Here is a 114,622-nt window from a genome sequence, read left to right on the forward strand (position 1 = left end):
GAGGTGGTTATGCCATATGAGCTGGTGCCTTTGGAAAGCCAGGAACTGTGAAATGTTAACGGGGGGATGGGCACCTGTGAACCGCCAGGAGACAGGATCATAGAGGAGGCTGAGGCTGAGGCTGAGGTGGAGCCTGATCCGCACTCCTCCCCACAGACTCGCCAGCAGCCCTGGGCTTGAGTGCAGGATGCGGCACTGGAAGTAGAGCAGAAGAGCTGGCAGACTGAAGACACATTTCTAGGGGAGAGAGCAGGGATGGACGCTAGGAGCCCAGACCCCTCCAGCCCCAGGAGGGCACCCAATTTGCCAGGCAATTCACAATGGCGGTGCCAGCCGCCCCCATCAGCAGCATCATAGGCTGCATGGGAGCCGCGAGAGGTAGACATTGAGCAGAAGCGACACTGAGCTGACACAGGTGCCTGCTGTGTATACACACGTCTGGGCCCTGGGGCAGCCTGGCTGAAATTGCTGGGACCGGCCTCAGTGGCAGCCCATGGGGGCTCAGCAGCCATCTGGGCAGCCCCACACAGCAGGTGTGGGCCTGGGCCAGGGAGTCGGGGTTTTCCAGGATGCAGGAAACCAGTGCCCAGGCCAAGGTTCAGCAGCAGGAGGGCCTGAGCAGGCTTTAGGGGCCCCAGAAGGGCCAAGTCCTGCCAACCTCAGGGGACTACCCAGGAGGAGGTTATGGGCACAAACTGAGCAGCAGGGGACAGGGAAGAGAATACAACAGTTGGAGCCAAATTTCCAGGAACCCCTAGAACCCTGGAATCTCAGCTCTATGCCTCCAGGAGCCAAAAAAGATAGAAGGGTCCTGGCAGAGCTGGGGTTATGGGGAGCCAGATCACTAACCTTTTGGCAGGAGATGGAGGTGGGTTGTCCCTGGGACACCTGGTTTGAGCATCAGTGCAAGGCAAACCAGCTGCGCCTCTCTGTGGAGTAGGGGTCCCTTCCAGCCCACCCAGAGAGGCTCCTTTAAGAGTCCCTCCTTTCCAGCCCACCCAGACGCCCTCTCGCAGGCTGTGTGAAAGGTATGGGTCACAGGACACGCAGAGGGACCTAGGCCTGAAAAGCCTCAATGGGCCAAACTGCAGGACATCTTGCGAGTCAAAGACTCACACCAATCTCAGCTAGGGGGACTTCTCCAATAACAGAAGGAAGACGGGGCCCAGAGAGGGCAAGCAACCAGCTCAGGGGCTCACAGCAGCCCAGCTGAGCCAGAGCCCAAGGCTGCAGCCTCCAAGGAGGGCATGAGGCAGGGCTCCGGGAAGAGGAACCCCTGGCCTCCAGGGCCACAGGGAAATGGTGAGGACACTGAGGACAAGGGGGGGTTGGGGACAATGGACAGCTGCAGACAGACCGTCAGCACCAGACCCCACCCCCCGAGGGCTGTGGACAGAGACGGGGATGTGCTCTCACTCCCAGAAAGTGGCCATCTTGCTGTAAGAGCGCCAACCCCAAAATGGTGATCCAGGACCACAGGGAGGGCGGGCACAAATGCCACTCACGCCTCCACAAGACAGTCGAGAGGCTGTGCCTGCCAGCGGCGTTTGGTCCCGAGGCTGGGGCTGCCCCCTTGAGGGCCTGCCTAGCTCGCTGTGAAGCCTGGGGACGCAGGAGGGTGGTCGAGTTTGCCCAAACGCTCCAGCTCCGGGCAAGCCTGCCCCCAGCATGACACAAACATGAACCCTGACTTGGGCTTGCAGTCGCAGGCACGTGGGAGGCTGGGAGGCAGCAGCGGCTGCACCGAGAACCCCCGGATCTCACCTTGTGGCAGCTCTGGAGCCCCCCCGGGGTCAGGCAGGATCCCTCCCCGCTCTGGTCGGACACTGCTGGACAGACACGGGAGGGAAAAAGCAGGAAAACGCCTGTGTCGGGGAGAGGGCAGCCCCCTCCCGTCCCTGCAGGCAGCCTGATTGGGCCCCCCACCCCTGCTCTGAGCACAGCCCACCCCTCAGGGCACCGACTCGAACTTGGGGGGCCCACGTGCCCAGCTGAGCGCGGGCAGCGGCCGCTCGTGGTCCTTGTCGGACTCGGGCTGGCTCTGGGCCCGCTCGGCTTGGGGTTGACGGCGGGCGGGTCGGGCTGCTGCACCGACATGGTTCTGCGCAGGTGGTTGCGCTTCCGCAGGAACTCGGCTGTGCGTGCAGCCCGAAGCTGCCCTTGCGCAGGATCATGCGCGAGTTGTTCTTCTTTGGGCGTGAGCGGTGGCTGGCCTCCAGCGCGGCCAGGTGTGCAGCGTAGCCCTCGCTCAGGAACTGCGGAGGCAGGGCAGGGCAGGGGAAGAGGGGAGGGGAGGGGGAAGAGAGAACGGGAGGGGGAAGAGGGGAGGGGAGGCGGAAGAGGGAAGGGGAGGGGAAGAGGGGAAGGGGGAAGGGGGAAGGGGGAAGAGGGGAAGGGAAAGGAGGGGAAAGGGGAGGAGAGGGGGAAGAGGGGAGGGGGAGGGGAGGGGGAAGAGGGGAGGGGGGGAAGAGGGGAAGGGGGAAGAGGGAGGGGAGGGAAAGAGGGGAGGGGAGGGGAGGTGAGAGGAGGGAAGGAGAAGGAGGGGAGGCAGAAGAAGGGAGGGGGAAGAAGGGAGGGGAGGGGAGGGGACAGGCGTCAGGTGGAGGGGACCCCGATGCTGATCCTGTCCCCATCATTTCCCAGGAACATTCTATGGAGACACCTCCAGCTTCTCTGAGGAAGCCCAGGGAAGCCGGGAGCTCTTTAGTGTTCCAGAGTCCCCATCCCGCTTTGAACAACCATGCATCTCTACCTGTACCCGTGGGTCACACCAGAGTTCTCTGGATTTTCATTCCTATTTTATTTTAATTAATTAATTAGTTTATTTATTTGAGACAGGGTCTTACTGTGTCGCCCAGGCTGGAGTTGCAGTAGCCCAGTCTCAGCTCACTGCAGTCTCAACCTCGCCAGCTCAAGCAATCCTCCAGCCTCAGCCTCCCAAGTGACTGGGACCACGGGTACATGCCACCACACCCAGCTCATTTTTTAAATTTTTTGTAGAAACAGCATCTTGCCATGTTGCCAGGGCTGGCCTTGAACCCTGGGCTCAAGCAATCCTGCGTATCAAAGCACCGGGATTACAGGCATGAGCCAGGGCACTTGGCCTATGGGTTCTTGAGGGTGGGGAAGCACCCATCCTTGTCACTTGGCTCACTAGAATTCTGCAAAGTCCCTCCCATCATGCCACCTGCCTCTCCATGCCTCTTGTCACTTTTCTGAGCCCCGCGGCTGCCCTCCTTGCCGGTCCTTTCGGCTGTGCCCAGAACCTTGCTACTCGATATGTGGTCCATGGACTCTGGCAGCATCACCACCACCTGGCCCCTTGTTAGGCAGAGCCTTGGGCCCTCCCCCCACCCCAGGCCTATGGAATCAGAATATGCATGGCAACAAGATCTCCAGGTGATGCCTGGGCACTTTAGAGTTTGAGAAGCGGGTCCTGAGTTCCCAACTTGGAAACGCCACCATCTCCGGACCCTCTACCCGGGGGTCACTCTTAGGCACTGCGTACTTGACATGCCCCAGAGGGAGGTCACCTCCTTCCCTTCCGCCTGCTGTGCGATTCCAGTAGTGGCACCTCCTACGTGGTCACCCAAGCCACAAACCAAGGCACTGTCCTCTGCCTTCCCTTTCTCTCATCCTGCACATCCATCTGGGCATTACCAAACCCAATCCATCTCCTACCAAAAAATGCCTCTCAGACCCTCCACTTTCTCTTCAGTTCCCTCTCGGCTTTTCTTTCCTTCCTCTGAACCACCTTCCACCGACAGCCTGAGGGAGCTTCCTGAATCACACACCTGCTCATCCACTCTCGCAGAGTCCCCACACAGGCCATCGTGGCTGCACTGACCGTTCCAGCCCCCTCTCTCCCCTCCCAGCGCATGTCCCACGCAGCCAAGCTGAGTCACTGGCAGTCCCAGAATATACATGTTCTTTGTCACCTCCTGACCTTGGCTTTTGCTGCTGCCTCTGCCACAAATGCTCTTCTCAGTCTCAGGCCCTTCCTGGACCATTCCTTCAAATTCCAGAAACCCAACCTTGCCCTGGAGTCTGGGTCCCTCTCCAGGGCCCCGCAATTCCCTGAGCCCCCCATCATACATCATGGCACTTGCTACACTCTACTGTCACCAACTGCACGTGTGCCATCTCCCCACTACACTGAAGTTCATTGCATCCGACTCCACTTGGGATTCTCTCCCCGCACCCAACACAGGCCCTGGCCCGAGGCAGGCACCCCGAAGTGTTTGCTGAATAAATGAATGAGCCAATGGGGGAATGAAGAAATAAATGAATGAAGTGCCCACTCCCTCCATCCCTTTCCCTGACCTCCCTCACAACTCCCCGCCTCCGGCCCCGCCTCCACCCACCTGGCACTGGGTTTGGTACTTCTTGGTGGACCTGCCCACGATGAAGATCTGGGAGGCGGGCAGGCCCAGCACGTTGTAGACAGAGATGTCCTTTGTGGAGCCGTAGGCCGCACTGATTTTGATGAAGCACTGAAACACAGGGCAGGCACGGAGGGAGAGTGAGGCCAGCCTACCTCCTGGAAAGCCTTCCCAGGCCAACCCCAGGGAGCCCCCGCTTGGGGACCCTCTATGGGCAGTCTGGTAGACTCCAAGCCATGGCCACCCTGTGTCAGGAATGAACCCCCAGAGTGGCTGCCCCTCCCTGCACCCCAGGCCCATCCCAGGACTCTGCCCGGTAAACAGTCGTGACCACACCATTTACCGGTCCCGCCTGTAGCAGTACGCTCAGGTTAAGTAATGATGAAGCCAAAAGTTCCTTTGTGGATAAGGAAATTGAGTTCCAGGTTTCTGGCTCACAGGGCCAAGACTGGAGGCCAGTTCTGCCTGGCTTCTGATCCTGTATCATCCACACCGCTCCACGCTGCAGCTCGCCGTGCGCCCACTGCCTCCCGCTGGCTGGTGTAATGACTGTCCCACCCCCCGCCCCCCAGAATCCCCAATTCAATTCAGAGAACTGCACAAGGTCTGCCTTGCTCCAGGGCACTTCCAGACCATCACCGTTCCCTCCTCTCCCTGGGATACACCGGATCAAACTGCCTCCTCCTGTGAGGTGCTGGCCACCCAGCTGCCTCCTGTCCCTGTCATCTTCTTTTTCTCCCACTCACGCTCCTCTGAAGCCACTGGAGACTTTGGTCCTGGGTCACAGCTTTCCTTCCTCCCAATCCCCACCATCGCTGGAATGAGCCACAGTCAGAGTGACGTGAGGGATCTACCACCTCCCACCCCGCCTCGCAGCTTTGCACCTTCTTTCACGTCAGTGGCCGTCGCTTCCGGAACCGAACTCAGAACCTGCCCCTCTAACTGTGAACTTCCACAAGTCCGCTGCGCCCAGGGTTTCTGCCCCCTCCCTGCCACGTCTCCGCCAGCCGCCACCTGGCTGCTCTCAGCCTCACCGACACTTGTGCTTTCTGCACCAGCCCTGCTGCCTCACCCCTTCCTCATCCTGCCTGAGTGACCCGCAGCATCCCTGTGTCCTCTGCCTCCACCCCAGATTTTCTCACCTCTTCATCCTCCTCCCACACCCGCCCAGCCCCAAATCTCAGCCCTGGAAATTTTCCACTATCCACCTTGTGTATTTGTATACGCTGCTCACTGAGAGCTGCTAAAGAAACACAGAGCCACACAGCTCTCACCCTCCATCTTCTTCCTGTCCTTCCCTGAGCCCTACTCCGTCCTGCAGGTGGCTGCCTTCGATGCTGGACCAAGGAGAGGGCTTCCTCAGCCCGCTGCCCCTCCCCTCAGTGGTTGGTGTATTCCCAGCTGACTCAGAGGGTGGAGCAGTGCCTCTTCGTCTGGCCCTTCCACCTTCTCATTCACCTGAGATCACTCCTATAACTGGGATCCTCTAGCTCTGGGGACCCTGCCTGGCTGCCTCATGACCCTCCCAGCTGACACCCACCTTCTCTGCTCCTCTCCCTACTACTTTTGCCCCCTTATCCTTCCGAATTGTCTTTTCCTCACAAGGTCATCTGGTGGCCAACCTTTGTCTAGTGGACAGTTCTCAGCATCCCACACCCTTGGCAAGAGGGGCACTAGCTCCTTGAACCCCTCTCCTACCGATAACTGTAGCCTCTGTCTCCTGGCCCTCCTCCCCCTCACTCTCCTCCTGGTTCCTCAGCTGCTCCTTGTGCTGCTCTCAGGGGCCCAGCACAGCCTCTTCTCACGCCTCGCCTCCCTTCTCGTGGCTCCGCTGATCCGTCCTGTGCGTCTGCTTCCCAGTCTCCACCTGCAGCCCAGACCTACCCTAAGCCATATCAGGTCCCATGGCCGTATCAGCCTTGACATGTCCACAGCTGAGCTCATCTCCCTCCAGCCTGGTCCTCCTCTCGTGTCCCCTCTCATTCACTCACTCATTCATTGATTAATTCTACCAACATTTATTGAGTCCCTACCACGCAGCATCCTCACCCCCAATCCAGAAGCTATATTGGTGAGCAGAATAGATAGGCTCTGCCTCCATGGAGACCTTGGTCAGGTGTGTAGCACCTGGATCCCTCCTGGTCACCCAGCACGGGCATCTTAGGACTCCTCGCTCTCTGCATCCAGCCATCCCTGAGTCCTGACTATTCCACCTCCTAATCCTGTCCATGCTTTTCTCTCCATCCCGTGCTCATCATCGCCTGGATTATGGTCTTCCTGTGTTTTGCTTGGGCAACAGCCCCCTAACTGGCCTCCCTGCCTCTGGTTTCTCCTGCCAGTCTGTTCTCCACACAGCCACCAATGGGATCTTTGTACACGCCAAGTTAGACAGGACCACTTCCCTGCTTTAAACTGTTCCGTGGCTCTCCATGACCCTCAGCAGAGAATTTGTGATCTTGGCCTGGTTTCCAACGTTTTCAAGATCTGCCAAGTTTGGGCCCCTGATGACCTCTGAGGGCTCAGCTCCCACTTGCCCTGGGTCTAACCCTGCCTGCACTTACCCCAAGCCTGGATGCCCGCAGCTCTGAGAACGTCCCAAGCTCTCTCCTGCCTCCATGCCTTTGCACATGCCATTTCGCTGTCTACCTGACAAACTCATGCTTCAAGACTCAGCTCAAAAGTTACCACCCTCCTAGCAGCCTTCCCTGCCCTCCCTGGACAAACTGAAGTCCTTTCTCCTCTGTTTGCTAAAAGGGCCTTTTTCAACCGCACACCAGTAGTTATCAATTGACATGTCCTTCCTCCTCTAGATCAGGGATTTGCAGACTTTTTGTTTGAAAGACCAGATAGTAACGATCTCAGGCTTCGCACTGTGTCACCACTACTCAATTCTGCTGTTGTACTGCAAAAGCAGTCATAGACAATACGTACACAGATGAGCTTGGCTGTGTTCCAATCAAACGTTTTTTATTTAGAGACATTGAAATTCATGTAATTTTCATGTCATGAAATATCATTCCTTTGATTATTCTCTCCATCCATTTGAAAGTATAAAAACCATCCTTAGCTGACCAGTCACAACAAAACAGGCTGTGGGCTGGATTTGGTCATTATATATCAACGCCTGCTTTGCTCTAGGTCAGGGATTCTTGATTTATTTTTCTGTGCATCAGAATCCCCTGGAGGGCTTGTGAAAAGGTTCCTGAGCCCCTCCCCAGAGTTTCTGATTGAGTAGGTCTAAGAGGGTAGGGGGCGAGGCGGGGCAGAGAATTTGCACTTCTCCTGAGTTCCCTGGTGCTGCTAGTGGGAACCACAGCTTTGGTCACGGAAAGCACATCTGGGTCACAGAAAGCACATCCGGGTCATGGAAAGCATATCTGGGTCACGGAAAGCACATCCTCTGCCCCCCTGGTTCTGTTTGTCTCTGTGCAGCCCCAACAAGCACAGAGTAAGGAACACAATCGCCATTTAAATGTCTACTGGATGAATGGCCAGATGTAGAGACAAGAGTCAGGAGATCAGATCTAGGGCAAGTTGCTGCAGCCTCACCTTTCTCCTCTGTCAATGACGAGACTAATAACCTACCTCACAGGGCTGCTAGAGGACCCACCAGATCCACGGGAATGGGATTTGTAGACTGCACATCATGAGGCCCCACCCCAGGGGAGGGAGGCAGGGATGGGGCCTCATCCATCCCCGGTGAAGAGTGGTGAAGAGGAGGGTTGGCCTCTCAAGTTGTGGAGGCCCCGCCCCTGCCCCGAGCTGGCCACTCACCTCCTGCATGAGGTTGCGCAGGAAGATGGCCTTCTGCCGCAGTGGGTCGTGCACCAGCCCGTCCGAGAAGAAGATCATGCCCTGTGGGAAGTTGTGCTGGGACAGCCACGACACCACCCGCTGCTTCTGCATGTCCGGCCGCCCCGTGATGTAAAGGATCATGTAGCCCAGGTCCTGCCAGTGCCTGGCGAGACGGCATTAGAAGGGTCCAGCCCTGCCCAGTGCAGGCCACCCGATGCCCAGAAGCCTGCCCTGACCATAGCTGCCCTCCTGAGACGTCAGAGGGACGAATCTGAGGCATGCTAGGGAGAACAAGGGGGATCCCGAATCCCCTCTCCCGGTTGAGCCCTGGACATCTCCCCGGATGGCCTCCAGGTGCTGCAGGCCCACATCCAAACTCATCTCCTCACCCCTGACCCCTCTGCTCACAGCCGCTTCAGAGCCAGAGACAGGCGCCTTTCATTCCCCCCTGTTCCCTGTGCCTCCCTCCCTCCTCCTCCAGGAAGAAAGCCTTTCCGTTTCACCAGGCCAGACTCTTTACACCCCCATCCCCCAGCCCTCTCACTTAAGCCCTGCTTCTCATCCTTAGCCTGGGCCCCATCTCTCTCCTGGGCCATTACAAAAGCCTCCTGGTCGGCCTCTTTCCCTGCACCCCCGCTCCTACCCATATCTAACCTGAGCCCTGTAACCCTGGGCAGATTACTCAACCCTGCCCAACCTCCCAGGGTTTCAGTTGCCCCCTCTGTAAAACGGGCATAATAATATGAACTACCCCATAAGCTTGTCCTAAAGATGAAAGGAATTAATCCCAAACATGCGTAGCAAGGTGGTGTGCTTGGTGTGGCTGGCTTTATTATTATCCTCCACAGTGTTTCCATGGTGATTTCTGTACATCACAAATCTAACCCCAGCACTCCTTTGCCGAACAGATCTCCAGCTCCCCAGCACCCTGAGGTAGAGCCTCAAGGCCTCTCTCTGCCTCTGTGGCCATGCCCCTGCTCTGCCCTTGCATATGGGATCCCCCCGCCCACCCAGAGCTGCTTTGCGGCCGCCGGACAAGCCCTGGGCTTTTCTGCTACATAGCTCTCCCCTAGACAGCCCTTATGGCTCCATCTCCTGATATTCACATCTTCCATCTTTCAAGACCCCCCTTCCTCCAGGAAGCCTTCCCTGCTTCCCAGGCAGAATCAGCGTCTTTCCTCTGTGCTCTCACAGCACTGTGAGATAACTCTCTTGGCTGACTTCACGCAGAATCCTGGCTGCAAGATGTCAGATAAGCCCAGACCTGGTTGGGCACCTATATGGCACCTGCCACCAGAACAGGCTAACAGAGATGGGGAGTTCTAAACCTGGGTGATGGTCTGAGGGATCTGGGGATGCTTTACGCTAATGCAGGAGTACAGGGGTCACCTCAGGGATTCTGGTTAGTTCTGACGTGGGGCCCAGTGATATGTTTACGAAAAGGGGAGTTCCTGACGACTGTCGAGGTTTGGTCAGCACCATGTGGCCCCTGGAGCCCGTGGAAGGCAGTGGGAGGACCATGGACCCCCAGAGAGGAAGGACCACAGCCTCCCCTTTCCTGCAGTGGGAGGGGGACCGTGATGCTGGAGGGATTTGTTGTAAGGGCAACAAACGACCTAGCCCTACAAGGGGAAGGTTGGCCCCCTGAAACGGGCTTGAGTCTGACTAGGCCTGTTCCTACGGAGCTGCTGGGCATCTTGAGGGCAGCAGTCTCCCGGGAGCCCAGGAGCCAGGCCCATCTTCTCTCCCCAAAGCCATCACTGTTACTGGGGTGAGGCAGGGCAGTCTCCAGCCCCCAAGAACTTCCAGTGCCTGGCATCTGTCCTACTCTTGAGGTTCTGATCACTTGGAGTCCTGGGTTACACTTTCTCATGCCTGTGACTTATTTTCCCCACCAGACTCTGAGTTTCCTCCAACTTAAGAGCTCACTCTGCATCAGTGCCCAGCACACAGACTGGCCACAGTGGGCCTCAGAAAGGGATATGGATGCGTGCATGAGTGGAGGGAGGGAGGCAGGGAGAGAAGGAAGGAGGGAGACAGAGAGGGAGGGAGGGAAGAAGGAAAAAAGGAAGGAATTGGGAGGGGGAAGAAGGAAGTGAGGGAGGGAGAGAGGAAGAAACAGACAAGCTGAGGTCTAGAAAGCAGGAGAAATTTTCGCAAGGACACTCAATAAATTACTATTGGAGGTAAAGCCAGGGCTTCCCAGCTCCCAGCCCCAGAGACCAGTAGAATTCCTGGAGCAAATCAGAAAAACAACATATTTCCCCAGGGCTGCTGGCTCCTGCCCCCTAGGGAGACATATCCCTCATGGAAGGTGGCACTCACCGGACAACGTCCACTGCACCCGGCCGGACCTTGGGGTCGCTTCCCATGATAGACACGCTGGCCGCAAAGGACCCATCAATGCTGAACACGACGCACTCCATGCCCCGGGGCAACACCGTGAGGTAGCTCATGGCACAGGTCTGGTCGCCCCTGAAAGAAGCCTGCCTATGGTCAGCCGTGAGGTCAGGGTCAGACGTTAGCCGGAAGCCAGAGGTCAGCCTGTAGCTGCAGTCAGAGCTCAGTCTGGGTCAAGGTCAGAGAGCACCTGGGTGGCATCTCCTGATGCCACAGCTGGTGACCTCTCCCATCCACTTCTGTCCACGCAGACAGAGATGGGGGCCCAAAAAGAACCCCAAGGGGCCGGGCGCGGTGGCTCACGCCGGTAATCCCAGCACTTTGGGAGGCCGAGTCGGGCGGATCACAAGGTCAGGAGATCGAGACTACGGTGAAACCCCGTCTCTACTAAAAATACAAAAAATTAGCCGGGCGCGGTGGCCGGCGCTTGTAGTCCCAGCTACTCAGGAGGCTGAGGCAGGAGAATGCGGGAACCCGGGAGGCGGAGCTTGCAGTGAGCTGAGATCGTGCCACTGCACTCCAGCCCGGGTGACAGAGCTAGACTCCGTCTCAAAAAAAAAAAGAACCCCAAGGACCCTAAATTCTAGACAGGCCTGGCTGGAAGGGCCATGGAAATGAGAGAAACCCCCCTGAGAATGGCCCCTGGGTCTTACCTGACGACCATCTTCACAGGATAGACGCCGACCCCCAGGCGCCGGGGCCGTGGCACGTTGTATGTGATTCGACCGCTACTGTTGGTGATCTCTGTGTCCAGGTGTACCCAGCGGCCTGAGGACGGCTCTGCCATTACCAGGATGTCCACCTGTGGCAGTGAAGGGGGTCAGGGGATTCCCTGAAGGCTGAGGGGCTACAGGCTTGGCAGAGGGGCTGGGCAGGGGAAATCTGGGCTGAGGTCCCTGCCTGACATTCCCTGGCTCCTGCCACCCTGGCTCCTCATTCATCCTTGGATACTCTGAGCCCATCCTTTCCTCCTTGCTCGCCCTTCCCGGCCCGCCCAAGCAGGTGAGTGACTCCTGGCCCTGTGCTTCCACCCCAGGTAGCTCGGCCCTCCTGATACCCTCACCCCACATGCCATGTGGCTCCACGAGGCACCTGGTGCAGGTGGACTGGCTGAGGAGGGGAGGCCCAGCCCTGGGTACCTTCTCTCCAGTCAGAGCCACCATGTCGAGAGGACCGTACATGAACCGCCCCACCAGGACCTGGGGGCCATCTTCAGCAGCAATCACATCGTTGGCCCGGTGATTAGCCGTGACATTCTGGAAGGACAGAAAGAAGCTGGCTCAGTCCTTGCAAGGGAGGCTCAACCTTGCTTTATCATTGCAGTGTGCCTCAGACTGGCTGCAGGCATATCAGCCTGCTGAATCATGTCTCCCTACTAACTTCTGCTAGAGTTTCAGAGATGTGTTCCCAGGGAACGTGGGAGAAAAACAGACCGTGAGTCCCCCAAACGCTGTCTGACATGAGTCCTCCAAAGGCGCCCAGGGCTTCCTGCCATTGTACGTTCTCTGCTTTTGATTTTTTGTTTGTTTGTTTTGTTTTGTTTTGTGTGTTTTGTGTTTTTGAGATGGAGTTTTGCTCTTGTTGCCCAGGCTGGAGTGCCATGGCGCGATCTCGGCTCACCGCAACCTCCGCCTCCCGGATTCAAGCAATTCTCCTGCCTCAGCCTCCCGAGTAGCTGAGATTACAGGCGTGTGCCTCCACGCCTGACTAATTTCATATTTTTAATAGAGACAGGGTTTCTCCATGTTGATCAGGCTGGTCTCGAACTCCTGACCTCAGGTGATCTGCCTGCCTCAGCCTCCCACAGTGCTGAGACTATAGGTGTGAGCCACAGCGCCCGGCCTGTTCTCTGCTTTTGACTCTGCTTGGCCCTGAGGGGACAACTGGCCTCACAGCCTGTCCTTCTCTTCTAGATCCCTGAGCTGGAAACTGCCTTTCTTTGGTTCTTTCTTCTACATCACGGCGCACATCCAACGGATATTTACTATCTGTCTTTTTTTTTTTTCTTTTTTAAGATAAATTTTCAAATGCACAAGCGTAGAGAGAGAGAAAAGAGTGTAACAAAGCCTCGTATTCCCGGCACCTGCTCCACCACTTAGCAATGAACTCATGGCCATCCTGGTTTCATTCTTCCCTTGCCCAATTCCCCAGCCTTGGCCCCAGCCTCGCCGGGATTATCCTGGAGCAATCCTGGATGCTACATCATTTTATCTGTGACTGTCTCAACCTCCCTAATCTTCTTCACTTCTGGTTTCAGTTCATTCTGCAGCCTGTGTTGGCCCCGACCAGCCCCCACTCCCAGCCTGGCCTCCAAGACCCTAGTCTCTCAATCTAGTGACCATTCCTTTACTGTGTTGGCCACATTGTCGTCTCTCCCACAACGACATCGCCTGGATGCTGCTAACAGCTTCCTAATGGAGCTCCTTACTCAAAGGCAGTCCCTGCAACAGATCCTCTGTCTTTATAAAGCACAGATCCATTAACACCCTCCCAGGCTCCCCAGTGCCCTCTGGTTAGAGTCCAGATCCTGAGCTTAGCTTTCCAAGCCTTGCCTGAATGACCTCTTCAGTCTGTCTCCTGCTGCTCCCCATCCACACCTTCTGGTCCTTTCTGCCAGGCTCTGCAGCAGCCTCCAGACCTTTGCTCACACCGCCGCCCTGCCCCCCACACTGGCTCTAGGTGCCATCCCTGGCCCTCTTCCCCCACATTCCAGCCCATTCGCTATGACAAGACTCAGCATCATCATCGCCAAGAAACACTCCTCGGACTCCTCAAAGACATGTTCTCAACCTCCTTTCGATTCCCACGCATTTTAATTCAATCCAACAAATATCTGCAGACACCTCATCTGCACGGGGTCCCTGAGATAAACTGGAGACACTCAGCCAGGTAGGGGACGCAGGCCCCCTTACAGGTGCACTGTCAGGGGAGAGGGAGCAGCTGGTTCATGAATATAAGCACCTGAAAAGATCCAGCATCACTAGTCATTAGGGAAATGCAATCAAAACCACAATGAAATACCCCGTCACACCCACCAGAATGACTAGAATCAAACAGGCAGATAATAACAGGGGTTGCTGAAGATGCAGAGAAATCAGAATCCTCATATATTGCCAGTGGGAATGTGAAATAGTACAGTGACTGTGGAAAACAGTCTGGCAGTTCCCTATACGATTAAACATAGTTACCATTTGATCCAGAAATTGCACTTCTAGGCATATACGCGAGAGAAATGAAAACATAGGAGAAATGAAAGACACAAAAACTTATACACGGACGTTCCTAGCAGCATTATTCATAGCAGCCAAAAGGTGAAAACACCAGCGTGGCCAACATGGCGAAACCCCATCTATACTAAAAATACAAAACATAACAAATAAAAATTAGCCGGACATGGTGGTGAACACCTGTAATCCCAGCTACTCAGGAGGCTGAGGCAGAAGAATCACTTGAACCCGGGAGGGGAGGTTACAGTAAGTTGAGATTGCACCATTGCACTCCAGCCTGGGCAACAGAGCAAGACTCCGTCTCAAAAAAAAAAAACAAAAACAAAAGCAAACAAACAAACAAACAAAAAACAAACAGGTGAAAACAACCCAAATGTCCATCAGGCAGTGAATGGATAAGCAAAACACAGCATCTCCATACAACGGGATATTATTCAGCCTCAGAAAGGAATTTCTGACACAGCGACCGCGCGGATGAACCTCGAAGACAGTGTGCTACGTGAAACAGTCAGACACAAATGGTCACATATTACATCATTTCATTGAAATGAAATGTCCAGAATAGGCAAATCTGCAGGCACAGAAAGTCAGTTACTGAGTGCCTGGGGCAAGTGAGGGAGTGTCAGCTAAAGGGTACAGAGCTTCTTTTTGGAGGTTATGAAAAAGCTCTAAAACTGACCATGGTAATTGTTGCACACATCTGTGACTATACTAAAATCCACTGAATTGTAGTATCTAAATGGGTAAATTATAGGATATGTGGATTTTATCTCAATAAATATGTTTACCGAAAAAGAGTTGGTTCATGAAGGATTGATCTCTTTCTACCTTTTAGGACTGTTCTTGGGGTCCATGTCTGGCCTTTTCGCCAGACTGGAGGTACCTACCATAGCAATGGTTGTGTCTGTACAACTCTATGCTCCACTCTCTACCAGAATGACTGAGACAGAGTAGGCGCTGATGATCGTTTGCTGAGTGAATAAACGTATATACCTCAAACTCCTATTCATCCTTCAATACCCCACAGAGGAGCCTCTTCAGAGAATCCCTGAATGATTTGCCCTGACAATCCTTCTTTCCATAATTGTCTTAATCTGTGCCTTCCTCTATCAAATATCACACCAGGCCATACTCAATGGTAACTGAGACTGAGATCCAGGACTCTTTCTGATTCAAGTCCACATCTACTGTAGCCTGGCATATAGCAATTGCCCCATAACTGGTATCTCCTCACCAACCCTAGTATCTTGGACCCCTGCCCTCAGGGCTCCTGTGGAACCAGGCCTTGGGGAAGCAACTCACGCCCCTTGCAGCTGCAGCGCCTGGGCCTCATCTGAGTGTGAGCCCTGGCCTGTCTGGGTGCTGAGCTCCCAAGCCGAAGTGCTTACCTGCCATGCGGACGCCCCAACCCCCAGGCCAGCCCCACCTCCCAGAGGACGCAGTCCCAGCCGCATGCGAACTGAGCACGCACGCACCCTCAGCTTGACCTGAGTCCGCTTACGAAGCCACTTCTCCCGAGGGTTGGCGGGGCTCAGCGCTGCGGGGTCCAGGCGGGCGCTCTCCTTGATGTTCACGCTCTCGTAGCGCATCACCTGGCCAAGAGCCGAGCAAGGCCCCGGTCAGGTCTTCTGGCTCCTCTGCTTCCCTCCCAGGGTGTCAGCGCCCACCACCTTGTGGCCAGCTGAGCCCTGCCCCTGCCACCCCCCAACCTCACAGCCTGGAACCATCAGGAGGCTGCAGACCCCAGCACCTGTGTCCCTGCATTCGTGTCCTGACAGCTGGGGCCAGAGCAGTCTCCCAGTTGGCTCTCTTCCTGAGAGAAATCTCTGCCCCCCTGTGCCCAAACCTGGCAGCCACCTCTATCTGTCCCCACTCTCTGCCCTCCCTCTGTTATAACAGGTGGCCCTTCCTTAAGGCCGGCTTGAGTCCTGATCCCAGCCCCTCCTCCCTTCTTGAGGACATTGCTCCAGCCATGCTCCCCTGTCAATCCCGCAGCGCTGATTAGACTCCCTCTGCTAGATCACTCTCCTTAGCATTCAAATACGCACAATATTGCCCATCTTAAAAAAATGCTCTCTTGGACTCCTCATGCCTCTCCAGTGACCGCCACATCCCTGCTGTCCTTCACAGCAGCACTCACAGAGGACTTAGCCCATACACTGTCAGCTCCTTCCTCACCTGATCCCTCCTCCACCCACTCCAGTCAGGCTTCTTCTCAATCATTATACGGAAGCCATTCTTGCCAAGGTCCCAGTGACTCCCACCCCACCTATCTCCGGGGTCCTCTCCCTGCACTCTCTGGGTGCTCCAACCTCACGGATGTCCTCTTCTCTCCTTCAGTGGCTTCTCCTCCTCTTCCCGGGGGAGCTCCAGGACTCATCTCTGAACTGCCCTCTCTGTAGGAGCTCCCTTGGTCTGGCACCCATCACCAGTTTTAAATGCCATCCAAGCTCTGATGACACCCACATTTTTCTCTGGAATCCTGATGTCTTCTCTAAGTTCCAGACTCCTCTACTCCCTTCCATCCCAGCACCTCAGAGGCATCTCACACTTCACATATGCAGACCAGTGGTGGATGTGCCACGTGGGGGCACAGGTTTGCGCTGGAGCACCCTGGCCTGGGTGCCACCGGCGGGGGACCCACTTCCAGCCTAGCACACTCTCTCCCACCCCCAAGAACCTACAAACAAAACTCACTTTCCTCCGCCCCCTGCCCAGCCCTGCTCTTCCCAAAGTACAGGAAATGGCACCACCTTAGTCATTCAAGTGAGAAACAGGACGTTCTGGGTCCCCTCTTTCTCCTACAATGCGGTCATCTGCAAGTGCTCGCACCGTAACGCAAATCTTGCCATTCTGTGGAAATCTTGCCTTCACTCCCTGTCCTAGTCCAAGCCTCCTGTCTAAGCTGGACCCCCGCACTGGCCTCACAACAGGCCTCATGGTTCCTCTCCTGCCCTGAAAACAGCAACCTCAGCCTCAGGGTTTCCTTCAAAAAACACAAGCCTGTTGCTACTTTTCCCTTGCTCACAGCCCTGTAACGGCTTCCCATTGAACTCAATATAAAACCATACCCCCAACCTTGGCCATCGCAGCTGTTCATGAACGTCATGACCCCTACCAGCTCCCCAGACTCCCTCCCGACCAGGCTGTCCTCTGGGCACCGGCCTTTCTGCTATACCTTCTGTTCTGCAGATGAGACCACTGAGACCCAGTGGGGAGTGGGAACTGACTACTCCAGTCTCCAAGTTGAAACACTGGGACATTCTCCTATGTAGTTTATATTTAATTTTCGAGAATGTACCATACCATCAGTCACCCAGGAGCCAATGTCTTTATGAAGCCCATTCTCTGGTCATGTCACTCCCCACTCACGTAGGTGCTCCAATGCCTTCCCCATGCTCTTAGGATCAAGGCCAAAAGCTGAACAGGGTCTGCAGGAATAGCTTCCTCTCCAGCTGGAGAAGGGCGGTACCCCCTCGCGGTGGCTGTGGGCAGGCCCACGACTGCGCAGTGGTACCTGTCTCAGGATGAAGGCCACCACGTCCGTGGACTCCCAGTAGCTGGCGTGGAAGAGGTGGGGCAGGGCCACGGTGGGGAAGGCCGTGAGGACATCAGGGCAGTACAGGGCGTAGTCGATCCTCTTGCTTCCCCACCACTTGGCTGTGACTGTGGGTCGGAGAGGAAGGTGAGGGTGTGTGGCCAGCCCAGGGCCTCCCTCGAGGGGCAGTGGGGTCTCCCATTGCCCAGACCAGTGGTGGATGTGTCGCGTGGGGCACAGGTTTGGGCTGGCGCACCCTGGCCTGAAGGAGGCCTGGGGAATGCGCTGCTCTTCCTCTTTCCTTCTCAAAACCCACCCGCCCTCCGCTAAGATGTACCCACCAAGCCTGTGCCCAGGAAGGAGGGCCAGACCCACAGAGACGTCCACAGTCTCACCCAGGGCTGCCGCTCAGTGGCAGTTGCCAGTGGGCTCTGCCTGAAGTCGGGGTGGAGACTATGTCTGGAGGTTCAGGACTTCCTTAATGGTCAGAGGTCAGAGCCCTGCCCAGGTTCAGAGGTCAGGGCTCTGTTTGAGGTCAAAGCTCAGACCCCGTCAGGAATCAGGGGTCACTGCTCTCTTCAAGGTCAGAGCTCTGATTTGAGGCAGGGTCAGCGTTCAGGGCTCTGTCCAGGGTCAGAGGTCAAGGTTCCTCCAAGGTCAGAGCTCAGTCTGGGGCCAGAGTGAGGATGTGGACCGATGCTGGATCTCCACCAGCAGACGCCCGGCTCTCTAAAGGCAGAAGCAGCCCCCAGGACTTCCTTCACCCTCTCCCCACCCAAGGACCTGCCCTCAGCAGCTCTAGCAGTGACCCAGCAACCACCTAGAGGAAGGTTCCCCTCCCCCGAGTCCAGGCAGGGCCCCAAAAGGACCTCACTCACTGCGGGAGGCCCCCATGGGTGCCATGCTGTCCGAGGACTCCGAGCTTTCGCTGTGGGAACTTCCCTCGCTCATCCTCCGTCCTGGGCGCCGGAACCTCAAGGCCTGGCGGGGCGAGGCAGGGGCATCCGGAAGTGGCGGGCTGTCCCGGGAGCCGCCCTCCAGGAAGAGGGGGCTGTGCGTGTGTAGGGCATCAGCTGGAGGGGGAGTTTCAAGGTCAGGCTGAGTCACGTGTCTCCAGCAGAGCTGCCCACTCAGTGCCAGCCCCGTGCTAGGTGGGAGGCTGGGCAGTTGGAAGAGCCAGCCCTGGCCCTGCTCACTTGCCAGCCCAGCAGGCACCTGCCCTTCTCACTGTGCCCACCCCACCAGCCCCCTGAGCCTGAAGGGACCCCGTTGCCACAGCACATCGCCGCATTTACCTCCCTGCAGCTGTGAGTTACGCAGAGTCCCAGCCATCACCTCTGCCCCCAATAAAGCTGCAGAGGGAGCGTCTGGGACATTGCCCCAAAAGCACCAGCTGAGGTCCCAGAAGTGACTCACAGCCATGTCCTCTCTTACCCAACTCCTCCCCTGCGCCACAACGGATGGAGGCTGCCTCTGGAAGGGAATGGGGACTCCTGCCGGAGAGCTAGGATAGCCTCAGGGGAGGGAGGGGAGTCCCCTGACCAAAGAGGGACCCGTGGGGGAGGGGGTTTCCAGCCTAGCCGACCTAGTGAAGCTCCAGGAAGGCAGGGATTTGGAAACAAAGGCTCCATTGAATTAGGGGTGAGGAAGGCATGGTTTTTAATCCTGAATCAGCCCCAAGCACAGCTCCCCCATCCCTGACATAAACCTCTGAGCAGGCTTAGGCTAAACGTCCTCAAGTAGGGCGTGGAGCCAAGGCTCTGATTTCTAAGCTGCTGACTGTCCATTACAGGCCTCCCATCGATGACACGCTCGATCCATGCCCGGGTCACCCCACTTGACCCTGGAGGCCACTGGCTCTTCGCCAAACCACCTGCCCTCACTCCTTCTGTTCTCCCCACCTAGAAGATCTCAGTCCTCATCCTCTAGCTCTTCCCCACCTGTCCAAATGCACCTCCCCTGTCTGGACCCTAATCAAAGGCCACCTCTTCCATCAAGCCCACCAGGATGGCACACTTTCTGCCCTACCCCTCCAGAGTCCAGGCTGGGCACTCACAAATAGCTTGGAGCACGGATCCCTGGACCTGCCATCAGGTCTGAAAGCTCAAGTGTTACACCAGCCCTGGCCACAGGAGTGCATCCGGGAGCCTGTTGGGGGACAGAGCCTGGGTCTCTGAGCCCCAATATGCCTCAGATGGAGCAGGTGCTTAGCACAGGTGGGCGACTCTGAAGACAGGGGAGTCAGCTAACCTTCTGTTCTCACAGCCCCTGCTCAGGTGAGCTCGCTGAGAGCTTGGAGGGGCTGAAGGGGCTGGGGCCCCACCTCCAGCTCAGCACACTCTCTCCCACCCCCAAGAACCTACCAAGGAGGAGGGACTGCCCATCGCCCAGTGGGAACCTCTGGTAGCGAGGCACGCTGACAGGCGGCACCAGGTGGAACTTAGGCTCCAGCAGTGGCTCAAGCCGTGAGGCAGAGGGGTCTGCGCAATGGAAGAAGCTGTAGACCTGGCTGCAGGCAGGACGCACCTGGAAGCCTGGGGTGAGTGGGAAGACAGAAGGAAGCCCCTTTCTAATACCTGCTCCCTGGGCCCTAGGAGGCTCCCTGGAGTGTAGCCTGGAGTAGCCTACTCCCCTCTCAAGAGCCTCCCCGGGCTCCCTGCTCCCCACGGGAACAAAGCCGTTACGTTCAGTTTGTCTCCCCACCCAGGAGTGCAGTGATAGGCACTCAGCACTGCAGCCGTGGTGCACAGCTGCCCTTCCTCAATCAGGCTTGCAGCTTTCCTTTCTCTGTGCCTTTGCTCAAACCATCCCTTCTCCTTGCGGGCCTTCCCTCCACCATTTCCATGGGGCAACTCCTTTAGATTCTTCCGGTTTTCACTCAGTTACCACCTGACCTAGGAAGCCAACCCAGGTTCCTTCAGGAAGGTCAGCTGCCCCTTCCGCAGGCCTCACAGCTGTAAACACTCCATTCCCAGGCCTGCTGCTGCGGAGTTCCAGGTTTGCCAGAGTTGGTGGAACACGTCTCTCGCTGACCAGCAGGTGTCTCCACTGAGGCCTCCACCTCATCGGCGGGCCTCCCTGTCCTTCTAGAACAGGGACTGGACCCTTTAGCATCCCGGAAGCCCTAGGGTTCACTAGTGACATTGAGGGCAACCATGGAGTTCTGCCTCCGCGCCTCCATTTCTACCAGAACCCTTCCCACTTTATCTGTTCCATATCGTAGTTCAGCAGTAAACTCTGGCCAAAAGCATGGATCTGTGGATACCCAAGGTGCCCTGCAGCCTCAGACGGTCTGTGCTTCAGTCCTTAAGAGTCACGGCTACCCTCCCCACCCCCATGCCCGCTGGTGCCAATCACCTGGTGTGTACATTTTTAGAGGAGCAGGAAAAGGCATTCAAGGTTGCAGGTATTAGCTTAGCCGGGCGCGGTGGCTCACGCCTGTAATCCCAGCAATTTGGGAGGCCGAGGCGGGCGGATCTCTTGAGTTCAGGAGTTCGAGACCAGCCTGGCCAACATGGTGAAACTCCATCTCTACCAAAAATACAAAAATTAGCCAGGCGTCATGGTGGGCGCCTGTAATCCCAGCTACTAAGGAGGCTGAGGCAGGAAAATTGCTTTAACCCAGGAGGCAGAGGTTGCAGTGAGCTGAGATCGCGCCACTGCACTCCAGCCTGGGCGATAGAGTGAGACTCCGTCTCAAAAAAAAAAAAAAAAAAAAAAAAGGTTGCAGGTATTGTGTAGAGCAAAGGCACTTGCGGTGGTCCTGGGGCTATGCGGGGGTGGGTGGTGAGACCAACCTGGCAGTCGTGTCTGTCTCAGTACAGGAGAAGGAGAGGGTGGGAGGCAAGAGGGTGAATATTCTGTCTTCTCTTCCCCATAGGGTATGACCACCGGACAATGGGGCCACAAAGAGCCAGGGGCACTTGATATGGAGAGTGAAATCCATCTGAAGCTGCCTCACCTTCGTCCTGTGGTCCTGTGGCGGGAGGGAAGCGGCTCCTCTCTCCCTCCACCCTCTCTCCTCTCTTTCTACCTATCCCAACTCTGTGACCCTCCTGTCCCCATCCCCGACTCCACTCCCCTCATTCCGAGGCCCTGACACGGTGGCCCTAGTGACACACGGGCCCCTCAGGCCCCCGCCCACACCATCCCTACCGTCCAGCCCAGGCAGCACCGTCCTCCGCATGGCCAGGACCAGGCCCAGTGGCGAGCCAAAGAGGAAGAAGTCGGACACATCGAAGTCAAAGCGGCCCAGGCTGACCTCGGGGAGCTGTGGCCCTGCTGCCGCCGGGGTCTCAGACTCATCCTTTAGCACGCTGGAGTGGATGCTGTGGAGGGAGGAGGATGCAGGGCAGGGCAGGTCAGGGAAGGACCGAGAATGCGGGAGTGTTCACTCAGCAGCACAGCCTGAATTCTGAGCACAGAGTGCCCAACCCTCCATCTCTGGGACGGGGCTGAGAGTCCACCTACTGCACACCACCTACAGTCAGCACTGGCCACCAAGGCCTGGCTGATATTTGACTAGAAAAGGAATCAACAAACTTTTTCTGCAAAGGGCCAGAGTCAGTATTTCAGACTTCGTGAACTGTGTGGTCTCCATTGCATCTAGTTAACTCTGCCGTTGCAGCACGAACGCGCCCATGGACAGTGATTAAATATGCATGGCTTGGATCCAATAAAATGTTACTTACAGAAACAGGATGAGCACCTGGGGCGCCCGAGCATCCTACACACCGGCAGGCCTGCCTCATCACGCTGGCTTTGTGATGGCCACGCTGAGGATTCCTGCACTGTGTATCAGACAAGCCCAGCCTGCCCAGCACCCAGCTGGCTAACGTCAGTTCTGTTCTGCTGGCATCAGGGCTTTCATCCTAACTCCCGTTCCAGGCAACCCGCAGACACAGATGCAAACAGCTTGGTCTCCCCACCCCCAGCCCCAGCCCACAGATGAAGTAGAGCTTAAGGAGAAAAATGTGAGACACACAGAATTCCAACCATTTCCAACCCAGGTGCCCACTGCCGCGGGAAGAATCCGAGTTACGTTCAGCCACAGACCCAGAGTAGGGCGCTGAGAATCAGAAGGAAACCTGGGCACCTTCCTTACCTTCCAGCCAGCATTAGCTACAGCTTGAAGTGAATCGATTAACTGAATGCAAAGCAACTAAACTACTTGAGTTAGAGGAGAACAAACTTTAGAAAGAGCCATTGAAATCGTGGGGACAAGGGCCCTACCCTTGGGAGTGAGCGAGTCGGCAAAGTTGAATCCTCAGTCCCCACACTCCCTCCTGCCTCTCGCAGTGTGAGCATCTCACAGTGAGACGATGACTCTGATGTTTAACAATACATATTTCATGTACAGCGTGGTCCCTAAACACACGCCAACTACTTAATTGCCAGAGAAACCACCATCTGTCCCTGCACCAGAGGGGAAAGCTGGCTGTGTCAGACCAGCTCCTGGAAGCCTCCAACTTCTCGTCACTCTCCCAATTTGGGGCTCTCCTAAAGGATTTTTCAAGGATGAACCAGGAATGTTGAGATTTTTTTTCACCTTGCAAGTCTCACTAGAAGGTAGCTGCTTTTCTGAAGGATCATCTGTCAGCAAGGCTTTAAACATTCAGAGATTTCAATGGGCAGAGCCTTTGACCTAGTAACTCTTCCTCCAGGAGTCCATCCAAATATAATCACCCTAATATACACGCTAATGTTTATGCACAAAAATGTTCACTGTGGGGCTATTTATACTGCTAAGGAATTGGAAATAGCCAAAATGCCTAATTATAGGGATTAAGTAAACTGATCTCCATTCACTCGATATTATATTGCCATTAAGAATATTTATCAAGTATTTTTAATTATATCAGGAAAAGATCACAATGTAAAGGGTTTTTTGTTTTTTTTTTTTTAAGTAAAACGATCTTAAAAGCACGTAGAAGGAAATAGTCTCAATGTTAACAGTGAGACGATTGGCTTCCTCTGGGTGGTGAGATGATATATTTTCCAAGTGTTGTAATGACCTCAAGGTACCACTTGGGTAAGGAGGAAGGAGAAAGAAAGGAAGAAGAGCGCCGAGGCGCAAAGGAAAAAGAAAGAGGCTTTCCTTCCAATTGGGGTCCAAGTTCAATTAATTTGTAAGCTGAATTAATGTGCAGATAATGTGTTTAGCCCATCATGTCTCTTCTAGAAAGGTAAAGGGTAGGCAGTTCTGTAGAGGAAACTGCCTGGCCCACAAACAAAAGTGTGTTGGATTAGAAAGCACTGAACGTGGGATAGGGAGACCAGAATGACGATCCCAGCTCTTCCCTTACTGGCCGCGTGACCCCTACTTGGCCCTCTCTTTCCCTGTGAGAAATAACAACGCACACCTAGGGTGACTCACAAAAAATAGTCACAGCCGTTATTCCACCAGGTTCTTAAAACCATGCAGTGAAGCAGGCTGGGCAGCATTTATCTTTTTGCAGAAGAAAAGCCGAGGCTCAGAAAAAAACGACTGTTCCCAGTCTCTCTGCAAGTCCGAGCAAGGCAGGGACAGGGACCAGGTTCCAGAGTCTCAGTACAGGGCTGATGGCAAGTAGCCTCGGTCCCTCAGTGCAGGGCCGACGACGAGTGGCCTCGGTCCCTCAGTGCAGGGCAGATGGCCAGTGGCCTCGGTCCCTCAGTGCAGGGCCGACGGCGAGTGGCCTTGGTCCCTCAGTGCAGGGCGGATGGCCAGTGGCCTCGGTCCCTCAGTGCAGGGCGGATGGCCAGTGGCCTCGGTCCCAGCATTTCAATGCTTATCTATGGGCCCCCACGGAAGGGCCTGGGACATATGACTGGTCCCAGCCCTCCCAGTTGACTCTGAGCCAAGGTCTTCTTGCTTCTTGGTGCTTTGACAGAATGCAAGCAGGGGACAGGGAGGGGCTACCTTGAGAGGAAGGCATGATGCTGGGTGATGGCCTGGCAGTCATAGGTGGAGGAGTCGCTCTGTTTCCGTGGCAACGGCCTCTTGGGCTCCTCATCCTCCAACCCACTGGAGATGTCAATGTTGCTTTTGCTGAGACGCTTGCTGCTGGCCAGGCTGCAATCTTCCTCCACCGCAACTGGGGTGTCCTTTGGGACCGAACAGGGGACAGGAGAAAAAAGGACTGTTGTCACGGGAGACTCTGGGGCCCTGTCTCCTCCCCTCAAGCACAAACCAACCCCTTCATCCTAAGATGTGAGGTGCTACCCTTCTTCCAAAAGACACAGGAAGCCACGTCATAATCATGGTAGGATTTTAGGCATAGGCTCTCTCCCGCATCCACAGGATTGACATTCCTGCTGGGACGCTGGACGGCTGTCGAAGGAGCCAAATCCAGCTCTCCGGGCTTCAGTTTCCACACCTGTCATAATAATCCTCTGCTACTCTTATGGGATTAGGAATACACTTCTTCTTTTTCTTTTTTTTTTTTTCTTTTTTGAAACAGTCTCCCTCTGTCACCCAGGCTGGAGTACAGTGGTACGATCTTGGCTCACTGCAAACTCCGCCTCCTGGGTTTAAGTGATTCTCGTGCCTCAGCCTCCCGAGTAGCTGGGATTACAGGCGCGCACCACCATGCCCGGCTAATTTTTGTATTTAGTAGAGACGGGATTTCACCATGTTGGCCAGGCTAGTCTCAAACTCCTGACCTCAAGTGATCTGCCCAACTCGGCCTCCCAAAGTGCTGGGATTACAGGCATGAGCCACTGCGCCCAGCCGGATTATGATACACTTCTTTGTAACCTGGATGTCATGATGCCAACGTGAAGAACCAGCACTGTCTCCCTGAGGGGCGGGCCCTACCTCTGTGGGCACAGCCCTCCCGCAGTCTTGCCCCCCAGCCGTACCTGGGTGCTGCTGATGCTCCCCTTCCGGCTGCTGCTGGCAGGGCTGTCCCCTGAGGGCCCTGCACTGTAGCAGATGGCATCGAAGGCCAGGAGGCCCCCTACACAGTCCCCGATGAGACATACCTAGAAGAGATGCAGCTGGGACTGCAGGCCTGCCCATTGCTGACCCCTCACCCCACACCCGGCCAGAGCAGTGCTGCCTCCTCACAGGAGAATGAGAACTCGTTCTTGGGAGGCATTGAGAGAGTCCAATTGGGAAACAGTGTGCAAACTGGGGGATCAGGGTTGACGTCGGCCCAGGTCAGCCCAAGGACGGGGAGAAGGCTATTCTCAGGGGTCAGACTTGGGCTGGAGAGCAGCATGGGCTCAGAATCAGAACTCAGACTGTTGGCCTCCGTTTTTCCATCTGTAAAATGAGGGCAAACTCAGAGATCTCAAAAGCCGACTTTGAGCTCAGAGGCTGATTCGAGAACAGCCTGGCCTTGTTCTTTTCAGTAGATTCCAGCCTCTCTCCCAGGCAGGGGCCGGAACGGGGCAGGGGAGAGGAGGGGAGGGCGGGCTGTCCTACCTGCCCACTGAAGCCGATCCCATCGGAGGACTTCAGGAACTCTCTGTAGACCTGGTTGGCTCGCTCGATGACGGTGGCGACAGCGTCCTGGTACTGCGGGGAGGAGATGGCCAACAGGGGAAGGGCGGCCAGAGGGACGTGGTCCTGGCTGCTGCTGAGGCAGCCCTCATCGTGGCTGTAGGGGTTCAGGCTGCAGACAGGGGGCCCAAGGTGAGCCCAGCCAGGATCGGGCAGGTTGGCAGGTTTGGGGCTGAGAATCAGGCAGAAGAGAGCGCATACTGGCCCGGAATTGGGCTCCCGGGACCCTTCAGGAAGACCCAGGCGGGAGCCTGGTGACACAGAACACAGGCAGTGTGGGGAGGAGAGGGGAAGAGGATTGAAGCCTACACTGACTACCTGTGTGTCCTTCCTGTGTTGGCCATGGGTGTGGGTCCTGGGGTCCCTGTGACTGTGGTCTCTATTGCCCTCTTCTGCATGGCCCCAAAGGATACCCCAATCATAGAGGAAGAAGTCAGCTGAGGAGTCAGCTAGTGTGGAACATATCATCATGGCAGACTTCCTGGAGGAGGTGGGGCTTGAACTAGGCCTCACGGAAGGCTTTGAAGAAGCTGGGAAAGGAGGAGACAGGGCATGCCAGGCTTGGGGTTCACATGTTGGCCACAGCTTGGAGCTGGGCACACGGCTACAGACATGATGTGTTCACTGTGTCACTGGGAGAAGATCAGAGCTTTCATTAGCTTTGCAGAAAGTTCTGTGACCCCAGAGGGGGCTGAGAGCCTGCCCAACAGTGTCCAGTCAGCAGATTGTCCAGACTTTGCATTGGTGCCCTCAACTCCCTACCTTCCCACTAGGAAATGCCTCCCTCTCTGGGCAGCTCAGACTCACTTGAGACCAGTGCCTCCGAGTCACCTGCCCCTGCCTCTGCCCCAACCTCTGCTTCTGTTCCCTGGGGCTTCCGACCCAGGTGCATTGTCGGACCTGGCTGGTTAGGAAGGACCATAGCGGGAGGCTGGGAACTCTCCACCCCTGTCCAGAGCCTGCCCTTCCCCCTTAGCCCAAGCTCAGGCTGATGGAGCCCAATGCAGATCCCACTGGCACTCGACAGAATCTGGGGCAGGTGACAGGGCTCGAGCACTCTCAGCAGGTGGCAGAGTCCTCGTGGTGTACAAGGTTGGCCCTGTCAGCCATTCCTCATCTCCAAAGAACACAAATTAGAGGAAACAGGCCTCGATTGCAGCGGAGAGATTTTAATTAGCTGAGAAAGAGCTCCCTCCCAGCCGTGATTACGGGGTGATGAATGGCCCTGGCAAGGAGCTGCCTGGGGGAGAACTAAGCTCCCTCCTGCCGGCCCATGAATGGCTGGGCCATCCGTCTTCCTGGAGATAGAGGTGACCCAGCTCTGGAGGTCAGATGTCCTGGGGACAGGTAGAGGGGTTCCTGAGATGGATGATGAACTTGCACAGTGAAGTCCTGGACTGGCAGAGTGACAAGGGAACATGCTATGCCACCAGCTAGGCAGTGAGCAGGTGTCAGAGATGCAGATTCCGGGGCACCTCCCTCCTGAATCAGCCACCGCCCGGGGGAGGCCTGGACATCTCGCAGTTTAACAAGAATCACACCAGGGATTTGGGCAATTAGCCAGGTTGCGGAATTACGGACCTAATCTCCTTCCTTCCTTCCAACTCTGATGGAGATCTGCCCGCAATTCCTGGTGGTGTCCAAGGAATGCAGATAAATCAGAGTCTCTGACTTTCCCCCTATCCAGAGGGGGAAAAGGAAGGCCCAGGGAAGGGAAGGGGCTTGCCCATGCTCTCTCCCAACCAGCTGGAAGCTCCAGGGCAGGGGACTCTGGCCCTCCCCGCACGGAGCCCTCCTCAGAGCCACATCTGACTGAGAACAGTGGCTCCCATTCTCCTGGGGAATTGGGGGTGCGGTGTGCCCCACACACTTGGCACCCTGCTAGGGGCCTCTTCCCACCTTCCCCAGCTCCGGAGCCCCAGGGTATGAGGGCCCTGCCTGAGGGCTGGGCTCTGCAGCGGCCCCAAGTCTCTGGCAGGGTCCTGTGAGGGGGAGAGGCAGAATGGAGGTGCAGAGGCCTCCCTCCTGCCCCCGACTGAAAGTTCCCAGCTGCCAGCCCCAGCGATCTGCCAAATACCTACAGGATTTGGGCCCTGCAGGCATTTGGGTCATTTTTTACACATATGACTGCTGAGAATCTAGGTATCCACTCGGCCCCAGGCACTTACTTTTAGCTAGTTCAACAGGACAGGTAGGCGGGGAGCACTACAGTCCTCAGGGCCTAGAGCAGCGGGTGGAGCTCCCAGAGGCCCCACACCCTGGAGGTCCCCTCAGTTTGTCCCCCACAGGTACCAGAGCCCACAGTGGGCAAGGATATGCCAGCGTCAGCAGTGAGCAAGCTACCCGGCGCTCAGCCAGCCCTTCTGTGCACACATCCTTCCCTCCTTTCTCCCCACCAGCTGGGTTCCCTACTGCGAGCTGGAAGTCTCCCTCCCCAGCCCACTCTCCACCTGCAGAGAGAGCCCCTCTTCCAGCCAGGAGGAAGATGATGTGAGTGACAGCTAGCATCCCCGAGGCTGGCATCCCCATGGTTAGCATCTCCGAGGCTGGCATCCGCATGGCTAGTATCCCTGAGGCTAGCATCGCATCTCCAAGGCTGGCATCCCCATGGCTAGATCCCCACAGCTAGTATCTCCAAGGCTGGCATCCCCATCGCTGGATCTCTAAGGCTGGCATCCCTATGGCTAGTATCCCCAAGCTTGGCATCCCCATAGCTAGTATCCCCGAGGCTAGTATCCCTATGGCTAGATCCCCACAGCTGGCATCACCAAGGCTGGCATCCCCAAGGTTAGCATCCCCAAGGCTGGCATCCCCAAGGTTAGCATCCCCAAGGCTGGCATCCCCATAGCTAGTATCCCCAAGGCTAGTATCCCCATGGCTGGATCCCCACAGCAGGCATCCCTAAGGCTGGCATCCCCATGGCTAGTATTCCCAAGACTAGTATCCCCAAGGCTGGCATCCCCATGGCTGGATCTCTAAGGCTGGCATCCCTATGGCTAGTATCCCCAAGCTTGGTATCCCCATAGCTAGTATTCCCGAGGCTAGTATCCCCATGGCTGGATCCCCACAGCTGGCATCCCTAAGGCTGGCATCCCCAAGGCTGGCATCCTCAAGGCTAGTATCCCCGAGGCTAGTATCCCCATGGCTGGATCCCCACAGCTGGCATCCCTAAGGTTGGCATCCCCAAGGCTGGCATCCCCAAGACTGGCATCCCTATGCACTTTCTATGTTTTGGACACTGTGTTGAGTGCTTCACACACATTAGCACACAGACTCTTCACAGCCACCCTGAGAGGTTATTTACTAAGGCTACCTTCATTGTATAGATTAGGAAACTGAGATAAGGAGAGGTTCAACACGTTCCCCTGATCACACAGCCAGGATTCAGATCCATGCGGCCTGAGAGCCCACACACTTAGCCATGGTATGCAAACCCAAAAGTCACTGCTCCAGGAAGTCCTCTCTGGCCTTTCTCGGAGAGCCCACAGTGCCCTGTTCCTCCTCCATCACAGCACTGTGATATCATGAGGTAGACAGATAGATCAGATAGATAGATAGATAGATAGATAGATAGATAGACAGACAGACAGACAGAGATAATGGATGGATGGATAGATGGATGGATAGAGTGATGAGGATGGACGGATAGATGGATGGATGGATGGATGGATGGATGAATACCTAGATAAATAGAAAGAGAGAGAGAGAGAGAGAATAGATAGATAGGTTTGTCCAAAGTTCCTGGCTCCCGTAGCCATTGTTATAATGTTGGGGCATTTAGGCCTTGGAAAACAGAATCACTCTCTCTCTGTCTCTCTCTCTGACATTCTCCTGCCCTCCTTTAATTCTCTCCCCAGGCAGGAACTTTCCCCCACCTTTCTGTCTTGGAGCTGGCTGTGAAGAAATTCTCTGACCTCCCTTGTTGGATTGAGGTCAGGAGACCCTCGTTTCAGGAGGGGTCCTGCCCCATACTGAGGAGGAAGGAATGCTGTGGAGAGGCCAAGAAGCATCTGAGCAGACAGGCCCTGCGGGGTTTCCCCACTCGGTCTGAATGTCAGACCCTTTTTGTCCAACCACATATCTACGTTGTCAGTCATGCCTGGCCAGTGACACCTCCATTCAAGAGACAAAAGGACAGGAGAGCTTCCAGAGAGCTGAACGTGTGGAGGTTTCTAGAGGCCGGCACACCTAGGGAAGCTCCACGTCCCTTCTCCCATACCTCACCTTATGCCTCTCTTCATCTGTATCCTTTATAATAAACCAGTAAATGTGATTCAGCATTTTCCTGAGTTCTGTGAGCCCATCTAGCAATTAATTGAACCCGGTGACAGGGTTGCGAGAACCCCAGCTGGAAGCTGTGCTGTCAGCAGTGCAGGTAAAACAAACTGGGGCACGGTATCGGTGTCGGAAGTTTGGGGCAGTCTTGTGGGACCAAGCTCTCACCCCGTGGATCTGATGCTATCTGCAGGTAGACAGTGGCGGAATTGAATTGGAGGGCACCCAGCTGGTGCCCACAGCAGAACTGACTGCTTGGTATACACGGAAACAGTCCCTCACATGTGGCCCCGGAAGTCTCCTGTGTGGACTGTTACGGTGTGAGAGCAAAGGAGAAACACCATTCGTGTTTTTCAGATTCCTACTTGGCTGCGACTGTGTGGCCGAGTTTGACTCCTGTCTCCATGGGCTGGGCAACCCTGGGGGAAACTGCTCAACCTCTCGACACTCAGTGTCTTTATCTGGGCCAAACAGAGCAGGCTTGTTGAACACAGGAAGTGGCTCAAGATTTCACAGGACCCCGGCACACCCAGGCCCAGGCGGAGGACTCTTCCCAACACCTTCCACCAGGGATGCTTGTGTTTCATCAGGATCTGACATCCTGGAGAGTCCCTGCAGGTACCCACCGGCCCATGGGGTCCATGTTGTGGGGGAAACCCCTCCACGTAGTCCCCCCACTAACCCCAACCAGTCCAAACAAGCAGAAATGGACTCACTGAGAGACGAGCGAGAAAGCCTCAGAGCAGATGGCAGGACAGGGGACGAACTTGATGAGGATGTGGCCCAGGGCAGCAGGGAAGTGGGCTCGTGTGACCTTCTCCAGCACGGAGCTGAAGGTGTGGATGTCGGCTGCCTTGCAGGACGGGTCCCCGGCACCCGTGTCCAGGATGTTTCCCCCGTGCAGGACCAGCAGGAGGACATGCGTCTTGCAGGAGCGCTGCGGGCAGCCTTCCTGAGAGCCAAGGCGGTTGGGATACAGAAAGAGAAAGGCGGCTGGGGTAGGGGGAGGCACACAGGGACACACACACACAGGGACACACACAGGGACACACACGCACATGCTCACACACACGGGGAGACTGAGGCCAGAGAAGCAGGCACTATGTCCAGCCTGTCTTTTTTTTTTTTTTTTTTTGAGACAGAGTCTCGCTCTGTCGCCCAGGCTGGAGTGCAGTGGCGCAATCTCGGCTCACTGCAAGCTCCGCCTCCCGGGTTCACGCCATTCTCCTGCCTCAGCCTCCCGAGTAGCTGGGACTACAGGCGCCCGCCCCTGCGCCCGGCTAATTTTTTGTATTTTTAGTAGAGACGGGGTTTCACCATGGTCTCGATCTCCTGACCTTGTGATCCGCCCACCTCGGCCTACCAAAGTGCTGGGATTACAGGCGTGAGCCACCACGCCCGGCCGTCCAGCCTGTCTTAACTGCAATCTGAGGAGTAGTCTCAGCTCGAATACCCCCCGCTGTGTGACAGAACCTCGGGGGCACTCAGAGTGAGGGAAGGACACGGGCTGCCAGGAGGGATGGCAGGGCAGGAAGAGTCCCAAGAGACGCTTCCTGTTCATACGGGAACCCAAAGCCCAGGGAAGGACACGGACCCACCCAGGGTCACACAGCAAGTCAGATGAAGAGCTGGAAGAAAATGAGGCCGCTTATTATCCAAGGGCCGTTCCTAAAATCCCGGCCTCCGAGGCGGGCCCAGACGCCCTCCGAAACCCAGCCCACCTCGCTGTCTTCGTGGATCTCGATGCTTCCCTGGGCCGGGAACCTCTGTCTTCTCAAGGAAACCCGGTACAGTTCTCCTGCAGAGGGAAAGGAGAGCTCAGCATCCTCAGGTGATCAGACACTCCCTGGGCCCAGCTGGCTCTAAAGGTGAGGCCTTGGCTTACATCATAGGTGAGCTCAAGTTAGTTAGAGTCTGGAGCTAGGAAGAGTCACCCCATCCAGGCCCTGCCTCTGAGACCCACACAACATGAAGCCCTTTCTCCTCACAAGGAAAGGGAGGGTGGCAGAGTGAGGCCGTCGCGGATGGTGCTCCTGAAAGGAGGGGCTTCCTCGAAAGGAGCCAGCCTGCGTTTCTCCACCACAGACAGCAGCAAGGCTGAGTGCCGCCCGGCGACTTCCACTGCCAGTTACTGACGGCGATTTGAGCCAAGCCTCCCGCTGAGAACAACTCGAATTGCTGGTGTGATGGCAAATTGTATGCACCCTCTCTTGACGGGGCTGAGAGGTGCCCAGAGAGCTGGTAGAACACACTCTCTGGGTCTATCTGTGAGGTGTTTGGGGAAGAGGTTGGCATTTGAAGCAGTGAACGAAGGTGATCTGCCCTGCCAAGGCGGGTGGGCACCGTGCAGTCCGTGAGGGTCTGAGTAGAACAAAGAGGTGCAGGGAGGGAGGATTCACTCTTCTCAAGCTCCAGATTTCCATCTCCTGCCTCACACATCAGCACATCCACTTCTCTGGCCTTGGGACTTGAACTGGGATTCATGCCATTGTCTCGCCTGGTTCTCCGGCCTTTGGGCTTAGGCTGGAACTATACCACAGGCTTTCCTGAGCCTCCCAACTTCCAGACAGCAGATCAGGGAACCTCTCAGCCTCCATCATCACAAGAGACAGTCCCTCACAATAAGTCTCTTTTTTCTTTTTCTTTCTTTCTTTCTTTCTTTTTTTTTTTTTTTTTTTTTTGACGGAGGTTCACTCTTGTTGCCCAGGCTGGAGTGCAATGGTGCAATCTCAGGTCACCGCAACCTCCGCCTCCCAGGTTCAAGCGATTCTCCTGCCTCAGCCTCCCGAGTAGCTGGGATTACATGTATGCGCACCACACCTGGCTAATTTTGTATTTTTAGAAGAGACGGGGTTTCTCCATGTTGGTCAGGCTGGTCTCAAACTCCTGACCTCAAGTGATCTGCCCGCCTCGGCCTCCCAAAAGGCTGGGATTACAGGCACGAGCCACCATGCCTAGCCAATAAGTCTCTTTTTATACATCTGTGTATATATCCTTTCAGTCGGTTTCTCTAGAGAACCCTAATACAGCTGGATAAATACTTTCAAAATGTGTGTGTGTGTGTGTGTGTGTGTGTGTGTATATATATATTTGAAGTTATCAGAGAGATAATAGAGCCTTGAATTACGGGACCACTTTCTAGGGAAGGCAGACTCCCAGAGAGGTAAGGTCAGCATTTGAAACCCTCTTGGTATCCCCCATGAGCTTTAGGGTAAAGCTGGCCTTTGCCAGAAATCTCTCCTTGCTCCTCTCAGCAGCCTGGGCTCAACACCTCCTCCTTCAGGAAGTCCTTCTTCGCTCCCAGCCCTCCCTGAGCTCTCATTTCCCTCACACAGAATTCAGTAAACCACAGCCATGGACCAAATCTGCCCCACTGCCTGTTTTTTGTAAATAAAGTTTTATTGGAACACACTCAGGCTCCTTCATTGACAGATTGTCTATGGCAGGCGGCTTTTGTGCCATAGGAGCGGAGCAGTCACAGCAGACACCTTACAGCTTACAAAGCTGGAAATATTTATTATCTGGCCCTTTCCAGAAACGCTTGTCAACCCCTGATCTAACACCTACGCCCCTGAATGTCATGACATTGGACTCCTGGGTGGAGACACTTCAAAGCATCCAACGGCCACCCCCGAGCCCCCACCCAAATGATACCTGCCGCTCTGAGGACTCCTTCCTGCCTCCAGGCTGCCTTCAGCTCCTCTCCTTCCTCTCCCGTGAGATGGATGCTACCTCCCGTGTGTGGCTAAAACCTACAGCCAAGCTGAACCACCTGTTTGTCTTCAGGGAGGAGGAACTGGCTCATCTCTCTCTTAAAGTCGCAGGTTCTAGATAAAGATGGTCCTTGCCTTCTTCACACCCCCCGCACCCCCACCACAGCCTGCTGCTCCCCTCTAGGAGTCACGTCTGGGGAGGGTACTTCCGGGGGCTTTGTGGGCAACGCTAGGCACCCTGTCAACATCCCCTCACCACAACCAGCCCCAGGGGAGGGTACCTCTACAAGGAACTGCACATGAGAAGCTTTTCTCAGCAGGGAAGAGCATTTCTGAAATATCCAGTCCTCCCAGACACAATCCCAGTCAAAGGGTAACTGCTTTATGAGCTCCGAGCTGCCCACACAGACAGGAAATTGTTTCCTAAATGCAGGAGGAGGGAAAACCCATCCTGGGGCCCGGCTGTGCCCAGCACTTCCTAGTTCTTCCCACTGGCTCAGCTCTCCTGCCTAATTTCTAACTTACTAAAGACATTGCCCTGGGCTTGGCTAGAGGAGACCCAGGCTCTCCCCTCAGGACAGGATGATAACACAAGACAACAGTAATGGCTCAGCTTTATTAAGCACTTATTATGTCCTGGGCGCTATGTGCTTTACATGATTCATCCTGTCTGGTCCCCGCAATTTCTCTCTGAGTCTGAATGGTCTTGTAATTAGCCCCATTTTACAGATGAGCAAACCGAGACTCAACCTACGTCACCTGCCCCAAGTACCTTAAAGGTTCAAGCCCAGGTCTGCCGCTGCCAGGCCCGTTTCCACCCCATGAACTAGCACCAGGAGGGAGATGGTCTGAGTGTGGCTTCCCTGAAACAAAGCGCTCATGCTTCATGGTGTGTGCAGCTGTGTGTGCGACTCTGGGGCAGGCTGTGAGTCAAGAAGAACAAGGAGTGACGGCAGGGCTGAGGTTGGCTCTAGGGCTGGGAGGAGCGTGGTTAAAGCCAGGGACCCTGGATCACATCTGAGTTCACCTGAGTTCACATCTTGGCTTTTATCAGCTGTGTGACCTGTGCCTCAGTTTCTTCATCTGGAATATGGGGATAATAAAAGCAGCTACCCCATGGGGTGGTGGTGAGGATAGATGAGTTCGTATGCATAAAGGGCTTAGAGCAGGGTGCGGAACACAGGAAGTGTCACATGGGTTAGCTGCTATTGTTATTATTATCACTATCCAGGGGACATCCAGGGCACAGAGCCAGGGCCACAGCTGACAAGATGGGCTGCTGGGGACATTGCCGCCTCCACACTTGCCTTCCCTTGTGCCAAGTCCCTCCCTGAGCCCTGGCAGGCTCCTCGGCCTTGCTGGGCTGGGTGCCTGTTTGCAGTGTGATTACAGGATTAAATGCTGTGATTGCCACAAATTACTATGGCAAGGCTATAAATACATTGCAGGGAAGACATGAGGGTCCTGCTGTCTCCTGGGCACGATGCCCTCTGTTAGGTGGGGGCTGGACCCTGCACCCTCACCCATTACAAAAGCCAAGGAGCGCCTACATCTTTGATCTGTCTGGAGCCAGCCCCCTCGGGACCCATGTGATGCTCTGGGCATCAAATCGATGGATGACTGCTGCATCCTGGCCACCAACGATGTTGAGGCCATGCCTGGTTCCGTGGGGATGGGAGCCACAGGCCAGAGACTGGGCAGGATTATCCTCAGTATCCCTCACTCCTCCCTAGCAGGAGGGAAGAGTCTCGCCTCCTACGCTGTTTGGGGACAGAGCCTTGCTTCCTTTCCATGCACAAAAGCCAGGAATGCTTTGCTCTGGGAGATGGAGGAAGGGAGATCTAGCCTGCCAGATTTAGATTCTGGCCCCTTGAGAGGTGACTAACAGGACCAGAGCTTCCCCACAGAAAGGCACATCCCCCATCTTCGTCTTAGCAGAGGCCCCTGTAGACAAGCAGGGGCAGCCGTAGGCCACCTTCCCTGTACCTTCCCCACAGGTCTCTGCTCTTCTAAAAGCCAGATATTCCTACCATGATGATTGCGGCCATTGGCTCTGACTCACCCCTAAGACATAACCCTTTCACTCGTCCTTGCCTTTGCTCATGTGAGCCCTCTGCCTGCCTGTAAGCCCTTCCTGCCTTTGCAGACTGGCAAACTTCTACTCATCCTGCAAAACCCTGCTCAATTGCTGTCACCTCCAGAAAGCCATCTTTGATCTATCTAGGCAAAGATGGTTATCCCACAGTAGGTGGCGCTGGTGCTGGCTCACTTGTCTATTTCCCCATCAGACTGTAGGCCCCTTGAGAATAGAGTTCATCAGCTTTCAGGGCCTAGGATGGCATTTTTATGAAAACCTTTTGGAAGATCCCAGGATGCACACAGCCTGTGAGACATCTGTGCGCCATTAAACCCTCAGGAGAAATCAGGTTCAGGGAAGCATCATCCACTGAGAAGCACATTTCGTGAAAGTACTCATGGGAACTGGTATGTAGGAACCTCTAGGGATTCTAGAAGAGTCTGGTCTGGGCTCTATAATTCTACCCCTAGAGGCTTCCTCAGGGACTCTGGTGATAAAAGCAGCTGGCAGGGGGTCCTCAGGGGTGGAGAGCCACATACAGGGGACCCCAGGACCTCATCATTGGGCTGCCTGTTTCTTCCCACTTCCTGTTAATTTCTGTTTGCACGTCCTTATTCAGGCTGGGTCCCTGCAGGGCCCAGGTTTGGGGTGGGTGAGCCCACAGCTGTTTTTGTGACAGTGTTTTTTGACAGGCTTTGAGACAGGCCAGCTACCACAGTGCCAGCTCCTAGTACCCTGCTAGCACCACATCAGGAGAGGTGGTCCACCCAGCTCACCATGGCTGCTCTTGATGCCTGAAGAATGGAGCCTATTTTTGCTTAATCACAGCCTTGGTGAGGTACCAATTGTGATCATCCCCTCTAATTGCCAATGAGCCACACTGCTCTTGAGACGAAAGCCAAGGTCATCACCCACACACTCAGCACCCCAAGCAAAGCATCACCGCAGCTCGGCTGGAGAGCGTGGCTGTCTCCCTCTCTCTTGCTACCAGCCTCTGGGGTCCACAGGGGTGGATGCTGAGGGGTCCCCTGGCTAAAGCCAAACAGTCTCCTCCTCCATCCTCGGCAGTCACTCCTACCCCTCCGTTAGCCACCCCTGGAGTCAACCGAGCAGAGCTGGGCCCACCTTGAGATCACGTGGCACATGCTGAGAAGTAGCTACAAAGGTATCTAATCTTCTATGAGCTAGTGGAAGCTCATGCATGGGTAGAAACACAATTTTTTTTTTTTTTTTTTTTTTTTTTTTTTTGCATAAACCAGCCCAGGTCACCAGGCCAGGGCTCTTCACCGTCCTGAAGGAGGGGAGTAAAAGAGGGATGGTCTCTTTGTTCTTACTAATGCCTTCACGCCTCAGCCCTGCCTCCTCAGGGGCACTCTTGGCAGGGAGGAAAAAGTGAGGAGAGGCTACTATGAGGGGCAGGAACTGCTCAGACTGTTAGGCCCTTTCAGTCGAGCTCCTCCCCCATTTAAAAGGACACGTTAGCCGGGCGCAGTGGCTCACGCCTGTAATCCCAACACTTTGGGAGGCCGAGGTGCCGAGGTGCGTGGATCACGAGGTCAGGAGATCGAGACTAACCTGGCTAACACAGTAAAACCCCGTCACTGGTAAAAATACAAAAAGTTAGCCGGACATGGTGGCGGGTGCCTATAGTCCCAGCTATTCGGGAGACTGAGGCAGGAGAATGGCATGAACCTGGGAGGCGAAGGTTGGGGTGAGCCGCGATCGTGCCACTGCACTCCAGCCTGGGCGACAGAGCAAGACTCTGTCTCAAAAAAAAAATAATAATAATAATAAATAATAAATAAAAAGACACATTACTCACCGGGCACTGTGGCTCACATCTGTAGTCCCAGTACTTTTTGGGGGACCAAGGTGGGCAGATCACAAGGTCAGGAGTTCGAGACCAGCCTGGCCAACATGGTGAAACCCCATCTCCACTAAAAACACAAAAATTAGCTGGGCGTGGTAGTGCACACCTGTAATCCCAGCTACTCAGGAGGCTGAGGCAGGAGAATCGCTTGAACCTGGGAGGCGGAGGTTGCAGTGAGCCGAGATCACGCCACTGCACTCCAGCCTGGCGACAGAGCAAGACTCCATCTCAAAATAAATAAATAAATAAATAAATAAAGACATGTTACCCTCTGAGGATCCCCTGTCAAGTCTACCCTGGCCCTGCTTGGAAGTCAAAGGCTTTGCTATTTTGCTGCCATGTGGGATTCATCCATATAGCTAGGTGACATCTGGGAAGAACTATAGCCTCATTCAGTAGCATCTCGGGGGCTCAGCCCACAGCCCCAACTCCCCAGGTGAGCCCACGTGACACACACAGGCAGAGAGAAGGACACACACAGACTTACAGGGAAGATAGGACACAGATAGAGTCCTTGGATGGGAAACTAACCCCCTACTCAGAGGGTGACCTCAGACACGCTCTGCAAACCACCGCAAAACGAGGGGTTTGCCTACATTCCCTGGTAAGAGTCAGGCAGTCTGAGATTCTATGAGTCCAAGCCTCCAGATGCGGCAGAATTCGGCACTAGGACCTTGAAGGGGACCCACAGTCACAAGGATGGAGTCGCTTTGAGAGGCTATGGAGAAAGGAAGAATAACCAAAAAGCTGCAGGCAGCACATTTCGCTTTGCTTTTCAAAGTGGTTGATTCCAACTAGGGAGCTCGGTGTTCATTCCTAGGCAAGTCCTGGGGCAAATTAATAAACAAATGCTTTGAGGACCCTTCGAAAAGGGAGCAGTGGGGCCGGGCGTGGTGGCTCACCCCTGTAATCCCAGCACCGAGGGAGGCTGAGGTGGGCGGATCACTTGAGGTCAGGAGTTCGAGACCAGCCTGGCCAACATGGTGAAACCCTGTCTCTACTAAAAATACAAAAAGTAGCCAGGCGTGGTGGTGGGCACCTGTAATCCTAGCTATCTGGGAGGTTGAGGCAGGAGAATCGCTTAAACCTGGGAGGCGGGGGTTGCAGTGAGCCCAGATCGTGCACTCCAGCCTGGGAGACAGAGTGAGACTCTGTCTCAAAAAAAAAAAACAAACAAAAAAACAAAAAGGCGGGGGGCGGGGAAGGGAGGGGAAGTGTGGGGAGGGGAGGGGAGCAGTGGCTCCCACAGCTCTAATAAGTTCGCCTGGAACCAGTTCGCTGACCCTGCATCATAGCATGTGGCATAGATAGGGTCACTGGACCAGCAGCTCAAGGGAATGCCAAAGGCTTAGGGGCATCTGGGGAGGGGAACACACTGGCAGAATAACAAACTGTCTAAGGAACCCATAGCTCTCACCACAGGAGCTCAAGGAATGTGTGCTCATGAATGGGAACCTGCGGCCACACAGAAGGTGTGGGGACCAACAGCCAGTAACTGTGTGGATGGAGCAGCACGAAGCTGAGGAAATGATGGGCCCTCTTCTGAAGGTTTTTAAACTTTTTTAAAAACAGGGGAAAATTTTAGCCAATGAAAGTTTCCTTAGGAGCCCAATTTGCAAAGATAAAAGTGGATTGGCTCTGGCTGAAGCAGGTTGGGGGACCCAGAGCCCACCTTCCTCACTCCAGCACATCCCTGTCCCTAGGCAGTTCCTGAGGGCTCCAAGAGAGTGAAACTTAAAAGCCACTGAGTTTGTTCAGCAGCCAGACTGCAGGCCACCCTCCTCTGCAGCTTCCCAGCCCCTAGCTTTGCAGAAAGGGAAAAACGACAATCTAAATAATGGTGGGGGAGGTGCGGGAAGGAGCTTGGGGCCTCGTATTAGAAGAAAACACACCAAAATGTTTACAGTGGTTTTCTCTAGATGCTGGGACAATGGATTTTATATATATATATATATATTTTTTACTTTCTACTTTCATTTATTTTCCAATTTTTCTCTAAGGAGTCCATATTTCTTTTAGTTTAAAACTATTTGCGAATGTTTATTGGATAGATAATACAAGTATGGTCATGTTTATGCGAGGAATTTTTTTTTTTTTTTTTTTTTTTTTTGAGACGGAGTCTCACTCTGTCGCCAGGCTGGAATGCAGTGGTGCAGTCTCAGCTCACTGCAACCTCTGCCTCCCGGGTTCCAGCAATTCTCCTGCCTCAGCCTCCTGAGTAGCTGGGACTACAGGCATGTGCCACCACGTCCAGCTAATTTTTGTATTTTTAGTAAAGACGGGGTTTCACAGTGTTGGCCAGGATGGTCTCGAGCTCTTGACCTCATGATCTGCCCGCCTTGGCCTCCCAAAGTGCTGGGATTACAGACATGAGCCACTGTGCCCGGCCTATGCGAGGAACATTTTAAAACCAGCCACAACCTCCTATTTTAGTCAATATAAACACTACAAAGAAAAAGGTGTGACATGTTCTCCCCTCTGAGAGCTGAAAGGCTAATGAGGGAGTATAAAAGGACAAGAAATACTTGTGGAAGGAAAGAATAAATGTGGAACATGATGAGTGAATTAAGATCGTGTGTTTGGGTTAAAAACGAACTTGAGGCTAGGCATGGTGGCTCACACCTGTAATCACAGCACTTTGGAGGCCAAGGTGGGTGGATCAGTTGAGGTCAGGAGTTCGAGACCAGCCTGGCCAACATGGTGAAACCCCGTCTCTACTAAAAATACAAAAATTAGGCATGGTGGCAGGTGCCTGTAATCTCAGCTACTTGGGAAGCTGAGGCAGGAGGATCACTTGAACCCAGCAGGTGGAGGTTGCAGTAAGCAGAGATCCCACTATTGCACTCCAGCCTGGGCAACAAGAGCAAAACTTCATCTTGAAAAAATAAAATAATAAAATGAAATAAAAATAAAGCCTTCCAAGGACTTAAAAAAAAAAGACCTCGATACCACTTGCCTATTCCTACCCTATTGGTTATTGCCCAAACTTGTGTCAGGGTTGAAAACACCAAGACCAATCAGACACAGCACCTGCCTTCAAATAGCTCTCGAGCCCCTGGGATCACATGACCAAGAATAGGTCATGTGACCAAGGTCAGGTCATATGACAAAGACCTAGGTCATGTGCTTCAGATCAGTCACATGACCAAAGGCTACAAACAGCCTGAGTCAGGGTCATGGGGCTGCCACTGTTACTTCTCAACCTCTAAGGCTGCACAAACCAGAGATCTCAGTTCAAAATGAGAGGGGGACATCCCTGCCCTGCCCCTGCAGCTCAGGCCCTGCCGAGGGCATGTCTGATGCCCAATAACAGGGCAGGAAAGCTATAGAAAGGGGCTCAGGAGGTTGAGAGACCCAGCCTGGAGAAGAGCAGGCTCAGAGGGATACAGCGGCTGCCTGCAAATCTATGCTGAGCATGTGTGGGTCAAGGGAGCAGAGGGCAGAGCCAGGATGAATAAGGGTTGGGGTGGTTTCTGGAGAGTCATTCCAAGTTTTAGCACAACCTAGGAAATGTTTACAACAGTTCAAGAGTGACCTGTGCTGACCTGCAGACAGGCTGTTCTCCTTCACTGAGGTTAGACAAGCAAGTTATATAAGTGGCCACGTAGCAGGGTGCTGGGGAGGGAAGTTTCATCCAGTGTGGTGGGGAGCTGGCGGCTGAGGTCCCTCCGTGACTCCTTAACCCTTTCAGAGTCAGAATCTAATCACGTCCGCCTGGATTCATCTGACTAACCAGGCTAAGGTGATGTGTTCAAACCTTCAATGGCCCAGTGAGCCTTTCACAGAGACATACCCCAGTCCAGGGCCTGGCCCTTGCGAGGGCCTATGCCCCAAACCCTGCCCCTTGAGAACATGTTGTTAGATACCCCACGTGAACACGGGGTTAGTTCAGAGGATCGGTTCTCATGGGGAATCCCAGTTCAGATCAGAGGTGCCATCTTGAATCGGGCCCAGTGAAATTTCCAGGTATACAACCATGAGAAAACTCTGCTACCATGACACAGGGATGCTAGAGGGACATGACATCCTAAACCCTGGTATTCCCCTGCAGACTCCTCTGCAACAAACACAGCCCTCCTAAGATTGGTCCTGAGTTTCTAGTCCTCACCCGGTATCTCAGGCAATCTTCACATTCATCCTGTGAGGCCAGGAGTACTCTCCCCATCTTAAAGATGAGACAACCAAGGATTGGAAAGGTGAAGTGATTTCTCTCAGGATATAAGTGGAGGGCTGGGGACTAGAACCCAGGTCACCAGGTCAGGGCTCTTCATCATCCTGAAGGAGGGGAGTAAGAAAGGGATGGTCTCTTTGCTCTTACTAATGCCTTCACGCCACAGCCCTGCCTCCTCAGGGAGACTCTTGGCAGGGAAGAAAGAGTGGGGAGAGGTTACCATGGGGAGCAGCGACTTCTTAGGTTGTTAGGCCTGATGCCCTAATGATCCCCTGTCAAGTCCACCCTGGCCTTGCCAGGAACAGCACAAACACAAAGGAATGCAGTGGCACGCTCCAGCCCACGCGCACCTGCAGTAACCCCCGCCGAGTGTGTGTGGCGTCCAGCACAGGGCCTGGGAATCGCTCTTACACATAGGAAAAAGGTGCTCAACCTCAGAACCCTAAACTAGAGGAAGGCTCATTGAAATTACCCTGAGACAACTTTTTTTTTCCCCCTCACCTGTCGGATTGGCAGTTGTGACACCCTGTGCATTCATTGCTGGTGAGAGTAAAACAGCCTCTGTGAAGGGCCCTCTGGCAACGTCATTCAAAATGCAAAATGCCTTTGACCCAGCAATTCCAAGCCCACGTGCAAAAGGACATATGCACAATGCTCACCATTGCCACAGTGCTTTCACAATAGCAAAAGACAGGAAGCACCTATACGTCCACCAGCAGGGGACAGATTGAATACATTGTACCACAGTGAAATCACACACGCCCATTGCAAAAAACAACTCAGCTCTAAGTGTACCGAGCTAAGGAGACAATCTTGATCTAGTACCAACATCTGAGAAAAGCAAGGTGCATGATGAAAGGAACTGTGTGCTCCCTTCTGCGTGAGGATACAGATACAAAAATATATATAAATGCATATTTATGGATAGACTCATGTATGCAGAGATTATCTCTGAAATGGAATCTAAGAAATCGGTTATCATCTTTTCTTCTAGGGAGAATTGTGTGCGCTGGAAGACCGGAGAGGGAGGCATTTTATACCATGTACATGTGCTACCTACTCAAAAGATAGATTAAAAATAAGAATTTGTTTAAAGTGCATGTAGCAGGGTGGGTTTTTTTTAGATACCAATTTATATTTTCTCCCAGCTCTGGCTCCTTTGCCTCCGGGAAGGTTTGTGGCAGAGCTTCCTGGCTTTTGTTTCCAAAAGCTCTTTTGTTCCCAAGAGGAAAGGATTTGAGGAGACAGAGAATGCTTCAGGGTGAAAAGAGATCCTCACGCTCTGGCCCTGAGTGGAGGAGAGAGTCCTCTGTACCGGTCCCTTGGCAACTCCAGGAAGAAGGAGATCAACATAAGAAGACCTGGCCATCCCATGCTCTAGGGAGCCTGAACCCTAGGCTAGGAGCTGCAAGCCCAGGACAAAAGGGATCACTAGGCTGGGTTCCGGGGTCCTCGTCCTCACTGTTGTGGATGGAGGACTCCTTGCACATGTGTGCATGCTGCAGGCACCCTTCCCCAACCAGAGTGCTGGGAAGACCCCTGGAGTTTTGGGGCAATGGCAGGAGAAGGAAGAAAGAGAAGCCCCTGGACACACAGAGGAGGAGGAGTCCTTCACCGGCACAGCTGCGTGGGAATGCACAGTCAAAATCAAGGTGGCTTACAGAAAAACAAAAGAAAGGGCGATTCTTCCACGTGGAAGTAAGTAGACTGTGCAGTGTGGTCTCCCTTTGCCCCTCTGGAGCCACAGTGCCCCATCTCTGCCTGACTCAGCCTGAGGCCAAGGCCCTCTTGCTACTGGTTGGGTGTAGCCGATGGAAAGCACCAGTAGGAGAACTGGGACAAGGGAGCCCCCTCCATGCCGGGTCATCGGGTCATCGTAAGGTGATCTCCGCTGGAGGCTGCTGCTCGTGCAGGAGCCTCTCTGGGCTCTTCTCTTTCAGGGGTGGGAACAGCCCCAGGGTACTGCTGACGCCTTCTTGGTTTCCTTGAAGCCTCACTCACCTGTGAATAAAGTCTCTCTGCTAAGCCCTCCTCCACCTGTGGTTTGTGAGCCTTCTGTTTCCTGCTAGAACCCTGACTGCATCACGGGCTGGATCCTAAGTGCTCTGTGCAAATCCCATCACCTCCTCCCACACCACCCCTCTCCAGGCTTCCCATAGCCGGACCAAGCCCCTGCCTTCTGCTCCGCTCTCCCACACTCACCCCTCCCTCTCTGAACTCAGCCAGTTTTCGCACATCCCCTTTCCCTCTCACCGCAGGTCCCTGCAAATGTTCCCCAGGCCTGGGCTCTTCTCTACACTGCCCCGTGCCCAGATACTTCCCACAGGAAATTTAGTGTTCCTTCCTTCCGGAGGACTTCCACTCTTCCTGTCCTCTCCGCAAAAGCACCGCGGTCCTCTCTTTCCTGGGGTTAATCCTCATGCTTTTCATTTTATGACTATTTGATTATTATCTTCCCCTCTTCCATCTCCCAGATGATGAGATCCTTAAGGGCTGGGACTGGGTTTGATTTTGCTCTATTTTATCCCCAAAGACTATCACGATGCTGGCATACAAAAGTGCTCATTAAATATTTTTTAAACAAATGGGTGAATGAACTAATCATTTGTTCCCATTTTGCACCCCTATAAGTGTCGGAAGCTGCACGTGCCCCAGCAAAACCCAGATGCTACGTAGATAGACTTGCATATAGGCACAGAGATGCACACTCATCCTCATGAAAGTGAATGCACCAATGCACTGGCATAGAGGCTAATGCACATCCTCATGAAAGTGAACGCACCAATGCATTGACATAGAGGCTAATGCACATCCTCATGAAAGTGAATGCACCAATGCATTGGCAGAGGCTAATGCACACATACAAGTGCAAGGGCACACACACACACACAATGAGAAGGAACCATGCCAAGCAGAGACATACACACACATGCACGAAAAGTGCTCCCAAGGCGGACGTCTGCCACCCTGAGCTCATTAAAGCTGGCTAAATATAGCCTGTCTGCAGCTGTGCTCAGCAAGCTGCCCACACAGGCCAGGAAAAGACACCAGTTACCAGGCAGAGGAGTGGAGAGGCCAGTCGTGGGCAAGGGGCTTCACGCATCCTTGTCTGTGGTGCGGGGTCTTCCTGGGGAGGCCAGGGGCAGAGGGTATCTGGGAAGGGAAGCCCTTTGGTGGCTGGTCAGGGCATTCAGAGCTGTTCCTCTGGTCACTGACCCTAGGCAGCGGGGTGTGACGTCAAACCACATGCCCACGATGGGGAGAGGTGAGCTGAGCCATCTACATCTCTCTGTGTCTGAGCTGAGGACCCAAGCTCAGTCCAGGACCAGGGGCTGGAGTTAGGACCCAGCTGGGGATACACTGGGACTCAGGTGGTGGCCAGGAGAGAGGCTCAGCAGAGGATGAAGATAAAGGGTCAGACTGGGGCTAGGGTTGGGACTCGGTGACCATTGCCAGGTCCTTTTCTGGGGACGAGAAGAAGATTGGGACTCGGTGACCATTACCACGTCCTTTTCTGGGGACGAGAGGAAGGTTGGGACTCAGTAACCATTGCCAGGTCCTTTTCTGGGGACGAGAGGAAGGTTGGGACTCGGTGACCATTGCCAGGTCCTTTTCTGGGGATGAGAGAAAGGTTGGGACTCGGTGACCATTGCCAGGTCTTTTTCTGCAGATGAGAGGAAAGTTGGGACTCGGTGACCATTGTCAGGTCTTTTTCTGGTGACGAGAGGAAGTTCACAGCCCCACAGAGCATCTGCTCTAATGTGTGGACGTGGCTGTGGGAAGACCCTCCCTGCACGTGGGACAGCTGCCTGCTGTCCCCACCCCTGCAGCTAACGCCAGGCACTGGCCCTGGAAAAGCCATGAGGCGACATCATGGCTTTGGGTCCCATGTGTCGGGTGGCTGTTGTCATCCACACAGGCCGGGTCCAACTTCGAGGGCCACAATGGACAGGTCTTCTTGCTGTAGAATCTGCCCCTCGACCCATCCTGCGTGGGGGTGGGACAGAGGGAGCCTCCTCTCCACTCGCACTTTTCCTGCCCTGTGCACTGCAGAGCCCTGCACCTCGTGGAGCTGCTGAGACTGGAAGGGAGAGCCATGGAGAGGGTGAGGCAGCGGCCGGTCTCCTGGGAGAATGTCATGCCTCCTCCCACCAGACGTTCCTGGATGGGGGTGCGGACAGAGGAAGGGGAGTTACTGCCCCTTTGAGACAACAGCCCTGCCCTCTGCCTCTTCTATGGTGGTGGCGTATGGCAGCAGGAGGGGTGGGCTGGGCTTGCTGGATTCAGCATGAGCGACCCCGGCTGCCATGAATGGGGCCACAAGGGCAGAGGCCAACAGTGAGGGGTACAGAGGGACCCTGATCCTTCCCACCATTTGCTGCAGAGGAACTGCCTCTGTCTCCTCTACAGAGATGGATGGGCTGCTCAGGCTTCCCAATTAGCCCACAAGAAAACTGTGCTTAGAGAGTCCGTGCCCCTCCCAGAGTCGGGGTGGAAGGGAAGGGGGACAGCTGACAGGAAGAGGAGAAAATGGGCAGTCAAGGTCGTATGGGGGCAAGATTCACGCTTCATAGGAGAGGAGCCATGGGAGGGGAAGCAGGGGCTGTGAGGACCAGGCTTTCCTCCTCCAAAGTCTCTCTGACACTCTGAAGGGAGGACCAGAGTGGGTGAGATGGGAAGCAGGGAGGCAGGGAGGCAGGGAGGTAAGGAGGCAGGGAGGCCAGTGCACCGGAGGATGCAATGGTCCAGGAGAGAGAAGACAGGGCCTCAACTAGAGAAGGGACGGGGACAGAGCGGAGTGGGTGGGTCTCATAGCACTGCTGGAGGTTGAGTGACACTAGGAGCGGCTGATTTGACAGTGGATGGTGACAGAGAGAGAGAAGTCTAGAAGGCTTCTGGCTTGGACTCATGGAGGATGGTGCCATGCACACTGGATGGAAGCACAGAAGGAGTGAGGTTCGATGGAAACACGTAAGATCTCTGAGTCCCTACAGCCAGCACCATGGCAGGTGTGGTGGAAGCACTCTGGAAATGGTCACTGTGCTAACTAATGGAGCAGCACGAACAATGCAGAAACACAAAGAGGCACAGACAGAGGAAGCCAGGGGACAGAGAAGCGGCAACAGAAGACACTGAGAACGTCAGACCCAGGAGGGACTCCATGTACAGACAGACAGGCCCCAGGCAGGAGCTGAGACTGCACAGCAACTCAGCAGGAGGTCACTCAGGTCTCCTCCCCCAAGTCCAAGGCCCTCTCTCTTCTCTGGCCCCCACCGAGCCCCCACACACAATGGCTCCCTTGGCTTCCTCTAGTTTGGTTTCAAATAGCAGGCTCGCGCCAGTGACAGCAGGCTGCCAGGCCGCCTGTCCAACTGCACAGTGAAGGCTGGGGCTGCCTGGCAGCCGCAAAGGAGAAAGTGTCCAGGACACCCCTCCCTGCACAGCCACTGCAGACAAGCCCTTGCAACCTTATACCTGCGCCTGTCCTGAGAGGCCCATGGTGGCCTCCCTCCCCACACTCCCAACCCAAGAGGCCCCATGCTCTCTGGCCGGCTCATGTCCTCCTCTCTGGGGACTCCAACGCTTGGGGAAACACTGCTGTGACAATGGCAACTGAGGCAGCCGCAGGACCAGCAGAGCGCCAGCAAGACTGAGCCCCACTTGATAAGATTCATCATCACATGGGCACCAGGTGTGCCAGCTTCCAAGGCACATCCGTCCAGTAACAAGTGAGAACCATCAGTACTTTCTATCCACCGTGCGTGGATCCTAGTATCTCACAGATACCATCTCTGGTGCCCTCAGCAACTCTAAGAAGTAGACGCACCGGCCATCTTTTCTTTTCTTTATTTATTTTTATTTTATTTTATTTTATTTTATTTTTGAGACGCAGTCTCACTCTGTTGCCAGGCTGGAGTGCAGTGGCACAATCTCGGCTCACTGCAACTTCCACCTCCTGGGTTCAAGCGATTCTCCTGCCTCAGCCTCCCAAGTAGCTGGGATTATAGGCACACGCCACCATGCGCGGCTAATTTTTTGTATTTTAGTAGAGATGGGGCTTCACCATGTTGCCCAGGCTGGTCTCGAACTCCTGAGCTCAGGCAATCCTCCCGCCTTGGTCTCCCAAAGTGTTGGGATTACAGGCATGAGCCACTGCGCCCAGCATGACAGTATGTTCATCTCTCCACAACTGAGTAAGCTGAGGCTCAGAGACATCAAGTAACTTGTCCAAAATGTCACAGCTACTAAACGAGAGAAGCTGAGTGTCAAACCCAGGCCTTACCACCCTGCAACCCCAGACACCATCACACCAGTCCCAGGATGTTCTGACTCCTGGTGCCAGGGCAACTTTCACCACCTCGCAACTTGTGTTTAGTGAGTTTTCAAAAACCCAGTGGAACTATTAAAGAAGATAATTTGCATGCAAGTACGTTTTATGTGGAAAAGCACCATTATAAATGCAAGCCATTGCGATTCTTCTTTTTTTAATTCAGGTCACAGATTTTTCTTCTGCCAATTTTGCCTTAAAAATAAACAAACACATTACCATTGATCATCACCATCATTTCATAAAAGAAAAAGCATTTTAATGCCAAAACTAGGCAGGATGTAATTGTAGAATTCTGTGAAAAGGAGTCCTCTCAATGGAATATGCTCAACGCGATGGAAAAACACAGTACAGTATTATTGTTTTCCTCACGGCTGAAAACCTTAGGCTCATTTGGGCATCCCCAACCTAGACGACCTCCAAGGTATCATTTGAGCTCCAGAATGCATCTGCACATATGCTGTCATTCTTTGCTAAATAAGAACACTTTTTTTTTTTTGAGATGGAGTGTTGCTCTGTCACCCGGGCTGGAATTCAATGGCACGATCTTGGCTCACTGCAACCTCCGCCTCCCGGGTTCAAGCGATTCTCCCGCCTCAGCCTCCCCAGTAGCTGGGATTTCAGGCATGCACCATCACACCTCGCTAACTTTTGTATTTTTAGTAGAGACGGGGTTTCGCTATATTGGCCAGGCAGGTCTCGATTTCCCGACCTCAGGTGATCCACACACCTCAGCCTCCCAAAGTGCTGGGATTACAGGTGTGAGCCACCGCGCCCGGCCCGAGAAGAACATTCTGAAGGAGCAGAATTTGATGACAGCCTTCAGCAATAGAATTCTAACTATTTAAACATACATTTTTCTTCAGTCAGGTCCAGAGGTCACTAAACATCTCGTCAATTCAATTGTGTCTGTGGAAAACAGAGCCGTGGTTTGGCATCCCGGAGACAAGCCCCGCGTCGGGCGGCTGCTTGTGCTTCGGGGCTGCCGCTGTCTCCTCTGGCCAGGTGCTCAGAAGGCGAGATGATGGGTTCCTTTCCTCTCCTGCATTCCTGGGGAATGTGGTGACACCCCTGTGCTCAGCATGCTTGTTATTTTACAATGTTTTGGCATCTCAGGGGCCTTGCTGGCCAGGAAGAGACTGGCCCTCCCAGGGCTGGCTAATTCCTAGAGGTAATAACCACTCCCTTTGAGGGCGCCTTTCATAGGCAAACGGACCAGTCCCAAACCCATATCCCCAACCACCTTCTCTGTCTAACTCTCACCCGCCAAACCAATACTTCCCTGGCCCTAAATCAACCCAAGGCCAGCTACCAGACAATGGGACACCAGCCCTACAGCCCAGAGCCCAGAGCCCTCGACATGCAAATCAGCCAGCCCTAGGTAGTTCTCCTGCTCTGCCCTGTCTTTCCAGCAGAAAACCCAACAAGGGCTCTGGGCCTTGCAACTTTGGGAGGCCCAGTCCACTCTGCCCACCACCTCCCCGGGCTCAGGCCTGCAGCCACTCTGCAAGCTCTTCCATACCTCAGCTGCTGTTCTGAGGTGGAGGCGCCTATGACATCAGCCTTTCTATGGCCTGGAACCCAGCCTTGAGTGGGCTTCCTGGCCCTTCTGTCTCCTGACCAAACCCAGTGCTTCCCCCATGGCTTAGCGCGGCGTGGCATGGCCCCATCTCTCAAAACCTGTGCTGAACATCTTTTTCACCTCTATACATTAAAGACCCGCAGATATATTTTAACACAGTTCCCTTGTGCTGAGCTCAGTTCCTTACACCCCTACAAGGGCTAGGGAAAGAGAACTGCCGTCGTCTCTGCCCTGTCCTTCCCATGGCCTGATGCCCTTATGGCCTGGGCTTTGGGGTGCCCCTGACAAAGATATTCACACCTACCAGCCCCTGAAGGGCTTTGTCTATGAAATTGCCATTGATTATTCGAAGCAGAAAAATATTCTCCAGGTAAGGTACAATGGCTCATGTCTGTAATCCCAGCAGTTTGGGAGGCTGAGGCAGGCAGATCACCTGAGGTCAGGAGTTCAAGACCAGCCTGGCCAACATGGCGAAACCCCGTCTCTACTAAAAATACAAAAATTAGCTAGCCATGGTGGAGGGCGCCTATAATCCCAGCTACTCAAGAGGCTGAGGCGGGACAATCGCTTGAACCTGGGAGGCAGAGGTTGTGGTGAGCCGAGATCATGCCACTGCACTCCAGCCTAGGCAACAGAGCAAGACTCTGTCTCAAAAACAATAAGAGAAAGTTTCTCTGGCAGGGGATGTCTGTGTACCCACTCAAGGCTGGGTTCCAGGCCATAGGAAGGCTGGTGTCATAGGCGCCTCCACCTCAGGACAGCAACTGAAGGATGGAAGAGTTTGCAGAGCGGCCGCAGGCCTGAGCCCGAGGAAGTGGTGGGCAGAGTGGACTGAGCCCCCCCAAAACTGCAACTATAGATCAAAGGAGCAGGAGAGAGAAGTCAGGAAAGTTCTGAGTACAACGCCACCCCAAACACACATGGACTCCTCTCCTGACCCAGCCGCATGTGGAAGTCAATAATGCCAACAGCAAAGACATTTGGCCCAGACATTGGCCACTGAGTCCTCCCAGAATGTCCAAGGAAGACGTCCTGAGGTCACTATGTCAGCAAATGGCCACGTCTCGACCAAGTCTTTCCTGGGTCCAATGCTGCGCTCGTCTCTCTGGGAAAGCACAGGGGGAAGGAAACCTGGAGACGCCTGTATAACACAGAGGACAGGGACTCAGCCACAGGGCCACGGGCTCTGCAGAGAGGTGGCCTCTTCACAGAGCAATACTGAGGATCATCACCCCGGGCACATCCAGGAATGAGGTGTCTCTGAACCTCACTCAGTCATGTCAGTCACCATGACACCGTCTGTGGTTCCTGGAAGTTGTGTCACCCAAAGGTGATGGACACAGGGGCCATGTTCCCCATTCCTATCCTCCTCTCTGTCCTCATGCCATGATCTCATCTGCTCTGCTGAGCTCATGCTTCCAACCCACCAGCCTCCCACCCCTCCCTCTGGCCCTGTGGATTCCCCAGAGAGGGAGACGTGAGCTGGCCTGAGCTGCCCAGCGACAGGAACTCAGGAACCCGAGGGGCTCAGTTCATGGGTTAGAGAGTGGCCCAAACTCAGGCTGAGTTACCTCAGGCCCTCCAGTCCTGCCTGCAGGCAAGATGGCAGGGATCTTGCCACCCTACCCGGCTCTGAATGGATGAGAGGGGACCCAGGCTCAACGAGCTTGGACCTATCCAAGGGGAAGTAATGACCCCACGGGGTCAGGCTTGACTCACGCTGCTTCTCCTGGAGGATGCTGGATGTGCACGGCGCGGTCCCTTCTCCTGCAGAAAAAGAAAAGAAACGTGAGCAGATCCTTGTCACTGTTGCCAGGCACTGTGGTTCCCAGGGAGGCTGCTTGGAGCTGCCTCTGGCCCTCACTTGAGAGCTTGGGATGGGCAGAGTTACCTCCCACCACTTTATGCCCTGCTCTGCCATGCCCTGACCTAGCCCTTGGCCCTTCATGCCACACCTGATGCCATTTCTGGGGAGAGCACAGCCTGGCTCCTCTGCCTCCTCAGGCCTTTCCACCTCTGTCTTGTCCTCCAGCCCCTCCTCTCCTCCCTCCTCTACAAAGCAGCGGCTTCCCAGGAGCCGCCTGCCTCTCTATACTCACTCTCTCCTCCGAGGGTCCACACTGAACTCCAAGCCCACAAACCACTGCCAGGGCTCTGCCTCTGGCCCAGGCCTCTCTCCTTAGCTCTAGATCTGCGTATCCCACTGCCCCCCAGATGTCTTCTGTGGCCACTCCCGAACACTGCACACTGCCCATGACCAAAGCTTCCCTAGAAGCCTGCGGCCCCTCCCAAAATGTGTCTGCGGCTTCCTCTAGGGCCCCAGTTCTCTGAGGAAGGGTTCCAAGGCACAAAGTGAAGTCACCTCCTGGTCTCCCCAAGGGACTCGAGAATCCTTCCCCATGCAAAGCTACCTCATTTCCTCCCCTGCAGAACTGAAGGGCAACTCCAGTCTAAGAACCTACTCCATCTCCACAGCCCACACTCCAGGGCCTGGTGGGTGACTCCTCTCCTGACCCTGTGCCTGCCTCTCACATGAAACTTCTCCAGGTGTGTCCATTGGAATCCATCACCCTGTTTCTGCAGCCCTCTGCCTGCCAGGGCCGCCTTCATGGCCCATGTCCCCTGAATCCTGGGATCATGGCCCCCGGGCCCTCTCGAAAGCAGGCAGCGGTAAACAGTGGGAAGAGCGTCCAGCTGGAATCTGGAGGCTGACTCCGTTTTAGGCTCCCTCTGGCCCACTGTGTCTCATAGGGTCCAGCACTCTCCCTCTCTGGGTTCATTCCTACAAGATAGCAGGGATCCAGTACTCGCTAAGAATCTCCAAGTCCTGAATGCCCTTGAGTGACACTGAATTATGACTGGATACCTGGATTCAAATGCCAGCTTCTTCACTTACGAACCATGCACCCTTGGGCAAGTTACGCAACCTGTATATGCCTCAGTCTTCCAATCTATAAAATGGGGATAGTACTGGTACTTGCCTCGGAGGGTTACTGTGGATATTAAATGATTAATATACGTAAAGCCTGCTGGGCACGGTGGTTCATGCCTGTAATCCCAGCACTTTGGGAGACGGAGGTGGGCAGATCACCTAGAGGTCAGGGGTTTGAGACCAGCCCGGCAACATGGTGGAACCCTGTCTCTACTAAAATACAAAAATTAGCCGGGCGTGGTGGCGCATGTCTATAATCCCGAAGCTACTCGGGAGGCTGAGGCAGGAGAATCGCTTGAACTCAGGAAGTGGAGGTTGCAGTGAGCCGAAATCACACCCCTGCACTCCAGCCTGGGTGACAGAATGAGACTCTGTTTCCAAAAAAGAAGACAAATAAAAAAATATATATATATATATATGTGTAAAGCCTTCAGAACACAGTCAGGCATATAACAGGTGTTCAGTAAGTGAGGATGATTCTGATTCTTGGTTTTTTACTTGTTTACCTCTAACAATTGATTCAAGACCTTGTCCCTTTTGTCTTCATCATGATCCCAGGTGGAGCCAGACAGAGAGAATCAATGGTTAATGCTAGATGCCAGCTCACAGCACTCCCCAGACCCAGGGGCCGTGACAAAACCTAGGCCCAAGAAGGGCCCAGATAGAGAACAGAGACCTGGATGCCATCACAGAGCAGTCCCCACACTGCACAACAGGATGGGCACAGACTGTTTCCCAGGTGCGAGAGCAGCACAGATGTGGACGGGAACAAGGAATGACCCAGTGGCCGATACACAGGTCAGGGAGCGAAGGCCCGCACCATGTCTGAGCGCCGGTTAAAGCCCATCACACTTTGCTGACCCTAAAGAAAGTCAGCTTTGAGCACCCGGCAGAACTGGGGCCTAGCAGAGAAATGGAGACATGCATTCGAAAAAGCACCTTCTATGGGCTGAGCCCCATACTAAGGGCCGTGGGGGATGCAGAGATGAGGAAGTCAGGGTGAGGAAGGAGCAAGAACACCACCGTGCAGGGCAGCGCATCGCCGACTGCAGTGACAGGCAAGACCGGCAGAGACAGAGGGACAGGGAAAGATTCATTCTGACTGAGGACCCCAAGGAATCCCGTGCCAGAGCAGAGATTTCAGTTTTGACAGTAGAGGAAAGGGCTTGGCGTTCCAAACCAGCCAGCAAGATCACGTTTATGGAATGCCAAGTTCAAGGCAAAGCGGGGGTGTGAGAGAGCGCGGCCCTGGGAAGGAAGACCATTCACAGATAAGAAAACCAAGGCCTGAAGAGGTGAAGGGGCTTGCAGACTCTTCCAAATCCAAACCTCCTGCTTTTTCTATCACACTCCACCTAAAAGCAGCTGCAGAATGAGGAAGGCCCCATGCAAAAAGGAAATGTGAGGTCCCTTTTTCAAACAGAAAAAAAAAAATGTTGCTAAAGGTACTAAAATATAACATTTTTCCTTTTCCCTGAGGATGCTCTAAAACCTATTATGGTGTTTTCTTTCTTTCTTTCTTTCTTTCTTTCTTTCTTTCTTTCTTTCTTTCTTTCTTTCTTTCTTTCTTTCTTTCTTTCTTTCTTTCTTTCTTTCTTTCTCTCTCTCTCTCTCTCTCTCTCTCTCTCTCTCTCTCTCTCTCTCTCTCTCTCTCTTTTTTTTTTTTTTTTTTTTAATGCAGTCTCGCTCTGTCACCAGGCTGGAGTGCAGTGGCGCCATCTCGGCTCACTGCAACCTCCGCCTCCTGGTTCAAGCGATTCTCCTGCCTCAGCCTCCTGAGTAGCTGGGACAAGAGGCACTCACCACCACGCCCAGCTAATTTTTGTATTTTTAGTAGAGATGGGGTTTCACCACGTTGGCCAAGATGGTCTCAGTCTCTTGACCTGGTGATCCGCCCACTCCAGCCTCCCAAAGGGCTGGGATTACAGGCGTGAGCCACCGTGCCCAGTCAGTGTTTTCTATTTGCTACTATTATTTTCTCATGCATGCCCAGGGATACTCGAGGGATGAGTGCAGGCCCTCCCAGGCCCCAGGGCCCTTGCTCCTTAGCTTGGCATACACACACAGGCCCCACCAGCACCCAGGATCCCCCTCCTGCCAGCCACTGGGCCAACAAACCATGCTGTGAGTGACAGTTGGAAAGTTGAGCCAAGTATGTGCCCCTCCCACAGGCCTGCTGGCCCCACCCAGGGTAGACAAGAGTCTTGCAACCTCCACGCTGAAATGTACTAGGTGAGTGAGAGGTTTATTCCCCTCTGAATCACCCTTGGAATGCTCTATGGCACTGCCAGCCCAGGGTGGGGATAGCTGCCTCGCCCCAAGACATGGTGGAGTATGAGCACCTAACCTCAGCCCTGCCTACACCCAGGCTCTGGCATGCAGGGAGGCCAGCGGCTGTTTATGGGCAGGGGTAGGGAAAAGAAAGCTGGGTGGGGGTGGGGCTGAGAAGCCAGAGGTCAGAAGAGTCGGAGGCCAAGATCCCAGGAGGCTTCAAGGCAGCAGGAGGCAGAACCATGTGAGAATTGCCCACCAAGTACCCCCGCACGTATGCACTGTCCCATTTAGACTTCACTTACAAAACACAAACTTGGCCGGGCACGGTGGTTCACGACTGTAATCCTAGCACTTTGGGAGGCCAAGGTGGGCGGATCACCTGAGGTCAGGAGTTCGATACCAGCCTGGCCAACATGGTGAAACCCTGTCTCTACTAAAAATACAAAAATTAGCTGAGTGTGGTGACGCACGCCTGTAATCTCAGCTACTCGGGAGGCTGAGGCAGGAGAATCACTTGAACCCAGGAGGCAGAGGTAGCAGTGAGCCGAGAGAGTGCAACTGCACTCCAGCCTGGGCAACAGAGCAAGACTCCGTTTCAAACAAACAAACAAACAAACTTGAAGATAACACTATTCAGACTTCAGAACAGCAAATCCAATACGTGCAACCCTCTGGAGCGCCAGCCCTGAGCCCTGACTGTAACACAGACGCTTCTGGCATTTCTCGGGCATCTACTATGTGTCAGGCCCTGGAGGAGGGGAGGACTCCAGCGCAGGGAGGGGCCAGGCCTGAGTCATTACCTCCACATTCTCACGCCAGGCCCGGAGCTGGTACTCACAGAAACAATTTACGAGTTCTCCAGACCATCCAATACTTTCATTACCAGGGTGGAAATATGACTTTAGCCTGGGCAGGATGTCCAGAGGTGGGGAGGTGGGCAAGCTGGGGAGGTGGGCAAGGATGAGAGTTGGGGTTGCTGGGGATACTGAGGATGCAGCTGGGGTTGCTGGGAATGCAGAGTTCAGAGGCAGGAAGAAGCTCAAGGACCCAGGTGAGAAGAGGCCATGAGGTGAGTGTCCTCGAAACGCCAGTGCACAGGCTGCACGTGGGTAAGAAGAGGGAAAATGTCAGAAAGGAGGTCGGGGCCAAGCTCTGGGTCTCCTCAAAGCCCGCTGTGAAGGCTGTGCCTGGACACGCAGGTGCTTTCTGGCTTGCCTAGTACTTTCCCGCACACAAAATCGTTGGATTCCACGCCTGTGCAGTAAGGCTGCTGAGCCTCAGCAAGATAAAATCACTTCCCGAACGTTGGGATCTGGTCCCTCGGACACCCCAATACTGGCAAGGGCTATTCCCACAATTTCACCGTGCCCTGTATTGGTGGGGGGCTTCCTAGAGCAGGGGCTTCCCAGGGCGGCTCAGGCAGCCTGGGTAGTGCTTCCTAGAGGAGGAAGGCATGGGACAGGGGAAGGCTGCCACAGTCAGGGGCTGAGGGGTGGGGAGGTGGGGAGCAGAGAAGGGGACATTTACAAGGGGCGCAGAGAGGATGCGTCCAGAGGCGTGGGGACTGGCTGGTGTTTGCTTTGGGCTTCATCTTTCCTGCAGCGCAGCCTGAGCCAGGCATCTCGGGGATCCCAGGGCTGGTGAAGACACCGACGGGGTCCGGAACAAGCCCTGCTGTTTGACGAGGTAAGTGTGGGGCCCGGACAGCAGGAAGCCGGCCTTGCCTACCCAGTCCAAGCCGGCTCCATCTTCCCTGGAAACCGCCAGCGAGGGAGGAGCCGGCTTGAACCTGGCTTCCTGATTTAGCAGGCTCCCAGGACGAGGGTGATTAACCAACTGTGCAGCTGGCTCAGCTGCCGCCTAAATGAGACCCCACTTAGCCTGGAGCTTTGCAGGGCTCATGGGCCCGACAGCTTTGCCTCTGCTGGAGCTTGTTTCCAGCGGAGGAGCTGCCAGAAACTCCCGCAGACAGGATGGGCTACGTGGAGAGGGCTACGGGCCGGGAAGGCCGGGGTTTTGTCTCGCACCCCAAGCTCTGGGCCCCAGGAATCTTGCCTGTCCTGAACTCACACAGCCCTAGAAGGCTGAGCCACATCATCTCTTCTGAGAAGAGACTCCCAAGTCCCGCGAATGGTTTCCTGAGTAATTTTATATCTCTTCTTCCAATCCCCTTCCAACAAATCGTGAGTTCCCCGAGAGCAAGAGAAGCAAAATGTGTGGCCAAGAACAGAAGCCCTTTCGGCAAACTTCTGAAACAGGAGAGCCTTCCTGCATCAAACTGGAGAGTTGGTGGCTGCGGGGGGAGTGGTTCAGAGAGATGGGGCCTTGGAGAATAAAGAACTGGGAATTCTCCTCCTGATAAACCAGAAAGTGTCAGGGACAGTCCCTGTGGAGCAGGGACAGGAGCCGCTAAAGCCGCAATTTGCCCTGGGCTCTCCCCTTACTCAGCACTGGGAGCCCTGGCCAGGCTCCGGGCCAGACTGGTGACTTTGCTCATGAAGGCTGGCTGAGGAGGGAAGACCTGCACGCTCCTCCCTGCTCAGACCACTCCCAGCATGGAGCCTCCCGTGAGCTGCAGGTTGAGACTCACGCTCATTACCCCTCACCTGGCCCAGCATAAGCCCTTACACTCATTCCCTGGCCCCTCCTGTTCTCCTCCACATTGGCTTCTGGAATAATCTTTCTAAACAGTGGCTCTTCGCTCCCCCTGCTTAAACCATTCAGTCGATCCACAGGGACACTCCCAAGAAGGCCCCCAACTCCTCAGCCTGGCATTCGAGGTCTTCATCTCCAGCTTTTCCACCCCTGCCTCTTCTCCAAGACCTCCCACCCCTTTTTACCATCCCCTAGCTCCACACCTCACCCCCAGCCCAATGCTTCACACCCCAACCTCAGTCAGGACAAACTCCCCTAAATCTCCCTGCTTCCCATACCTTTTATTCTACATCTTTTCCATGTCTTTTATTTCATCAATATATTATGTTGCATCGATTGATTTTCACATAATAACTTTGCATACCTGGGCTAAATTCCACTTAGTCCTTGACAGATCTTGTATTTCACTGTTCTTTTATGCTTGGGGTTTTTATATCTCTTCCAGGACAATTTATACTAACAATCTATGAGCTGTCATTTAAGGAATGACAACCTCATAGCTTGTCCAACCTCAGTCAGGACAAATTCTCCAACTCTCCCTGCTTCCCTCACCTCCCTCTGCACCTTTGTCCCTGCAGCTCCCTCTGCCCTCATTGGTCTGTCCCAACCCCAGCAAAGCCTCCTTAGTTCCTCATGCAGCAGCTCTAGCGCTACCTCCTCTTTGAGCCCTCTGTGCCTTGTTCCCCATCTTGTTAGAGCAATTAGCTCACTGGACTGTCACTGACCCACCCCCGTCTGGGAGCCAGTCAATTCTGAGTCTACTTCTGAGTCATCTGTGTGTCCCCTGCGGTGACCAGCACAGGGTCTGACACAGAGTAAGTGTCCATTCCTGTGCACTGCATGCATCGGTGAGGGAAGGAATGTATGAGTGCACAATGAGCCCCTCACCGCTTGGGGCTCAGACAGGGAGGAAAGGGACACTACCAGAAACGCACAGCTGTCAGCAGAATGGTCTGTGCTACAGATAAGAGATCAACTCAGCTGTGCTAGGCATGAGGACAGTGGTCTGGGAGAGGCTGGAGTATCAAGGAGGCTTCCCAGAGGCAGTGCCTGGGATTGTGGGAGCTAGAGATGAAGTCAGGGGAAGAGCTGGGGCAAAGGCAGGAAGCTGACGAGCTCCACGTGAGTTCAGGGATCTCTCTGCAAGCAGCCCCCTGGCCATTTGACTAGGATACAGTAGGGGATAGAAGAGGAGGGGAGGGATGGCCAGGAAGCCATGAATATCAGAATCAGAGATAACCTTGGAATTATTGGGTTCAGCAACAATTTGACAGCCCCTTTATGTCTCTCATGGTAGCTCTTCCAGGGCTGTTAGATTCCTGTAGTGATAGGAAACTCACTAACTCTGGAAATTGATGATTGTTAGAAGGAAGGCTGGAACCACATTGTGGATGGCCTTCTGTGCCAGGCTGGGGGATCTATACTTCATACTGCAGGCAACAAAGACCTACTTGCCAATTTCGTGGCAGAATGATAGGACTGGATTTCTATTTTAGAAGCATCGTGGTAGGATTGGATAAAGATGGTAAACTGACTACATGATCTAGTCTTTTTCTCCTCCTCCAGATCCCTAGAAAATGACATCAAGCATTTTTATGTGAATTAATCTTTAGTAGCACTGTAAAATAAGAAGTGTCCTTAGCAGACCAGAAACTGTGTGGCATCCGCAAAAGTTAAAAGGCAGAGAGATCTAAGGAAGGAGGCAGGACTGGTTACATAATTTTCAGGGTCCAGTATAAAATGAAAATATGGGTCCCTTTGTTCAACCTAATTAAAAATTTCAAGATGGCGACAGTAGAGTAGAAAATCAAGTGTGGGCCGGGCGCGGTGGCTCAAGCCTGTAATCCCAGCACTTTGGGAGGCCGAGACGGGCGGATCACGAGGTCAGGAGATCGAGACCATCCTGGCTAACACGGTGAAACCCCGTCTCTACTAAAAAATACAAAAATCTAGCCGGGCGAGGTGGCGGGCGCCTGTAGTCCCAGCTGCTCGGGAGGCTGAGGCAGGAGAATGGCATAAACCCAGGAGGCGGAGCTTGCAGTGAGCTGAGATCCGGCCACTGCAGTCCAGCCTGGGCAACAGAGCAAGACTCCGTCTCAAAAAAAAAAAAAAAAAAGTAAATCAAGTGTGTGGAGCCCTGTGTGACTGCAAAGGACAAATGCCCATAACGCTAGCCCAGGAGAAAGAAAACCCATAAGCTCAAGCCTGCAAAGAAAGGGCTGTGGCTTGGCGGGGTGCGGTGGCTCACACCTGTAATCCCAGCACTTAGGCCGAGGTGGGTGGATCATGAGGTCAGGAGTTTGAGAACAGCCTGGCCAACATAGTGAAACACTGTCTCTAATAAAAATATTTAAAAAATTAGCCGTGGGAGGCAGGAGAATTACTTGAACCCAGGAGGCGGAGGTTGCAAGGAATTATCACACCACTGCACTCCAGCCTGGGCAACAGAGCAAGACTCCATCTCAAAAAAGAAAGATCTGTGGCCAGTGATGGAGGCAGCACAGAAGGAACAGCAGGCTCATGGGTGAAATATACAGAAGCAAAGAAACCTCTTGTGATCGATCATCTGGGCTTCCATAGTAGAGGAGCCAGGTGTCTTGGTCCTCCCCCAACCCCTGCTTATGCCAAGCAAAGCATCTGTCCCCAAGTGTGAGAAAGGATGACTGTTTGAAGGACAGGACACCATGGAAAGCTGAAAATACCCAAGAGGAATAAAGCAGAAGCAACTGGTTCAACTCACACCAGCGACATTTTCTACCTTCCCCAATAATTCGACGACAGCAGGTTTCATTAAACACATATATTCCTATCACTCAGAGATGGGCTGACAGGGAACTGCAAACACAAACTGGCTTATGCACAAATATTACTAAATATTAGATAAAAACCAACAACGTGGAAGGAAGATATCCAACTCAGTGACTGAAGGGAAGAGGAAATTGGACCTGTGGAGTCCTTAAACCCACTTAGTGTCACAGTCATTAGTGGCTCTCAAATTTTAGTATGCATCAAAATCACAGGACTAGTTAAAATGTGGATTCTGAGCCCTGCTCCTAGAATTTGACTGATTCAGTAGGTCTAGGGGTCTAGAAATGTGACCCCCAAAGTCACATTTCCAACCAGTTGCCAAGAGATGTTAATGCTGTTGGTCCAGGGGCCACTCTTTGAGAAGCATGTATCTAGATACAAGGTCATAAACCAGAGTCAGGGGGTGAATGGTAGGAAAAAATAGCTCTCTGGAAAGCTAGAGGCAGAGAAATTGATCAGGGATACCCAGGCAGTGACTGCTTCCTTCCTGTCAACAAGAACGTGGCCTTGCTGACACTAAGTTTGTCTTAAGAACAAGAAGAACCTAGATTGTAAATCATTCCTTAAATAACAGCTCATAGATTGTTAGTATACATTATCCTGGAAGAGATATATAAACCCCAAGCGTAAAAGAATAGTGAAATAACAAGATTTCTCAAGGACTGAGCGGAATTTATCACAGGAATGCAAAGTTATTCAGGATGTGAAAATCAGTCAATGTAACATACCATGTTGACAGACTAAAAGACAAAAACCATATAAGCATCTCAATACATGTCTGCAAAAAAAAAAAAAAAAAAAAAATCCAGCAAAATCCAACACCTTTTTATGGTAAAAAATACATTCAACAAACTAGAAATAGGAGGGAACTTCATCAACTAGATGAAGGACAACAACAAAAGATTCATAGTTAACATCATATTTAACGGTAAAAGACTGAAAACCTTCCCCCTAAGATCAGGAATAAAACAAGATGTCTGCTGTCATTACTTCTGTTCAATATTAAGTTGGAGACTCTAGTTAGGGGAATTAGATAAGAAAAGGAAATAAAAGCTATCCAGATTGGAAAGGGAAAAGTTCAACTACCTATTCAAAGATGATGTAATCCTATGCATAGAAAATACTAAAGAATCCCCTCCAAAATAAAACTAATAAATGAGTTCAGCAAGGTTGCAAGATAGAGGATCAATATACAAAACTCAATTATATTTCCATACACTTGCAATAAACGGTCTGAAAATGAAATTAAGAAAACAATTCCAGTTACATTAGCATCAAAAAGACTAAAATACTTAGGAATAAATTTAACAAAACAAGTGCAAGACTTGTACACTGAAAACTTTAAAACATCATTGAAAGAAATTAAAGAAGACTTACATAAATGTAAAGACTTCTCACGTTCATGGATTGGAACTGATATTGTTAAGATGACAATACTCCTCAAATTGATCTACAGAGTCAACACAATCCCTATCAAAATCCCCACTGGCATTTTTGCAGAAATTGACCTAAAATTCATATGGAAGTGCAAGAAACACAGAATAGCTAAATAATCTTGCAAAAGAAGAACAAAGCTAGTGGACCCCCACTTCCTGATTTCAAACTTACTGCAGGTGTACAGTAATCAAGACTGTGTGGCATACTAACATATACACATGAGTGGAATAGCACTCGGAGTCCAGAAATAAACCCATATGTCTATGATCAATTAACTTTTGACAAATCTGCCTAAACAATTCAATGGATGAGAGATAGTCTTTTCAATAAATGGTGCTGGGAAAACTAGTTAATCATGCTCAAAAGAACTCCTACCTCACACCATACACAAAAATTAATCCAAAGTGGATCAAAGACCTAAATATAAGAGTTAAAACTATAAAACTTTACAAAGAAAACATGGGGGTAAATCTTCATGACCTTGGACTGGGCAATGGTTTCTTAGATATGGCACCAAAAGCACAGACAATAAAAGAAAAAATAGATAAACTGAACTTCATCAAAATTTTAAGATTTTATACTCCAAAAGACATTATCAAAAAAAAGTATAAAGATAACCCACAAAATGGGAGAAAGCATATCTGAAAAGGGTCTGGCGTCCAGAATTCATTAAAGAACCCTTACAACTCAACAATAAAAAGACAAATAACCCAAATTTTAAATTGGCAAAAGATTTCAGTAGACATTTCCCCAAAGGAGATAAACAAATGATGAATAAGCACATGAAAAGATACTCAACATCATTAGTCATTAGAGAAATGAAGATCAAAACCACAATGAGACATCACTTCACACCTACTAGGATGGCCATATCCAAAAAGGCAGCCAGTATCAAGGGTTGGCAAGGATGCAGAGAAATTGGAACCTTTTTACATTACTGGTGGAAATGTAAAGTGGGGCAGCTACTTTGGAAACGAATTTGGCAGTTCTTCAAAAACTTAAACAGAATTACCATATGATATGGCAATTCCACTCCTATGTATATCAGCAAGATAATCGAAAACATATCCACACAAAAACTTGCATATGAATACTTACAGCATCATTATTCGTAATAGCCAAAAAGTAGAAACAACTCACATGTCCATCAACTGGGATAAATGAGACATGGCATATCCATACAATGGAGTAATACTCAGCCATAAAATGAAATGAAGCACTGACTCATGATGCTACAACATGGATGAATCTCAAAAACATTATGCTAAGGGAAAGTAGTCACACACAAAACGCTACATATTGTTTGATTCCATTTATATGAAATACCAAGGGCTGGGGGAAGGGGAATGGTGAGTGACCACTAATGGGTATGGGGCTTCTTTTTTCAGAAATGAAAATGTTCTTGGGCCAGGCACGGTGTCTCATGCCTGTAATCCCAGCACTTTGTGAGACCAAGGTGGGCAGATCACTTGAGGTCAGGAGTTCAAGACCAGCCTGGCCAACATAATGAAACCCCGTCTCTACTAAAAAAATACAAAAATTAGCCAGACCTGATGGCGGGCACCTGTAATCCCAGCTACTTGGGAGGCTGAGGACAGAGAATCGCTTGAATCCGGCTGGCAGAGGTTGCAGTGAGCCGAGGTCGTGCCACTGCACTCCAGCCTGAGCAACAGAGTGAGACTCCATCTCATAAAAACAAAAAGAGGCCGGGCGCGGTGGCTCAAGCCTGTAATCCCAGCACTTTGGGAGGCCGAGACGGGCGGATCACGAGGTCAGGAGATCGAGACCATCCTGGCTAACCCAGTGAAACCCCGTCTCTACTAAAAAATACAAAAAACTAGCCGGGCGAGGCGGCGGGCGCCTGTAGTCCCAGCTACTCGGGAGGCTGAGGCAGGAGAATGGCGTGAACCCAGGAGGCGGAGCTTGCAGTGAGCTGAGATCCGGCCACTGCGCTCCAGCCTGGGCGACAGACCGAGACTCCGTCTCAAAAAAAAAAAAAAAAAAAAAAAACAAAAAGAAAGAAAAGAAAAGAAAAAATATTATTGAGCTAGATAATGGTGATGGTTGCATCCCTTCATGAATATACTAAAACCACTGAATTGTACATTTTACAAAAAGGTGGGTTTTATGGTATGGGATTTATATCTCAATTTTTTAAAAAGATTTTGGCAAGACCTGCTTCACTTGAATAGTGTTAATGGCAGCTGTGTGCCTCCTTAGATCATTCGAATCAAGATATCTCCTGCTCTGTGTTATAATCTCACCTATGATCTTTGGCTGACTAATCCAGTCTTAAGTGTGCAGTTATTCCCACCCATCTCTAACCTACCAGAAAACTCCGAAATGTTCTAAAACATGCAGATGGAGACTTTTAAAAATGTAGCATCAGCCCATGCTTCCATGACTTAAGATCAGATTGCTAATCAAAAGAATCAATCAGAGCACATGAAAATGAAAAGATGATTTTTAAAAATAAACAAACAAACCCCAGGCCTGGCACAGTGACATACGCCTGTAATCCTAGCACTTTGAGAGGCTGAGGCGGGAGGATCGCTTGAGCAAGACCAACCAGGACAACACAGCGAGAGCCTATCTCTACAAAAAATTAGGCAGGTGTGGTAGTGCAAGCCTGTGGTCCCAACTACTCGGAAGGCTGAGGCAGGAGAATGAGACCCAATCTCTAAAAACGAAACGCAATACAGAAGAGCTGACCTGCAGAATGGAGACTGATGAAGAGAAAATGGGTGAGTTGTTGGTTAGAGCCAAGGCCTATTCTCAGAATGCACCAAGGACCAAGAAATATGAATAAGAAGAACAAGGTGACATGTGGTTAGAAAAGTATCTGGAAGGATAAAACAGAGAAATACTTAAAGAAACAATGAAAAGAAGGCTTCACAGCAGGGAAAGGGTACAACCAGGTGCGACATGACCAACAAACACCCCCACAACAAACACCTACTCAGAAACATGACTTGAAATTTCAGAATACAAGGAAGAAAGACTTAAAAACCTAAAGGCTGGGCATGGTGGCGAATACCGGTAATCCCAGCACTTTGGGAGGCTGAGGTGGGCTGATCACTTGAGGCCAGGAGTTCGAGACCAGCCTGGGCAACATGGTGAAACCCTGTCTCTATTAAAAAAGCAAGCAAGAAAAAAAATTTAAAAAACTTAAATCTTCAGGAAGAGTAAAAACCGTATTACTCACAAAGGAATGAGAATCAAATTTATCTCAGACTTCTCAGCAACATCACTAAATTCAAGAAGGCCATGGAGGAATAGCTGCAGAGATAGTTGGGAACGTGATTATGGAGGCAGATAAGCTTGCACTCAAATGAGCAAGCAAAATAAAGACACGTTTAGCAATGCAAGGACCTAGAAAACTGCTATCCACAGTTCCTACCTGAAAGAATTACTAGCAGAGACATGCTGGTGAAAAAAGAAAGTAAATCCAAGAGGAAGTCAGGGAATTGAGGAAGTAGCAGTGAGAGCTATATGCTATAAAGGGCGAATTTTACTGAATATAAATCATAGCTCAAAATACTTAACCCAAAAAGAAGGAGAAGGAGGAGGTGGTGGGGGAGGAGTTGTCACTGCCAAAGCCACCATGATGAGAAAACAAAACCCTCCCCAAAAGTAAAACAGCAAAACTTATCATTAAGTTGAAATAAGAATTGACAACATGAAACCAAACGGACAGGGGCCATGGGAGCTGGGGAGTTAGGAAGAGAAGGAAGAAGAAAGGTACCAACGTCCTTCCCTGTTCAGGGATAGGATAGATAGAGCTACTGACTTAATCCAAACTCTGGTAGAAAATGCCAGTTTTAATTTTTAATTTTTTTTTTTTTTTGAGACAGGGGCTCATTCTATCACCCAGGCTGTGTTGCAGTAGAGCAAGCATGGCTCACTGCAGCCTCAACCTTCTGGGTTCAAACGACCCTCTCACCTCAGCCTCCAGAAGAGCTGGGAACACAGGCGCATGCCACCACCCCCAGCTAATTGCTTAATTTTTTGCAGAGGCGGGGGTCACTTTCTTACCCAGGCTGGTCCCAAACTCCTGGGCTCAAGCGATCCTCCCACCTCGGCCTCCCAAAGTATTGGGATTACCGGCATGAGCCACTGCGCCTGGCCAAAAACACCAGTTTTCAAATGTGTGTTAAAACTGTACGTTTCTAGAACTGCAGAAAAAGGAGATATATAAGAAATTTGATTGTGTCAATAAAAAACAGGAAAAAGGGAAGGAGAAAACTGTATTGATAATAGCTTAAATTTTACAGAGAATTTGTAACCCAACATATACGGTGTAGATAATGTATCTATTTTTTAACTCATAAGGAACGTTCACACACACACGCAAGACCATGGTTTAGACAAGAAAGAATTTCAAAAAGATATCACTTTGGGGTCACATGGTCTGATCATAGTGGAATAAAATGGCTAATTAACAAGAAAAAAAATCTATTTGTCAGGATTCTTGTACACGGCTCTCAACAGTTCTTTGTGTAAAGAGGAGAAACATGGAGGTTTTGAACTCTGTAGACATGACGGACAGTGAGAGGGCGACTTATCCTAACCCTGTGGAATGTGGCCAATATGGCTGGATGCAGCTTTTCTGGGGACTGAAGGTTATACAATTTTGGGGTCCTTTTAAGGAAAAGATTATCCCCCCCCAAAAGCTTACTTTTGTAAATTTTACCAAAAAAAAGGTAATGGGTAAAAAAGCAAAAAAAAAAAAAAAAAAAGTAACCTTGCTAGGACTCTCTCTTGGAAGGCAACTGTGCGTGTGTCATTTTAAAAACAGGATTAAAACGCTCCTATCTCTAGAATTAGAAAAGCAGAAATCACATAAATCTGGAGGAAAAAATTAATGAAATAAAAGCAATGTTAATTTACAAAACTAGAGAAAACGGTAGACAGTAGAACTGATTAATAAAAGTAAGAGCTATTTCTTTGAAAAGACCTTTGAAATAGGTAAGCCTTTGGCAAAACTTACTAAGAATAGAGGGAGAGAGAGACAGAGAGAGAGAGAGAAGGATGGAGGGAAGGGGAAAAATACAAAGTACAAAGGAACAATGAGGGGAATGAGAAAGAAGTCATAACTTTCAGAAGTTAATTGCTTTCAACTTGATGAGGGGTATTTCTGGAATCCTAGGGCGAGGGTCATGCTTACTGGTGAAACACTGGGATGTTTCCATCACAGCACTTCAGTCAGGAAGTACTGAGTCCAATCAGAAAGCCTGCAACCACTTCTGTCACTCTACGTTGACCTGGAGATCCCATGCGATGCAGTTTAAAAGGAAAAATAAGAAGGGAGAGTAAATACTGGCAAAAATATAACTGTTAAGATTTGTAAACAAGGCTGGGTGCAGTGGCTCACACCTGTCGTCCTAGCATTTTGGGAGGCCGAGGCGGGCAGATCACTTGAGGTCAGGAGTTCGAGACCAGCCTGGCCAACATGGTGAAACCCCATCTCTACCAAAAACACAAAAAGTAGCCGGGCATGGTGGCGGACGCCTGTAATCCCAGCTATTCGGGAGGCTGAGGTAGGAGAATCACTTGAACCCAGGAGACAGAGGTTGCAGTGAGCCAAGATCACACCACTGCACTCCAACCTGGGTGACAGAGCAAGACTCTGTCTCCAAAAAAAAGAAAGAAAGAAAGAAAAGATTTCTAAATGATGTGATGCTCTAACTAGGAAAAACCCAAGAGAATCAACTGACAAACTATTAAAACCAACAAGAAATGTCAGCGAAGCAGCAATATTTCAAAGACATAGCAGACTAGTAATTTACATCCAGAATATATATGAAGATCTCCTAAAATCCAGTAAAAAGGATAAACAATCCAATAGCATATGGGCAAAAATGGTGTTTAAGAAATTCAGAGAAAAGAAAATAGGATCGGTCAACACATTTATGAAAAGATGTTCAATCTCACTGGAAACCGGGTAAAGACAAAGCAAGACAAGAAAACATTTTCACTCAGCCGTTAGATAAAATGTGGAAGTTTGATAATATCAAATCTGGTAACACATTGTGGGGAAATGGCTAACTTAATCCATGGTTGGTGTGCAAATATACATTTGCACCCTTTTTTGGAAAACCGTTTGACAGTACCTATTGCAATTTTGAATGCTTATACTTTAAACCCATAAAGCATTCTTACAATAATGAAAGACTCCAATGTCTATCACTGCAGAATGGTTAAATAAATTATGGTACAACTATGGTAGAGAATACTATAGTATAGGTAAAGATAATGAAGTGAATCTATATTTACTCATATGAAAAGCTCTCCAAGATCTTCTGTTAAATGTGAGGGAAGAGGTAAGTTGCAGCACTAATGTCTAATACCATCGACCTCTAGAGAGATATCCTCCACATTGTTCAACTCTGCAAGGAGGTCTGTAATTGAAGGAATAACTAAAGGAGAGACTTTGGTTTTATTTGTTGCGTTTGATTTTTTCCAGTAAGGATACATTTAAGAAATCAGATGGATATTTATTATGTTTGTAGAAGCATTATTCATGGTAGCCAAAACGTGGAAGCAACCTAAACGTCCATCATCAGAAGAATGGATAAACAAAAGGTGGTATATCCATACAAGGGAAAGTTACTCAGCCCCAAAATGGAATAAAGTACTGATTCCTGTTGCAACATGAATGAACCTTGACAGCATTATGCTAAGTGAAATAGGCCAGACACAAAAGGACAAATACTGAATGATCCCACATATGTAGGGTACCTAGAGAAGTCAAATTCATGGAGACGGAAAGTAGAATGGTGTTTACCAAGGGCTGGGGAAAGGAGAATGGGGAGTTGGTCTTTGACCCGCACAGAGTTTCAGTTGTGGAGGATGACCAAGTTCTGGCGATGGTTGGTGGCGATGGTTGCAGGGCAATGTGAATGGACTTAATGCCACTGACCTGTACACTTAAGAATTGCTAAAATGGGCCGGGCGTGGTGACTCACGCCTGTAATCCCAGCACTTTGGGAGGCCGAGGCAGGTGGATCACTTGAGGTCAGGAGTTCAAGACCAGCCTGGCCAACATGGCAAAACCCTGTCTCTACTAAAAATACAAAAATTAGCTGGGTGTGGTGGTGCATGCCTGTAATCCCAGCTACTCAGGAGGCTGAGGCAGGAGAATCACTTGAACTCGGGAGGCGGAGGTTGCAGTGAGTCGAGATTGTGCCATTGCACTCTAGCCTGGGCAACAAAGCAAGACTCCATCTCAAAAAAAAAAAAATTGTTAAAATGGTAAATTTTATGTTATGCATATTTTACTACAATAAGAAATGTTACACAAAAATAAGACAAACAATTGCAAAAATAATAACAGTATAATAATAATAATATTTGAACAATTGTAAAATAATAGTAATAACAACATGCTTCTGGGTGTTCAGCTCATGCTAAAGGATCCCTTTCCATAAAAAAAAATATATATATATATACACACACACATATACACATATACGTATATACATATATACTGGGCCATATATTGCCAAAAAGATAAATATAGAACCAAGCTTAAAATAAAAAATGTATGATACACAGTGCCAGAAACAAAAAAAGGAATCCAGAGACGAAAGCAGAAGCTGAGATAGAGGAGATCCGTGAATCCCATGAGTCAGACGAATAAAGAAAGAGCCTCCGGGATCAGAGCCTAAAAACCGCACTGTGAACTCCACCAACCCGACCTCAGCCTGTGGATGGCAAGGAGCTGATGTGGCACCCACTTTACAGCAGGGACCCTTGAAGGGCCATTCCATCCTTACAGGAACTTAAAAAAAGAACCTTCCTAGCGGAAGCGGCAAAGAAACCATTCACAGACAGTGAGAGAGAAAATTCACACATGAGTAATTAAAACCCTAAGCCTGTGCCACTTCTGGGTGTAGGGTCTAAATTTACACCACCCATGTAGAATGGAAACTCTAAACTATAAATTTAGCCTATAAAATATTCAAGATTAGTGAAACACTCAGGCCCAGCAGGAAAGAAAATAAGGCTGGTCTTTATGAGGACATTTTCCCAACCTAGGGCACACAAGACTCCCCCTAAAAAGAAGAGAGAGGTACGTGTGACCAAGATGAGTTCACAATCACAAACGAGAAACAAAACCCATGAGGTACATTAGTGTACACGCACGCGCGCGCGCACACACACACACACAGAGCAGAATTAGCACCCTTGAGAACTGGAGGGATGAGAGCAGTCTGAAAGTGCTGATGAAATATATGACTTAAATGGTGAGGGAGAGAAAAGGTGAAATACAAAACAGAATTCAGGCTTAAAAGGAAGAAGGTCGGCTCCCTTTGGAATGTGTGGAGCATAAGGAGTCTTTAGGACATCCGGGTAAAGGTTAGCAGGAGGTTACCGAAAATGTGAGGGTGGGGCCCAGAAGAAAGGTCCTGGCTAGAGATACAGCAGGGAGTTGCCATGGAGGTGGCTGGAGCACCATGGAGGCAGTGTGACTGACCAGAGTGTCCAGCATGAGGGCGGGGGATGCCTGGAATGAGCCCTGTGTCTAAGGGCAGGAAACTTGAAGAAGACAGGAGGATCCGCTCTGTCTATGCCACCAATTTCGATTGCATTCCTTTCCAGGAAGCGTTCACGGATCTTCCTTTCCCCAAGACACTTCCCAGAGCCTCTCAGAGCCTGGACCCAGCCTGTCTTACTGTATAGTAACCCCTGGCTCTGATCTGTCGCTTCCACTCTGCTGTAAGCTTCTAAGGAGTGACAAGGCCATCCTGCTTGTCTCTGTTCCCCCTACACTGGGCACAGGGTCGAGCCCCTGTGATGGCTCCATAAATGACTATTGAAATGAATGTGTGTGTTCTGTCATGTTGTGGGAATTCACGTTATGAATCCACATGAGAACGGGACTCGGAAGGAGCTGGAAATCCAGCTGGCTTCCTCTTCCGCTTACCGTCTTTCCTCTCTTCTTCCCGCTCCCCATTCTGTACTGGGAAGAAACACCACCAACCCTCGGACTCAGGCAAGCACTGCCCTTCATTCAATCGTGCCTGAGCACCAGGAAGCATTTGTGAGGGCTGCCACTTGTGCAAGACTGGCCATGCTTCTCCCCCTTCCATCATTATAAGAATGACCTGCTATCGAAAGCACTTTGCAAATATCATCTCATTTAATCATCGCAGCTTTTTTACTAGTCCTCCACTCTGCAGATGAAGAAACAGAAGCCCAGAGAGGTGATGTGACTTTTCCTGACCACAAAGTCATGGAGTGGCATGGCTGAAGTTCAAACCCAGGCTTCTCTAACTCCAACACTGCAGCTTCTGCCTCTCTCCTGTACTTCCCGCTATGCCTCCTCATCCCCTGCCCTCCCATGCGCTCCCAACTCACTCTGCCTCTTGCTCACCCGAAAGCCCTTAGTTCACACTGGGTCTGAGTCATATACTGTTTAGCAGACAAGTGGGGGTGGGGGATGGGAAGGGGATGGCCAAATGCGTGGTACCAATCCAGATTTGTCTTTTCAAGGCTACAAGCACTGTTGTGGGGCAGGACCTAGAATCCATGACCCCTTCTAGGCCCCCTCTGGGTTCTCGGGATGAAGGAAAGAGCAGCAAAGGACCCACTGGCAGATACATGGCTATGAAGACTGGTACGTTGTCTCTGGATTGCCCTTGGGGGCCAGACTCAGAGCCCCCCACCTCTTCTCATGGATGGGACAGTGGTACAGGGCGCCTTTCCTTTCAGACTCATGGTTCCTTGAGCCTGACTTTGTTAGGGCCCAGAACTGTGCCAAGCCTTAGTCCAGTCAGGGAGGTGAAGCCCTGGACTGGGAATCAGAAGGCCAGGAATCTGAGCCTAATGTTGCCACCAGTTTGGGGGACCTCGGACAAGACGTGGCTCCTCTGAGCCTGGGTTCTTTGTTGGTTAGATGGGATGACCACACCAAGCCTGCCCATTTCTCAGGATGGGTGCTTTGGCATGAGGAGAGCTCTGAACCAAGGGGGCAGGGATGGGGATGAGAAAAGGAACAGGGACAGGACAAGATGGTCACCACCAAGACAGCTGCCACCAAGGCAGCCGTTCTTGTGAGCTGGGCCAGGACCATCTCACTGAACACCTCCTAAGAGCATGGCCTTGCCCACTTGGCAACTCTGGGCCAGAGCACAACTGCGAATGACAGGAGCAAGAGAGGAAGGAGAAGAGATGATGAGGAAGAAATAAAGTAGGAAGAGTGGTATGTGGGGTGGGGAACGAGGGATGAAAGAAACCAACCTGAGGGTAACAGGTACAGAGGTTAGCACCCTGCATCCCAGATGTGGTTCTAGCCCTGGCTCTGCTTCTCACTCCATTGTAACATTAATCAAATACAGCCCTCAGCTGAAGATCTCTGAGGTTCAGTTTTCCATATATTAGCTCAGATTTTATGACTTCTTCAGCCACGCTGTCCATTTGCATTTTAAAGCCTTGCCCCATTGCTTCACTGTCAGGAGCCCTTCCTGGATCCCCTCTCCTGCCTCCTGAAAGTCATGCCTCTCTCTTCTGAGCTAACAGCCCTCAGCTTAAGCCTGATGCATATATCTTGATTTATACAGTGTCACACATCACAAGACAGAGGTCTCAGATGAATCACCTTTGGTTGCTCCTGCCAAGCACTTACACACAGTAGGTGCTCAACGAGCCTGTGAGTGATGAACAATAGCCAAGCAGATGGATAGATGGATGCCAAAAAGAATCAGCCTGCTTTGTAGGCTGATCAAACTCCTGGTCAAAACTCTTCTCCAAAGAAAGCCTCCTGGATTAATCCCCAGCCATATACTTCTTCTTCAACAGCTCAGCCAAAGGAAATCCTGATTCTCACTGCTGTCCTTCTCTTTCCCCTTAGACCTCAGCTCCTGTCCTGCTCAAAGGCTTCTCCAACTGTCACCCTCCTTATTCAGCAGATTCCAATACCAAAGACCTGGCAGTCCAAGGAGCTTGGACCCAGGCACCTGCCATTTACCACCCGTGCCACTGGGGTGGTCATTCTATGGACAAAGGAAGATCTTTTGAAGTACCCTGGGGCTGTTCTGCCACAGAAAACCCTACGGAAGTCCCCATGAGAGTTCCTGTAGGTGGCAGAATCTCAGAGATGCTATGAAGGAGGAACCAAGGCAGATGGACTCTTCACAGAAGACCCAAGTCCCAGCCCCAGTTGCCAGCCCTACAGCCCACCCTGCAACACACCTATGTGCACATCCTGGTCATGAGAGAAGCAAAATCTCACCTTGATGCCCGTCCAGTTTCCCCATGGTCTCGATCTGCTCCACAAGGTCATTGGAGTTCCACTGGCTCATCCCAATGAGGATGGCATTCTTCCCTTCAGCCATCTCCTCTGTGGGAAGAAGCAGTGGTGAGCATGAGCAGGTGCAGCTAGGGATAGGTAGCCTGATCAGGAGCTTATGTCTGAGAGACATTTTCTCTTATGCTCTTTCTTCCTTGAGTTGAGGTGTACCTCGACTAGGTACTGTAGCTAGACAGTTACAAGACTTTCAGAGATTTGTCATTGCAAGAAGGTACTGTTGTACTCTACTGGACCTCCACGTGCTACAGCAAAAGAAAGTAACAAAAAGCCTGAAACCCCATAAAAAGTACCATTCCTAGCACTGAGGGCAGTATCTCTTGAAAGTCAGTGTGTTTGGGAAGAAAGAGCAAAACCTTGTCATTTGCAAGCAGATTTTCCTTAAATTACTGACTTCTCTGACCCTCGATTTTCCCGTTAGTAAAATGGATCTGGCCACAGAGGTGTTGTGAGGATTAAATGAAATAATGGATGTAAAGGTCTTGGTGCAGAGCAGGTGCTCACAGATGACAGCCATGATGGTGATGTCATCACATGAGAAGTAACTCACCACCAGGAGTTGAGTGGATGAGTAACTGGAGGAGAAGAAATCTTCTGTTTCTAAGGAAGCTTTGAGCTGTATGGAACCTTTAGCCCCCATCTGAACTTTATGACCCTCTTAAAGCCTCCGTTCTCTCGCACTCCTCCCCTCAACCCTGTCTCTATCCTTGTTCTTTCCTTGTCTGAGCATAGTGATTCCTCTGGGAGAAACCAGTGGGGCAAGATTCCATAACCACACTGAAAAGAAGGCCCGGGGTCCCACACATTGCATACACACATCTAGTACCATCCCTCGTCCTACAAAGGGACATTTCTTCAAAGACAATCCCTTAGGCACGTGTGCTGTCCTCCCCACACTTTGCCCAAAAACAGATGTGCCTTTCTGGTGAAGAGCTTTGTGCCCTCCCTCACAGAACAGACATCAAAGGGTGTTGAGGACAATCTCCAACCTTATGATAATTAAGAACAAAGGGTTGAGATCCATTTCACTGCCAAAGAACTTTACCAACAGAAAGAATCAATATGGTGGATCTGAAGCTTTGGGAGCTGTCCAGAGTTCTGATTCACTCTAGAGCTCAGTTGACCAGACCCCCAGTTCTTGTTAGGACATCTCCTCCTGTCTTATTTTATGTATCTATTTGATTGACTTAACAACAATTATCTAACCGTTACCACACACTGAGATTAGTATAAGTGCTTTACAAATATTAACTCAATTCTCATAACAATACAAAAAAGGTACAATTATTGTTATCCCCATTTTATAGACAAGGAAACTGAGGAACACAGTAGCTGAGGAATTCTTGCCCAAGGTCACTGGCTAGAGTCAGGATTCAAAACCAGGTATACGGTTTCAAGAGTCCTGAAATCCTGCCATCCTGATAGCCTGCCCTGGACATCCTGTATTGGCTGCCCACACTCCAGCCAGGCACCACACACATTCGGACAATTTCCTGAGCCCGGCGTGTTCCATCTGGGAACTGGTTTATTCCGTACTGGGCAGAGCCCTGACCAGGTTCCAGTGCAGATCCTGCTGCATGTGAGCTTTGTGCTTTTCCACACCCTCCACCACTGTGTCTGTTTTCCTATCTTTTAAACAGCAATAACGACTCTGGCTCTATAGCTCTGTCTAGCAAGCTGCTGTGAGGACAAATACTACAACAAATTTGAAGATACAACACAATTTGAGGTGCTGTAAACAAATATAAGGTCATATTATTCTTCGGGAAGCAGAATTATGAAGAGGTTAAGAGCTCAATTCTGGCGTTAGACAGATTGCTGTCAATCCTGGGCCTACCATCTGCTAGCAATACAACTACAGTTTCCTCATCTAAAAAATGACATCATCATAGTCCCTGTGTCATCAGATTGTGGTGAGGATTAAGTGAGATGATGCAGGTAAGGTGTTTATAAGAGTGCCCCCCCCACCGTAAAAGCACAGGCTGAGATGCTATTGCACGATGGTGTCATCACCACCATCACCACCAGCAGCAGCAGGAGCGTGGGTGTCATGCCCCTACGCTCACTCTTGGTTCCACTCCTGCTGTTGTCGGCCCCTGTGACATGCTAGCCCAGCTCCAGAGTCAGGTAATCAGGATCAGCCTGATGACCACCTTGAGTTCTTTGTCTCCTGGTTCAGTTACTCACGCATGGAGCTATCCGTTTGTTCATTCTAGCATTCAATCTATGGTGAATAGATTTCTGAGCACCTACTGTGTGCAGGGTGAGACACGACCTCCCCCCTGCTGGAATCCAGTTTTGTGAAAAACATGATAGAAATACCTCTGACATGAGCTGGGAGCGGCAGGTATGCAGCAGGCGCTCAGCATATCCTAGCTCCCATTTCTTCTACGGTGCCATAAGTCCTGTCCCAGTGGTGCATGCAAGGCTAGTGGAACCCTGTGGGGTCTCCCAGGGCTCTGGAGGTCTGAGCATGCCTACTCCTGCACGGCCTGGGCCTCTTTCCCCTTTTTTCCTAATCACCAGTATAACCCTGCTCCATCTTTGGCTCTTGGGCTTTTGTCTGTTTCCGATCAAATATGTCTTTCTCTCCCACAGTCTCAGCATGCTTCTCTCACGCTTTACATCTGGCCCTGACTCACTGAGATCTGAGCTCTCTGGACCCCTTTCTATGGGTCTGTGTCTCTCTTGGTCCTTGTAGTTCTCTTGGCCTCTCCCAAGCTCTCCCGTGCTGCCTGCCACATCTGTATCTCTCTCTGGGTGGAACGCGAATGCATAGCCTTGCTCTCTTCTCACCCCAGCACCTTTCTCTCTTTCCTTTCTCTGGGTCTCACTTTACTGGACTGGGTATGTTTCTTTCTTGATCTCTCTCATTCTCTATGGACTTCTCTTTTGTCTCCCTTGGTCCCTGTCCTCAGGATCTCTCCAGCCCCTTGCTCCCTAAGGGTATTCTCCCTCCCCTCCCTGTTCTCTCTTGCTATGTGTGTGTGCACATGTGCATGTGTATGTGTGAGTGTGTGCATATGTGCATGTGTGTGCATGTGTGTACATGCATGTGTGAGCGCGTGCATGTGTGCATGTGTGTACATGTGTGAGTGCATATGTACACTGTGTGCATGTGTGTACATGCATGTGTGACTGTGTACATGCATGTGTGAATGTGTGCATATATGCATGTGTGTGTATGTGTGTGTGGCCCTCTCTCCCTCCTGCTCCCTCTCACTCTCTGCTTTCTCGTACCTTCTCTGGCATTCTCACACTCCCTGCCCCTCCGCCCATCCCTGTCTCTCTGCTGCTCTGTGTACCCTCCCAACTCCCCAACATGCTTTCTCTCCCACACTCAACCTTTACGTCTTCACTCCGGCAACAATGGGCTTGTCTCCTGAGAAGCAATAAGAACACACACGCACACACACACACACGGAAGCAGCAGCAGCAATATCTCCTTTTGGAGCCATTCAGGCAAAGAGGGGAGCTGCAGGGCTCAGCTTGAAGTCTTTGCTCTGCTTCCCACATTGTAGGACAAGCCTCCAACAGGACCTGTGGAGCCACACCGTGCTCATTTGTATAAACGCCCTGGTTGATTTTGCTTTTCACCTTCTGGTGACTGTCTCTTGCATGCTAATCCTTGTCCTGGTGATCTCTGCTGCGGACATGGTTTTAACATGTACTTCACCCTGCTGAGACCTGACCCAGCTCTGACTAAGCTCCAGGCTGAGACTCATCCACTGTTACCATAGCCCTGGCCTTGACCACAGATTGACTCCCACCCTGGCCAAAACCTGGTTATACTCCTGTAAGCACAACCTCCAATGCTATAAGGAAAGCCTTTCTTCTTACCCCGGAGCTTCTGTTTCTACTGTTGACAGGACTCCAGAGTAAAAAATCTCCTTGTCTTCGCCAGGTGCAGTGACTCACACCTGTAATCCCAGGACTTGTGAGGCCGAGGCAGGCGAATCACGAGGTCAGGAGTTCGAGACCAGCCTGACCAACATGGTAAAACCCCATCTCTACTAAAAATACAAAAAATTAGCTGGGCATAGTGGTGGGCGCCTATAATCCCAGCAACTCGGGAAGCTGAGGTGGAAGAATCACTTGAACCCGGGTGGCAGAGGTTGCCGTGAGCTGAGATCGCGCCACTGCATTCCAGCCTGGTGACAGAGTGAGACTCCATCTCAAAAAAAAAAAAAAAAAAAATCTCCTTTTCTCATGCCAGGAAGGCTTCACCTCCAGCTCATGGAGCCGAGGGCTTGGTCACATTCTGCAGATGGCCCATCCAGTACCGCCCATCATCAGACCCACAACATGGACTTTTCCAAGGACCTAGACATGCATTGCTTGGAGCTCTGGGCCACAAGATTGCTCACATTCACCTTGCACTGCCCATCACGTGCCGCCATAGCCCCCCATAGCCAATACCATAACTCCCTCTTCCTTGTGAGGGGCAGTCCCTGCACAGCTCATCCCCAGACGCGTTGGGCCTGGTTCCATGGCGTTTTGTTTTCCACTTCCCCTCCCCCAATGGGGGGAAAGGTAGGGGGAGAGTGGGGGCCCACGGCACACCTGTGGTTTGCTTCTGTGATGGCTCCTTGGCCCAGGAATAATCATGCAGCTTCCCACAGTGACATCCTTCCACTCCCTCCAGGAGACAACACTTCTACCCCTGCCATTCTATAGATGAGGAACCTGAGGCTCAGAGACCCAAGACTTGCCTGAGATCAGACGGCAGCCAGTCAGTGACACAAGCATCACGGAAGTCTAGTCCTCTACGCCCAGAGGACACATAGCATTTTCTTCCACTCCCCCCTCTCTCACCCTTGGGGTTGGAAACCCCCAGGAGGCTAAGTGATCACAGGGAAAGCTCAGATCAAAGGCTTGGCATGTGCCCCCCATTCTCTGTGAGACCTGACCCTGACTTGGAGACTTTGTCTGTAAAATGGGATGATTTAGCCCTGCACTACCTTCCTCTGCCAGTTGCTATGGGAAACCAGGAGTTGGAGGCACAAGCAGATTCCGCAACACAGAGCCCAGCTTCTCAGGCCCCAGCCTCCCACTTTGGGGAGTGGGGGAGGGGAGGACCAGCCAGGCTGGGCACCTCAGTGCCCAGCAAGAAACCAAGGACACAACGGACAGGGGGGTAAATGCAGAAAGGAGGACTCCTCCAGCTTCTAGCTCAGAGAGTTCCCTTAGCCCTGCCGAGGGAGACAGTCTTGCACTTTGCTCTTGATCCAGCTACCCAGTGCCAGATGTGCCCTGACAGTAAACCCTAGCTCCACCACCACCACCACCACCACAACCACCACCACCACCACCACCATACCCACCCCATTCCTGGCCCTGATGGCACTTTTGTCTCTGCAACTGTCAGGGCCTGGCCTGCTTATGCATAGTCATGGAGGGAGGGCTATTTAGATGCTGGAGGGGGTGGGGAAACCAAAAGAAAAGAAGTATTTCCCATTCAAGTGAGGGAACGGACCTGGACACCATAGCCAACAGAGCCTTGCAAGGCCATGGGGAGCCTCACTGACAGATCCTTCGAGGTGAAGCCCAGCATCCTCATTTCACAGGTGCAGAGCTGTGCCACTGGCCCACGGCCATGCAGAACCTCAGAGGAAGGGCTGGGCTAAGAATCCACATCCTGCCAATTAAAGGGACTTCCAGTAACACTATCTCCTGGCAGTTAATTTCATGAAGACACCTCTGTTTGTACCTAGATGTTTGCTGGCTCTAATTGGAGCGTTCTTTCCATCTAAGCAGAAGGATGCAGCTGATATTTTCTAAATGAAGACATACACTTTGCTATAAAAACAGAACATAAAGTGAGCTGGGCTTGGTATATCTAGCCAAATCCCAAATAAACTCACCCAATGCCACAGTGACTGCTCTAGCCCCAACCTTGCGTCCCTTCAGGGATGAAGACCTCAAAAGACAGTTTCATTTTCTCTCTAGAACTTAGCGTTTCATAGCCAGGAACCCTGGGAAACCTGAGCTGCTCTAACAGGTCAACCCATCCTCCTTGGTCCACGAAGCTTTTCTTACCCACGGCTTCTGGCCGGACTACCTGTCACCCAGCAATCTTCATCCCTCACAATTAGGAGCTCAGTCAAAGTCCAGGCATGGTTCCATTTTGAGGATCCATCCTGCACTACAGATTTTGAGTTCTGCATCTCTGGCTTTCTCTGGGAATGGGACAGAGGTACCCAGGGCCAACCCTGAGCCTGGCCAGGAAAGCATGTCCACAGGACACCCACTGCCTTCCACAATACGGGTTACTGGGTATAGTCCGCCCTCTCTCTCCTTGCTGGGGCTGTGAACCCACAGTGAACACTGAGCCAGTGCCGCCCTGGCTCACTCCGGCCACACCAGCCTTCCTGCTGTTGCTCAAAGACCCCAAGCTTGAGCGCAGTGGCTCATGCCTGTCATCCCAGCACGCTGGGAGGCTGAGGCAGGCAGATCACCTGAGGTCAGGAGTTCAAGACCAGCCTGGCCAGCACGGTGAAACCCCATCTCTACTAAAAATATTAAAAAAAAAAAAATTAGCCGAGCCTGGTGGTACATGCCTGTAATCCCAGCTACTTGGGAGGCTGAGGCGGGAGAATTGCTTGAACCTGAGAGGTGGAGATTGCAGTGAGCCGAGACTGAGCCACTGCAGTCCAACCTGGGCGACAAGAATGAAACTCCGTCTCAAAAAAAAAAGATGCCATGCTCATTCCTCCCATCACTTTGCACTGGCTGTTCCCACTGTCCAGAATACTCCTCCCCCGAGACTCACAGGTGGTGCATTTCTCATTATTCAGCTCTCATCTCAGGGCCACACCCCAGGGAGCCTCCAGCAGCCACCCACTCTATCACATCCTTTTATGTTATATGGTGGGGACAGTCTCCATTTTTTTAAACAGCATTACTGAGGCATAATTGACATTCCATCAACTACACACCTTTAAAGCACAAGGCTGGGTAAGTTTTGACCTATGTACATACCTGTCAAACCGTCACGCCAACCAAGCTAGTGAACAAGGACCCATCCCCTCTAGAAGTTCTCTCCTGCCCCTGTTTATCCCTCCTCCCCCAACTCCCCATCCCCAGGCGACCACTGATCTGCTCCTGGCACCACAGATTGGTTTTCATGTCCTAGACTGGTGTATAAATGGAACCATACAGGATGTACTCTGCTTCAGTCTGACTTCTTTCACTTGGCATGATTATTTTGAGATTTATCCATATTGTTGCATATATCCATGGTCCATTCCTTCTCAACTGTACCACAGTTTGTTCGCTCACTGATGCCCATTTGGGCATTTTCAGTGTGGGGCTATAATCCATCAAGCTGCTGGGAACATTCATGAGCAAGTCCTCAGGTGGAAAAATGCTTTCTTTTTCTTGGGGAAATGCCAAGGAGCAGAAGGGTTGGGTCACATGGTAGTGAAGTATGATTCGCTTCTTAAGCAGCTGCAATAGATTTTCCCAAATGATTGTATCATCGTACATTCCCGCCAGCCAGGTTTTAAAGTCCCAGTGCCTCCGCATCTTGGTAAGTTATTATTATTATTATTTTGAGATGGAGTTTCACTCTTGTTGCCCAGGCTGGAGTACAATGGCACGATCTCAGCTCATCACAACCTCTGCCTCCCAGGTTCAAGTGATTCTCCTGCCTCAGCCTCCCGAGTAGCTGGGATTACAGGCATGCTCCACCATGCCCAGTTCATTTTGTATTTTCAGTAGAGACAGGGTTTCTCCATGTTGATCGGGCTGGTCTCAAACTCCTGACCTCAGGTGATCCTCCCGCCTCAGCCTCCCAAAGTTCTGGGATTACAGGCATGAGCCGGCCCCTTGTAAGTTATTTTAATCAGTCATTCTAATAAGTAGGTAGTGGTATCTCATTGCAGTTTTGATTTTGATTTACAATAATGACATAATTCCCTAATGATGAATGACATGGAGCATCTTTTCACGTGCTTACTTGCCATGTATATATGTGATATGGTGCAGCATTTATTCCTTTGTGTTATTTTATTTATGGTAATTCTTTTTTTTTTTCCAGATGGAGTCTTGCCCTGTCACCCAGGCTGGAGTGCAATGTCATGATCTCGGCTCACTGCAACCTCTGCCTCCTGGGTTCAAGCGATTCTCCTGCCTCAGTCTCCCGAGTAACTGGGATTATAGGTGTGTGCCACCACGCCCAGCTACTTTTTTGGATCTTTCACCATGTTGGCCAGGCTGGTCTCGAACTCCTGAACTCGTGATCCACCTGCCTTGGCCTCCCAAAGTGCTGGGATTACAGGCGTGAGCCATTGTGCCCAGCCTATGGTAATTCTTAATAGAATGTATTTGCTTGTGTATTGTCTTTCTATTTGTCACCTACCACCGCCACTGGGCTATAAGCTCCACTGGCTGGGGCAGGACTAGGTTGCTCCTGTATCCCCCATGCCCAAAAGAGCACCTGGCACTTGATGGACAGACGCGCCATGAATACTGTTGAAAGAGTGAATGAATGAGGCTGAATTCTAGCTCCCGCTCTGCCTCCTTGTGTGGCCCTGAACAAGGTTCCCCAGTCTCCATTTCCCAGCTTGTAAAGTGAGTCAGAGGTGTTGGATTCAGAAACCTTGAGGAGCCTCCCAGGGTTTTCCCTTACTCTACATCTTCCAACCTCGGCACCGCTGGGCCATGGTCCCCCAGATATCCTGTCTTGGCAGCAGAGGGAGTGACACTTCTTTTGAATCTGGGAGCCTGGACGCCATAGCCCACCCTGCAGCACCTAATTACTCCTGAGCCCCAGACCTGCCACCTTAGCCAGAGGAGCTGGCACCCTGCCGAGGAGTTGTTATGGACCCAAAGAGCACAATACTCCTGCCTGACTGTTCCCTAATCCCTCCCACGCCTTCCATACACAACCAGAGACCCCCAGAACCCAGAACTCCCCTCTGCTCCCGGACCATGAGCTCCAAGGACCTCTCCCAGTGAACCCCAGTGCTGGGCCAATGGGTTGGGCTGATGGCCACAAGGGAAGTAGGATGGTCCCAATATCCGTAACACGTCAAAGGGAAAGGGCTGACCTGGACACTAAACCCCTGGTTCCAGCCCCTGCACTCCCACCTTGATGTGTGATCTGAGGGGGGGGTCCCTTCTGTGCTGTGGCCTCAGTTTCCCCATTAGTGCACTGAGGAGGGAGATACAATGTTCCCAGGCCCGGTCAGTGCTGGTACCTGGCAATGCAGTTTCTTCCAGTATAGATGCCATTGGGTTTCTCATTCCGCTGGTCATTTTTGTATCAGGTGAGGTGGGCTGGGGTGGGGGATCATGACGGGGGTTACGGGCAGAGGAGGGAGTACAAATGCAGGAGCTCTCAGGGACAGAAGGCTGCCCAGGCAGCAATGAGACTCTGACACCCACTGCCCGGCTGGTCTCTGCAGGGAGACACGGAGAAGGTCACCTGTGAAGACCTCCACGCATGCAGGAACCACTGGACTAGACATCCATGGCAGCCAAGGAGTCATCTGAGGGACTCATGGAGGGAACCCAGCGAGCTTGGAAGGCTTTGGTGCAGGATGACTGAGTCGGGCTGGGTTTAATGGTGTTGGCCTCACCACAACTAGAGAGTTGGAAATGTTGAGGCCACAGGGTGCCAGGCCCTGCTCACGTGGAAGACAGAGACCACACCCAGGGTCAGGGTCAGGGTCAGGGTGCAGCCTGGGCTGGAGAGCAGAGGGCAGGGAAGCAGCCCCTCAAGGGATGCTCAGAAGCCCATGACCTGGCCCCAGACACAGAGCACTGGCTGAGCTGGGCTGTGCTGGACCAGACCCCTGGGAGAGAGAGAAAGGATGGCTTCACCTCTCACTGCCTTGTGCCAAGGAAACACACAAAGGCGTTGGTCCAGGGAAGAATGGAAAGGAGGTCAGGAGTCGGCAAATCAGAACTAAAGAGGATCCCAGCAGCCTGTGGGGCGGATCCTGTGGCTTAGGAATGCAGATACTCTGGAAGAGGGCAGATGGGAGGGAGGCTGCAGAGATACACGAGGTCCTGTAGGGTGTGTGGAGAGGCAGAAGATGGGAAAGACAGGGGAGAGTCTAATATCCTGAAAGAAAGGGAGAAGAAAAGAAGGAAGTGGCCGGGCGCAGTGGCTCACACCTGTAATCCCAGCACTTTGGGAGGCCAAGGCAGGCAGATCACTTGAGGTCAGGAATTCGAGACCAGCCTGGCCAACATGGTGAAACCCAATCTCTACTAAAAAAAAAAAAATTCGCCAGGCGTGGTGGCACATGCCTGTAATCCCAGCACTTTGGGAGGCTGAGGCAGGCAGATCACTTGAGGTCAGGAGTTTGAGACCAGCCTGGCCAACATAGTGAAACCCCGTCTCTACTGAAAATACAAAAAAAAAAAAAAAATTAGCTGGACGTGGTGGCACACGCCTGTAATCCAGCTACTTGGGAGGCTGAGGCAGGCTGGAACCCGGGAGGCGGAGGTTGTAGTGAGCCAAGATCGCTCCATTGCACTCCCGCCTGGGCTACAAAGAAAGACTCCATCTCAAAAAAAAAAAAAAAAAAAAGGGGGATGATGAGAAAGAAAACACAGGGCCACCAACACGGGAGGAGTGAGAAGTGGGGCCAATGTCACAGCAGAATGAGCCGTGAGATGGGAGGGAGAGGACGGAGACAACTGAGGGGTCAGGGAGAGAGCCGTCAGCGTGAGAAGCACTGCAGCTGCTCTCACGGACGGACGGCAGGTGAGCAGGGCCCGAAGGGATGGAGCTGACCCTTGCGCCACCCACAGATGCCTCTGTCGTCAGCTGGGAACGCAGAGCCCTGATGAACTGCAGAAATGTTTTAAATGAAAGTCTTCCAAGCATCAAAATATTGAAGCCGTTGTTGTCTCACTGTGGGTTAGTTGCTATGGAGAAATTCAGCCCTGGCAGCCACTCTAATCAGACGCCCATGGGAGACAGGCCCCAAATGGGCTGGTTTAGGGCTGGCATCAGGGAAGGGGTTCCCCGCCCAGAGCCAAGAATCGGGGGGGCTCAAGTCAGAACAGCTCCCCACCTCCCAGTCACGCTTCCTAAAAATCACCCAAACTGAGTCTTCTCCATTGTTGGAGGCACAGAGCTGATAGGGAAACTGAGGCCCAGAGAAGATGAAAGACCTGCCAAGGTCACAGAACTAGTTGACGGCACGGCTAAGACCACGTCCCAAGTGCCTGCTCTGGGTATAGATGTCTTCCCAGTATGTAGTCTGTTTCTCTTCCAAGACCCCGTTTGCCTTCTCTGCTCAATTCCAGACCGACTCCACCTTCCCGTGCCCGTGCACCTGCCTGGGTGCTCACGCCTCTGAGCCTTCGCTCAGGCTGATCTCTGCCTGAAATGCCCACCCCATCGGATGCCCCTTTTTTTCAATCCCAGTGTCAACAATGCCCCTTGCTATGTCGTGGATTGGCCATGATGAGATGCAGAGGTCATTTCCCCACCTTCCTTGTCTCTCACCTGAACACTGGCAACAGTCTTTCAAAAACTCTGACCCTCCCTGCATATATGAGGCTCATTTTTTTTTTGTCTGAGACAGAGTCTTGCTCTGTCCCCTAGACTGGAGTACAGTGGCACCATCTCAGCTCACTGCAACCCCTGCCTCCTGGGTTCAAGCGATTCTCCTGCCTCAGCCTCCCCAGTAGCTGGGATTACAGGCACCCACCACCACACCTGGCTAATGTTTTGTATTTTTAGTACAGATGGGGTTTCACCATGTTGGCCAGGCTGGTTTTGAACTCCTGACTTCAAGTGATCCACCCACCTCGGCCTCTCAAAGTGTTAGGATTACAGGCGTGAGCCCCCGCCCCCCGGCCGAGGCTGATCTTAAGTTGCACCGGCTCACAGGTGCATGCAGCATCTCCTCTCAGACCCCTCCCCACTGCCTGCCACCTCCTAGACACTCGGCCTTCCTCCAGTTCCTGGAATGTTCCTGTCTCTCCTACTTCAGGGCCATCACACCTGCTGTGCCCTTTGTCCGGAAGGTTCTTTCTTCCTCTCTTCACCTTGTCAATGTCTTCCTCCTTAGCTCTGCAGAGAGAGTGTTAACAACCTTCTCACCATGTTAAATTAGGTGCCCCTCTGACGTCTCTTTTCTCTTTTTTTTTTTTTTGAAACAGAGTCTCACTCTGTCACCCAGGCTGGAGTTCAGTAGCACGGTGTCGGCTCACTGCAACCTCCGTCTCCTGGGTTCAAGCAATTGTCCTGCCTCAGTCTCCCAAGTAGCTGGGACTACAGGTGCCCACCACTACACCCAGCTAATTTTTAAAATATGTTTAGTAGAGTTGGGGTTTCACAGGGCCACCTGTTAAGGGAACACACATGTTGGCCAGGCTGGTCTTGAACTCCTGACCTCAGGTGATCCACCTGCCTTGGCCTCCCAAAGCACTGTGATTACAGGCGTGAGCCACCACGCCTGGCCTGACTGTTCTCTCTTACAACAGCTGGCACTTCTACTTAGCGGTGGCACTTCTACTTAGTGGCGATGCTCCCCGTTCGTCATTGTATTTTCCTGTCCTGTTCTTGGATGTCTGCCTCTCCTGCGAGGCTATAAGTTTGATGAGAGCAGCAACATGGCAACTGATTGCCACAGGATCCCTGGCACCTAGCAGAGTTCCCGGCACATGGTAGAGGTTCAGCAAATATTTCAAACAGCGAACAGGCGAAGGCTGAGCCCCTGCTCTCGGCACACGCACAGGATGGGTAAGTATGGAGTGTGGAGCTGCAGATACCACGTCTGAGTGGGGAAGGATGCGAACCCCCAAACGGGATCCTCTTCTTGAGGCTTCTAGGAAGGTCACCCAGCCAGTGATGTGAGATTGGGGTTCACTCACCTCTGGCATCAAAGAATTCATCATCTGAGCTCTCCACGGAGTCGCTGAGGACATTTCGAAGGTGCCAGGGGGCACCGCCGCCCGGGGGAGGGCCACCTGTTAAAGGAAACACATCTGTTAACCAAGCCTGAGATGGTGCCCCAGTACGAGGGAGGTGACCCAGGACCCCCCATCCCAACCGGACTAAAGGCCAGTTAGCATCCTGCACATCTGTGCCCTCTCCCTCCGAGGCCTCAGACCTCATAGAGACCTCCCTCTCCTGTGCTGTCATTGAAGCTCAAAAGCTTCTCTGAGTAAGCACAGCAGAGCAGGAATGAGTGTGCCCATTTTGCAAGTCCTAACACTGAGGCTGGTGGTAGTTAAGAGCCTTTGCCAAGGTGACTTTGCCAAGCAGTGTCTCAGTCAGCACAGGGGAAGCTCTGCTGTATTAACAAATGAGCTCAGACGTTTAAACAGCAGTGGTTCATTTCTCACTCACACACAGGCTGGAAGGGAGCTCTGCTCATCATGGTCACTCAAAAGTGCCACCACTTTGTAATGTCACCAGCCCAAAAGGAGACATCAGGTTCTATCCAAGCAGGGGAGAAGGGCTCAGAAAATCTCACCAGTCTTAAATGCTTCTGCCCAGAAATCACACACTTCTGCTCACATTTCACTGGCCCTGGCTACCAGGCACACACATCCTGTCCCTCAGAGACCTGCGTTCTTGTATCAGCAATGCACCTGCCTCAGTTTTTCCATCTGTACAATGAAAATCCTGGCAGAGACTGTCCTTTGAAACTCTTCTACTCTGACTGATATTGGAGGAGTCCACCCAGCCAGCAGTAGCTGTCAATAAACAAGCAGGGGGTAGACATCCTCCCCAGCCACTGCCAGGTGAGCCTGATGGTGCAGTCCTTAGAGATACCTGCTACAGTCCCAGTTCACCACACCCCCTACCCTGCAGGATGCTGGCACTGCTCCTTGCCCTGAGTCCAGACTCCAGAGCATAAACTGTTCCTGAAGGGAGAGGGCCAGCCCAGGCCGTCCAGGGACACAGCCCTCCTGCCTGTCATTCCTGCCTGGCCCACCACAAACTTCCAAACACACACCCAGTTTGTGCTTCATGGCTTGGAGCCCAGTGAGAAGCACATTCTGAGACATCAAAAGGACAGAGGTTATAGTGAGCACCAACTCAGTGGTCACCTCTAGGTACAAGGCTGATTCCCTAAGCTTCTGATCCTCTGCCTCCACCAGTGTGAGCCGATGTCCCACCCTCGGGCCCTGGATTTACTGCAAGAGGGTCTGAGAGTCCAGATGTACCACAACTGTGTGTTCCTAACATGGATACGGGACTATTTTCCAAATGCATGTGGAGGACATTCTAGCTATTGCAATAAGACAAGAAAAAAGATAGGAAAGGGATACAGATTGGAAAGGAAGAAATAAAATTGTCTTTATTCGCAGATGACATGATTGTTGTCTATGCAGAAAACAAAAGGCCTACAAAATCTATGTGAATAAAAACCATCAGAACCAACAACTGAGTATAGCAGGATTGTAGGATACAAGATCAACATGCAAAAGTCAATTGCATTCCTAGATACAAGAAATGAACTGAAATTTGAAAATGATAATGCCATTTAAAATAGCACACACAAAATACTTAGGTATAAAGCAAATGTATGTAAAAATTTCCGTGATTCAAAAACTACAATCACTTAAAATTATTCCTGAATTATATTAACAGTATATTTTCTCAATCAACAGATACTAAAGGTATAAAATCTATCATATCTACTATATTTGCATACTATGTGAACATGCTATATTAATACACAAACCTCCCTTGCTATCCAAATCTTTTCCGTTCCTAAGAAGAAAGAGTTTGGATAGTCAGGAAAGTCCTATTATCCTCATCTGTTCAGCTCCTGAGTTTTAGATAGTAAGAAGCAAGAGTTTAAGTAGCAACGGAGTCAATTGAGGATTTATCTGGATCCATTTCGTTCCTGAGTTTGAACAGCAAGAGCCCAGTGAGAGGCTCCTCTATGCCGTGGCCTTAAACATGCACGATTTGGATCCATCTGAGAACAGACAGAGGCATTCTCTCTGATGACATGTGCAGGGGTCCAGGGGGAGGTCTGGGGCAGAGGGAAAAGCTACAGGGAGACCAGTGAGCTCCATTTGAGGGAGCAAGTTCTCCCAGCTACAGGTGAGCGGAAAAGGAAGGGGCTGGTGGGCATCAAAGGGGGCCTCTCATTCCACAGACACTGTGTTGGGTACGGGAACACTGTGGGGAATGAAAGGACAGGATTGGACGCTCACAAAGTTTACATTCTGCAGGCGGGGAAGGAAAAGCCAGCCTGGGTCAAATAAACAACCCAGATAATTTCAACCTAAAACCTCTCCCTTCCTACACTATGTCCTCCTTCCTCAAGTGTCTCTTATGTGGTAATTACAGCCTAAAGAATAGACAGGCTTGAGCGTGTGGATCTCTACATCCACGCAGAGAAAATGGTGGGGAAACTCAGCCTCGGACATCAAAAGAACTTTGTCACCTATTGTAGTTATAAATGCTGAACTAACGCAATGTCTCCCATTTATTATTGTGACTCTCTTTTGTGGTTAAAATATACATTTAGATTTCTTTTCAAATGCATATTTTATCTTGTTTACTATTATTCTACTTGCTTTCAAAATGCATACCCGCCTTGGTGTTTTGTTTTATTTTGTTTTTGAAACAGAGTTTTGCGATTGTCGGCCAGGCTGGAATGCAATGGTGCGATCTCGGCTCACTGCACCCTCCACCTCCCGGGTTCAAGAGATTCTCCTGCCTCAGCCTCCCGAGTAGCTGGGATTACAGGTGCCTGCCACCATGCCCGGCTAATTTTTGCATTTTTAGTAGAGACAGGGTTTACCATGTTGGCCAGGCCGGTCTTGAACTCCTGACCTCAGGTGATCCACCCGCCTCGGCTTCCCAAAGTGCTGGGATTACAGGTATGAGCCACTGTGCCTGGCCCCACCTTGGTTTTTAAATGTATACTGTATACAAGGTCTTCCCCCCACCAGCAGGGGCTGCCCAACAAACTTCTGGAAAGGTGCTAGGGTGCGGGGAACCTCAGTTATACACACTTGTATAAAAAGAACCTGTAAAAACAGATATGTTAAGATGGAACATGGGAACTGTTCACTGCAGCTCTTCCTCCAGCATGCAGATTTTTTGGAAAACAACAAAGGTCATATTTCCAACAAGAAGAGCAATGGGCAGTGTCTCAGGAGGGGTTAGAGGGAAAGACCTTTGTGGAAAGGTGTCAGGCGAGCAGAGGCCTGAATAATGAGAAAACCCAGACATGCTAAGCATGTGTGTGTGTGTGTGTGTGTGTCTGTGTGTATGCATATCTGCTCATGCACACACAAGTGTGGGATGGACCATGCAGATAATACTAAATAAATACTAATAAAAAGATAATACTAACTCAAGGCTGTGGGTAGAGATTGCCACTTATTATAGGTGTTATTTGATGACTACATTTTAAATATGTGAAATTAAACTTAAAAAGGTTAATTCTTGTATGTTACGTGGTACTTAGTGGAATCTGTATAGTGAAGATATGAATTTTGCATTATTCAATTTCCTGACTTTTTTCTATGAAATTTTCTTTTATAACAGATTTAGCCATTTTTCAAATTTTGTTTTGATATTTTTTTCTTTGCTATCTTGTTTAGCCAGTAATACTGCTGAGACTCTAAAAAATCATATAAGAAAACTACAAATTACTTGCTTTAGGAAACTATGTAAATAATATATTTGTAAATACTCATTGTCTTTCTTCAAATACTTATCCATGGATAAGAGCCTTCTTGGATGAAAGAACTGCAAGGGTAAAGAAATTCCTACATGAGCTTAGTGTGTCCAAGGGGCAGAAAGAAACCCATGTGGCTGGGGCCAGTGATTAAAGGGGGATGGGAATAGGGGAAATGGAGCCTGACCAGGTAGGGTAGGACCTGTCATGGACGGAAGCTTGGAACTGGTGAATTTTAAGGCTCCTCCCACTGCCCAATCTCTATCACCTGCAAACTTCAAGAGGAAGGGAATACAGATGCCAAAGACTGTCACAAAGCCTCCTGGGGGAGAGGACCACAAGTCAGATGTGCTAGAGGCCACGTAGGTTCCTGAGAGTCAGAGCAGATGGGCATGATGACCCCGGAACAGGGAAAGGCTCAGAAGCAGCGTCCTTGAGGCGGGTCCTTGCCCTACGCTTCTCTGCATTTTCTGGGTCCAGCACAAAGCTCCCACACAGAAGAGGGCCAGGAAGTGTTTGACAAACAAGTAAATGAATAAAAATGATTTGCTTGGTGAGTACAGCGTGCCAGGCAGTCTGCTAGCTGCTTTTCAGACATTAGCTAAAGTCATCCTAACCAAGCCTAGCAAAGTAGATATAAGGAATCCCCACCTTACGGCTAAGGAAACGGAGCCTCAGGGATGTTTCAGGAAGGCATTTCCTCTGCAGTAAAGCTCAGGGTGGGGGACCTCAGTCTCCTCCTCTCTCCATTGCCTGCTCTCTTGGAAATAGCAACCCTTCTACCTGCTGCTGGCCAGCTGGGCAAGAGGCCAGAGGCCTGCCCCTGGCTCCTCATGGGGGCCCCAGTCCTGGGGGGCTCAGCTGTCCCAGTTCTAGAACCATCTGCACATCAGCTCTACAAATCAATATCTGGGCCGGGCGCGGTGGCTCAAGCCTGTAATCCCAGCACTTTGGGAGGCTGAGACGGGCGGATCACGAGGTCAGGAGATCGAGACCATCCTGGCTAACACGGTGAAACCCCGTCTCTACTAAAAAATACAAAAAACTAGCCGGGCGAGGTGGCGGGCGCCTGTAGTCCCAGCTACTCGGGAGGCTGAGGCAGGAGAATGGTCTAAACCCGGGAGGCGGAGCTTGCAGTGAGCTGAGACCCGGCCACTGCACCCCAGCCTGGGCGACAGAGCAAGACTCTGTCTCAAAAAAAAAAAAAAAATCAATATCTGGGTATCCTTGTGTCTGTGGGAAAATCTAAATGGATGTCGACATTCCTACGTAGAGGTGTCTAGTGTTACACGAGCGTCTGTCCCTGTGTCTGCGTGGCTGTTGTGTGTGTGTCTGCCTGCATTCCTTGGACAGTGTGAGCCTACCTACCTGCCACCCCGCTTCCTAATATTGTTCCTAAGAATCATGCATGCATGCCCACTCCCAGAATTCTCTCTCTCTCTCCTTCACACACAAAGTACATCAGCTCCAGCCACGGGTGAAAATTTAGTAGAGGTTAGAACACGGGCTTTGGAACGACACAAATCTGGTGCAGTGTTACCACTTGCTAATCTAGGACCTGAAGCAAGTTAACTTCACTGAGCCTCGCTTTTCTCATCTGGAAAACAAGCATCATAATCCACACCCCACTGTTAGGAGATTTAAATGACATCAGCCCCTACAGCGTCCAGTCCACTGCCTGGCACTTGGAAATGGTGGCCTTATCAGCTACGGGACCAACGATTGAGGCAAGGTAAACCCACCTGAGGGGCTTCCAGGCAGCCGCCAGGGGCCCTCCCCAAGGCCTCAGAGCTCTGTCTGTGTCCTCCAAGGCCCAGCCCACCTCCTCCTGAAGACCCTCCTTCCATCCACCTTCACGACCACATTGATTTATTTTTACTTTTTTTTTTTTTTTTGAGAGGGAGTCTCGCTCTGTCGCCCAGGCTGGAGTGCAGGGGCGCGATCTCAGCTCACTGCAAGCTCCGCCTCCCAGGTTCACGCCATTCTCCTGCCTCAGCCTCCGGAGTAGCTGGGACTACAGGCGCCCGCCACCTCGCCCAGCTAATTTTTTGTATTTTTTAGTAGAGACGGGGTTTCACCGTGTTAGCCAGGATGGTCTCGATCTCCTGACCTCATGATCCGCCCGTCTCGGCCTCCCAAAGTGCTGGGATTACAGGCTTGAGCCACCGCGCCCGGCCCCTTTTTGTTTTTTAATTGAGACAGGGTCTTGCCACGTTGCCCAGGCTGGTCTTGGACTCCCGAGCTCAAGCGATCTGCTCACCTCGGTCTCCCAAAGTGCTGGGGTTACAGGTGTGAGCCACTGCACCCAGCCCCACATTTATTTAAAATGTGAAGTCAGGATTAAAGAGAAGGGGAATATCCCAACTCTTCCTCTAGCAATTTAGAGAGAAACAAATGACCCTTCACCCCAGCAATGCCAGCACAGCTCCCAGCTGGGCTGCTCAGTGGGAGGGGCTGCTAGAAGCCATCCCCACTCCCTCTCCTGGCCCCGATACCCCCCAACTCAGGTCCAGAGTGGTCTCCGGGAGCTTGTCATGGGTCTGGATCTCCCTAGCATGGGTGCAGCCAAAGACCCCGCTCAGGTCGACAGCTCCTCCTGACCATCTTTCCCACACAGGGACGTAGGAATAGGCAGACAGAGAGACATACAGGCAGACACATGGACAGGCATCTCCTATGTGTGTTCTCCTCTATATCAGGGACCCCAAGGCAGCCCCAGCCCAGGGGCAGAGTCCTCAGGTGAAAGAAGATGCCACCCCCGTACTCGGGAACTCTGTCTGAGGGGAAGACGGTTCACAGTGAGGAACGCCCTGACCGTAAGATGCAGAACAAAGGTATTGGCCGATGCTTCCTGGGCCAGACCTTGGGCCAGATGGTGCCCAGGAGGAAGGAGTAGGGGACAGAGCTGAACTGGAACAGTCCCTGCCCTCAGAAGTGCCAGCCCTGGGGGCACAGACCTATACTGCTCCCTGCACAGAGCACGGGAGGAACAGAGGAGCAGGCGGCCTGGCCCGTGCGAAATTCCACACCCGCAGTGTCTGTCCCGTGGCAAGTGGGAACTGCACCTCCCAGAAGCAGGGACCGGCTAGGGTGCCCAGAGGGTTTCTGGGGGAGGGGAAGACAAGACGAGCCTCCAGGGAAGGGGTTGGCAGGGTTGGCCAGGCTGGGGCAGGTGGGAGGAAGGGAGAGACATAGGCCAAAACAACTGAGCCCTTTCCAGGTAAAGCTGGATCTAGAACTTTCTCCTCAAGGGTAAGGAGCATCAGGGAAAAGGAGGGCACATGGGTGTCTGCTGGCAGTTGTGACTCCAGGGACATTCAGATAACATGTGCAATTTCCAGACCTCCAGGGAGGAACAGGTGCCCCTGAGCGAGGCCCTGGTGGGTGCACAGCACTGGGCCGGCACCTGTACCTATTGGCCTGTGGCCACCTGTGGCCCAGGCCCAGCCCTGCCTATGGCTATATCAGAAGCTGCAGCCTGCCAATGCTGGATGGACTTAAGCAATCTGTGCCTCAGAAGAGGAGAGGGAGGCCAGGCATGGTGCCACACACTTGTAATCCCAGCACTTTGGGAGGCCAAGGCAAGAGAGGATTGCTTGAGCCCAGGAGTTTGAGACCAGTCAGGTCAACAAAGTGAGACCCCATCTGTACAAAAAAATCAAAATAAAAAAATAAGCCTGGCAGGGTGGCATGTGCCTATAGTCCCAGGTACTCAGGAGGCTGACGTGGGAGGATCACTTGAGCCCAGGAGGTGGAGGCTGCATTGAGCCATCATCATGCCACTGCCCTCCAGCCTGGGGCGCAGAGTGAGCCTCTGTTTCAAAAAAATAAAAATAAAATAAAAAACAGAAAAGGAGAGGAGCCAAGAGTGAGAGCAGTGCCTGATGGCAGGGCTGAGGCTCATTTGAATGGTCTCTCTCTCTCACACACACACACACACACACAGACACACACACACACGGACACACACACACACACAGATACACACACAGACACACACGCACACAAACACATACACACATGCACACAGACACACACACGCGCGCGCACACACAGACACACACACAGACACACACACGGACACACACACGGACACACACACACAGATACACACACAGACACACACGCACACAGGCACATACACACACGCACACAGGCACACACACAGACACACACAGACACACAGACACACGCACACACACACACAGAGACACACACACACAGACACACACAGACACACAGACACACACACACAGACACACACACACACACAGACAGACACACACGCACTTAGAATCACACTTCAGTGCTCTCAGCTCTGCCCTGGGGTCCCTGAGGTCCAAACACAGAACGTGGAGTGCAGTGCTTCCTACAGCCTGGCCGAGGCTCCCTCGGACAGGCAGGTGACTGTCAAGCCCCACCTCCCGTCTACCTCCTCCTCCCTCGAGGGAACCACCGTCCCGCTGCCACCTGACTGCTTCCAGCCCCAGTTCTGCCACTTACCGATTAGTGATCTTACTAAATGACAGGAAACCTTCTGTGCCTCAGTTTCCTGCTCTGTAAAATGGGGAGGATAATCATGCTTACATAGTGTCGCAGTGAGGATTACATGAACAAACACTTTAAAAGGTTCAGCAGAGTGCCTGAGACTCCATCAGTGCTAGAAAAGGGTGTGTTAAATAAAATAATAAATCGTGATTCTCCAAGAGCTTTTCTTTGGTTCTTTCATCCGCGGTAGCTTCCAAGGACAGGCCCCTCTCCTTCTTCTCAGGCCCCTGGAATGGGAGCCTCTCCACTCCCCAAAGGCTGGAAATGCTTGCCCCTGCCCACACTCATGGGGCCAGTCCCTCTCTCCTCCCTCCCATCGCAGCTCCCTGGGGCTTGCCTTGTCTGCCCCCTAAACTTGAACTACTGCTGGCCAGGACTTGCTCTCCCTCCCAGCCTCTCCTTCCAGCATCCTGGGCTTCAGCAGCACATTGCCACCAGGAGGGCCTTCACGCCATGCTCCTCTTCGTCCCCAGGCCTTTCCTCCTGCAGGTCCTGAAGCCTGAAATGTCTTCTATCTCCCCATCCCACCCCCAATTCCTATTGATGCTTGAAGCATCAGCTGGAAGTCCTTCTTGGCTCCTGAGGCCAGCCCGGGCGCCTGTCTCCTTGTGTGTCCTTCATGTCCAGCATCTGTGTCCCTCAGAGTCCCTATTTACAGACTGGGTCCAGGCCTGCCTGCTCCACTGGGCTGTGGGTTTCCCCTGGGCAGACACCTGGTAGGAATCCTCTCTAGGCTCCTATCCTCCGCCAGGTCAGGGCTGGGCACGGGGAAGGCTCTGGTCAAGCTCAGTGTGGCCCGGCACAGGGGAGATCTTAGCAAGGCCTCCTCTCAGGGGAGCATCCCTGAGGGAATGTCCTCAGGCTTCCTCTCTGGATCAGGGTGAATTTGGAGACCAGACCAGTCCAGGGCCAGCCAGCCCATCCTCAGCCTTGAAGTAGGGCTGTCCAGGGAGAGATGAGAGGCCAGGAGAAGCTGCTTCCAGAAAAAGGCATTATTGAAGGAAACCAGTGCTGGTTGGGGGTTGGTTGCTATAGAAACATGTCCTAACTATCTCCCAAACTGCTATATGTGCCACTGATGAGCTCATGTGCTCGTCTGTTTCAGGGGACACGCCAGGAGCCCTGGAAGGGCCTATCCGCCCGAGTACGCAGCATCTGGAGCCAACATCCTGGAGGAGCCAGGAAGAAATCCAGCTTCCAGGGCAACCTGGCGGGTCCAGCCATCCACCAGGAACACGCTTAAAGACTGAGGCTGACTTCAGGTTGTAGAATTGTCCTGAGGGCATCTCAGGTCTGAGACTAGCCGTGGCCCAAACCTCAACCTCAACCACAGCCTCGACTTTCGGTTCGGCCATAGACTGAGTTATGACCATGGCCACAGGCCGTGCCACAACTCCTGTCTCAAACCACACCACGAACCTGACCACAGACCCAGCTTGACTCAGTCACAGACCAACAACACTACTAGCCACAGACCAAGCCCTGACCCTGGCCACAGAACGGCCCCCAGCACAATCACGGACTTGTATCAAATAACGTGAAAGATATGTTCACTCTAAAGTCCGTACAGGGCGGCCACGGCGGCTCACGCCTGTAATCCCAGCACTTTGGGAGGCAGAGGCAGGTAGATCACCTGAAGTCAGGAGTTGGAGACCAACCTGGCCAAAAGGGCGAAACCCCGTCTCTACTAAAAAATACCAAAATTAGCCAGGCATGGTGGCGCATGCCTGTGATCCTAGCTACTCGGGAGGCTGAGTCAGGGAGAATTGCTTGAACCAGGGAGGTGGAGGTTGCAGTGAACTGAGATCGCGCCATTGCACTCCAGCCTGGGTGATAGAGCAAGACTCCGTCTCAAAAAAAAAAAAAAAAAAAAAAAAGAATAATTCTGTACGGCATTGCAAACGGTTGCCTGGGATTTCCACAGCCTCCGCTGCCTGTTGTCATCATGATAGCCCAGGGAGGTCAGTAAGAAAGGACTCAGGATTCTTGTGGACAGATGAGAAAACTGAAGCTCAGAGAAGAAAACTGATGTGCCTCCTGTCACGCCGCCTGTTTCTAGGGGTAAGGGGGGTCTCCAAGCAGGGCACAGTTGGCCAAACCAGTTGCTCTGGGGAAAATGTGCTTTTTGAAGACCTGCTGGTGTGTCATAAATATGCCACTTAAATACCCATTAATTACCTTATTTAGGAGATAATTAGTGATTAATAGCTTTGGCTATCTATTGTACTTTCATTTGCTCTGCCAATTAGGCTCCCAACAGTTCTGAATTATTTGGAACAATTCTCCCAAGGCCCAGCTGTCCCCCCTATGTCCCGCCAGACTCTTGTTCCATAAGGAAGAGGCTCTCTCCTCCCTCTAAAACGAGTTCCCCATAGCACCTGCCACTGTGCCACGACAGGCTCTGCCACCTGCAGGCTCCCCAGGAAGGCAGCCCGAAAGACAGGACAGCGGGAGGCATTCCTTCTGCTCAACCCAGGACCCCCTTGCAGAGAGCTGAGAACAGGGACTCAAGGTCCAGGCACCTACCCAGGCAACGGGAAGCCAGGTTGGAATCAGACTCCTCAAAGGATGCTGGGGTCTCTTTGTTTTTTTTTTTCTTTTTAACTGAGTTTCACTCTTGTTGCCCAGGAGGGCAATGGCGTGATCTTGGCTCACCGCAACCTCCGCCTCCCGGGTTCAAGCGATTCTCCTGCCTCAGCCTCCTGAGTAGCTGGGATTACAGGTGCCCGCCACCACGCTCGGCTAATTTTGTATTTTTAGTAGAGACAGGGTTTCTCCATGTTGGTCAGATTGGTCTCAAACTCCCGACCTCAGGAGATGTGCCCGCCTCGGCCTCCCAAAGTGCTGGGATTACAGGCGTGAGCCACCGCGCCCGTCTGGGGTCTCTTTCAAAGACCACCACCTCAATGAAACGGCCAGCTTTTTGAGAAGCACATCAGAGGTTGCCATTAGCCTGGAGCAAACAGTAGGAAGGTAGCAGCTCCCCACCCATGCCAGCAAGAGCCAACGTGACCCCCTGCAGGTGATTCGACTCATACCACCTGCCACTCCTGAACTGCAACTGAGCAAAGATGGAGCCCAAGGTTGCCTCTGCCCCCAGGCCCCTCCATTTGGTGCCAAAGCACAGTGCCAGGAATTGCCAGCCAGAGCCCCAGAGGCGGAGCTCTCATCGCTGCTCCAGATTATACTATGCAAGAAGGAAACACAGAGGCTGCGAGGGATAAACACACACACACACTCGAACTGGGCAGTAATGGGAAAGCTGAAAATAGCTCTTTTTACCACAAGGGATGATTCCAGAGTTGCTCGGCTGGGACTAGCCTCATGGGGGGCAGGAAGTAGGAGCAAGGGGAAGAGAAGGAACCCACAGGGGTGACATCGGGGCCAAAAGGAGTTCTGTGGAGGGTGGTCATCTGGACCGACCCAGAACAATCAGAAAAGGTCAGTGGTGCATGAGTGAGGTGCGGCCACAGACACTCAGAATCTCTGAAACACAGATTCTAGAACAAGTAAAAGCCTTCCAGTTGCCAGCCCCGAGAGCTCACAGTCCCACATCCTGCACACCTAGGTCTCTCCCCGAGGAGGGCAGGAGTGCAGGACGTGACGTGCTCTGCAAACACCCAGAGCCAAGCAAACACGGTGTCAGCAGCAGACAGCTCAGAAGAGGCCTCTGGGATCCACCAGAACTCAACGCCCCTCCCAGACAGAGCCCAGCGCGTTTCTATTTTTGCTTTCAACCCTTGTTTGGCATCCCTGCTACCAGCTAACAGACGGCTACTTCCCCTCCTTCCAGAAGAATGGGTCATCTGGGAAGAGGAACACCTGCTCGCTCGCCTCCCATGTCCCAGGTCTTCTAACAAACAGGCTGACCCTCCCAGAGAGAGACGAGGCTCCCAACGCCCCCAGGAACCTTCCCCTGGTAGGTGGTTCACTCCAAGCTGTCTTGCTCACCAGCCCTGGAGAAGAGTTTCACCAAGACACCTAGAGAGAGCAGCTTCACAAAACCTGAGACGCCTGCTTTCCAGAGGCAGATGCAAACCCCCGCAGCCCTGGCCACACAGACTACACCCCATGGAGCCCCAAATTCACTCACACTGTGCCAACTCCAGCCACAGACTGAACCCCAACATGCCACACCCTGCACCCCATCTCTAGCCTCAAATCGAGCCCTGACAGTGACCACAGAGGCTTCCAGCCTGGCCCAGTCTGAGCTGTGGCCCCATGAATGTGTGAGCCTCACAAATCCAGCCCTGGGAGAGCCTGGAGGAAGCAGGTTGGCTGGGTGGGGCCCCAGTGCTGGGACCCAGCTCCCACTCCAGAGTCGTGGACAGACAAGAGGCTCTTGCCCCCTGTCTACCCTCGCCACACACGTACCCGGTGGGGGCTGGTGGCCACACAGCTGTGCAGGCCTCCACAGGCACACGTGGGACCCTGGAGGTGGCATTTACCTCCGGAGTGACTCACTAAGCCTCTATTCCGTTTGCAAAAGGGGGTGCAATTTAGCATTTTCTTTCTCTTTAGAAAACAGGAATTTTAAAAGAGAGAGAGTAGAGAGAGATTTGAGGGAGTGGGCGGGGAGCTCAGATCTCATTTGATTTCCAAACTCATTTGTTATGCATTCTCTCCTCCCCCCTCCCACACCAAGTCCTTCCCCTGGGGACCCTGGCCACCCCCTTCCAGGCTCCTGGCTGCAGACCTGGTGATGGCCTGCCAGGAGGCACGTGCTCTCCACGTCCACGTCCTCAGCTCCCCATTGATTCACTGACCCTCAAGTCTGGGAGGATCAATGCAAGGTCAGAGTTGAGAAGGGGCAAGGCCTCTTCAGGACACAGTAAAACCCACAGCCAGGGAGGCCACCAAAAAGGAGAGAGCAGGGATGGAGCTGGAAAGAGCCTGAAGCTCATCCTGACCCCCAAACTCTTCCCTTTCACTTTTACAGATAAGGAAACTGAGGCCCAAAGAGGGCAGTTCAAGGTCAACCAGTGCCAGAGCCAGGGCTCTGCTTTGTTAGACAAGTTAGCTCCCACGAATACTGACTCCAGCAGTAGAAGAGACACAAGCTCTAATTCCAGCTTTGCCTCTAACTTTATGTGTGATTCCAGAACTAGACAGTTAACCCTTCTGGGCCTCAGTTTCTCATTCATAAAATGAGAATAACATTGGCTCTACCTCAGAGATGCTGTTGAGCCATTGGACAGAAAAGCATGCTGAGAGCTGCTATAAGATCTGAGCCACATCGGTCCCAGCATGCAAACTCCCGATCCTAGGATCTCAGAATTCCTGGAAGGCAGCTGGGTCCTACCAGGAAGTCCCCAATCCCTAAAGCCTCCGTGGTCTCTGACAGTTCACTCTCTCTGTCCTTGAAGGGGAAAGGATGTCAGACCTCAGAGAAGGACCCTTGAATGAAAGGGTCTGGTCTCTGTCTCCCAACCTGCTTAACAGGTAGAACTGAGAGATCACCAGGCCACCTCCAGCCGTGAAGTCTCATATGAAGATGTACGTGAGAAAACATCACAGCTTCTGGCCAGTCTGACCCAGACATGGTCCAGGCAAGTGGCTGGGGCAGGGACACTGTCCAGCCATGTCCTCGTATTCTGTGTCCTGCCACACTGGACTTCCAAACACAGGTCAAGTCATAGAGGCCTCATATGGGAGATAAGGGGTTCCAGGCCCAGGGTCACAGGCTTGAGGTGGAACCTCTCTGTTTGAGCTGCACCATCCTTGGCTCAAACAAGGACACCACAGCCAGAACTGAGAGGCAACAAACATCTCAGGGTAGGACCTGCCGGGTCTGCTGGTGTGACAGGTGACTTCACAGAGGCCGGCATATTTGCTCAGGAACATGAGGCACATCGAAGCTCTAGTACACACTAGACTGCAAAAGAAAGCTTTTGAAAAGCCTGGAGTCTGGACACTGGCGTATGGTTTGACCATAGCCTTCCCACTGGGGACCAGAGAAAGTGAGTTTACCATCTCCTTGCAGAATGCAATGCCCGTCCCAAGATACACAGTAAAGCAATCAGTGCCCTAGGCCTGGGAGTTTCTCAGTCATGCCTCAAATCCCCTGGCACCTCCCCAAAGATTTAAGAATTCCAGCGTTGGCCGGGCGCGGTGGCTCAAGCCTGTAATCCCAGCACTTTGGGAGGCCGAGATGGGCGGATCACGAGGTCAGGAGATCGAGAGACGATCCCGGCTAACACGGTGAAACCCCGTCTCTACTAAAAAATACAAAAAACTAGCCGGGCGAGGTGGCGGGCGCCTGTAGTCCCAGCTACTCGGGAGGCTGAGGCAGGAGAATGGCGTGAACCCGGGAGGCGGAGCTTGCAGTGAGCTGAGATCCGGCCACTGCACTCCAGCCTGGGTGACAGAGCAAGACTCCATCTCAAAAAAAAAAAAAAAAAAAAAGAATTCCAGCGTTGTCCAGTTGTGATGGCTCATGCCTGTAATCCCAGCATTTTGGGAAGTCAAAGCAGGAAGGATTACTTGAGGCCCAGAGTTTGAGACCAGCCTGGGCAACATGATGAGACCCCCGTTTCTACGAAAAAAAAAAAAGGATTAAAAAATGTTTAAAAAAAAAAATCTGCACTAGTCCCTTTTCCAAGCTTCCAGATGTTTCCTCCCCTGAGTGGAAACCAAGCTTCCTGATGTTTCCTCCCAGCCACTAGTCCCTGCCCCTGGGAGCCACAGAGTAAGGGGCCCAGGAGAAGGTCGGTCTGGCTTTGGGAGGATGTGACAGCACACACCCCACTCCAGGAGGACCCCAAAGGAGGCTGACTCAGCAGAGCAAAGTCCACACTCTGGAAACCCAGGCTCTGCCATCACCTTCTTCTGTGACGTTGGCTAAATACCTACCCCTCACGGGCCCTCAGCGACCCATTGTTAAGGAGGACTTGGAACATGAGTATGGAAATGTTCGCTCCCATCCGAACACTGTAGGATCATTACTTTACTGACTCAAATTACTAGGTTTGCCACATGGAAGCCTGCCAGCAATACCCCTCAGAGCAGAGGCTAACACCTGAGAGGAGAATAAACTGGTTCCTCCGGCCCGGGAGGCCCAGCCCCGTGGCCTCGGCTTTGTCTCTGCAGACATTCCTGCCCCAGCCTGAGAGGTGCCAAGACCCTCTAGGCTGCTCACTCTGCTCCTGCCTAGCCTGAGGACCTGCCCCCACCCCAAAACTCGCATTCTCCCAGTGGGAGAGAGGGGCAGCCTGTTGGGGTGCAGAGGGAGGGACACGGGGAGGTAGACAGGAAGGGAGGGGCAGTGTGGCTGGCAGGCATCAGAACCAGCCCTTCCCAACAAAGGCTGCTCCACCCGGCTGGCCTCTCTCCAGCTTCCCAGGAGCCCTCACGTCCCAGCCGGAGGGATCTGTCGAAACACCCAAGTCATACCCCGGCACTCCTGTCTTCATGCTCTTTGGAGTTCCTTTTGACCTTCTGCACTCTTCCACTCCAGCCAGACAGATTTCTTTACTCTTGGGCCCTTCCTGCCCACCCTCCACGCCTACCCATAGCAGTCCTTCCACATTTACACATGCGCCTCCTCCCTTCCATCCTCCTAGCCTTTGTTCAAGCCATTACCCCCACCTGCACGCTGGCCCCTGGCCACGTTCCTTTTCTTTTCTTTTTGAGACGGAGTCTCGCTCTGTCGCCCAGGCTGGAGTGCAGTGGCACAATCTCGGCTCACTGCAAGCTCTGACTCCTGGGTTCACACCATTCTCTCACCTCAGCCTCTCGAGTGGCTGGGACTAGAGGCGCCCACCACCATGCCCAGCTAATTTTGTTTTTGTGTTTTTAGTAGACACGGGGTTTCACCGTGTTAGCCAGGATGGTCTCAATCTCTTGACCTCGTGATCCCCCCGCCTCGACCTCCCAAAGTTCTGGGATTACAGGCGTGAGCCACCGCGCCCAGCCCCCTGGCCACCTTTCTATCCAAACTCTGCTAGCCTTTAGGGCCCATCTCCCAGAGAAACCCAGCCTTCATTGTCTCAAGCCACCCACTGGCCTCTCTGCTCCATGGGGAGCTGCGTACTGTAAATTATCCCTTCCTACACAGAGCTTCTGAATCCTCCCCACCCCTGCCCCCACCTCCCTGTCGCTGGCTAGACTGGGGCCACCATAAATGATACCTGTCTGTGTAACTGAAACCTCCCCTAGAGATTGAGAACTGGAACCCATCTGGATTCATCTTCTCAAGATTTATCTCATCCTCTCTGGGCCCTGATAACAATTTCTCTTGTACCTGGATTTTCCTGGCAGTGTGAAAGTCCTTTCACTGCCTCCCTTTAGCTCTTGTCTGACACAAGCCGTGTCACAAATCTGGCACAGCCATGACCTGCTGCTCAGGCTGTGCACTGCACAACTCCAGGGGTATTATTCACTAGACCACATGTGATGACCTAAAGTCAGGTACCATGGCAGCCCTGGGGCCCAAAGCTCTGTCTTTTCTCTCCGTGGGTGATCTACTGGCCAGATTCTAGAGGGAACACCTCGAAGGTCACGGCGCAGACCCCTCACTCACAGGTCAGGTGCCACAGCCTCCACTCCTGGCCTTTAGCTGCCCTTTGTTCCCATGTCATCCCCCAGAGTGAAGGCCTGATCATTCCTGCCCATCAGTCTGCCCATCCGAGGCAGGTGGTACTGAACAGCCACCCCTCTCTCTGTTACATGGTCTCCTTGGGCCTCAGTTTCCCCAGCTGTGAAGAAAGAGATGGGTTCCTGACCTCCAAGGGATCCCTCTGTTCTGAAGCTCACCAATCTATTCTTCACAGATGTTGCCAATTGCCAATGGGGAATATGTGATTCTCATGCCCACATTACTATGTGTTGTTTTCGATTCGATAGGCTTAGGAGCCTCAAGAAGAGAAGGGAGGCCGGGCACAGTGGCTCACACTTGTAATCCCATCACTTTGGGAGGCTAAGGTGGGCAGATCATTTGAGGTCAGGAGATCAAAATCAGCCTGGCCAACATGGTGAAACCCCATCTCTACTAAAAACACAAAAATTAGCCAGGCGTGGTGGTAGGTATCTGTAATACCAGTTACTCGGGAGGCTGAGGCAGGAGAATCGCTTCAGCCTGGGAGGCGGAGGTTGCAGTGAGCCGAGATCAAGCCACTGCCCTCCAGCCTGGGAGACAGACCGAGACTCTGTCTCAAAAAAAAAAAAAAAAAAGAAGAAGAAGAAGAAAGAAAAAGAGAAGGGGCATTTACAAAATGCAGAGGAGCCTGGGACAGCTGAGAAGGGAGAGGTAACCAGACTCCTTGGGGTGACTGCTGAGTGTGGGGGGCAGGAGCCCAGGCACTGGATCCACAGACGTGGTGGATCTGTGTTGCCTCGAGGGAAAGGGCCAAGCGTGAAATTGCAGCAGCAAAAAAAAATGTTAGAACAGCACGAGGCATCGATGCTCAGAGCAGGGCCGTTTTTCCACCTGTCACTGGAACAAATTCCCACAGACTGTCAGCCCAGGGACCAAAGGACCCATAGGCTCAGGCAGAGGGACTGAGACTGGTACCCCCATTTGGTAAGGGGGTCACCTATCAGGGCAGTGACGGAGAGAGTCCTTCAAGTCCAATAGACCTGGCTGTGAGTCCAGGCTCTGCTCAGACCCTCTGAGCCACCTTGAGACTGCTATTTCTCTGAGTATCTGTTTCTAGATGTTTTAAAAGGGGGAGAGTCGCAATTCCTTGCTCCCAGGATCACAGTGCAGTGACGAGCTTAGCATCCTGCCTAGTACATAGAACAAGCAGTACATAGAACTGTTCACTGCTGTTGTGAAGACAGTGTCCTGGCAGGTGACCTGTGCTCACGGCGTCCAGGTGCATGCACGCACACACACACACACACGCACACACAGAGTAGGGCAGCGGACGGAACACACGCCCTGCTACGGGCCATTTTAAGGAGTCGGGGTGGGTGAGGACCCAGGCATGGTGGAGGGAAGAGGGAGGCAAGAAGCCTTTTTCAGCCTCCCTGGCGTCATCTCACAGTGCCTCCCTCAGGAGGGGAAAAGGGAGGGGAGTGAGAAGGCTGTTTAGCTGTGTTCCATACTGGCTGTGTCTCACACAACCGGCCCCACCCCGACAGGGGTGACTCCCTGGGGACAGAATGGGAGTGCATTCTCAGGCACCTAAATCTTACAGACTCAGTGCCTGCACAGAGAGACGGGTCCCCAGCCCAGGGTCCCAGGCAGCTTTCGTGCGTGGGGGTGGATTGACACACAGCCTGGTGGTATTCACACCCAGTGTGCATACGGGTGAATTCACACCCATTCCTTCACCGTCGAACCCGGTCCTGGGGGACAGCATGGCACCTGCCAACGTCACGGGTTGGTTGTGAGTTCACGGTAGATTCTCACACACCAGCCTCACAAGAGGCACTGCCGAGACCAGGCTTGCTGCCGCCTACTGTATAGCCGGCCCTGTGGGCACAGCTATCCTCCACCCGCCTCCCAAGGCACCATCGGGCCCAGAGTGTGCCCGATGAGTCACGGGCCTGGGTCTCCCCAGCATGGGCGCAGCAGGGGGGCTGAGTCCGCCTGAGCCCCGGTGCCCAGTTCAGGGTCTGGCACAGAGCAGATGCTAGTGAATGAACGTCGGGCTGGATGAATGAACGAATGACTAATGCCAGCTCCCTCAAACCACGGGCTACACCTTCTGAGCCTGGGGGAGGGCAGAACCCACGGGACCCCAGAAGAGGCCTCCACAGCCGAGGCTTTGGGTCCCAGGGTCGATGGGGGAGGGGGCGGGGCGGCCAGCTGCCGGGGCGGCGCGGGGCTCCCCTTCTTCCCGAGAAGGAATCTGGGTCTCTGGACTGAGCTGGTGACGGGGGCTGGCGCGGGGGGTTGTGGCGTCCTGGATGGAGAGAGCTGCAGGACCAGGGGGCGCGTCCCGGTTTGCGTTGGGGGTGTGGGACGAAGCGGCGGCCACGGGACATCCCCTTCGGTGGGGGAGCCCGGGTCTGCCCGGGGCCTCCGGAGGGTGCAGAGGGCTCCCAACGGCGGGACTGGCCCGGGGCGCCGCAGACCTGGCCCTTTCCAGCGGGGCCCTGGAGAGGGGGACGCAGTGTCCCGCGAGGTGACCGGGGGCGCAGGAAGGACTGGGGGCGCGCACAGCCCCCTCTCCACGCGCAGGAGGTCCAGCCCCGCCACCGCCCCCTCCGCCCTCCCAGGACCTCCGCCCACCTGCGTGAGGGGCTCACCTGGGCCGGCGGCCCCTCCTCGAGACGCGCGAGTCCCTCCCCCGGGCCCCGGCCCTGCCCTCCCCGCGCCCGCCCTCACCTGCACGGCCCGCCTTAGCCATGTCCCGGGCGGCGGGCTCCGGCGGCGCTACCCGCGCTCCTCGCGCCTCCCGGGCCCGGCCCCGGCCGCCTCCGGCCCCGAACGGACTCCGAGCGCCGCGCCCGCGCCCCCGCCCCGCTCGCCTCGGCTGCCGCCACCGCAGCCGCCGCCGCCTCGCCGCTCCCTCCCGCTCCCTTAAAGGCGCCGAGCGGCGGCCGCGCCCCCCCAACCCCCCGCGCCGCCGGGGAGGGACTGACGAAGGAAGGCGCCCAACGCCGCCCCCGCGGGCCCGCACCCCCGCCCCGGGCCGCGGCCGCCGCGCTCCAGCCCGCTCCGCTCCGGCCCGCGAGGCAACCGCAGCGCGCGAGGGGCGGCAGCCCAGGGGCGCAGAGACGCGGAGACAGCCCGAGACACTGCGGGCCGGACAGAGACGGGGCCCTGGACTGGGAGAGGGGCGCAGAGACTGTGAGACAGCGCTGGAGAGAGACGCTCCTAGGGCCAGAACGCCGAGGGAGAGGGAGAGAGAGAGAAATTCAGAGGAGACCAGAGACCCAGAGCCCGGCTCCGGGAGAGAGGGACAGAGGGAACGGGGAGAGGAAGGAGGACAGGGACCCAGGGAGGCTCCCACGAAGCCAAGAGGAAAGTCGCTGTGGGATCAGAGACAAGAGAGGGACCCCCTCCATCAGCCCCCACTCCAGGGGCTCCGAATCATTTATAGCGTCTTACCTAACCTCAAAAGAGAAGGGATTCCCGTGATTTTAACCCTCAAGGGGTAAGTAAAACACTTGCACATCCACCTGGGTTCCAGGCTGGGGCAGGCTTTGTGGACCCCAGTGGCCTGGTGGTGAGCAGTACCCGCCTTCCACTTCCCAAACCGGGATGCAGGGATGCTAGTGGACAGGCCTCGTGGGCCACGAAGATTTGGGTTATGAGCTCTGCTTAGGGGCAGCAGGGATCCACAGTCCAGCCCCAACAGAGGGCAGGAGATGGCCAATCGTATTTGGCGGTGCCTGAGAGGTAGCAACCTTCCACTGAGACGGTGCCCTGCCTCCCCCCAGAAACTGGTAAGGCTGAAGCCCAGTTACCGTCTATATAGCCAGGCACCCAACCCACCCTGTCCCACTCCACTTAACAGGGAAAAGGTCAACTGGAGAATTTCATCCATGGTCCAGGCTCCAGGGTCGCGCAAACTCCTCTATGGAAACAGGGCACACATGGGGTTAGATGGGGGCTCTCAGTCCAGAGCCTCCTCTCCTCCTCTGGGGTTTTGACTCCATTCACAGGATTCCTGCTAAGCAGTCCTTCAGCTCCTGGTTTGTTACCTCCAAGGACAGGAAGCTCAGTATCTTAAGTGAGAGTTCTTCCTTTTTTTAATTTTTTTTTTTTTTTTTGGGGGCCAGTGCTGGCATTAAGAATGTTCTTACTCGCTTGAGCTGAAATCTGTATCCCACATGTCCCATCCATGAGTTCTGCTCTGCCTTCTGACACCTCACCCGACAAAACCAGGGCTTCCCAGGGCCCTCTACCCAAACTCCCTAGTATGGCTTCACCCAGGGAGAACCACCATCCAGGTTTGCCAGGGTTCATCTCCCAGGAAACCCAAGAGTTCCAAGAGCTCTGGATCCTAGAGCCAGATGACAGCACCAACTCCAATAGATGTGGAATTTCCGAAGCTCTGGGCTCCTGGATCCAACGCTGTTCACCGGCACCTGCCATTGGTCACCAGCTGGGAGAGCAGGAATGGACTCTGCAGCCTTTCCCCACTACGGGGATGGGAGTGGGGATGAGAATAGCAAGGACTATTGATTGGACAGGTGGTATTTACCCTCATGTACTCTCTCAGCTACACTGCATTATGCTCAGTGTACACATAAGGAGGTGGGGGCTGAGAAAGTTCAGTGCTTGCGGTCATGGGGGATTCAATTTCAGGCCCCTGTGCTTTGTCTGATGGGCCTCACTAGCCTCGCCCTTCCCTGAAGCGGGAGGCACTTCAGATGGCCTGGACAATGTCCAGGCTTGGCCACCTGGTCTGGAGGCGTGAGTGGTCACGCAGGAGACAGAACACTGGCTGCAGAAGCAGCAATGTGCCTGCCACAGAGGGGACACGCCCGGGCCTGGGCTCCTCCCTAGCCCTGGCTCACAGCAGCAGCAGTGACCAGAGGGCATCAGGGGCCCTCCTGCTTCTGCGCACAGCTTCACGTCGTGTTTGTGTGTGTGCCTGGGTATGTGTGCATGGGATGTATGCGTGTGTGCTTGTGTGTGCTCAGGGAAGCATGCATGGGTGTGTGTAGGCACACTCGTACACACAGACATGGGCAAACACCTGCTGACAGATGCTTCCTGGGTGGGCACCCAGACCCCTTCCCCTCCCACCACTTAGTCCTCACAAACCCTAAACTAGTCACTCAGGAGGGCCTGGGTGGAGCGGTTAAGGGGAGGTGCCAAGTTGATGGGAGTTTCAGAAATCATCTCTCCAGACCACTCCACACCCCACTTCTCAGATGGGAAGACAGTGAGCCAGATCTGTCCCCCGAAAACCACGACTCAGAGGCCCAGATCCATGGTTCCCCTCTTTAAACCTTCACCCCAGCCTCTGTCTGCCCCCAAGGCAGCTCCTGAAGGCACTGACTGTTACCAGCTGCCAAGGAAGTTCCAGCCCAGCCTTCTGACAGAGCAAACACATCAGGACTCAAGGCCATTAGATTAACTGGTGGGAGTTAACTTCCTGCGTCAGAAGAATTGTCCTTAATTGAAGAAAGGGATAACTAGCAATTTAGCCACGCTGACCTCTGCTGCCCGGAAGAAAGAGGCAGGAGCCAGCCAGGGCCTCCAGGGCCTCCCAGCTCCCAGTGACCAGTTACTGTGCCAGGAGTTCAGACGGAATCCCTTCTCTGAGACCTGGCACCCAGGCCCTTTCCTCTGACCACAGCTTGTTCTGCTCCTGCCTTCACAGTGGCCAGCTGCTCCCGGGCCCAGGCAAGCATTCTAACCCAGAGAACCGGTAAAAGTGAGCGGGGGCCCATCCTGTCAATGGCCGTGGAGGACGTGTGCAGAGATGTGAACAGATTGGAAAGCTCCAGGCAGGTAGGAAGTGGGAGCTGGCTGCAAGACAACTCCTTGACATGACAGACCCCAGGCCTGGCTATCCAGCCTGGACAGCTGGTGTCAGCACTTGGAAAGCTAAGTGACAGTTCTTGGGAGTCAGCGTGGCCCCCCGAAAGCTAGTCATGCCAGGCAAAGCTCGTTTCCTATTTGGACAACAGTTATAACGACTAGTGGAGTTGGGCATTGCCGTGCCTTCTGGGTCTGGGTTGGGGCACAGCTGCTGCCCAGCTCTCTGATGGTAACTTTGTAAACAACAAAGGGAGTCAGGAGCAAGATGATAGCCTGGTCCAGCGGCTTACCCCGGTCCACTCCCTGATGGACCCCAGTGGACGGGGCCTCCACCTCCCTCCAGGACTTGAGCTATGTCAAGCATCTCAGCAAAAGTGCTCACAACAGAGAATAAGCTGCATAAGAAGGATGCTGCTCATGTAGACTGGACAGAAGCATGGCCATTCACCATGGCCTTGACGAGCCAGGACCACGGGCCAAAGCCAAGAGGATGAGATAAACATGGACAAGTAAGAGAGGCCATCCTCCCAGGCCAAACACAAGCACCCAGCTAGGAGTGTTCACTCCCACTTCAGAATTTCCACAGCCCCTTCTATCCTTGAGTCCCACTCCCCGGTCAATATCACATCACTATGTCTCACCTGGACCACTGGAAGCACCTCTTCCTGAGGTGCTCCCAGCCTGACTCTGCACCCTTCTTCACCCCCTCCTTTCTGGTTCCTATGCTTTGTAAAGTCTCATGGTTGCTGTCCGCTGCCACAGGAACCACCTCTAATCACAAAAGTAGTCCCAGACACAGTTGCTCTTCCTTGGAGCCTTCCAGAATCGCTCTGAGAGTAGCTGGTTTCTTCTCACCAGCTCTTTCTTGCCCCAGGATGCCCCCAGTTCCACCCAGCACCCAGAACACTGAGTGGAACATGCCCTTCCATCCAGAACTACTACTCTTCTCCTCCTTCTCATCCTCCCCCTCTCCTCCTCCTCTTCCTCTTCCTCTTCCTCCTCCTCTTCATTCTCCTCCTCTTCCTCCTCTTTCTCCTCCTCCTCTTCCTCTTTCTTCTCCTTCTCATTCTCCTCCTTCTCCTCCTCTTCCTCCTCCTCTTCTTCCTCCTCGTCCTCTTCCTCCCCCTCATCCTCTTCTTCCGCCTCCCCTCCTCCTTTTCCTCCTCCTCCTCCCCTCTTCCTCCTCCCCTCCTTTTCCTCTCCTCTTCCTTCTCCTCCTCCTCCTCATCCCCTCCTCTTCCTTCTCCTCTTTGCTCTACCTCCTCCCCTCCTCTTCCTCCTTCTCCTCCTCCTCCTCCCCTCTTCCTCCTCTTCCTCTTCCCCTCCCCCCTCCCTTCCTCTTCCTTGTTCTCCTCTTCCTTCTCCCCTCCTCTTCCTCTTCCTCCTCCTCCCCCCTTCCTCTTCCTCCTTCTCCCCTCCTCTTCCTCTTCGTACTCCTCCTTGCCCCTCCTCTTCCTCTTCCTCCTCTCCTCTTCCTCCTCCTCTTTCTCCCCCTCCTCCTCCTCCCCTCCTCTTCCACCTCCTCCCCTCCTGTTCCTCTTCCTCCTCCTCCTTTTCCTTCTCCCTGCTGGTGGCTGTGGCTTATCTAGTGTGTGCTTCTTTTTTTTTTTTTTACTTTTCTTTGAGATGGAGTCCCACTCTGTCACCCAGGCTGAAGTGCAGGGGCACAATGGTGGCTCACTACAACCTCCGCCTCTGGGGTTCAAGCGATTCTCCTGCCCCAGCCTCTCGGGTGGCTGGGAATACATGCCCAGCTAATATTTGTATTTTTAGTAGAGACAGGGTTTCACCATGTTGAGGCAGGTTGGTCTTGAACTCCTGACCTCAAGTGATCTGCCCACCTCAAGGAACACCTGGCCCAGGGCGGAAAACCGCTTAAAGGCATTCTTAAGCCACAAACAACAGCATGAGCAATCTGTACCTTAAGGACATGCTGCTGCTGCAGATAACTAGCCCAACCCATCCCTTTATTTTGGCCCATCCCTTTGTTTCCTGTAAGGAATACCTCTAGGTAATCTATAATCTATAATCTATAGAAACAATGCTTATCTCTGGCTTGCTGTCAGTAAATAAGTGGGTAAATCTCTGTTTGAGGCTCTCAGCTCTGAAGGCTGTGAGACCCCTGATTTCCCACTCCACACTCTATATTTCTGTGTATGTGCCTTTAATTCCTCTAGCACTGCTGGGTTAGGGTCTCCCCAACCGAGCTGCCCTTGGCATGTATGTGTCTGCTGTGTTTTCAAAACATGTCTGGAGACATCCGCAGAACCTGTTGAATTGGACTTCATCAGATTATTTATTTATTTATTTATTTAATTTTTAATTTGAGACAGAGTCTTGCCCTGTCACCCAGAGAAAGTCACCATCTTTTTTTTTTTTTTTTTTTTTTTTTTTTTGAGATGGAGTCTTGCACTGTCACCCAGGCTGGAGTACAATGGCCCTGTCTCAGCTCACTGCAACCTCCGCCTCTCAGGTTCAAGCAATTCTCCTGCCTCAGCCTCCCAAATAGCTGAGATTACAGGCGCCCGCCACCGCACCCAGCTAATTTTTGTATTTTTAGTAGAGACGGGGTTTCACCGTGTTGTCCAGGCTGGTCTCGAACTCCTGACCTCAGGTGACCCGCCCGCCTCGGCCTCCCAAAGTGCTGGGATTGCAGGCGTGAGCCACCGCGTCCGGCCCAGATTTTTATATGAGATGCTGAAACAAGTTGAGGCCCAAGCCTAGATTTCGTTTTCTCAGTTGCTGTGTAGCTTTCTTCTGCCTTATTGAATGGGGTGGGCTGGTGGATGGGATTCTGGAGAGGGATCTAGAGAGGCTGAGGGGTGGTAGGGTAGAGGCAGGGAGAGATCTACCAGCTGCTGTAAGGAGAGGAATTATGGAGAAAGAGCTTAACCAGGCTGCCCAATAGGTTCTGCTGTGGACCCTCCTATCTGCCTCCAAAAATGTCAGCAACCATTTATCTCGCTCATGAAGCTTTTGCAGTTGGATCTGCGTTTTGCGCTTGTTTGCTGTCAAGACTTGAGATTGGCCCCAAGCAAGCCCAGTTGTCTTCAAGTTACACTTAGACCAAATTAAAATTAGAAACTGGGTGAAAATCTAAACCTCTCTGCAGGATGGGCTCTTTGCGTCTGCATTCCTGCAAATTCCCATCAGCGCCAGGGGCCCAGGAACAAGCAAATCCAGAGGCGCTGACCTCAGCCGTGCCCCTCCCCTGCCCCAGCCTCACACACAATATTGTTTGTTTCTGACAGATTCCAAAACTCAGAAAATCAAATACAGTGGTAGATGATAAGGCAGACAGATCAAGGGGGGAAAGCTGCCCGATTACTAACACAACAGTGTTGGACAAGGGCAGAAAATCACAATCGGATCATGTAAAACAATGATATAATAGATGGTGGCTGGGCACTGTGGCTCACGCCCATAATCCCAGAACTTTGGGAGGTGGAGGCGGGTGGATCACGAGGTCAGGAGTTTGAGACCAGCCTGGCCAATATGGTGAAACCCCATCTCTACTAAAAATACAAAAATTATCTGGGCATGGTGGCGGACACCTGTAATCCCAGCTACTTGGGAGGCTGAGGCAGGAGAATCGCTTGAACCTGGGAGGCGGAGGTTGCAGTGAGCCGAGATCACAGTACTGCACTCCAGCCTGGGTGACAGAGCAAGACTCTGTCTCAAAAAACAAAAACAAAACAACAACAAAAAAGGGTCCTTCTGTCCTTCCCTCCTTCTCCCCGATTCCGGACTTTGTGAAAACCTTCAGACCTCTGCTGGCTTAAAGCTTGTAGGGGAGAAACCCCTTCACTTATTAGGCCATTCCAGTTCTTTAACTCTACCAGCTGGGAAGCTCTTCCTGCTGGCTCTACTTCTCTCCTGCTGTACAACAGCATGCTAAGAAAAATAGCAACCAGAAGAATAACAGGAATATCTATTCGCTGAGTGACTATTATGTGCCTGGAAGTGTTTTAAGTGCTTTTCATGTGTTTCCTTTTTGAATCCTTATAGCAACATTAGGAGCGGGGGATTCTTAGAACCATTCCCATTTTACAGATAAGGAAACAGGCTTAGGGAGGCCTCACAGCTAATAAGTGGAAGAGCAAGTATTTAGGTCACACAGCTAATAAATGGTACAGCAGGTATTCAAACCCAGTCCCTCTAATGTCCACACTCCTGCCTTAGCCACGAGAGAAGAAGACAACAGGAAAAAATAAGACAAAAACCAGACACAGAAAACCAAGAGGCTGAGGCTCTGCCACTAAGAGCTGGTGCAACCTCAGGCAATTCACCAAAGCAAGCCCCTCCTTGTCTATACGGCGAACCTGCTAGACTCACCGGTCTCCCAGAGCCTTTGCGGCTTGGCTACGATCCTATGGTTTTCCTACTCCCTGTACGAGGTGCCCTGGCAAGTAGAGGAGGCAAGGGAGGAGCTGAGTTGGCAGGATTCTCCAGGGCCCAGAGGCAGCTGCCTTGGCCTGGGCAGGGCCTCCTGAGGCTATCAATGCTTCCCTCCTCTGTGGCTGCCAACTTAGTATCCCGGGCAGATCTCTCAGGGCTGCGGGGGCTATCTATTCATATTGCAATTTGAATGCTTCTGGTCAGAATGACTAAAAGGCTGAATTTTACAAGGGTTTTGAAACTGAATTGACTCCACTTATTAAAGATATACTAGATTACACGCTGAGTGAAAGGACACTCTGGGGACTCCAGGCATCGCAGCCTTTCATGAAGATGGAAACCTCCCTTTCTGGGCTGCTCCTGGTAAACCACCGTGGGAGACGTTGCACCAAGCAGGTGCCGATTAAATTACCGGCTGAAGGACACAGTCCATCAAGGAAACGTCTTGGCCCAGAAGGGCCGCTGGTGAATGAAGAGGCAGTTCCAGAAATCCACTCTGGTTGTTTTATGTAAATCGATTTCTAAAGGCAGGAAGGCAAAGGCGGAAAGGAAAGTATTCCTGGGAAGCCCTGACCTTCAGTCATGCAAGAGAGGGAGAGAGGTGTGAGGGGTAGAGACAATGATGGACCGGGAGGGGCACACAACTGCTCTCTGTTTTCAGGTTTAGAGCACCTGGGGAGGGAGTCTCAAATGGGTGGGGGCTTCCTTTGCGCAGACGAGGAAGCAGAATAGCTGGAAGGATTTCCTGGACTTGGAACCTGGCACGGAGGAAGGCCCTCCCGAACCTGCTCACGGGATCCAACCCCAGCACCTCACTGTACTGACGGGGAAGCTCAGTGCTGGGTAATGGGGGTGGGGAGGTCAAAAACCGGGCATTTGGTGGTACAACTGGGACTGAAAGAGGGTTCAAACGCAAGGCTCCCTCCTCCCACCCTCCCATGGAGAGGTAGGCAGCTGTCCCTGGCTTGTGTCGGTAAGTCTTTTCTCTCTCTCTCTGTCCCCCTGAGAATCATTCCCTTCCTTAAAGCCATCACTGTCAAGAGAAGGAACAGCATGTAGCGGGTACACAGACCGCAGTTGCTTGCAGATGTCATAGAAGGTCCGGGCAATGTGTATACAACACCGGTTGCTTCCCTTTGTAAGTAACAGACACAGACTCAGTCTCTCCGAAACAGAAAGGGAGTTTATTGGCAGGCTATCAGGGTCTCAGAGAATCAGAGGAGCCTGCAGGGATAGGCTAGAAAAGCAGGTGGGGCCGGGTGCAGTGGCTCAGGCCTATAATCCCAGAACTTTGTGAGCCCGAGGTGAGCGGATCACTTAAGGTCAGGAGTTCGAGACCAGCCTGGCCAACATGGTGAAACCCCATCTTTACAAAACAAAAAAAAACAAAGATTAGCTG

At 52.5% G+C, this 114,622-nt stretch overlaps 1 protein-coding gene across 1 annotated transcript; it reads right to left on the reverse strand.

Annotated features, from left to right (window-relative positions):
- Positions 1-1,818: 1,818 nt before the first annotated feature.
- LOC105472870 (PITPNM family member 3) lies at positions 1,819-105,827 on the reverse strand. The gene is given in 22 exon segments (XM_011726437.2): positions 1,819-2,052; positions 2,055-2,132; positions 2,135-2,255; positions 4,365-4,493; positions 8,157-8,340; positions 10,503-10,652; positions 11,231-11,379; positions 11,717-11,833; positions 15,280-15,396; positions 17,322-17,470; positions 18,221-18,415; positions 19,706-19,876; positions 21,498-21,670; positions 24,244-24,428; positions 25,185-25,307; positions 25,753-25,942; positions 30,822-31,057; positions 31,827-31,903; positions 51,566-51,613; positions 73,189-73,296; positions 86,107-86,202; positions 105,712-105,827. Coding segments are annotated over 22 exon segments (2,919 nt in total). The 5' UTR covers positions 105,734-105,827; the 3' UTR covers positions 1,819-1,951.
- Between the last annotated feature and the right edge of the window lie 8,795 nt (positions 105,828-114,622).

The sequence above is a fragment of the Macaca nemestrina genome, chromosome 17, assembly GCF_043159975.1.
Source record: "Macaca nemestrina isolate mMacNem1 chromosome 17, mMacNem.hap1, whole genome shotgun sequence".
NCBI lineage: Eukaryota > Metazoa > Chordata > Mammalia > Primates > Cercopithecidae > Macaca > Macaca nemestrina.